At 38.4% G+C, this 144,179-nt stretch overlaps 2 protein-coding genes and 1 long non-coding RNA gene across 7 annotated transcripts; 1 reads left to right on the forward strand and 2 right to left on the reverse strand.

Annotated features, from left to right (window-relative positions):
* Positions 1-23,198: 23,198 nt before the first annotated feature.
* Positions 23,199-79,112, forward strand: LOC122315040 (aspartic proteinase 36-like). Of its 5 annotated transcripts, none has more exons than XR_006243939.1 (10): positions 23,199-23,615; positions 23,905-24,034; positions 24,187-24,434; positions 27,409-27,636; positions 34,183-34,345; positions 34,455-34,528; positions 35,473-35,555; positions 64,618-64,705; positions 73,110-73,185; positions 74,344-74,409. XR_006243939.1 is itself a non-coding variant. In XM_043130744.1 (10 exons), the coding sequence occupies exons 1-10, from the start codon at positions 23,377-23,379 to the stop codon at positions 78,831-78,833; spliced, it is 1,458 nt and encodes a 485-aa protein (XP_042986678.1). In that variant the 5' UTR covers positions 23,200-23,376; the 3' UTR covers positions 78,834-79,112. The 5 variants fall into 5 exon arrangements, 4 of the variants coding, with proteins under 4 accessions (XP_042986699.1, XP_042986678.1, XP_042986686.1 ...); XM_043130744.1 differs by lacking the exon at positions 35,473-35,555 and adding an exon at positions 78,664-79,112 and having other exon boundaries at positions 23,200-23,615; positions 64,618-64,675; positions 74,344-74,415; XM_043130752.1 differs by lacking the exon at positions 35,473-35,555 and adding an exon at positions 77,764-78,697 and having other exon boundaries at positions 23,200-23,615; positions 74,344-74,415.
* Positions 79,113-85,699: 6,587 nt separating this feature from the next.
* Positions 85,700-95,955, reverse strand: LOC122315067 (probable protein phosphatase 2C 33). Its single transcript, XM_043130778.1, has 6 exons — positions 95,346-95,955; positions 94,618-95,058; positions 89,019-89,411; positions 88,815-88,932; positions 87,345-87,568; positions 85,700-86,097 (listed from the first exon to the last, which is right to left on the reverse strand). Exons 2-6 carry the CDS (start codon positions 94,924-94,926, stop codon positions 85,894-85,896), a joined length of 1,248 nt encoding a protein of 415 aa, XP_042986712.1. The 5' UTR covers positions 94,927-95,058; positions 95,346-95,955; the 3' UTR covers positions 85,700-85,893.
* Positions 91,492-94,611, reverse strand: LOC122315072. Its single transcript, XR_006243941.1, has 2 exons — positions 91,881-94,611; positions 91,492-91,801 (listed from the first exon to the last, which is right to left on the reverse strand). It is a non-coding gene; the product is annotated as an uncharacterized LOC122315072 (long non-coding RNA).
* Positions 95,956-144,179: the final 48,224 nt, after the last annotated feature.

Below are 144,179 nucleotides of genomic sequence, written 5' to 3' on the forward strand. Positions count from 1 at the left end.
GAAAACCTGTGTAAAATAGTGTTGTAACAAGTGTTGAAGCATATTAGCTTGAAGTGTGCTCATCAATGGTCAGTAGCCAGAAGTAGTCACTCGACCCTCGCTCAATAGGTCGCTCGAGCCAGTTCAGGCAGAGTTAACCACTCGGCACTCGCTTGACATTGAGCTTGAGCGAACTCAGGCAGATTGGAACGCTCGAGTCTCGCTTGATAAGTAACTCGAGCGACCTCAAGACAGAAGTGTCGATCGACATTCACTCAATCCTCGCTCGAGGGTTTAAGTCCGCTTGAGCGAAGTTTGTTATAAAAGGCTCCCAAGCGCCGCTCAAGCTCATTTCGCACAGTTTCTCCTTTTTGCTCGTTTGAACCATTTCTTTTGCCTTCGGTGTGATTTCTTTTGTTCTTCTTCACGAAACCTTCTTGAAATCATGTTAAGAATCAATCTCCTCTCTTTATCTTCGAAATGGTGAATTTTTTTGGGGTTTTCTTTGGTGTTTTTCTTGTGGGTTTCGGTTTGCTCTTTTTGGAGTGAAATCCTTGAAAACCCTCCATCATTTTAGTTTGTTGAAACACTTATGGAGTGTTGGTTGTTGATTGTTTGTATTTAGGAGGCTCTTGAAACTCCCAAAGGGTTTTGCCCGAGTTTCTCACTTGGATGCACTCCAAGTGTTTGGTGAAATGCCTCAATGAAGTTTGGCTTCTCATTTTCATCATGCATTGGCATAGCATTATTTGCATACTCAGATCATGTCTATCCTAGTGTTATGTTGGATTGTATAGAAGTGTTTGGGTCTTAAAAGCAATTATGAAGCTATGGTATTAGCTTGGCATGCACATGGGTCTTTTTGGACTAGGCATGGACCATTGGTTTGAAAAATGGAGAGTGGGAAATTTTTTCCTTTTCTTTGGTACTCACTTTTAGAAATGAATATCGAAAAACATGCATTTTGCATTGGCATGCATCGTGTCTTGTAGGGTTGGTTGGCATTGTTGTGTTAGCATGGTTGACATGGTTAGTTTAGCATGTTCACCACATGCTTGATGAAATGCTCGTATAGCCATCAAGCACTTTAGTCATGGTTAGTTGGCATGATTGGCATGAAGGTCAAGATTTGGATTTTATCATGATCATGCATTTGACATATGTCACATGCATTCATCAGGTCTTCACATTACCTTTAGTCTAGTCTAACGTCACTGACTCTGTCTACAGTCAAAAGTCATGTCTCGACATGTTTGTCCTCGCCACAACCCCCCTGCACCCGCTCAAGCCCATTTCCATAATGCACGGGCACAGGAGTTGTATACTCAGAACTTCTCTCATCGTACTCCTATAGCCGAGCGTGACGTCTCTTTAGGTGAGCTCACTAAGACCATCATTCCTCGTATCTTTGAGTCTCGCTAGTGGCAGGCCTTGACCACTGGTCATCTCACTCCTTATGTGGAGATGGTTCGGGAGTTTTACTCCAACATTCGTGACATATTTGATGATAGCTCTTTTGAGGTTAGTCTCCGGAACATTTTCTTCCGGGTGATTCCAGGCATGATAGCGGACCTGCTAAATGCCCCTCTTGTGTCCCACCCGGTGTATCCCTATACACGAACATCTCCTCCCAGTCCACAAGTCATTGCTAGATGTCTATGTGGTGGGTTTAGTAATTGAGAAGGGAAGTCCCCTCTTATTACTATACGTTTTACACCTGGCTATCTCATTTTTAGTAGGATTGTTCTTACTAATCTTTATTCTACTGGTCATCAGAGTGATGTGGGTCTTGACCGCGTCACTCTTCTATATGCTTTGATCAATGGTGTCTCCATTGATCTAGGGAGTCTTTTGTGTCGGGTCATTCTTGAGGCTTTTTAGTCCTCCAAAAAACGGACTGGTTTGTCGTTTGCTTGTCTAATCACTCGTTTAGCCTTTTCCCAGTCAGTTGTTTTTTTTGCCCCAGGCGCCTAGAATTGCACTGAAGGGTCCTATTGGTCGTTTAACTATACAACTTAGTCATGCTCACACCACCCCGCACCCTCTCCTTGTTGAGCATCCTCCCGCTCCCTCCTCTCAGCCTTCGAGCTCTCGGCCATCCACCTCTCATCCGTCTAGCTCGGCACCATCTACTTCGGCACTCAATTCGACGGAGCCCAGCCTTCACCAGGTTCTTGAGTACCTAGCCTGCCTTGATGCCCGGTTCGATACCCTCGATGCTACAGTTCATAACCTGGATGTTAAAGTTGATAACCTGCAGCAGTTTGTGACCCAATGCTTCAACGACATCGAAGAGCAACTTAATAAGGATGATGAGGATGGTGGTAGTCCTACAGATGGTGATGATTGAGACCCTTTCCCAGTTGTGACATAAAAGGGAGAGTAATACAGTACTCGAATGCAGGGAGCTTAGTTGTTAGTAACACATTTTGTATTTTGGGAACAACAGTTTTTGGTTATCTTGTGGAAATTTTTGTATCTCATTTTACTTGCTATTCTTGAACTCAATTTCTAATTATACACATGTGCAGAAATTTTTGGTTTCTAAAACCTGTACTTATCATGTCTATTCATGAATTATGGTTTGTGATTTGCAAACAATTTTTTGTGCATAATTGTATGGGTATGTTTAACCGTTTGCTAAGTGTGTGCAGAAATATTTCAAGGTGTTCAAGAACATGAATCTAGTGATGCATGTGCTAGGATTAGGTCATATGTATAGGTTAGAGGTTTTGTCACAGAAATGCCAAAGAGGGAGATTGTTGAGGGAAAAATGAGTTGATTGACATATTCTTGTCAAAACCTGTGTAAAAAAAGTGTTGTAATAAGTGTTGAAGTGAAAGGCTTGAAATGTGCGCATCATTGGTCAAAACAGAAGTATTCGCTCGATCCTCGCTCAACTTGGCGCTCGAGTGAACTCAGGCAAAGTTGAACGCTCGACAGTTGCTCAACAGATCGCTCGAGCGAACTTAGGTAGAGGTGAATGCTCGACATTGAGCTCGAGCGAACTTAGGTAGATTGGAACGCTTGATATTCGCTTGACACTTAGCTCTAGTGAGTATCGATTACAAAATGTCATAAATGTATTTCAACATTCCATCATGTACATTAATATATATGGCCTACATTCGAATGTTATATATATGGCCTACATTCGAAACATATGTTTGAAAATTCGCATCTTGTATTTGCATGCTCTTGAGATTTTTCAACAAGAACATTCATTGGCCAAATCTATGTGCCCACATCGGTAAAGCAATCGCATCCTTCATTGCCCCCATTGCTTGGGCCGATTCACTGGACATGTCGACCGCATGAGATGTTTCCCTCGATTCATTTTCAATAGCCATATTCTGCATTTCTGACTGATGATTCATTACACCCTAAATGATTTCATCATTAGGGGTCACCGTTTTTATCATGTTGTGTAGTGTACAACATGCAGTAACCATCATGCCTTGCTTGACAGGGCGATAGGGAGGCATGGCATACAAAATTCGAAACCTCCTTTTCAACAAAGAGAACGTGTGTTCAATAACGTTTTGTAGCGAGGTATGTCGGTAGTTGAAATAATCTTTATATCCCCGAAAACCACCTTCATTATAATGATATGATCGGTGATATCTTTCTCTTAGATAAGGATATGATAGGTGATATCTTTTTCTTAGAGAAGGCGGCATAAACATTTCAATGTAAGGAAAAGCTGCATCGACAAGATAATAATAACCTACCACATTATTAAATCAACTAGAATCAGTGATTTTTCAAATTAAATAACTAGAAAGTCCTCCATGGACAACATTGTTTCATTTTATTAACCAAAAGAAATTGTACGTGGTGCTGGCTATGTAAATTGGTTATCAGGTCTACTCAACGCATTCATGAAAATGCGTCCATCGTGGGCTGTTCCCTCCCATCCAGTATACACATATGTGAACTTCATATCAAAGTCACATGCACACAAGACATTTTGTGCAATCCAACCATGTCGATTTCTAAATGCATTACCTAGACGAGCGGGTGCAGCAGCTGAGATCATTGTGCCGTCCATTGCCCCAAGACAGTTCTACAAAATTGGGATTATATAATGCATCTCAAGCATAACATACATATAACATGAATTAAATTAAAATTTCTCAGATTTTTTAGTCACATACCCTTTTAGTACCCATAAATTCCTCCTCTTGTATTTATTTATTTATGATAATTTTTTTTAACTAACGATTAATGTAATGATATGCGACATAATTATTTTTGTGTTTAATTAATGATGTTAAAAAAGGAAAATATAATGTGAAAGAAATAATAAACTTATATCCGCCTTTGTATCCCTAAAAAGGCATGTACATCGTAGTAACCCTATCACAAACTTTTAATCACACAAAAAATCGAATAAAGACTAGAAGTGTTTACCTGAAACCATGGATAGTTGTGCCGATTGGATGCAATGTATGGATGGACCCCAACTGTGTGTGTAGGCCTAATCACACTCCTCCCTAACTCATGCAGTGCCCGCATAACCGCCTTTACGTGCCAGTTAATAGTCTCAATTGAATGTTGAAAGCGGTCGGCAACGACACGCTGACGTTGTCTATGACCAACAATAAGGCAAAAGATGGCCAATGATTCCTCCACCTCAGTCCTCTCAGTAGGCCCCATTATCATTGTTTCCCACAACACTTGGCATATATACTCGAATGCAGTAACTTCCATGCGAAACATTTTAATGTAGTTCCGAGGGTTCCCATTCAAAACACCCTGGATATATTGATCCCCCCGAATGCCAATATTGTGTTGGGGCATTGGGTATCGATGACCACCATTCTCATTTTCCATCCACATCAGCCACACTATGTACGCCTCATCTATTGCATCAGCATCTCCATCTCCTAGCAAAGGATGATCATTGTCTGGGAAGTCATTATTGGACATTCTGAAAGAAATTATTGTGCGCGTGCATTAACAAAATTTTCCAACTTAAGTAATAGGGATATCTATGCAAAATCATTCCATGTACTTAATAGCGTAAATTTTATAAAAAAACTCATCAAAGTAGCAAAAGCAAGCTGTCATTGTCTGAATAAAAATACATAACGAAATGATAACTTTGGTTTTTAGTATGTAAATTTCCACGATAAAGGTGGTCAACTAAACATGTGCAAATAAATTAAACCCTAAGAGATCTATTAAAACAGTCATCAACAAGAACACCCAGCTATAAACTCCAGGCCCACTTTGCTCTGCGCTTCGCAGAGATCGCAACGAACAATCTCTGCAATGCCTCATCACCGGTTAATTTACTAAAGGCCTTGTTCCATTGACCAAAAGGCAGGCGAGGCTTAGCTTTATCAAGCAACTGAAAGCAGTGCGTACGAGTACCGCTAGACACAACACCTTCAATCTCCATGCTGTTGTCTCTACTGTGCTTCGAGGCCCTCCACTCCTCAGTAGCCATTCTCCTCGCCTTGGAACTTTTCTCAATTTCCTCCAAGGTCCTACTCATTTGTTCATTCATGGCAGTTGAATGGGAAGGCCCGGCCCTCTGGCGTCAACGAGATTCACTACTGTATGCGGCGGATAATGATCATCTTGATTGTGTGGATCCATACATGGGAGAAGGTGGTGATGGGCCCCCTTCATCATCTTGGGATGGCCCTCCTCGGTTTCACAGCTCCTCATCAAGTAGGTCCTCTTCCTCACTAGTTAGGGCCGGCTCAGTCGATGCCCGATAGAGGGTTCCCATAGCAACAGAACACCTAAAGATAGCACATAGCTCTTCATACTAAGGGCATCCATTAGTCTTAAAATGCGTGAATGAGTTTCTCACCTAAAAAAAAAAAAAGTAAATAATAAAAATTAGTAACTAAATGTAAGCTCAGGAAAAAATTGAAGTTTGTCATATAATTATAATGATTTGTACCCTAATTGCGTTTGCCTAGTGTTCCTCGTTAGCCACTGGGGCATTCCTATCTGAATCCCAGCCCAACCTTGTTTGCCTCATCAGATCTGTGAAATCTCTCTGCCTTCTTTTCAGGCGAGCAATTTTTACTTTGACTTGCTCAGAGTTAACCTTCTTCGTCCCATAATAGGACAATCGTTCAGCAAGCCGAACATGGTCGTTGTGGGTGATCTTCCCACCCTAAATTCTTCCGGCAATGGTATCATCATTCAAGAAATTAACGAGGACATCCTCCATCCCATCATCCCACAATAGTCGATACGTATCACTTCATTCGATTCATCCATATGGCGCTATCAAATGTTCAAAAATAAAATCGAGTACTATAGTACATTTCAATAGAATGACCCATAATAGGCATAAATGTGCATTATGATTTATTATTTTAGACATGGTAGATGTAGACGTGTATATTAAAATAATACGAGTATAATGTTCTATAATAATTTATAGTCGACTACACAGGCATCTCAAGACGATTCCTATTTGATTACGCCCAAAGAATAACGCGGTAGTTGTAGCACAACTTTGGGGTGTTGATTTCACAGGGAGACAAATTAAAAGAATAGCAAGAGGAATAAAGAAACTAAAGAAAAATATTAAATCAGTAATGAAGAGCAAAGATTAATTTTAAATGTAAATTAAAGTGAAGCAAAGTGTAATGGAAAAAGTACTTAAATTTGACGAACAGTAGAGCGTCGGGAATCCCTTGCACAAATTTGGTATTTTAATTATTCTTAATTCATTGGATAACTCAATTAGGAATTCAATTTATGAAATTCTCAATCGGAAGGTATAAATTTATAAACCAAGATTAAATCAAATTTAACCATTTAAAAAATCATACACCACGTTTAAAAAACTTAAATTACTATCCCTATTGAGAAAATCCAACTACAACAATATACTCGGGTAACGATATTGCAGCAAAAAACTAAATAAATATAGATAAATAATTGATCCAAACATAATCAAAGAACTAATCCATTCAATAGAAAAAGCATGACTGAATCTATAAACAGAATAAATTCTATAATTATTCGGAGAAGAAAACATCAACGATGAATTGAGAATGATAAAACAAAATAATTTTAGCAATTGAAAATCAAATGCATGAATTAAAAATAAATTAGAAATACCATCTAATGTGAAAGTTCATCCCTAACCCTACTTGAGAATTTAGTTACCCATAAATATACTGGATAACAAAAATCTCCAGAGAAGACTGAAGTGAATGGTAGCCATGGAAGTAATTTTTTCCTCTCTTCAGATCTGCCTCTTGTGCCTCCTCCTCCTCTCTCCCATTTCGTGTTAATGATATACTTATATAGGGTAAGAAAGAAACCCTAATGTTCTCTTAATTTCTGCATAAAAAAATCGCCTAAATTTTAAGACGTATCCTGGCAGCCACGTATGCCCTTTAGGAGTTCGAATTTGGAAATCCTTATTAGAGAAAAAGTTATAGCCCTTTAAGATAGCTTTCTAATACATCAAGAATCACATCAATCCAATAAGTGAGTAAAAAGATATAGTCAAAAGACTAAAGTATGTCTAGATTGTCTCCTAGCGAATTTCGGACTTGGACTTGTTGTGGTTTCATTTTGTGATTTTCTTTTTCTTTTTTTTTTCTTCCAAATTGCTCTCAAATCCCATGAATGTCCTCCTTTGAATTTGACTGGGCTTGACTTGCTCTTTTATAAAGTCTGAAATTAAACATAAAAAAACCTGCTTAGGAGTATTCCAACGTAAATAGAAATTCAATTTAAGAATACACGTTAATTCTTATGATTTTTATTCACATTTTAGCATTTTAGTCCAATAATAGGGTATTTAGAGTGCACTTTTGCACACTCATCACACCCCCCAACTTACTCATTGCTAGTCCCTAGTAATTTTCATGTCAAAACAACGAAAGAGACTAAAGAAAATCACACAAAAAGGCCATCAAGTCACACTTTTCAGATTCGCATATCAAAACAATCTAAGGAATCCAATAACCCATCAAGATCAATCCACCTATAGCAATCCATAGAGTGTGTGTGTGTTCTCCAAGCCATAACCATCATACCACTAACGTTGACACATGCAACATCAAGAACATCTCAAGCAAAAAGTTCAACTCCATAACTTATAGGTATAATAGTGTTTCGTGTAAGAGCTCTGTCTATGGAGTTGACAATGGGTGTATACACACTCTTATGGAAAATTAGGCAATTATGTACAAGCAATAAGCAAACATTGATCTTATGATAGGAACACTAACAAATTAGACTTCCACTAGTCTTTCCAACAACTTACTTAGGATCAGAACGGTCAACACAAAATGTTGTAATGTGGCTTGGTTTCGGGGCTATATAAAAAAAAAAAAAAAGGATGAAAGAGATTAAAAACTTTCAAGTACATACAAAGGAAATTTTATTAAATATCTCAATAGACCACACTTCTCACTTGATGTACTCTCCAACTTTTCAGATTATTAAATAATAATGATTTTCCTTCTTCTCCCTCTTTTCTTTTTTTTTTCAATAATTTGATGGACAAATACATGCCACTTTTGTATTCTTTCCATTTCTACCAACTTTTTTTTTTCTCTTTTCTTTTTTTCCAGAGCTCACTCAATTGAACACTTTGCAACTTGTACTCTTTTTTTTTTTTTTCCTGTTGTCTTCTTCTTCTTCTTCTTTTTTAATTGAAAATGATAAAATAAAATAAAGAAAATACAAATTTCACACCTAGTATACACTTGGAAGTAAAAAGGGTAAGAAAATCAGTGTATAGGTTATACTCCAATGTGGAGAGGCATGGATGATATGGGCATATGAAAAGAAAAAAACTAAATGTGTTTATTGGCTCAAAGTTGGATATTAGGAGTCTATGATGGAAAATGATAGCTTGAAAGGCTCAAACGTTAATCCTAAGTTGACCTTCATCATATCCCAAGTATATCCACCATTGTACCACAAACCATGTAATGATATTCTCAAAAGAAGTGCCCAATTCAACAAATCAATAAACGCTTATCACAATTTACTACATTTGTATGCTCTCAATCCTCTCCAAACTCACATGAATACTTGAGCAAATGAGTTCTCTAACTACATGTGTCAAACTACCATCTTACTACAAAACTTGGATAAGTGCATTAAGAGTTCTGTGAATGCTTCAGCAAAAATAATTATGGTGGGTTTGGTGAATTCACGAAGATGGCTATGAATGAGAATGAGTACACATGTGAAAATGATACATGTGTGATACAAATTTAAAAAACTTGACACATGAAAATATGCCACAGAGTTCTAACAAGCATTTTAAATACTGAATTTGCACCACCACCCCCAACTTAAATGAAACATTGTCCTCAATGTTTAAGAATCAAAATTGAATGAGGAGTAACTGAAAATGGTAGAATACACCTGATGAGTGACGATGGTAGCTCGTTAAGCACCAAAGATGGTAACCTGAAATGACGAAATGAAATTATCCTGCAATCAAAAACAAAGAAAACAACAGCAAACAAAAATGAAAAGAAAGAAAATAAGAGAAAACAAAAATAAACAAAGCAAAAAAAAATAAATAAAGAAAAACATACCTTAGTGGTGTGGTCAAGGTTGATAGACTGGATCCATAAGTGGAATGTCTTCCACTTCTGGAACTTGCCTATCAATTAATACTTTAAAGCGTTGACCATTTACTTTAAAGATCCGACCATTCTTAGGGTCTTCTATTTCTAATGTCCCATTCACAAAAAAATTCTTTACTATAAAAGGGCAAATCTACCTAGACCGAAGTTTTCTTGGGTGCTTTTGGAGTCTAGAATCATATAAAAACACTCGATCATTAGGCTTAAACGTTTTTCTCAAAATATTTTTATCATGAAACGCTTTCATTTTAGCCTTATAGATTCTAGAGTTCTCATAAGCATCATTTCTCAACTCCTCTAACTCAGTCAACTGAAATTTTCTAAACTTACCTGCTTCTTCTATGTCAAAATTGAAATGCTTGATGGCCCAATAAGCTCGATGCTCGAGCTCCACATATAAGTGGCAAGGCTTCCCAAAAACAAGCCTATAAGGTGACATGCCTAAAAGAGTTTTGAAAGCTGTACGGTAGGCTCAAAGTACATCAACTAGTCTTAAAGACCAATCTTTGCGATCTGGGTTGACCATTTTTTCTAAAATTTGCTTAATTTCCCTGTTTGCAAGTTCTACCTGTCCACTTGTCTGGGGGTGGTAGGTAGTAGGGATCTTATGTACCACTCCATATTTTTTCATCAAAGCCTCAAAAGAACGGTTGTAAAAATGTGTACCCGATCACTAATGATAGCACGTGGTGTACTAAATAGAGATAACACATTCTCTTTGAGAAATTTAATTACCGTCCTATTATCATTGCTCCTGCAAGTTGCTGCCTCTACCCATTTTGACACATAATCTACTGCCACAATAATATATTGATATCCAAACAAAGGAGGAAATGATCTCATAAAATCAATGCCCCAATAATAAAAAATTTCAATCACTAAAATTGGGTTTAAGGACATCATATTACGACAACTCCTGACTTTTGACACTTTTCACATGAGCGACAATAGATGTTTGCATCCTTAAATATGGTGGGCCAATAAAATCCACACTGCAGAATTTTTGCAGCGGTTTTCTTCATTGAAAAGTGGCCCTCACAAGCTTGAGAGTGACAAAATTCCAAGACACTAGCAATCTCTTCATCAGGGATGCAACGCCTTAAAATTTGGTCAGGGCGGTATTTGAAAAGAAAATGATCATTCCAATAGAAATTACGTACCTCAATTATGAACTTCCTCTTGTCTTGAGCGCTCCAATCCACCGGTACCTCATCTGCAGCCAAATAATTCACAATATGAGCAAACCATGGTAGAGAAGTAATAGATAGTAAATGCTCATCAGGGAAATCATCCCTGATTGGCAGGTGGTCAAAGGTATCCTCAAATGTGAGCCTCGAGAGATGGTCAACCACTACGTTCTCCACTCCTTTTTTTGTCTTTGATGGTGATGTCAAATTCCTGCAAAAGTAAAATCCATCGTATTAATCGTGCCTTAGCATCCTTCTTTGTAAGAAGGTACTTAAGGGCTGCATGATCTGTAAAAATAATAATAGGAGAACCAATCACGTAAGCATGAAACTTATCCAAAGCAAACATTACAGCTAGCAACTCTTTTTCAGTGGTGGAGTAATTCATCTGAACACTATTTAGAGTTCTACTAGCATAGTAAATGATAAAAGGCTTTCCCTCCATTCGCTGTCCAAGTACAGCACCTACAGCAAAATCACTTGCATCATACATAATCTCAAAAGGTAAAGTCCAATCAGGTGGCTGCATTATGGGTGTTGAGGTAAGCTTGCCAATTAGCATTTTAAAGGCCTCTTGACAATCTTGTGTCCACTCAAATGGGGCATCTTTAGCTAGGAGTCACATAGTGGTCTAGATATGATGGAAAAATTTTGTATGAACCTCCTATAAAAACCTGCATGACCAAGAAATGATCTCACGTCCTTTACTGTCCTAGGTGTAGGCAACTTAGAGATTAATTCAATCTTAGATGGATCTACCTTTATCCCCTAGAAGAAATAATATGCCCTAACACAATACCTGAAGGTACCATAAAGTGGCATTTTTTCCAATTCAAAACCAATTCATTTTTCTCACAACGAGTCAACACCCTCTCTAAATTCAATAAGCATGCATCAAAAGTAGATCAAAAAACGGTTAAGTCATCTATAAAAACTTCTATGCAATTTTCAACCATGTTATTAAAAATGCTCATCATGCAATGTTGAAAAGTAGCAGGTGCATTACATAATCCAAATGGCATTCTACAAAAAGTATAAGTACCGAAATGACAAGTGAAAGTGGTTTTATCCTGGTCTTCTAATACAATTTCAATTTGATAATAACCAGAATAATCATCTAAGAAACAATAGAAAAGATGACCAGTCACACGCTCAAGAATTTGATCAATAAATTGGAGAGGAAAATGGTCTTTCCGGGTGGCAGCATTCAGTTTTCTATAATCAATGCACATCCGCCACCCAGTCACAAGTTTTGTAGGGACTAGCTCTTCCAGGTCATTCTTCACCATAATAACACCTGACTTCTTAGGAACAACCTGTGTAGGACTTACCCATTTACTATCAGCAATAGGATATATGATTCCTGCATCTAATAGTTTCAACACTTCATTATTCACCACTTCTTTCATATTAGGATTAAGCCTACGTTGGGGGTCTCTATGAGGGCTAGTTCCTTCCTCCAAATTAATTTTATGAGAACAGACCAGGGGACTAACCCCTTTTATATCAGCAATACTCCAACCTAAGGCTGACTTATGCTCACTTAGGATCCGAATTAATTTCTCACCTTGAGACTCAGACAATTCAAATGAGATAATAACAGGTAAAGTATCACTTGGACCAAGGAAAACATGCTTTAAACCCTCAGGCAGAGGTTTTAGTTCAACTTTGGGTGCTTCCACACTTGAAGGAATTTGTTTTTCCTCTTTCTCAGGCAACTCCTCAAACTTCGGTTGCCATGTCTGAGTGCTATAATCCTGAGTTCTATCAAAGATAGTACAAATATCAACTACATCAGATGGATTACTGATATAATCAAACTCAGAATTAACAAGAAAATACTCAAGGGGGTCAAAATCATGAGCTATAGAAACTCTAATTTCTATTAGTGAGTCAATCATGTATGTCTGGTGGCTCTCATCATCATCTTCTGGCTGTTTTGCAATATGGAAGATATTCACCTCGAGATTCATGTTTCCAAATGAAAGCTTCATGAGCCCATTCTTGCAATTAATAAGAGTATTAGCAGTGGCAAGGAAAGGTTTACCTAAAATCACAGGAATTTTAGAAGTAGTATCAACAACAGAGCTAGTGTCAAGGACTAGGATAATAAAATCTATCAATTTGAATTAGAACATCCTCTACCACACCCCAGGGTACTTTGACTGAACGGTCAGCCAATTGTAATACCACAGTGGTTGGTTTGATTTCTCCCAACCCCAACTGTAAATAAATAGAATATGGCATTAGATTCACGCTAGCTCCTAAATCTAGCAAAGCTTGCCCAAACTCATGATTTCCAATGCTGCATGCAATGGTTGGGCAACCAGAATCCTTGTACTTGGGAGGAATCTGCTGCTCAATTAGAGCACTAACTTGCTCTGTCAGAAATGTTGTCTTCTTAACATGGTGCTTCCTTTTAACTGTACACAAATTTTTAAAAACTTTTGCATAAGTGGGAACTTGTTTAATAACATGCAAAAGAGGAAGGTTAATCTTTAGCTGCCTGAGGTTCTCCAAGATTTCATTACTAGAATCCAAAGTCCGCATACCAGATTTTAAAACTTGAAGAAATGGTACCTTAACTGGGCTCTTTATTACCTCGACTTCTTTGGGTAGTTTGGCACCACTATTGCTTTGATCCTCTTCCACATCCTTTGATTTGTTCGTTGTTGGGATGTGCAATGACTTACCACTTCGTATTACAATGGCATTCACATCCTTCAAATTCTCTTGTGCCATGTGTTGACCATGGGGTACGGATTGAGCTTGAGAAGGAAACTTACCTCGCTCATTCACACTCAAGGAGCTCATCAATTTGGACACTTGGCTCTTTATCTCCTTATTTTCTTCAACAACCTGCGTAATTAAAGATTCAAACTTTTGGTTAGTCTTACCTTGTGCCTCAATAAAAGCATGCAAAATGTCTTCTAAAGGACTCTTAAAAGATGAAGGTGCATGATATGATCTAGAGGGTTGTGTAGGCTGCTGTTTTTCAGATTTTCAACTAAAATTGGGGTGATTACGCCGCCCAGGATTGTAGGTATCAGAGAAAGGTGTAAAAAGGTTCTTATACATACCTAAGGCATTACATTGTTCCTCATACATCCCTCTCATCTCAGCAAATGTGGGACACTCTTGGGCAAGGTGATCTACCCCACCACACACAAAATATGGTCCAAAAGACTCTGCATGATTAGCCACGTGTGTTGGCTTTAAGTCTTTAGTCTTCAACACCTCTAGTTCCCCAGTGAGCATCTCAACCTTAGCCTTTAAGTTATTTTCTTCCCTGAGATAGTAAATTCCACCACCATTTAGGTTTCCTGTAGGTCGTGATCTATTTGTGCTCTCAGTAGCACTAGGTCCAGTCTAAGTGTGAGCTTTTTCAGCAAACCCATTGAGGTATTCTGTGGCCTCATCAGGATCTTTCTGCAAGAACTCACCATTACACATCATCTCCACAAATTGAAGCTCTCTAGGTGTAAGTCCCTCATAAAAATAGCTCACTAAGCGCCAATTCTCATACCCATGGTGAGGACACAAACTCAATAGCTCCTTAAATCTCTCCCAAACTGATACAAAATCTCACTATCCTTTTGTACAAAGGTGAAGATTTACCTTTTTAAAGCGTTGGTCTTATGTTGGGGAAAGTATTTATTAAAGAAGACCTGAGTCATCTTATTCCATGATCCAGCAGATCGTGGTCTCAATGAGTATAGCCAACTCTTAGCTCTATCCTTCAAAGAGAAAGGAAAGAACTTAAGTCTCACAATTTCATCAGTTGCATTTTGACTATGAAAAGTCGCAACTACTTCCTTAAACTCCCTAATGTGCACATATGGATTTTCATTTTCAAAACCATGAAAAGTAGGAAGTAACCGCATCATCCCTGTTTTAAAATCTAATTGGTGAATATTAGCTGGAAACATGATACATGATGGTGTGGCTGTGCGTGTAGGGTGGAGGTAATCCTGAAGTGTGACGCCCCCAAATCCCCACGCCCGAACACGGGGAAATCGAGACGTCCGGATGGTGACAACCCGGGTCACCATCCCATCGACGGGTGCCAAGTGTGTACAAAGGCAACAAATGTGCACAAGAAATACGCAGCGGATAACGAAAGTCATAACTAAGTACCAGAATTTTTCTTAACATAATATAAGCTGTTTAAAACATACTTAAATAAAATATTACAAAACACAAATACAGTTTTAAAACCATAAAGAAAAGCATAACATCAGCAACCCGGCGGAGCCGCATCCTCGGGCTCAGCCTCCTCCTTCTCATCCTCCAAACCTGCACCAAAAGCTACTGAACCAAAATGGTTCCGCAGGTAAGTAAAACCCAAATACTACCAGATAAAAACACATAGAACTCAAACAATATGCATGAAACATGCCCAATGCACAAAGCCCATAAAACATAATTTTCCACGCACGCCAAAATCCCATTTGGCTCAAAAACATATCCTTTCCGAAAAACACGCCAAAAGTCACATTTGGCCCAATATCTCGCCAAAAGTCCATTTGGCCCAATACCACGCCAAAAGTCCCATTTGGCCTCTCAAACCATTATCCAATTTTAACCGCATGCACCATGACCTCCCCTAGGGGTCATCCGCACACCCTGGCTCCAGTGCCACACCGTAGAGTACCACCACGCGTGTGACACCTAACAAGCGATGCCCAGTTCCGCGCCCCGCGCGTGCGTAGCCAAGCATCCTCTAGCCCTCACCAGCGAAGGGCCACGGAGTCGGTGCGTAGGGCGATGCCCGGTTCCGCGCCCGGCGCGTTCGTAGCCAAGCAACCCCTAGCCCCCGCTCCCGTCGTCTAGCGACAACTCAGGGGACATCACTCAGTTTATTCCGCTCCCGAGTGACCAGAGGAGCTCCACCGAGATAATAACCCATCCCGGCTTGGGCTCGTGATACACACGCACCCGTAATACACTTACGCCAATACACAGGCTTTTCACACAAAATCACAAATACACGTGCATGCACCATGTAATGCCATAACAAATAATCCAACAACAATAACCAAATAAACAGGCAACTCCGACCTCCATCCATTCGACCCCCGAAACTCCTCGGACTCAGTCCGGAATCAACAACCAACAACAATAAATAAATAGAATGAGCGATATATATTTAAATCTGAAAATAAGGTTTAGAAAATACTTACAGCGCTATACGGTAATTTTAGAAAACACCCGGCGTTGCAAACGGCGGAAAAACAGCAACGTCACAGTGAAAATTCACTGTGGCCGTGGGTTGTGAAAAACCCACTTTTGAATGGGGACAAACTAGGACACGAAATTGATAGGGAATGGTCTAGGGATGATTGTGAAGCTATTGGAAGTGGTGGTTGGCCGTGGGTGGCGGCGAAATCGCCGGAAATGGCCGGAAAATGCAAATCAGAAACTAAGCTCGTAGGAGCTGTTCCGGTGGTCGTTGGAGGCCAGAAATGGGTGGGTTAGGACGGCAAGGAGTCGGTGATGAAGTGGTAAAGAGGTGGTGGCCGGAGGTGGAGCGACGGCGGCGGATCGAGCCAAAAACCGTGTGGAAAGAAATGGCTCTAGGTGGCTAACGGCTGGCCGGATGGGGGAGATATTTGGTGGGGTGGTGCGCCGGAGGGAGAGGGTTCGAACGAGACCGGCGGCGAGCCAAACGGTGGCCGGACGGCGGCGGTCTGGGCTGAAGAAGATTCCGGCGACAGGGGCAAAAACAGAGCAGGTGCAGCGACTTCCGGCGGCTCTCGAAAGCTAACGGCTGGTCCGATGGCTCTGAAAATTGGTGGGGATGATCTATGGTGGAAGAGGAAGAGAATGGTGGTGACGGTGCATCAAACGGTGGCCGGACGGCGGAGAACTGGCCGGTCAAAGTGGCGGCAACGGGAATGAGAAAAAGAGAGAAGACGCACGGGACGGAAGGAAAGGAAGAAGAAAGAGAAAAGAAAGAAAAAGAAAAGGAAAAAAGAAAGAAGAAGAAAAAAAGAAAAGAGAAAAAAGGAAAAGGAAATAGAGAAAAAGGAAAAAGATGTGAAAAGAAATGAGGTCCAATCCTCACTCCGGAAAACATGCCGAAAAGAGATTAAAAACCACAAAACAACTAAAAGAAATAAAACACAACATCAAATAAATTAAAAACCAATTTAAAACACAATAATTTAAAATAAATAAACCAATATATTAATTAAATTAAAAACAACCCTTCAGTGAAAATACACGTAAAAGCGGGTCATCACATGAAGGGTCCTAGTGGGTTGATCTTCGTATTCACTCATTTTCTCAAAATTAAAAGAATTATCCAACAAATGATTAGAAAAATTAAACTCTGACTCTAACACAGATCTACAAGCAAACCTACCCAAGGCGTCTCTATACCTGTGCATGCAAGGTAGAGAAAAATGCAACACTAAAAAAAAACTACAAAAAGAAATAGAAAATAAAATAAAGATGCAGCAAGCTAAAAGAGAGAACGAAGTTACCGCCTTTACAAACTGTTCAAAAGAAAAACGCGGTAGTTGTAGCACAGTTTTGGGGTGTCGATTCCATATAGAGACAAATTAAAAGAATAGCAAGAGGAATAAAGAAACTAAAGAAAAATATTAAATAAGTAATGAAGAGCAAAAATTAATTTTAAATGTAAATTAAAGTGAAGCAAAGTGATTAACGGAAAAAATACTTAAATTTGACGAACAGTAGAGCATCGGGAATCTCTTGCACAAATCCGGTATTTTAATTATTCTTAATTCATTGGATAACTCAATTAGGAACTCAATCTACGAAATTCTTAATCAGAAGGTATAGATTTATAAATCAAGATTAAATCAAATTTAACCATTTGAAAAATCATTCACCACTTTTAAAAAATGTAAATTATTATTCCTATTGAGAAAATCCAACGACGACAATATACTCAGGTAGCGATATTGCAGGAAAAAACTAAATAAATATAGATAAATAATTGATCCAAATATAATCAAAGAACTAATCCATTCAATAGAAAAAGTATGACTGAATCCATAAACAGAATAAATTCTATGATTATTTGGAGAAGAAAACATCAACGATGAATTGAGAATGATAAAACAAAAGAGTTTTAGCAATTGAAAATCAAATACATGAATTAAAAATAAATTAGAAATACCATCTAATGTGCAAGTTTATCCCTAACCCTACTTGAGAATTTAGTTACCCATAAATATATTAGACAACAAAAATCTCTAAAGAAGACTAAAGCGAATGGTGGCCATAGAAGTGATTTTTTCCTCTCTTCAGATCTGTCTCTTGTGCCTCCTCCTCCTCTCCCCCATTTCATGCTAATGATATGCTTATATAGGGTAGGAAAGAAACCCTAATGTCCTCTTAATTTTCGCATAAAAAAATGGCCTAAATTTTAGGATTTATCTTGGCAGCCACGTATGCCCTTCAGGAGTTCGAATTTGGAAATACGTATTAGAGACAAAACTATAGCCCTTTAAGATATCTTTTTAATGCATTAAGAATCGCATCAATCCGATATGTGAGTAAAAAGATACAGTCAAAAGACTAAAGTATGTCCAGACTGTCTCCTAGCGAATTTCGGACTTGGACTTCGTGTGGTTTCATTTTGTAATTTTCTTTTTCTTTTTCTTTTCTTCTAAATTGCTCTCAAATCTCATGAATGACCTCATTTAAATTTGACTGGGCTTGACTTGCTTTTTTATAAACTCTGAAATTAGACATAACAAAACTGCTTAGGAGTATCCCAACGTAAATAGAAATTCAATTTAAGAATACACATTAATTCCTATGATTTTTATTCACATTTTAACATTTTAGTCCAATAATAGGGTATTTAGAGTGCACTTTCGCACACTTATCACTACTATTTTAATACAAGAAACACTATTATACATAAATAATAAATGAAAAAATGTTACCTATCGAGATGATGACATAGATGATGAGTGCAAGTAGTAAGGCTACACAACATAAAAATAAATTAAGAAGTTAGGAAAAAATAAATTAAACACATTATGAATTAAAATTGCATCTATTCTCTAAACAACAAGTTTTTGGGTTTGATAACAATAAATTGCAGGTCATAAACAAGTTGGATACTTTGGTCTAACCAGGGAGTGTAGAAACTTCAAAACTCTCTCCATTTAGCTGACACAAAATAAAGATTTCTAATAATAATACAATGTAGGTCATAAAGAAGTTGGCTACTCTGGTTTAAATAGTGACTGCAGTAATTCAATGGAAAATATACGCAAAAACTCGTGAGTTGTTGACCAGAGGTGGGGGCTCTTTTCTTGAGGAATATCCAATGGAATCCACACTTTAATTACCACTTCTTCCTTAGCCTAGCAAAATACTAGAGAATAAAGCCCCTCTACGAAACCCGTCAACCTCCATATCTACCCCTCCAACATCTGTTTCCTGCACTACGCAAGTGGATCCATGATTCTCATTCTAGCTATTTTTTGTTTAATAAGATGATTTGGAGGTTGATAAATAAATTTTTCCTATATAATGTGAACTCAATATTAATTATTATATCGTTTAGTATTCCAATCCACGTGATTGCAGACAAATCCAAAAATGCAGGGTAACGGTATTGGTTGGGAAGGGGTTTTTAACTTTGAACACGTTCGTTTAGACAAATATTGAAAGGCGTTTGTCGTCCTACGAAACAGGGATTCTATCTCTCTCTGTCTCTCTCTCTCTAATCGATCATGAGTGTTTTGTCTCTAAGCTGTAACATTTTCTGGGATAGTGTAAGAGAGAAATGGACTCTAAAACCAATTTACTTATTAGGTCTCTCACTTTACCTTGCAGCAATATTGCCAAAGAAAGTAGGTTAAGCAGCTTTATATGTTGACTTTTGCATGATAGTTCTCCATTTGAAACAAAATAAAAACATTCTCTTTGCACCAAAATTAGGATCATAGGAATTGTTCCATGTATTCTGAGATTTCTAGCTCCAAATATCTTTCTAGCTTGGAACAATTATAGAGACTGATTGATGCCCATCTCTCAACGCCCTAAATGCAACATACTCAAGAGACACTTTAAGATAGGATTTTTACATTGTTCCTACTCTTCACCAAGGGAGCTGATCGATAGCCTAAGCCTTGACTATTGGCTGGGTATTACGCTTAGCCTTTAAGAGCATTGGATTGGCATTGATTCAAATTAAGTGGATGGACCTAGATATGTTAGTCAACCGAATTGGTGACCAACATAGGACAGTACTTGCTAAGATTCTCCATCACACAAGGTTGTTTCTAAATTAATTGCCAACTGGAGTTGGATTGAGTTGGATCCTCATCAACGATTTAGTACCTCCACTAGTGATATCTTAAAATTTGGGGCAAATTTCTCTATTTTCTCATTAATTATTATTTTCTCCTAGGATCAGTTCAAGGTTATAATTTGCTCATACTCTGGCAATATCATATATAGAAAAGGACCCCACGAGAATAAAGTAACATTAACAACGTAGGTAATTTCTTTACCACTTTATAGTATGATTTCTCGTCTCTCCTCAATGTTTTAGCATGTTGTTAGAATAGTATTTATACAAGTAGCAATCTGTGACTATACAAGTTTAGAAATCCAAGTCCATGATCTCAAGCTCCATATATGTACACATTTGCTTCCTAATACATCATACTCGCACACTTGACTATGACCTGAAAGGGATATTCCAATTGATCTCTAATTTTACCACTTTTATAGAACCTTATCTGTTATTTTATAGATACAACAGTTGTGACCTTGACATGGGCTCTCTCTCTACTTCATACGCAATCGGGAGGCTTTAAGGAAAGTCCAACAACAACTAGACCTCCAGGTTGTGAAGGAAAGACAAGTGAAGGATTCAGAAAAGCAAGAAGAGTTCAGATTCTATCAAATACATTATGATAGTGATCAACATAATTGTGTGAGAGAGAGAGACAGAGACAGAGACAGAGAGAGAAGAAAGAAGAGGAGATTCAAGAAAGGCATCATACAATTGTGTGAAAAATCATTAATGTAGATTATTAATCCAACACGTAATCAATTATTCAGCCAACCAAATTTAACCAAAAATTCAAAATTACCTCAATTAATAGGGGCCAAGAAGGTTACCTGGTAAGACCTTGTCCTACGACCTATGGTGGTCCAGAATTGACGGTGACGACTGGAAGGTTTGTGCACACCAGATATTTTGTTGATGGAGTTCATGGCAGTTTTTCCCCTCAGTTTGGGGTGAATGCTTTTATACACTATTTGAGATTTTACAACAAAGAAAATCCACACCAAATCGTATAGAGAAACCACGCGTGGTTAATGTGTGCACAAAGGTTAGATCATTCACCCTCAAGGCTGATTGAAACAACTTTTACGGAGAGATTTCGCTCTAATATAAGAGGAGAAGGTGTCTGTGACTTATCCTTTCTGTTCTGATATTCGCATGGCCTCACGATTGACGCCAATCAAGGATACGAAATTCATCGATTTTGGGTGTGTCAAATATTCGCACGGCCTCACCATTTCCAAACAATGAAGGTACATACTACGTATGAATTTGGGCATGTTTTGTAAAAACCGAATAACATGAAAATTACATAGGAAAATCTATGGTTTCGGTAAGCTCACCTTCAAGCAGTCGATGGCCTCAGTTTTTCCTCACCTTCAACCTCCATCCCATGCGTATAGAGTGGAAACTGCCAAGGGCTGCGTCATGACCAACAAATGCTGAGGAAATCATTCTCACTTGGGGATTTATTCATTTTTTGCTGAAGGATTTCGTCGTTGTTGGTGAAAAGCCGCTGGGTTTGTAGATGAGGTTTTTTGGTGTGACTGGGAATAAATATAACGACTAGCCATTCATGTCGAAAGGACAGTACTCATTTACGTTTTCGGTGTTCCTGTCAGACAGAAATCAATTCGGCTATAGTACATTGAGTTATAAAATTTTAGCTTGAGTTGTATTTGATTTCATCGTTTGGTAATATGATTTTAGTTGAGATGAAAACTGAGATAAGAATTTCGTATTTTATCTCAATGGCCAAACGATACCTAAAAGAGGGGTTTCAAATCCCAAATATATCTAGAGCCAGAGGGATGAATATGTAATTTCAGAATTTATTGAATTATAACAATAAATTATTCAATGGCAAGAAATAATCAACTAGTTACATTTTGTGTTTTGTGTCACATGTTAAAATTCTGATTATGTCCCATCAACTAATGAAGAAACATTGCCGTTCAGACCACGCTCCATACCAACTCCATTCGGGTCAATTTGAGACAAAACATTATTCGGCTAAATTAAATTCTGATGCTGAATAAAATTAAGATTATTTCGACGATTAGCTAAGCAACGTAAATTTAGAAAAATTTATGAAAAATATTGATTAACGAAAAAGTTTAAAATTATTTTACGAAACCTATAAGTCATATTTAAATAGTTTTAAAATTAAAAAAGAAAAGAAAAAGTCTAAATTATTATTGTATGAAAATCATAAAAGTAAATAAACAAGAATCTTGCTAAAATTGAAATCAAAATTATTTCTAAAACTTGAAATTAAATATTTATAAATAAATAAAAAATGAACGTATTGTCTTAGGTTAGGTTTAGATATATAAATATCCTCGACTCATCTCATCATTATAACTTTTTAAAAGTTTTATATAAAATATAATAAATATTTTAATTTTTTTTTAAATTATAAAATAATAATAATATTAAAAAATAATATTCTAATAATATTTTATTCAATTTTCAACTTTTATATAAAATTATTTTATTTTATCTCAGTATTCAAACCTCACATTAGTCTAAAGAAGGTATTAAATTTTTTCTTTCCATATTTGTGCAAATTTACCATTTAAAGATAGTTCAATAAACGTAGAATATGAACTAAGATAGCCTAACTCAATTTGGATTTTGCATCACATTCGTAAAAGTTATGTTTGGGAGAATCTGGTCTTTGATGAAGAAGCACCAACGGTACTACGACCCTAGTCGATTTGGATTAATTTGGCATTAGTTAACGAAGCACCGTTCCGTTGGCCGTTGGGACCACGTTCACTGGGTTGGAAAAATTATGCTCTTTGCTAAACAAGTACCGTTCAAGCCACGCACGCGCACACCAACTCTGCTACCGTTAGATGTAAAGATGGTTTTCATCTCATTATTATAAATTTTTATATTAAATATAATAAATAATTCAATTTTTTTTTAAATTTTAAAATAAAAATAATATTAAAAAATAATATTTTATTTCATCCCATGTCCAAACTTCAATTCATTCGTAAAACGTTGTATTCCGATTCAATCCGTGTAGGAACCTCCTCAGTCAATGGTATTAAGTGATGACTCGGCATCCACAGATAACAAACGTTTGCGTCTAAAATATATGTCGACTAGAATTTTAACAGAAGGAGCACAACAGCATCCAGGCATGAGACACGGATGAGTTTAGTTGGGTGAAGTCTGGGTGGGACCTCCCACTTTATACTCCTGTAGGAAAGTCCAACTAATAACCCCCATAGCCAGCTTTGGCTTCTTTATTCCCAATAGGCAACAAGTCTCCCCCTTGGACTGAATTCAATCTTCGAGGGTGACCCTCATGGCCGTAATCCTGAGTTCCTGCAGCTTTTGCCTCTTGCTTTTCTCCCTTCTGGTCACCCCTCCTATTGCTATTGCCGGAGTCTTTGCCCCTAACGGCGTCCTCAGCGTCAAGTACCGATACGCCGGCCTCGAGCGCTCCCTCACTCAGCTCAAAGCTCACGATAGCCGCCGCCAGCTTCGGATTCTTACCGGCGTCGATCTTCCCCTCGGCGGCTCCGGTCGTCCCGCTGCTGTCGGGTCCTCCTTCCGCTCTTTTCTTTTTGCTATTTTCTTTTCAATCTCTGAAAGAAGTTTCTCTTTTGATTTCTTTGCACGCACGCACGCACGCGTACACGCGGGGTAAATACTTCCTTAATGTTTTCGTTCTGAAAAAGTTTCACTCTGTTCCAAGCGATTTTACCAGTGGGGGACTTCTCAAATTTACATGCTATTATTTCCATATCCTTGTGTATGTGATTCTTTTTTTAGAATTACCATCGTTATAAAATCTTTATTTCGTTTGTTTCAACTTTTGGGGATGCTGTAGGCTTTACTATGCTAAAATAGGGATTGGGACACCTCCAAAAGAATACTATGTGCAGGTAGATACGGGAAGTGACATTATGTGGGTCAACTGCATTCAGTGCACTGAGTGCCCCACTAGAAGCTCCCTTGGTGTATGCTGGCTCCTTTCTCTACCTTGATTCTTTGCTTCTTCCTCTTTTGTTGTCGTTATTGTCCCTTTTTTTGGGGCCAACCTGCCTAGTGTTTTGGAGATTGCAACTAAATTTGGACCCTTCTCTCTGATTCATTGACTACCTTTCAACAGATTGAGCTGACGCTATACAATATAGACGACTCGGAGACAGGGAAATTGGTTCCTTGTAATAAAGAATTTTGCTTGGAGATAAACGGGGGTCCTTTATCTGGCTGCCTGGCCAATATGTCCTGTCCATATCTTCAGATATATGGAGATGGCAGTTCCACTGCTGGATACTTTGTAAAGGATGTCTTACACTATGACCTGGTGTCTGGAGACCTCCAAACTACTTCTTCCAATGGAAGTGTCATGTTCGGGTGAGTTTACATCCATACTTGTTCCACCTATCAAAAATTTGTTAGTGAAGTTGTTTATAGGTATATTTCTCTGGCAGCATGTCCGTGATTTCTTTGTGCATTCATAATATAATCTGATACATGGTATACTTTAACAAGAATTTATGCATGTTTGCTCACATATTCATAGCATCAGTGATATAAACACGATACTTTGTTTAGTTTAGGTTATAGATATGGGATTTGGTATTGTGATGTTCTCTAGCTTTGTCTGCACCCTCTTACCTCGGACCTAGAAGGCTAGAATCCGAATGTTCTTAATGGAGATTCCTTGTTGCCAGTTCAAACAGGTTTGTATGGTTCGTATGAATTTGCTTTCTCATAAAGAAACTCTTTGTAGGGCTTAGGTGCATTTTTTGAGATTCTCGTTGAATACCACAGTGGTGGAAATGTAAGTTACTGCTTTCAGATTCTGCATTTCAATTTTGATAGTTAACTTCCTGGTTTACTTGTAAAAAGAAAAATTAGTTAGCTTCCTGGTTATGGTACAAATGGAAGTAGCCCAATGAGTGAATTATGCAAATAAATTTCTTTTATTTTATAATTATTGCTCAAGATTCATGTATTGTTGGCCAAATTGTAGCGGATGAATTTTGCAATTGGGATTTTTTAGATATGTAAATTTATCAGTTGGACTTGGGAGTGTCAAATTTTGATTAATTGAAGTGCTACCAAAGCTTTGAGGGTCTAAGATGCTTGATGTTTCCAGTGGAAAAAGTGTGGTTGAACCACATTGAATTCTTGTCTCCATACGTGGTTCAATTTATTGTTTGTTTGGGTCTGTGTGGTTCTCTGGTTCGAGTCTGATAATCAATGATTCAACTGAAATGCCTTGTTTTGGAAGTGGAAGTTTGGTATCCTGGAGTTCTGGAGCATAAATGTGTATATTGGCATGACAGTTGGAGTCCGGTAATCTTCTTTGACATTTGTCGAATATTCTACAATGCGTAAAGGTGGCGCAATGCCATTGTTGCCAAGAGATTTAGGATCATTGCGCCCTAGCACTTTTAAATAACCTGCTGCAGTTTTACTTATTTATAAAAAAAGATGCAGGAGGGTCAAAATTGATTCAGGGTAGATTCCTTGGAATGTCTCAAATTCCCTTTTGGACTTGGCAGTAATGTCTTGCAAGGAAGTTTTTTTAGTGATGTCATTGAAGGGAAATATAGTTTGGGCTCATGAGAATGGTTTTAAAAAGCGATGGATTGGATCGTTTGACCAGTTCAATTGTGAACTAGGTCAGATACTGGTCTCTGGCCAATCTTCTAAAATCAAATCCAAAGATTTCCAAGCTAGCTTGAGGAGATCTGCCACCATCCCCTCTGGTTCATGCCTACCCCTCTGGCTCATGCTCAGCCCCTATCACTCTGTCTATTGGAATTGGGCTCTTTTTGATTTTTGAGACCAAATAAAAGATATAAAACTCAACAGAAATTGTAATCCTATATAATAGACTCACGAGAAATAGTTTTGACTTTTTTTTTTTTTTTTTCTTGGAAAGCAGTTGATTGAAAATTTAATATGGTTTTTGGGTTATTTTTATTAATGATAAAAAGGGTGTCATCCCATCATACAGGAAGTATACAAGAGATGCACCTAATAAACAAATGGAAAAAGGGCTAAAATTCTTTAAAAGTAGACATAGAGAGAGCAACACCATCTTGGGCCATTACCCAATGGAAAATAGTGATTACAATGAAAGCCTTGAGCTTCGCCACTGATTTTTTGCAATCATCAGAGCTGCACTTGTTTTGTGTCTCCATAGACACCATAGCGTGCATGATGGGGTCATCTTCCAAAAAGGTGCACAATGATGGTTTCCGAAAAGGAGGTAATCATGCTTCATAGGATGCAAGAGACCTCACTATGTAAAAGGAGATGATCCACCGACTCACCACTTTTCTTACATATGCAGCAAAGGTTAAACATGATCATGCCTCACTTTCTCAACGTTGTCAAAGGTAAGTATCTTTCTTACTACTGCAGTCCAAGTGAAATAGCCACTCTATGGGGAGCCTTATTTTTACAATGAGCTTCCAAGGGAAAGGATTCCTGTCATGAGTACATAGCATGTCCTAAAAGAAATTTACGTCAAATGATCCTCTCTTAGATGGGGCCCAAACCAATTTATATTCACTATTTTGACCCAACCTACAAGAGTGTAGTAAGGGTGGCCTTTTCTTGGCAGCAAAGAGGGTTGGGGTGGGGGTTTCTTACTTTTCTTATACTTAGGGAAGCGAATTGGATTGGGCAGTGGAGGACGAATTTGGGAGCTATAATTTGATGTCATGGACGAGGCGCGATGTGTTCAATGGGGCAGTAGGTTTGGCATCTACTATAAAACAGAGAATCCACTGCAGATAACCAAGCCTCTGCTAGACAGCATGTGGAATAGCCAAAACTGGACCTTTTTGGATATGTAATCCAAGTTGAGAGTGGTGTTACGGGAACAGCCGTCTGATGAAAAACTACTGGTGGCTTCCTAATTATAAAGGAGTGTGTTAATTGTAATATTTTTTGATGGCTGGAATGTATGTTTATGAGGCTTTTGGTTTGGAGTATGAAAATGGGAAATGTGATTGCTTGTGGGGAGGTAGAGAATGAATACAGTTTATGACTTTCTTCTTTAATTTCTAATATTGTTTTCTTGACTATCATGTAGTTCCCCTTGATACTTTCTATTTTGTTCTAGTTTATCTTTTCATCATATAAAATTTTTGCAATGTCTTAATGTCATTCCCATTCATAATTTTAATTTTTTTTGATAAGTAATAAGAGATTCCCATTCATAATTTCAGTCGGCCTGATTTTGATTGCTGTTAAGTTATTATTATTTCTCGTGTTATGGTATCATCAACAAAATATTCTTTTTCTCTCACTTTTTCTTTTTTGGGGGTATTTACTATTTTTGTCATGTTTTTGATTTTTTGCATAGGTGTGGTGCTAGACAATCTGGTGATCTAGGTTCATCTAATGAAGAGGCACTGGATGGGATACTTGGTTTCGGAAAATCAAATGCATCAATAATTTCACAGCTAGCTTCATCTGGGAAAGTAAAAAAGATGTTTGCTCACTGTTTAGATGGAACCAATGGGGGCGGTATCTTTGCTATTGGGCGTGTTGTGCAACCAAAAGTTAACATGACTCCATTGGTACCAAACCAGTATGTGATGTCTTTTATAGGTGTTATGTTGGTCTTGTTTTCTCCTTTATCTTAAATATGTAATCTCAGATGTTCTTTTCGCTTGTTTTTCCTGTGGTATTATATAGTAGACTAATTGCTATTTTAGATGGAATATATGAGATGGCTTTGGGATATCTTCAATTGGCGTCCGTAATGGGCACCACACTTAATGGACACCGCATGCAGATTACTACTCTTTTTTCATTTTAGCTTGCATTCATTTGTTTCAAGTAGGGCTACTCATAGCCTAAGACAAGTTGAAGGCTTAACAGAGGGAAAACTTTACCCTCTCTGTATGTTTTTTTTCGTCTTTTGTCTCTCACACTCACCCTGCGAAATGGTGATTCTGGGCTCCTGAGTTCGTGTTTTACTATCTTACAAATAGATATGTCGAACATTATTGTGATTGAATCGAAATCTTTTGAAGTGATAAGGAATGGACGATGGGTGTTATTCACCGAAATAGGGTGGAAGTTTGTTAGAAACATGCGGTTGGAGTTAGCAACGGCTCGATGGTTCTCTTTGGCCTTGGAGAATTGTTTAACAGGGGGGAAAAAGGATTTTTACACAGCACATAGGGATGGAGATAGGTGCTTCATAGCGCAAAGGAGCTCAAACAACCAAGGTGCTTTCATGGCTTTGGTAGAGTACAAAAGGGGTGGCCGTCGTAACTGCATCTTCATACCAGAGGATAGAGATGGTAAGGGGTGGAGGAAATTGATAGAGTTGCTGAAGGAAGGTGGTAGAGAAAATCGTATTACGGGGTTAGCACCACCAGCAACGACGGTTGATGCTCCTACACGGTCTTACAGGGACGCACTGCAACAACCTAGGGTCTTTGTACAAAACCAAGAAACTGACAGGTTGGGCGTTGCCTCTGATAGACTGAAGGGACCTGTCGTCTTTTCTGTAGGGGCTCAGAACTGAGTGGGGGATGGCAGGGGAGTTGTTGGACTAAATAAGGAAGATCTGCTTTGGGCGTCGAGTGAGGTACAAAAGCAAGTGGAGGACTTGCAATTTAATATATTGAGCCTGAAACGGTGCGTAGAGGAGGAAGAAAGGGGTGGGCTGGACTTGGGTGTGAGAAATGGTCCGAATATGAAGTTGGGCTCTAGTTCAACGCAGGCGGCCCATACCCGATAACTGTAAAATGCAAACAGTCGGGTCTTCTATGGTGTGGAGCCGTAAACCCGGTTTCGGTAAAACATGTAACCCGATTCCTGAGGTGAAATCGTTGGAGGTTGTGCTGGTGATTAAGATGGTGCCGGTGACTCAAAATGCCGGCGATAGTGGTGGAACAGTCGCAGGAAGAGGAGAGAACTGGATCCAGCGGTAGAATGGGTAACCCGAATCTTGAGGTGAACTCGTCGGAGGCTGCGATGGTGACTCAGAAAAAGCCAACGATACTGGTGGAACAACTTTTACTGTCGCGGGAAGAGGAGAGAAATGTTTTTTCTGTTTCCAACCATCTTCTTCTCGGATTCAACTTCACAGAACATGCCGATTCACACGTTGGAGGTCTCTCGTGACTTAGTTGAGCTTCCTGAGATGCTATCAGAGGATGAGATTGAGAGGGTGGGGGACACTGTTGAGGAGTTCTCTCCAAAACAGACGGACAGCCCTGTTATGCGCCTTGAGTTGATCTCAGAGGAGGGGGTTGAGAGAACTGTAGCGGAAAATTTGTTGGAATCTGATCGGAATATGGAGGGCAGTACTGATGATGTTTTGGCTCCTAATTCACACGTCCCCTCTAATCCTTTTGATGGGCAAAAAACTATGGGCACAATGGTAGAATGGGAGGGTGGAGTGCAGCTAGGGGGGGATGGATCCATTGGTGTGGGAGATCCAGTTCCGTTAAGTTGTTTAGCACCGAGCGAATTTGAGGTCTTTGATTGGGTCTTCCGAAAGATCAAGGAGATTCAACAGGTGGTGGGCATGGAATGTGTGGGTTATGTGGAACAATTTCTGGCTCTTTTCACTTCTATTGAGGCGAGTCATTTTCAGTCCAAGAAAGCTGGAACTAAGAAACAAAGGGAGCTCAAGAGACTTAAATGGTCATTGAATGAGGGTAGCTCAAGCCGTGACAGGTCCAAAGGGAAAGGGCTAGCAATTCCTTTATGAAGCCAAAAATTGTGTCGTGGAATGTTCGTGGGTTAAATGAGATTAATAAGCACTTGCGTATAAAAAATTTGCTTTGGGGTGGGAGGGCGGATATTATTTGTTTACAAGAAACTAAACTCAAATTGGTGACCAGAGAATTAGTGAGAAGTGTATGGGGATGCCCCTATGTAGATTGGGTTTCTTTAGCATCAAATGGGGCATCGGGTGGTATACTTGTGATGTGGGATAAAAGGGTGTTGGAGAAAGTGGAAGAATTTGTAGGAGATTTTACTGTTGCTATCTCCTTCAAGATGGTGGAGGATAATTTTGTGTGGGCTTTTGCAGGTATTTATGGACCGAATGTTGATAGCACTAGGAGATTTTTATGGGAAGAACTTGCTGGTATTTATAGCTGCTGGGATCTTTCATGGTGCTTTGGCGGCGACTTTAATGTCACTAGATTCCCTAGTGAAAGATTAGGAGATGGTCATTTACGACTAGCAATGACTGATTTTTCTGAATGTATCTGACTTGAATATGCTGGATCTTTCGCTGATAGGTGGGCCCTTTACTTGGTCCAATAGTCAGACGTGGTCTAGGCTTGATAGATTCCTAATTTCGCCGGAATGAGAATCTCATTTTCCAGATGTGTGCCAAAAGAGGTTGCCGCGTTTATGCTCGGACCATTTTCCTATGCTACTGGATGGTGGCGGTATTCAGGGAGGGCTACAATACTTTAAATTCGAAAACATGTGGCTCAAGAGCGAGGGCTTTGTGGACAGGGTAAAACTTTGGTGGTCTTCCTACCAATTACATGGTACCCCATCATACATTCTTGCAGGTAAACTTAAGGCTTTAAAGAATGATTTAAAGCTCTGGAACTTACAAACTTTTGGTGATATAGGGGAACGAAAGAAAGCTTTGTTGGAGGAGTTACAGAATATTGAGAGGGCTAATGAAAATAGACCCCTCACCACAATTGAAAATGCTAAAAAAGCTGAATTGGCATTAGAGTTGGAGAAAATGATCTCCTTAGAAGAAATCTCTTGGCGATAGAAGTCACGAGCACTTTGGCTGAAAGAAGGGGATCGAAGCACAAAATTCTTCCATAGAGTGGCTAACTTTTTTTTTTTTGATGTCGGGGAACCTCTCCAAGGTAGGGCCCTTTGGACCCACACATGCAGAATAAACCCCGGTCATAGGTGGAACAATTCTATTGAAATGATGAATATTAATGGTATAGATTGCATGGAGGCTCCAATGATCTGGGAACATGTGGTAAACTTCTACGAACACTTATTTACATAACAAAAGGGGTGGGGACCAAAAGTAGAGGGATTGGGGTTCGACTCTATTGACTCTCAGACAAAGGCCTGGTTAGAAAGAGCTTTTGAGGAAGAGGAAATATATGAAGTGGTAAGAAGAATGGGGAAAGATAAGGTCCAGACGGATTTTCTATGGGTTTCTTTCAGACATGTTGGGAGGTTGTAAAAGAGGACATCCTAAAAGTGTTTCAAGAACTATTTGTGTTTGGAAAATTCAAGAAAAGCATGAATGCCACCTTTATTGCTTTGATTCCGAAGAAGCCTGGAGCAACAAAAGTGAAGGATTTCAGACCTATCAGCCTCATTAATGGGGTGTACAAAATCATCTCCAAAGTGCTTGCCAACAGATTAGGGGCGGTTTTGGGTTAGATTATCTCAAATCCTCAAAATGCTTTTGTAAAAGGTCGACAAATTCTGGACCCTGTTCTAATAGCCAATAAGTGCCTAGATAGTAGATTAAAGTCTGGTAAAGCAGGTATAATGTGTAAGCTAGATATGGAAAAGGTATACGATCATGTTAACTGGGACTTCCTCCTTTATTTGCTGAAGAGATGTGGTTTTGGGGAAAAATGGTGTTCATGGATTAGGTGGTGCATTTCGACGGCAAGATTCTCTGTGTTGATTAATGGTAGCCCAGAAGGCTTCTTTAGTAGCTCTCGTGGACTACGACAGGGCGACCCCTTATCCCCACTACTTTTTGTTATTGTCATGGAAGCTTTGAGTAGGATGACAGAGACAGTGGTGAGAAATGGTTTTATGGCTTGATTCTCAGTTGGAGATTCACACAGGAGTTTTATCACGATTTCCCATTTACTTTTTGCAGATGACACCCTAATTTTCTGCGAGGCAAAGCAAGACCAGTTGAAGACACTGAAGGCGCTACTCTTATGCTTTGAATCAGTGTTAGGATTGAAAGTGAATTTTGATAAGACAGAATTAGTACTAGTTGGGAATGTAAGTAACACTCGACAGCTGGCCAGTATACTTGGGTGTAAGGTGGTGTCCCTCCCTATGACTTATTTGGGATTACCTTTGGGAGCCGCCTCACGGGCAATATCTACTTGGGATACAGTGATCGAAAAGATTGAACAAAGACTGGTAGGGTGGAAGAGATTGTACTTGTCTAAAGGAGGCCGGGTGACACTAATAAAGAGTACTCTCTCAAACTTACTAACCTATTTCTTGTCTCTTTTTCCAATTCCAGCATGTGTGGCGGCCCGGATCGAAAAACTCTATCTAGACTTCTTATGGAGTGGGTTGGGGGAGGAACACAAATTTCATCTAGTTAGCTGGGCAAAGGTATGCAGGCCAATTCAGTCAGGTGGGCTGGGGATTAAGAATTTGAGAACGTTTAATTGGGCCCTTCTGGGGAAGTGGCTTTGGAGATATAATATGGAACCGGAAGCACTTTGGAAATTGGTGGTGGATTACAAACATGGTAGCTTATGGGGCGGATGGTGTACTAGAGAAGGGAATGGGACATACGGAGTGGGGGTTTGGAAGCACATAAGAAGAGGGTGGGGGGTATTTGTTCGACACACTAAATTTGTGGCGGGGGAGGGTACTCGTATAAAATTTTGGAGGGACATGGTGTGGGGAGGAGGCCTTAAAAGACTCATTTCCATATGTCTTTCGAGTGGCCTGTGACCAAGATGCTTCAGTGGTAGACCTTATGGTTCTTTCAATGGACCAAGTCCAATGGGATGTCACTTTTAGTAGAGCTGCCCAAGATTGGGAAATAAACAGTTTTGAGGCTTTTTTTTTTTTTTGATAAATAAAACAGTTTTGAGGCTTTTTTCAGCCATGTATATTCAGCGAGACTACAAGTTTCGTGTGCAGATAAGTTGTGGTGGATATCTGCAGGTAAAGGTATTTTCTTAGTCCGCTCTTTCTATAAATCTCTTACATTTCGACTGGATTCCCATTTCCCTTGGAGAAGTCTATGGAGAAATAATGCACCCCCCAAAGCACTCTTCTTCACATGGACAACGGCTCTAGGGAAGATATTGACAACAAATAATCTGCAAAAGCTTCAAATAATTATCTCAGATTGGTGCTGTCTGTGCAAAAAAGAGGGTGAATTAGTGGATCATCTCTTGCTACATTGTGAGATAGCTAGAGCATTGTGGAGCGAAGTGTTCAGTCACCTAGAGTTAAACTGGGTAATGCCGGCTATAGTGGTTGAGCTTCTGGCCAGCTGGTCAATTCCGGGTGGGGTCCCTCAAATCAAAGCAGTGTGGAAGATGGTCCCCATCTGCATTATGTGGTGCTTATGGCATGAACGTAATGAGCGGATGTTTGAAGATAAGGAGCGGTCTTTAGAGGAGCTTCGGTCTTTATTTTTCCGTATTTTATGCCTTTGGGCCATAGCAATAGATTTTAATGGCCTAAGTTTTCATGATTTCCTTGTTTCTAATAATTCGAACTAGATAGGTGCTCCACCTGTATACCTTCTTGTGTATTTGGACTCTGTCTTTTATCATTAATACTACCGTTTACTTATAAAAAAAAAAAAAGGCTTAACAGAGGTCAATTAAGTAGGACATCACACTTAATGCATGATCAAGTGAAGCTGACCCCTAAAAATTGAAAAAATGCTCAAGCTTGTAGTCAGTGAGCAGGATATATTTTTTTGCTTTTAATGGTTTGCTTAATTGTTTATGCTCTTTAAGAGGTGCATCTGCTGTGAAGAATTATCTGAAGTAGATTAGTGTGTGGTTCAGTTTGGTATTCTCAAGTTCTCTATGAATAAGAGAAATAGGTTAAAAGTATTTTGCAGAATTTTTCTTACCTATAAACAAAAAATTGCAGAATTAGATTTCTCAATTACAGGGGAACCAAGCCATAAATTTGTGAAGTAAGAAGACAGGAGCACCACACATGGTGAAATAGAAGGCTATTTATATTAAATATGTTTATTATCATGCATTAAAATATAGTAATTGAATAGAATTCCTTAAATATGTTGTTGATCTGTTGATAATTTGTATCATCTACATGTTCGTGAGTACCATATTCATATTGCCTTCTGCACTTGGACCTTTTCTTCACAGTCACTTGAGTTTTGTTGAGTAAACTATTTCTTCTTGTTTATTTATAGGCCACATTACAGTGTTAATATGACAGCTGTTCAAGTTGGTCACGCTTTTCTAAACGTGTCAAAAGAGGTGTTTGAGGTAGGAGACAGAAGAGGGACAATAATAGACAGTGGTACAACCTTGGCCTATCTCCCAGAAATGGTTTATGAACCATTAGTAAGTAAGGTATGTGATATATGTGAGCCATTAGCAAGGCACCTCATATATTAGAGCTCAATCTTGTTGTACTCCTTATTTCAAGTTGTGTGCTTACATATTTTATTATCTTTAATAGATAATCTCCCAACAGGCAGATTTAAAAGTTCAAACTGTTCATAATGAGTATACGTGCTTTCAGTACTCCAAAAGGTATGTTGCTTAATATATCACTGTTATATGGAACTTTTGTGTTAATAGATGCTAATATGCAGATGTGGTGTTGATGGCCGGTGAGAAAGGAAATACAGAAAGAACATGTCATCGAAAATTTAATAGTGGTTTTGCTTCCCAAGGTGTATGATTAGACTACCTTTGGTTGTAATACTCTCAGGTTCTCCTGTGCAAGCTGCAAGAGACATGCATACACTCACTTTTTCATTTGAATGTCACACACACAAAGATTAAAACTTGACCCTTATTTTTTTTTATAAGTAAGAAAATTTATTAATCCACATAATTAGGCATAGACCAAGTACATAGGTAGTATACAAGAGTAAAAGCACCTAATTACAATATATGAGCTATAAGTGACACTTATAAATGGCCTTCTTTGATGGATCCCCCAAATGACTGTCAGATTTGGCTGAATGACCCCTTTGAGGTGCTCTCTTCTCATTATATAGAAATAATTACAAGGATAAGATTGAGAATTCAAATTTGAATCTCAACAAACTACATCTTTATCTCTATCTAATCTCAACAAACTACATCTTCATATCTATCTAAACTAAGCTGATTTTATCCTATCTAAATATGTACAAGTTTAATTTAAATATAAGATAAGATTAGAAGATGAATCCTAATCTATTTGAATTTCAGTTCTACTGCATCCCAATAAAGTAGGAGATTAGCTACCATGTAACCCTAGCCGCATCTTAGTAAAGAAAACTAGAAGAAAACCCTAGTTTTCGTTTGATATGCCACACTTGACATATGAAGCAATTTGCATCTTCATAATTATATTTTGGTTGTAGATCGCTTGAAAAAGATGATTCTTTTCTCTGGCAAAATATATATGTATTCTAGTATAATCAGAAAGAGAACTTTTCTTGAAACTAATCCTATAAAAAAAAATAATTATATTTTGGATGTAGCAAGTCGTCCCCAATGTGCTCAGTTCTTTCACAAACCAGGAGATTACTAGCAAAGTACATGGCACGTAGATTATGGCATCTTGGTAAGATTATAACTGAAATTCCATTCATTGTACAATGGACTTTATTAGTTGGCTTGTTTAAAGAAGAGGTAAGAGATTATGGAGCAAGTTGGGGCTTCAGCTGACCTACTAAACAACATAATTAAATGAATGCTATGCATTGTGACGTAAAGCTCATCAAGATGTAGAAGAAAGAGGATGGAGTACCACGATCAATAGTTGATTGGGAACTACTAAATGCCAGGGTAACTGAAGTTTTGGGATAAAGAAGTATCTAGTTTATATAGAGAAGTCTTATCAGTCATGCATTGGGGTATGTGAGTCAATGATCCACAATGTGGTACAAGATAGTGCTAAAAGGTAGTTTATGTGTTCGGACAAACCTAAGCTTTGGTGTAGATAATTGTGGCTTTGATACCATACCAACTGATATAGTGAAGTGGGAATCTGATACCCAGTGATGTAAGGAGGTGCTTATGGTTGATGAGATACCTACTAATTCAGACACCATAAAAAGCCTTCTCCAAACTTGTCGATTCTTCTTATAATACTAGGATTGAAGGCATCAACATGTAGATTCCTAAGGGAAAGGGCTCAACCTACAATCCTATTGTAGTATATGTGATGGTTGAATGAGTGAGATAAAAGAACAAAGGTTTTGAATTTTCTGAAGCAGTGAAAGGGTGATATTGTGGGCTTTCAAAAAACTATATTGAAACTTGTGACAAGGGCTGTTGTATAGAGTTTGTGGTGATGCCAACATGTGGATTGGTATAACCAAGGAGCATTGAGGGCTTTTGGAGGTATTTTGCTGATGTGGGATGGAAGGGTGGTGGAAAAGGGTGAGCATGTGGAGGGGAATTAATTCACAGTATCATGTTCATTCATAAATGTTGAAAATAATTGTGATGGGATTTTACGGGCACTTATGAGCCAAATTTGGATAGTGTACAGAGCAGGCTCCGGGAGGAGCTGGCCAGTTTGATGATCTGGTGGACTTTTTGCTGTGGTGCATAGGGGGTGATTGTGATATTCGTAATAGATCAGGCACTACCATTCTATCCTCACATCTGATGGTGTTTCTAAATTTATTTTTGATCAAGGTCTTATGGACATATCTTTGGTGGATGGAAGGTCTACATGGTCCTAGAATCGAGACACACTGAAAGGTTGAGAATCAATAGGTTACTTGTTCCTGTGAATGGGGAGGCTCAATTGTTGATCTCAGAGGAGACTTCCTAGATTATTATCAAATTTTCCCTTGCTGCTTGATTGTGATAGGGTGCCGAAAGCAAAAATGGTGTTTCAAATTTGAAAACATGTGGCTTAAAGTACAGTATTGTGGGCAGGTTTAAGAAGTGTTGGTTGTCCTATCACTTTGATGGATCCTCTAATTTTGCAAGGGTTTCCTTTTTACCACGATTTCCATATTCGGGCTGTTTTTCATGAATTCATAATGAGCATTGAAATCCTCATCACCACTTACTTGACTCACCTTAGATGACGGATTCTCTGGAAGTAAGGAATTCAGTTCCATCTTCTAGAACTTCTGGACAGAAACCAAGAGAAAATTCTCAAGAACACAAAAGCCCTCAAGAGAAAACAAAAATAACTTGAATTGCAACTCAACAGAACTTTAATCCAAGTTAAAAATCATGATGAATCCATATTCTGGGTGAGTTTGAAAGAATCCTTAACAACACCTTTGTTGTAGTCATTCCAAAGAAAGCAAGGGTTGTGCGGATTACAGACTTCCATCCTATTAATTTGGTGGAAGTGTCTACAAAACCATATCTAAAGTCCTAGCAAACATGATGGAAGCGGAGTTGGAGAAGGTGATCTCTAGGGCCAACAATGAATTCATAAAAGGGAGGCAGATTTTAGATATAGTCCTAGTTGGCAATGAATGTTTAGACAGCAGAATTCATTCAGGGATCCCAAGGATTATCTAGAGTAGGCGTATGATCATGTCAATTGGGATTTTTTGTTGTATATACTGAGATGTGGTTTTGGGAAAAAGTGGTGAAATGGATTGCACACTATATCTCTATAGTGAGATTCTGTGTCTTGATAAATAGTATGCCATACAGTTTTTTCAAGAGTTCTCACTGATTGCAGTAAGGATACCCTTTCTCCCCCTTGTTTTTTGGAGTAATTATGGTGGCTTTGCATAGAAAGTTATGTGATACTGTAGAAAGGGGACAAGGATTTTTCAGTGCGGTAAAGGGGCATGAATGAACTAGTAGTGTCTCATTTCCTCTTTTCAGATGAACACGATATATTGTGAGGATATCCAAGAACATTTTTGTCACTTGAGATGGTTATTTCTATGCTTTGAGATTGTTACAGGTTTTATAGTTAACTTGGCAAAATCATAGATAGTCCTAGTGGTCAATGTGGAGGATTTTGGGGCCTTGGTGTGTATTCTTGGATGTTCAGTGCTGTCTTTGCCAATAGAGTATTTAGGTCTCCCCTTGGAAGCGTCATATAGGGCAAAATCAATATGTGATGGTGTCGTTGAGAAAATGGAAAGGCAATTGGTTGTTGGAAGTGACATATAAAAACTCATTTCAAGTGACTCTTTGTTTGAAAGGATTTGGATAATGTTAATTCAAAGCACTCTTTTGAACTTGCCTTCTTAGTTTACTTTTTCATTTTTCCCATCTTGGGAGTGTGGCCAAGCACATTGAGAAGCTGCATATGGATTTCTTGTTGGACGGGGAAGATGCGGTACATAAATCACTTAGTCATTTGATCAATGATTTGTGATGTAGAATGATTAGGTGACTTGGGGTAAAAATTTGTTTGTTTTTAATCAAGCACTATTGGGAAAATGGCTGCGGTGCAACGCAACCAAAATGGAGGCAATGCGGCAATTAATGGTAGAAATTAAGGCCATGTTTGGTTAATAAAATTTTGAGATTTTGTTTGAAAATTTTGAAATTTTTATTATCTTAAAAAGAAAAGTGCTTCAAGTTTTAGAGAGAGAAAATTCTCTCCGTACATCTAAAAACTTCTCATGAGGAAAAGTGAACTTTCCTTCTGGTGAAGCTTGGTGATTGCTACGGGGTGATATCTAAATCTAGAGTGGTATGGGGCTTTCGAAATTTGTAGTTATTGAATCAAAGGAGTTTTGAGGTTTCTAGGGATGGGTTGCAAGTGCTCATTATTGAGAGAGGGAGGAGAGTGGTAACAGAACTGTGTTTGGGTTTGAACACGGTTTGATGGCTCATTAGAGCCTTGGAAGATTGTTTGACGAGTGGCAGAAAGGTTTTCTATTCTGCCCATCGGGAAGGAGGCAGGGGATATACTGCGCAGAGGTGTTCTAACTTCAAGGGTTGGTACATGGAGGTGGTGGCGTATGGTGGAGGTGGCCATCGAAGCTCTGTTTGTATTCTAGAGGACAGAGATGGTAGGGGATGGAGGATGTTGGTGGAGGTTTTGAGGGAGGTGGGAAGAGGCCCTGCTTTCCCAACACCACCACCAGAGAAGGCCATGCAACCTGCTTTTCGGTTGTATCGGGAGGCCCTTCAACAGAGGCCCTGCAACCAGCTTTCCAATGTCAGTTTGTGGGAGAACTCGAGAGGTAAGGTAGGTCTGCTGAGAACAGAGTCAATTCTAGCAGTTGCCCAGAGCAAAGTGGGAGATGGCAGAGGAAATGCTAGCCTTAATATGGGAATGGAGGAAGGCGTGTTGCAGGAGCTGAAGGCACAAGTTAATGCCATGCCGGAAAAAATTGCGTGGCTTATCAGGCGGGCTAAAGAAAAACGAGGCATGGGCCTGGGCCTGGGCCTGGGCCATGTTTTAGAATTGCCAGTGGGTCAAGGCTCGGGTAAACTGGATGGGCTGAAAGGTAAAGGGCTGGATCTTGGCCCAAGCCCGAGAAAAAAATGGGTGGATACGGGGCGGAGGTTCCCCGATGCACCCGATATTTCGGCCACGCTGAAATCTGATTTTTCGGAGCCGATACTTAGGCCAAGGGTGACAAAGTTGACCCAGAAAATTTCGGTGGACTTGGGGGAGGCAGATGGTGGTCTGGTGGAGGCGAGTTTAGCTGTGGTTATGGAAGAGGGGGGAACTTATGGGCATCGACGGAGATCCAGAAAGCAGTGGAGGGTCAGTGGGTGAGTCTCTGAACTCGCCGATGAGCCCAGAACTGCCCTTGAGTACGTTGGTGTCACTGCAGGAGATCCAGATTATGCCGATGAGTGAGTTGAGAAGCCCTGGAAGGTTTCTGAGTGAGATGGGAAGCCCTAGACAGACACAGACTAGGACAATGGAGGAAGAGGAATCCCTAGCAGGGGAAGAACAGTCTCGAGCAAGGGAAGAACAGTCTTGGGCTGTGGAAGAAGTCGAAAATTTTAGAAATGGCAGGGGAAAAGAACTCTCGGGTAGGAGAAGTGGAAGTGATGGAGAGAGGGGAGGTGGGGGGGAAGGTTCAATGATCCTGTTTGAGGGGGAGGACTTCTTAGAGGAAGATCCTTCTCCAATAAGCATGATAACTCCCTTGCCTCATAACTGGGTTTTGAATAAGGTGACAGAGATGCAGAGTGTGGTGGGGATCTCGTGTGTGGGCTACGAAGATCAATTTAAGGCGTTGCTAACAGCCATTGAGGCTAGTCACTACATGGAGCAGTATGAAAAAAAAAAATAGGTAGTTGAGACGACTTACTCGGTCTATCAATTATGATGGCAAGGATGGAAAGGAGGGGAGTGCAAGTCATGGTAGGAACAAGGGAAGGGCTTTTTCAGTTGTTAAATGAAGCCAAAAATTATGATTTGGAATGTTCGGGGGTTGAATGAGGTTAACAAACGCCTCAGGGTACGATCTTTGCTGAGACAATGGAAGATGGACATTATTTGCTTGCAGGAAACTAAATTGAATATTATCACAAGAAGAGTCATAAGGAGTATATGGAGCTGCCAATTTGCAGGATGGTCCTATTTACCTTCGAAAGGGGCCTTGGGGGGAAGTATTGGTTATGTGGGATAAAAGGGTGGTGGAGAATATCGATGAGTTTGTGGGAGAATATTCGGTGGGGTGTTTGTTCAAAAACTCCGAAGATGGTTTTGTGTGGGCCTTCGCTGGAGTTTATGGTCCTAACTTGGATTGTGAGCGGCGGTTGCTTTGGGATGAGCTTGCAGGCTTGGTTTCATGGTGGGAGGTTCCATGGTGTATTGGAGGAGATTTTAATGTGACTAGATCTCCTAGTGAAAGATCGGGGGAGGGACGACAAAACCTTGCTATGAGGGAATTTTCAGATATCATTTCCGAGCTGGAACTAATGGATGTACCGCTAATGGGAGGTGATTATACTTGGTCCTCCAACCAAGCCTAGTCAAGACTAGACATATTCTTAATATCTCCTTCTTGGGAGGAGCATTTTCCAGATCTCTCTCAGAAAAGGCTCCCTAGGGTATGTTCGGACAACTTTCCCATATTGTTAGATTGTGGAGGTATCCCAGGGGGTAGAAGGCCTTTTAAATTTGAGAATATGTGGTTAAAACATGAGGGGTTTGTGGAGCTGTTGGGGCAATGGTGGAGCTCATATAAATTACAGGGCAACCTGAGTAATGTATTGGCTGGAAAGTTGAAGGCTTTGAAAAAGGATTTGAAGTTATGGAATGAGCAAATATTTGGTGATGTTATGTTACAAAAAAAGAATTTATTCCAAGAGTTACAAAGCTTGGAGGGGGTAGGAGATGAGAACAATCGCAAAGGGCAATTAGCTATTGAATTGGAAAGAGTGATCCTTATGGAGGAAATTTCGTGGCGACAAAAGTCAAGGGCATTGTGGCTTAGGGAGCGGAATAGATGCACAAAGTTTTTTCACCACATTGCAAACTCTCACAGGAGGTTCAATACCATTGAGTCTCTAAACATGGATGGGGGTACATCTACAAACCAAGCAGAAATAAAGGATCATGTGGCTGGACACTTTGAACATTTGCTATTGGAACCTCATGATTGGAGACTTACCTTAGACGGACTAGCTTTTGAGTCCATCGACGAAAGTAGTATGGTTTGGTTGGAGAGACCATTTGAAGAGGAAGAGGTACACATAGTAATCAGAAAAAGTGCTGGGCTCGGATGGCTTTACTATGGCTTTCTTTCAAATGTGCTAGGAGGTGGTGAGAGAATATGTTATGCAAGTCTTCCAGGAATTCTTCACATATGGTAAATTCGAGAAGAGTTTGAATGCTACTTTTATTGCAATTGTTCCAAAAAAAAAGGGTGCTATAGAGGTGCAAGATTTTAGGCCTATTAGTCTTCTGGGAAGCATATACAAGATAATTTCTAAAGTCCTAGCTAATATAATGAGCACAATTATGGATGAGATTATATCTAAGACTCAAAATGCTTTTGTGCGAGGGCGACAAATACTGGACTTGGTTCTTATAGCAAATGAGTGCTTGGATAATAGGATCAAGTCGGGAGTGCCAGGTATTTTATGCAAATTAGATATGGAAAAGGCCTATGATCACGTCAATTGGGACTTCTTGTTATACATGTTGAGTCGATGTGGCTTTGGGTCAAGATGGAGAAAGTGGGCGAGGCATTGTATGTCAACGGCTCGTTTCTTGGTGTTAGTAAATGGAGATCCAGTTGGTTTCTTTAATAGCTCACGAGGATTACGACAAGGTGATCCATTATCACCCCTATTATTTGTCATCGTAATGGAGGCTCTAAGCAGAATGGTGTCAGCTGCAGTTGAGGGGGGATTCTTGTTTGGTTTTGTAGTGGGAAACATCAACATTTCACATCTTTTGTTTGCAGATGATACATTGCTGTTTTGTGAGGCAAATGTAGGACATATACAATCTCTGAAGGCCATTTTATTGTGTTTTGAACTGGTATCTAGTTTAAAGGTTAATCTTGCGAAGACAGAGATGGTCGCAGTTGGTGAGGTGAGGAACATTGGAGGGTTGGCCAATATTTTGGGATGTGTAGTCTCTTCATTGCCATTGAAGTATCTTGGCCTTCCCTTGGGGGCTACCTTCAAAGTCAAGGTAATTTGGAAGGAGGTGTTGGAGAAATTAGAGAATAGATTGGCCGGGTGGAAAAGGTTTGAAAAACTTCAACGTGATTTTCTGTGGAGTGGGTTTAGGCGAGGAGCTCAAATTCCACCTAGTGGGGTGGAATAAGGTGTGTACTACGTTGAGAGATGGAGGCTTGGGGATCCGTAATGTGAGGGCCTTTAATGAGGCATTATTAGGAAAATGGCTGTGGTGTTATAATAAGGAAATGGGAGCCTTATGGAGAGGGGTGATTGACATGAAGTATGGAAGTGAACGGGGGTTGGTGCTCTAAGGAAAGTAGGGGGGCATATGGGGTGGGCTTATGGAAGTACATAAGGAAAGGTTGGTGTACCTTTGCTAGTAATATTCGTCTATGTGTGGGGGATGGCAATAGGGTCAGCTTTTGGAATGATGTGTGGGTGGGAGACACGGTCCTAAAGAAGGCTTATCCTAATATCTTCAGAATTGCTCCGGATAAAGAAGCTATAGTGGCTGATTTGCGGGTAATAATTAATGACACACAGGAGTGGAACATAAGTCTTGTCAATATAGTCAGAAAATCAATGATACCCAGAGAAAGTTTTTGGTAAAATCAGCCCCCTCAGTTTTCTTGGCCCCTTTCATTATCAACGTAAAACTCTATACAAGGAAAGTAGATCAAAATGCTATACGCCAGGAGCCTAACTGATCTCCTATTATTTTGCCTATATACATGGTAAGATAATATATATATCTAATAATAACAGAGTCCTAAATTGTATAAACTCCTAAATGTTATACGGTAACATCCCCCCTCAAATTGATGTTGGTAAGTCAACCAGCAACAATTTGCCAACAAGAAATTGATGCCACTTTCGAGTCATAGTTTTGGTGAAGACATCGGCCACTTGGAGATCAGAAGAGATGTGAGGAAGAGATATCACACGACTTTCCAAGTTGTCTCGAATAGAATGACAATCTACTTCAATGTGCTTGGTGCTTTCATGGAAAACAGGATTAGTGGAAATCTGAATAGTACTAGTATTATCAACATGAAGAAGGGTAGAAGTAGTTTGAGGAAACCCAAGCTCCTCAAGAAGACTGCGTAGCCATACAATTTCAGAACAAGCAGTAGACATGGCAAGATACTCGGCCTTAGTAGAGGATTTAGAAACATGATCTTGTTTCTTACATCTCCAAGAAATTAAGGCTTCACCTAAAAACATATACTAACCTGTAGTAGATCGACGTGTATTCGGACACCCAGCCCAATCAGCATCACCATAGGCAACAAGTTGAAGAGAGGAGTTGGTAGGAAAGAACAACCCATGAGTAGGTGAACCTCGAAGATAGTGAATGATGCGGCGAACTGCAGCAAGGTAGAGATGCCGAGGGGAAGACATAAATTGACTGACCTGATGAACAGCATAGGAGATATCAAGTCTAGTAGTGGTCAAGTAGATAAGACTTCCAACCAGGCGCTGATAGAGAGTAGGATCATCCAAAAGGTTCCCTTCATCTTTCCTGTATTTGACATTTACCTCCATAGGAGTATCAACAAAAGAAGTGTCCTCCAAACCAGCCAGTGATAAGATCTTGAATATACTTATGCTGGTTCACGAAAATACCATGGACTCGATGATGAACTTCCAATCCTAAGAAGTATGTGAGCTGGCCAAGATCTTTCATATGGAAAGTTGCATGTAACAACTGCTAAAGCTTAGTAATCAAACCACAGTCAGTGCCAATAATGATAATATCATCCACATAAACCAAGAGAATAACTATACCCGACTTAGACGTGTGGAAGAAGAGAGAAGAATCATACTGACTTTGTGTAAAACTGAAGGAAAGAAGTGTACTGTGAAACTTCTCAAACCAAGCGCGGGGCGCTTGTTTGAGTCCATATAGAGAACGCCTTAGCTTACAAACATTATGAGGAGAAGAAGTAGTTATACTAGAGGGAACGTTCATGTAAATCTCTTCCTGGAGATCACCACCATGAAGAAAGGCATTCTTCACATCAATCTGATGTAGTTGCCACGACTGTGAAGTAGCAATAGCTAAGATGGTTTGAACCGTGGTCATTTTGGCAGCAGGAGCAAATGTCTCCTCATAATCAACCCCATATTCCTGCTTATTACCCAGAGCTACAAGGCGAGCTTTATATCGGTTCAAAGAGCCATCAGAACGAAGTTTTACAGAAAAAACCCATTTACTCCCAATAGGTTTGATTGTAGGAGGACAAGGAACAATATCCCAAGTGTGATTCTCCTCAAGTGCTTGAAGTTCTGCTTGCATTGTAATTTGCCAACACTCATGTTCCATGGCCTGTTTGTAGCAAGAGAGAATGGAAATAGTGGATAAAGTAGCGACAAGAGAGACAGGAGAGAAGAAACCATACCAAACAGGGGGTCGAGAAGGACGAGTAGACTGATGAAGAGTGGTGGAAGCAGGAGTCGGATTAGGATCAGGTGCCAGATCAAGATTGGAAGGGGGCACAGAGGAAGTGGAACCAGACTCATGTCGACGATGTCTTTCATACACAAAACCAGGTTTAAACCTTTACACAATTGTTGGGGAATCAGTAAAAACTAGGCAGAAGAGATAAAGATGCAGATGGTAGCTCAACGTGAGATGGAAAGAAATATTTAGAAAATCACATTCCTAGAAACCTGTATACGACGAGCAAGGGGATCATAACAAACATAACCCTTTTAAGGGATAGCATAACCAAGAAAAACACACTTAACCGACTAAGCAGTAAGTTTATGACGTTCATGAGCAGGGAGATGCACAAAACAAACACAACCAAATGTACGAAAATCAGAATATAAAGGAGAATGATCAAACAACTTAAAGAATGGAGAAACATGATTTAACATAGGAGAGGGTAAGTGATTGATCAAATGAACTGAAGTAGAAAGTGCTTCACACCAAAAACGAGGAGGAACAGATGATTCAAGTAAAAAAGTTCTTACCACATCAAGAAGGTGACGATTTTTCCTTTTAGCAACACCATTTTGCTGTGGTGTTGAAGGATAAGAACGTTGAGAGATGATCTTTTTGTTTTGAAGAAAGTCCTGAAACTCATTAGACATGTATTCACTGCCAGAATCAGAGCACAAGGTCTTGATGCTAGCGGAGAATTGAGTCTCAAGGAGTGCAAGAAAGCGCTTAAAGACTGAAAAAACTTCGGCCTTAGCCCGGAGGAAGTAAACACAAGTAAAGCGACTAAAGTCATCAATGAAAGTAACAAAGTACTTGTAATGCGCATGAGAAACAACAGGTGCAATCCCCCAAACATCACTATGAATAATATTGAAACATTGTGAGGCATGAGATGCATGATGAGGAAAAGGTAAAACTTTACTTTTGCCAAGTTTGCATGATGTACAATCAAAAGAAAGATCAAGAGAAGAACATGCTTTATTTCCCAATAATCCAAAGTTAAACAAAGTATGGAGTACATCAGAGTTTGGGTGGCCTAGACGTTTATGCCACATCTTATTTCCAGAACCAACAATATTACATGCAAAAGAAAGTAAAGGAAAATTAGGAATAATAGTGGAAGGAGAAACGTGAAGAGGAAAAAGTCGTCCCGCTTTTGGCCCCTTCGCGATCATCTTTCCTAACACTTGATCCTGCATAACACAACCAGAACGAGAGAAATGGACATTACAATTATTATCAATCAATTGACCAACAGAAATAAGATTTGTGGAGAGGTCAGGAGACACAAAAACATCAGTTAAGGAAGATGAAAGATCACCAACAGCACTGATAGGCAGAGAACTGCCATCAGCGGTTTTAATTTTCAGATTTCCATCATAATTTTTAACATTGGAAAGAGAAACAACAATATTGGCCATATGGTTAGAGGCTCTGAAGTCAAAATACCATGGCTTAGAAGAAACTTTATGATTAACTGAGAGCCCAAAAGCAGAAAAAGCAGAAAGGATCATCTGTTGTACCATTTCAGGAGTAAGTGTGTTCGGGTTTGCTAAGGCTGTAGGAGCAGGAATAGGAACAACTGTCGAGGCAGCGGGCAATGCAGCAGAACTAGAGGCACCAACGGAGGCATGATAAGCAGTACCCTGCTTCCTTTTAGGTCGAATGGGATAAGCAGATATGATATGACCCTGTTTCTTGCAGTAGTTATAGAACTTCTTGGGGCAATCCCGAGCAATATGACCAAAGCTTTACAACTAAAGCATTGGACAGCATGCATGTCTCTACCCTTATTCATCCTCTGTGCGGCATAAGCCATAGAAACAGGTGCACTAGCAAGAGCCTGATGTGCCATCGAAGTGTGAGTGAGTAGACGCTGCTCCTCACAAAGAAGTTCACTCAAACAAGCATCCAGAGATGGAACAGGAGCACGATTCATCAAATTAGAATGTGCAATGTCAAAGTCGGGTCGTAGCTTCATCAAGAATTGAACTCGCTTGCTGGTTGCATGCACTGCTTGGACAGCAGCGAGAGCGGCAGCGGGAACACTAGCATAAACAATATCAGAATAGTCAGCCCAAAGGTTTTGAAAACTAGAATAATATTCCTCAATGAAAAGACTTCCTTGTGTGAAATTAGCCATCTCATATTCCAATTGAAATCGCCTAACGGAGTGATCTTGATTGTAAACTGTGTTGAGATAATTCCACATGTCAGCAGCAGTTTTATAAGCCCGTAGATTGAGAACAAGGTGAGGTTCAACGGAGCCAAGGATCCAGGTTATGACCGTAGCATCCTTGATTTCCCACTTTGACAAGGTCTCATCCCGAGGTGCGGGAACACTCCCATCAATATGACCCCACAATTATTTCCCTTTGACAAATAATTGAAATTGAAACGCCCAAGCAGAATAATTTTTGCCATTAAACCGAATATGAAACGATTCGAACTTATTAGATGACATGATTCACCCCAGAGAAGAAATATATATATATATATATATATAGTGCCAAGAACACCCAACCAGAAAATACAAACAAATTGCTGAAAATATGACCCACGTAAGAAACAGAAAATTGTACCGAATAGAGGCTAGAAACTGTGACAGAGACCAGAAACTATGACAGAGGGCACTGAACAGAGGCTAGAAACAGCGACAGAGGCCAGAAACAGCAACAGAGACCAGAAACAGAGGCCATAAACAGCAACAGAGACCAGAAACCAGCTCCTTAGCAACACGGCAGATTGCACCAAAGTGCAGACCACGACTAGAAATTCCAAAAACAGCAACAGATGGTGCCGATACCCACAACCCCAGCCACGGAAAAGAGAGAAAAAAAAATTTCAAACCCACAGAAAACACCGAAAGCTACTGCAAAGCACCAAAAAAATTCAAAACTATGAACCTTGCTCTGATGCCATGTCAATATAGTAATAAAATCAATGATACCTAGAGAAAGTTTTTGGTAAAATTGGCCCCCTCAGTTTTCTTGGCCCCTTTCATTATCAACGTAAAACTCTATACAAGGAAAGTAGGTCAAAATGCTATACACCAGGAGCCTAACTGATCTCCTATTATTTTGCCCATATACATGGTAAGATAATATATACAGCTAATAATAACAGAGTCCTAAATTGTATAAGCTCCTAGGAAAGATCTTGACCCTGGTATATTTGAGGAAAGAATAGCTAATGGTTATAGAGTGGTATAGTATGTGCAAGATGTGTGGGGAAACTATTGACCACTTGTTGCATATTGTGATGTGGTTATATCTTCAAGGGTCTTGACCTTCCATCTCTTTGGGATTGATTGGGTGATGCCCCAACGAGTGGTGGAGTTGTTGGCTGCTTTGGGAGGTGACCAGGTAGTAAAGTGAATGAAAGGGGCATGAAGGATGGCTCCTTTATGCTACATGTGGAGTATATGGAAGGAAAGAAACATCCTCCATTTTGAAGATTGTGAGAGAACCGTGCTTGAGTTAAATACCTCAATGCCCAAATCTTTGTATGCTTGGACAATAGCCTATAACAACAACTGCTTCTCATCCTTTGTAGATTTTCAAAGGAAATAAAACAATCCAAGAACCGCTAATAGACTCAAAAAGAAACTATAAATTTCTGTTTACTGGCTAAAATATATGAAAAGAAAGTCTAACACCCAAAATTATAGAAATCCTAAAATTATTAAGACAATCAAGAAAAGGAAACAAATCAAAAGAGTAGAAAAAAAATTCTTTCATCATTTGAAGTTGGGATGTAACTTGTGTTTGATTCTTTCACTAGGATTGAGAAGTTATTTTGGGCTTTTTTGTGGGGTGGAGTGGGCGAGGAAACAAAATTCTATCTTGTTAATTGGAATAAAGTTTGCTCTCCAATCTTGTATGGAGGCTTGGGGGTGCGAAATTTGAGGACATTCTATCCCTATTGGGGAAATGGTTATGGAGGTACCACTTGGAGGGGGATTCGCTTTGGAAGGAAGTTATTGATCTTAGACACGGAAGTGCTTTTTTTCTTTTTCTTTTTTTTTTTTTTTTTTTTTTTTTTTTTTTTTTTTTTTGGGGGGGGGGGGGTGTAATGGCGTAGGCTTTTGGAAATTTATTAGGAGGGGTTGACAGAGTTTTGAAACTCATATCCGTTTCGTGGTTAGTGAGGGTTCCAGAATCAGGTTTTGGCATGGTGTTTGGTGTGGCAATCACGCTCTTGATAGGGCTTTTCCAGCTCTCTGTTACGTTGTAGTTAACAGGGATGCTTTGGTGGTGGACCTGGTTGCATTTTCTCATGGTTTTCACTAGTGGAATGTCCTATTTAATAGGGATATTCATGATTTGGAAATGCATACTGTTTCAGAATTTTTCAGTTTGATATACTCCAAGGGAGTTCTAACAGCACAGGGGGATAGGATGCAGTGGAGGCCCAACGGTAGCAAGAAGTTTACAGTGAGGTCTATTACAAAACGTTGGTATCACAAGGAAATGTTACCTTCCCGTGGAAGAGTATTTGGAGGTTTTGCGTGTCTTCCAAAGTAGCTTTTTTCGTATGGACTGCTTCTCTTGAGAATATTTTGACCACGGACAATTTGAGGAAGAGGGGGCTTATTGTGATGGATTGGTGTTATTTGTGCAAAAAGCATGGAGAATCAGTAGATTACTTATTATTGCATTGTCAGGTGACGAGCGTTGTGGGATGAGATCTTTAGAAGAGTTGGTGTGGCTTGGGTAATGCCCTTGAGGATGGCGGACTGACTTGCTTGTTGGAAGGAGATTCAATGCTGTCCTCAAGTGGTGGCAGTGTGGAAGATGATTCCATTGTACATTATGTGGTGTATTTGGTTGGAAAGGAATGCGCGGTGCTTTGAAGATAGGGAGTGTACAATGGCAGAGCTTCAGAACTATTTTGTACACACTTTATTGCTTTGGTTCTCAGCCATTGTGCTTAATGGGAACAATGTTCATGATTTTCTGCTTTTAATTTCTGGATCCTAGAATGTATTTAAGTGTTCTTTTGTATACTTCCCGTGTACACGGGTTTTGCCTATTTCCTTTGTATCAATAAAATTTACATCTTATCTATAAAAAAAAAAAAAAAAAAAGATTCTTTCACCAGTGAAAGGCACATAAACTACCGTATGTGCTGCATCTAGCCCATATGAACCTCTTTAAGAATGTGCTCGGTGCTTTATTCATATGAACAAGTGTATTAAACTCAATATAGGCGGCCGTGGAGTTTACCTTGGTAAGACTGGTGAGGTTTTCAGTAAAAGTTGGGTTTGGTGGTCTGTGTCAGTTTTGGTCTTCATACCCTTTCTCTGCCCTCTCTTTCATTTATATAGAAATTGTGCTGCAGTCGGCTACCTAATTTACGACTAATTCTACCTAATTTACAACCACAAAACTAATCCCATAATTCTCTCCGTAATTATCTCGTAACACCCCCCCTCAAATTGATGCTTGTTGATCTACCAGCATCAATTTGTCAACCAAGAACTGATGTCGGTGCCGAGAAAGGGCTTTCGTAAATATGTCTGCAGTTTGACATTCGGTGGAGATGTGAGGAAGAGTAATAACATGTTTGTCAAATGATTCACGGATGGAATGACAATCGCCTTCAATATGTTTCGTACGTTCATGGAATACAGGATTAGCAGCAATTTGAATAGCACTGGTATTATCAGCATGAAGGGGAGTGGAATGCAGTTGAGGAAAACCAAGTTTTCCTAATAACCGACGAAGCCAAGTGATCTCCGAGCATGCTGAAGACATAGCATGATATTCTGACTTAGTAGAGGACTTGGAAACTCTATCTTGCTTCTTACTCTTCCAAGAAATAAGTGCATTCCCTAAAAACATGCACCAGCCAGTAACAGAGTGACGAGTATCTGCACAGCCGGCCCAGTCAGCATCACTATACCCTACTAACTGTAAGGGAAAGTCTTTAGGAAAGAACAACCCACGTGTAGGGGTTCCCTTCAGATAGCGGATAATACGGCGGACAGCAGCTAAATGAAGATGTCGTGGAGCCTGCATAAATTGACTAACTTGCTGCACAGCAAAAGAAATGTCAGGACAAGTAATCGTCAAGTAGTTCAAACTCCCATCAAGCTGTCGATATAAGGATGGATCTGATAAGAGCTCTCATTCCTCCTGACAAAACTTAAGATTGACTTCTAGAGGAGTAAGAACAGAGTTACCAGATTGGAGACCAGCTAGTGAAATCACTTCCTGTTTGTATTTGTGCTGATGTAACAACGTACCAGTCGGAGTAAGCTGCACCTCAAGACCAAGAAAGTACTGCAGAGGACCAAGATCTTTCATGTGAAAAGAGGCATGGAGATGCTGTTGCAATTGCTCAATTAACTCATTATTAGAGCTAGTAATTACAATGTCATCAACATATACTAGAAGTAATACAATTCCTGCAGATGTCTTGCGTAGAAAGAGAGAGGAATCAAACTGACTCTGAGTAAAATGAAAAGCAAGCAGGGTAGAACGAAATTTATCAAACCATGCACGTGGAGCCTGTTTTAGTCCATACAAGGATCGGCGTAGCCGACAAACCTCGGAGGAAGGTGTAGTAAACATGCCAGGAGGTGGAGACATATAGATTTCTTCCTTCAAGTCCCCATGCAGAAAAGCATTCTTCACATCCATCTGCCGAATAGACCATCCCTGCGACGCAGCAAGTGCCAAAATAGTTCTCACAGTAGTTGATTGAGTTGAAATATTGCATATTTTAGCTATTTAAAACCAATGTATTTTAAATTCATCATGACATTATTATTGGTTTTAAATGGAAAAATGGTTAATAAGAATAAATACAAGTTGTGATTTAAATTGATTAATAGCATGAGTTTATGCTTAATTTAATAACTTGAGATTTAATTGGATAATGTTTATTCATATGCATATTTTATCTTATTTAGAAAGTTTGGTATGAGATAAATTTTGTATGTGATCCATATGTTAAATTTTTTGAATAGATTGGAAGTCATTAACGCATGCATGACTCAAAACAATGAATTTTGGCTTGTAGGTCTTATACACATGACATGGAAAGATATATTGAATTGTTGACCACCTCTAGATTGAAGAGTGCCGTATGCACTTCATCCCACCAACTCAACACAAGTCACTCTCATCAATCATCCACCACCTCTTCCATTCACACTCAAATAAATCCACCAACTCCTTTCCAACCCACGGAAAAATACCTCTTTTGTTTGTCAATTGGTTGCATATCACATGAATTTAATCCATTCACATGGCAACAACCTCACATGGCAACAACTTGGCAAGTTGGAAGGAGGAGCTGAAATGTGATTGAAGGCTGCTGTCCACCGAAATTATACATTGAAGAAGCACATCAAAGGCTGCTGCCTTTCCACTGAATTGGACAAGAGCTGTTGGAGAAGGAAGATAGAGAGCTGCATGTGATGTAGTCAAAAATTAACACCACCGAAAAGGGAAAATGGAAAGCAAGACAATACATGCAAGTTGGGTCAATGTTTACGGCAATGAGAAGAGAATAGAGAGAGGCATGCGAATGTTGTGCTGGAATTAATGTGTGTGTGTGGCTGGACGGCAGAAATTGAAAAGGTGTGAGAAGAAATAAGAGAATTCGGCTGGAGTGAATTGTAGTTGGGGGAGTTTGGCACCGACTTGATATATATATTGCTGGATGGAATGGAGAAGCACCGAATTCAACCATCTATATATATATATGTGTGTGTGTGTGGCTGGACGGTAGAATAAGGTGTGAAAGGAGAGATGCCGTGATTGGTGTTCGGTGCATGATTTGCTTGAGCTGAAGTGTGATGTGCTGGAATTAATTGAGAGAAGTCGGTGGGTGCTTAATGTGTTGTGCTGAAACTGAAAAATAAAAAGGAAAGAAAGCAAAATCGGTGCATGATTAAAGGAAAGTGGTCGGTTGCCAATGCTGAATTTTCTGGAGGTGTGAAGACGTGTTGGACTTGGTTTGGAGAGTGAAAGGTGCTTGGTTGCTTGGTTTGAATTGAGAAACCGATTGAATAAAGAATGTGAATGTAAGAGTCGGTTGGAATTATTCTTCAAGTGAAGTGTGAATGCAAGATTGAGTGTGAATGCAAGATTGAGTGTGAATGCAAGTGAAGTGTGAATGCAAGTGAAGTGTGAATGTGAGAGTCAACTAGTGGAGTTGTTCGGCTATAAAAGGGGTGCAATCCGAAGGAAAAAAGAAGAAGAACTTACAAGAACAACTTTGTGCTTTGTTATGTTCTTTAAATAATTGAGTCTTTCTTGTGTTCGGCAGTTTTGTTTTTCCTTTTGGCTTCAATGCTTTGTTGTTTTAGAATTTTTATTAAGTGTATTAAGAATTGTTCTAGAATTTTATTTCATTAAGTGTAATACCTTAATTTCTATTAAGTGTGCTAGTTTGTTTCATTACTAGTTTGTTTCATGCAACAAAAGAATTGTTTTAGAAGTTTTAATTAAATATGCTAGTTGGTTTTATGCAACAAAAGAATTATTTTAGAAGTTTTAATTAAATATGCTAGTTGGTTCCATACAACAAAAGAATTGTTCTAGGAGTTCTCATTAAGTTTGTTACCTTAATTTATTGCAAGAAAGGTTTGGTTGTAAGCTTTTGTTTTTGTTTTTGATTTTTCTGAAACATCATACGTGGGGAGAAGAGGAATTGTTCTAGAGTTTTCATTAAAGGTTTGGAGATTAATTTTCAAGAGTGATACATGAGAAGTTTCTTTTTGCTTTAGATTTCAATTGAATGGTGAAGGGGAGTTTTCGTCTAGACTTTTCTTTCTCTATTTTATTTAACTTCAGTTTAAAGTTTATGGAATACTTTTGAGATTTTTTGGCTTAGAAGTTTGGGTAATTTATTTGCTGTTTACTTATTTCATGTTATTTATTTTTCTCACTTATTTAAGCTTTCTTTTAATAGTGATTACAATTGTTATGTGTTATTTTGAGAATTTGTGATTTAAATACAAAGATGAATTCTAGAATCTTGGTTTTAGGCATTTTCAATTTTCAGTTCATGTTTTGTCAATTACTTTCTAATTTAGTTTAATTCTTAATTTAGTTTTATTAATTTTTGAGTTTAATCTATTAGTCATTTTCATTCCAATCCGACAATCAAAATCTAAAAACATGAATCTAGTCCATGACTAGTAATCTCTTCCATCCATTGCATATATCATCCTCTTGTTTTCTCTTTGTGAAGTTTTTCACATTTTTCAACGAGTTTAATTTTAAGTAACTTTCCCTGAGGAGACGATCTAGGAAGTTATTCCTAATTATTACACGACACTCTCATGCACTTGGGATAGCATTAGTGCTACTCATTTTTGAGAGAGTCAAGTTTTTGGCGCCGTTGCCGGGGAAAAGTTGTTTAACTTAAATTTAAACTTGTTATTTTATTTTATTTTTCTCTACCATATTATCTCCGGTTACTCATCTCATTTGCATCAACCACTCATCTCTACCATATTAGATTGATGTTTCATGTCATTGGTAAGAGACACTTCAAATAGGTTGCTTAGAGTCACATCGAGTGTTGAGAGTAATATACACAGCTTGGAGGTAGATAGCTCGTCTGTCTTTTCTTTGAGTGAGCCAGGTGAAGAAATTGAAATTGAACCAGAAAACATGGCTGCACCTGCACCACGCACTCTTAAGGACTATTTGCAACCCACTTGTACCACTACACCTTCATGCATTGTTTTACCTGAAAATGCACTTAATTTCTCTATTAAGCATGGCATGATGTCAGTGATACCTCAGTTCCACGGGATGATGTCATGATGTCAGTGATACCTTAAGAGTGCGTGGTGCAGGTGCAGCCATGTTTTAATCCATCCCGTGGAATTGAGGTATCACTGACATCATGCCATGCTTAATAGAGAAATTAGGTGCATTTTCAGGTAAAACAATGCATGAAGGTGTAGTGGTACAAGTGGGTTGCAAATAGTCCTTAAGAGTGCGTGGTGCAGGTGCAGCCATGTTTTCTGGTTCAATTTCAATTTCTTCACCTGGCTCACTCAAAGAAAAGACAGACGAGCTATCTACCTCCAAGCTGTGTATACTACTCTCAACACTCGATGTGACTCTAAGCAACCTATTTGAAGTGTCTCTTACCTATGACATGAAACATCAATCTAATATGGTAGAGATGAGTGGTTGATGCAAATGAGATGAGTAACCGGAGATAATATGGTAGAGAAAAATAAAATAAAATAACAAGTTTAAATTTAAGTTAAACAACTTTTCCCCGGCAACGGCGCCAAAAACTTGACTCTCTCAAAAATGAGTAGTACTAATGCTATCCCAAGTGCATGAGGGTGTCGTGTAATAATTAGGAATAAATTCCTAAATCGTCTCCTCAGGGAAAGTTACTTAAAATTAAACTCGTTGAAAAATGTGAAAAACTTCACAAAGAGAAAACAAGAGGATGATATGTGTAATGGATGGAAGAGATTACTAGTCATGGACTAGATTCATGTTTTTAGATTTTGATTGTCGGATTGGAATGTAAAGGACTAATAGATTAAACTCAAAAATTAATAAAACTAAATTAAGAATTAAACTAAATTAGAAAGTAATTGACAAAACATGAACTGAAAATTGAAAATGCCTAAAACCAAGATTCTAGAATTCATCTTTGTATTTAAATCACAAATTCTCAAAATAACACATAACAATTGTAATCACTATTAAATGAAAGCTTAAATAAGTGAGAAAAATAAATAACATGAAATAAGTAAACAGCAAATAAATTACCCAAACTTCTAAGCCAAAAAATCTCAAAAGTATTCCATAAACTTTAAACTGAAGTTAAATAAAATAGAGAACGAAAAGTCTAGACGAAAACTCCCCTTCACCATTCAATTGAAATCTAAAGCAAAAAGAAACAACTTCTCATGTATCACTCTTGAAAATTAATCTCCAAACCATTAATGAAAACTCTAGAACAATTCCTCTACTCCCCACGTATGATGTTTCAGAAAAATCAAAAACAAAAACAAAAGCTTACAACCAAACCTTTCTTGCAATAAATTAAGGTAACAAACTTAATGAGAACTCCTAGAACAATTCTTTTGTTGTATGGAACCAACTAGCATATTTAATTAAAACTTCTAAAATAATTCTTTTGTTGCATAAAACCAACTAGCATATTTAATTAAAACTTCTAAAACAATTCTTTTGTTGCATGAAACAAACTAGTAATGAAACAAACTAGCACACTTAATAGAAATTAAGGTATTACACTTAATGAAATAAAATTCTAGAACAATTCTTAATACACTTAATAAAAATTCTAAAACAACAAGGCATTGAAGCCAAAAGGAAAAACAAAACTGCCGAACACAAGAAAGACTCAATTATTTAAAGAACATAACAAAGCACAAAGTTGTTCTTGTAAGTTCTTCTTCTTTTTTCCTTCGGATTGCACCCCTTTTATAGCCAAACAACTCCACTAGTTGCCTCTCACATTCACACTTCACTTCCATTCATACTTCACTTGCATTCACACTCAATCTTGCATTCACACTTCACTTGAAGAATAATTCCAGCCGACTCTTGCATTCACATTCTTTATTCAATCGGTTTCTCAATTCAAACCAAGCAACCAAGCACCTTTCACTCCCCAAACCAAGTCCAACACGTCTTCACACCTCCAGAAAATTCAGCATTGGCAACCGACCACTTTTCTTTAATCATGCACCGATTTTGCTTTCTTTCCTTTTTATTTTTCAGTTTCAGCACAACACATTAAGCACCCACCGACTTCTCTCAATTAATTCCAGCACATCACACTTCAGCTCAAGCAAATCATGCACCGAACACCAATCACGGCATCTCTTCTTTCACACCTTTATTCTACCGTCCAGCCACACACACACACACACACACACACACACACACACACATATATATATATAGATGGTTGAATTCGGTGCTTCTCCATTCCATCCATCAATATATATATATCAAGTCGGTGCCAAACTCCCCCAACTACAATTCACTCCAGCCGACTTCTCTTATTTCTTCTCACACCTTTTCAATTTCTGCCGTCCAGCCACACACACACATTAATTCCAGCACAACATTCACATGCCTCTCTCTATTCTCTTCTCATTGCCGTAAACATTGACCCAACTTGCATGTATTGTCTTGCTTTCCATTTTCCCTTTTCGGTGGTGTTAATTTTTGACTACATCACATGCAACTCTCTATCTTCGTTTTCCAACAGCTCTTGTCCAATTCAGTGGAAAGGCAGCAGCCTTTGATGTGCTTCTTCAATGTATAATTTCGGTGGACAGCAGCCTTCAATCACATTTCAGCTCCTCCTTCCAACTTGCCAAGTTGTTGCCATGTGAGGTTGTTGCCATGTGAATGGATTAAATTCATGTGATATGCAACCAATTGGAAGACAAAAGAGGTATTTTTCCGTGGGTTGGAAAGGAGTTGGTGGATTTATTTGAGTGTGAATGGAAGAGGTGGTGGATGATTGATAAGAGTGACTTGTGTTGAGTTGGTGGGATGAAGTGCATACTGCACTCTTCAATCTAGAGGTGGTCAACAATTCAATATATCTTTCCATGTCATGTGTATAAGACCTACAAGCCAAAATTCATTGTTTTGAGTCATGCATGCGTTAATGACTTCCAATCTATTCAAAAAGTTTAACATATGGATCACATACAAAATTTATCTCATACCAAGCTTTCTAAATAAGATAAAATATGCATATGAATAAACATTATCCAATTAAATCTCAAGTTATTAAATTAAGCATAAACTCATGCTATTAATCAATTTAAATCACAACTTGTATTTATTCTTATTAACCATTTTTTCATTTAAAACCAATAATAATGTCATGATGAATTTAAAATACATTGGTTTTAAATAGCTAAAATATGCAATATTTCAGCTCAATCAGTAGTCATTTTGGCAACAGGTGCAAATGTCTCGTCATAATCAATACCATACTCTTGTCTATTCCCAAGAACCACGAGACGGGCCTTATATCTGTCTAATGACCCATCAGACCGAAACTTGACTGAGTACGCCCACTTACAACCAATAGGTTTGACACCAGATGGACAAGATCCCAAGTGTGATTTTCTTGAAGAGCTTGGATTTCTTCTTGCATGGCCTATTGCCAACATGCTTGGGTGGCTGCCTGGGTATATGAGTAAGGAACAGAAATAGTGTCAAGAGTGGCAGTAAGTGAAGTAGGTGGAAAACCATACCTATCCGGTGCATGTATATCCCGGGTGGAGCGCCGGGGTATAGGAGCTGCAGAATCAAATGACGGACCAATATCTAGAAGGGGCGTTGAAGTAGGGGAAGGACGTCGATGGTATACCAAACCTGGTTTAAATCGCTTAATAGAAGAAGACACATCATCAAAATCAGGAAGAAGAGTGATAGTAGGATCAGAAATAACCTGAGACTGAAAGAAATATTGATTCTCAAAGAAAATCACATTTTGTGAGATTCGGAATTTGTTTGCCTGAGCATCATAACAAACAAATCTTTTCTGAGTAGGACTATATCCCATAAAGGCACACGTGACAGACTGTGCAGCAAGTTTGTGATGCTCAACAGGTGGCAGATGAAGAAAACAAACACACCCAAAAGTATGAATGGATTGATACTCAGGAGATATGCCAAATAAGCGAAAATAGGGTGAATCAAAATCTAGAGTGGTAGTAGGCAAACGATTGATTAAATAGATAGCAGTATATAGAGCTTCTACCCAGAACTTAGAAGGTAGAGAAGAATCAATCAACAAAGTACGGACAACATCTAAAAGATGACGATTCTTACGCTCAGCGACTCCATTTTGTTGAGGAGTATAAGGACAAGAACGTTGGGAAATGATCCCCTTTTCTTGAAGAAAATTTTGAAAAGAATAAGACATGTACTCCCCTCCTGAGTCGGAGTGTAAAATTTTGATACACGTATTAAACTGTGTCTCGACAAGCACAACAAATTTTTGAAAAACAGAAAATACATCAGCTTTAGAACGGAGAAAATATATCCAAGTGAATCGACTATAATCATCGATAAACGTCACAAAATAACGATACTGACCATGAGAAATAACAGGACTCACACCCCAAACGTCAGTATGCACAATCTCAAAACAGTGAGAAGCACGACTACCATGCGCAGGAAAAGGTAAAGTTTTACTTTTACCAAGACAACAAGTGGCACACTCAAAAGATACAAGAGAAGAAGAATATGAGTCTTTATTGCCCAAAAAACCATGTCTCAGAAGATGAGTCAATACAACAGAATTAGGATGACCTAATTTCTTATGCCAGATTTCATGAGTATTGGCAGTAGCCGTACAAGCAAGAGAAACATTATTAGGAATAGAAAATTGTAAGGGAAACAAACGTCCTACTTTAGGCCCCTTCGCAATCACCGTCCCCGACACCTGATCTTGCACAAGACAACCACCACGAGAAAAATGAACATCACAATTATTATCTACCAATTGTCCAACAGAGATTAAATTGGTAGATAATCCAGGAGAGATAAAAACATCTCGAAATGAAGCGCCCAAATTACCAACAGCAGTAATAGGAAGAGTACTGCCATCAGCGATCTGAAGCGCCCGAATCAACAATCCAAGAAGTTGAGTTAGTGCTCGTACCTTGCATGCCTAAGGCCGTAAAAACAGACACAATCATCTGTTGGACCATTGCTGGTGTAAGAACAGATGAATCACAGCTTATAATAGAAGGCACAGAAGAAGAAGCAGAGGACTGAACATCAGCCTGAAAAGCTTGGGATTGGCGGTTCTGAGGCCGTATTCGACAGTCTTTGATGATATGGCCCTCTTTCTTGCAGTAATTACAAACTTTCTTTGGACAATTGCGAGCAATATGACCAAATTCCTTGCAATTGAAACATTGTAACTTGTTCCTCCCTCTCCCGTGTGCTGCATAGGCTACATTTACAGTCTTCGAAAAGACCTTCTCAGAAGTCATACTTATCTGAGTGGATAGCCGTTGTTCTTCACGCAATAAATCTCCCAAACAAATATCCAAAGAAGGAACTGGATTACGGTTCAATAAACCAGCTCGAACAGGCTCAAATTCGGGTTGAAGTTTCATTAAAAAACTGATCGCGTTGACTCTCAGCATGAACTGCTTGAAGAGCCGCGAGGGCCGCTGTAGGAACCTTTGCATGAGCAATGTCAGAATACTCGCTCCAAAGGTTAATAAAACCGGAATAAAATTGTGCGATAGGTAAATTGCCTTGACTATAATTACTAATTTCCAACTCTATTGAAACTTTTGAGCACTATGATCTTGGTGGTAAATATGGTGAAGATAATCCCACATAGCCTGAGCCGTAGTAAAACAGCGAAGATTGGTCACAAGGTGAGACTCAATGGTCCCCAATAGCCAAGAGATTACCTTGGCATCCTTGATTTCCCATTGAGCAAATTCTTTTTCATCAGTAGGAATCTTTGCAGAATTATCAATATGATTTGATAATTCTTTTCCTTTCAAAAAAATCCTAAATTGAAATTCCCATGTAGGAAAATTTTTGCCAGTAAATCGTACAATAGTATTTTCAATAGACATTATGAAAGTCTATGAACAAAAAAAATAACCCAATAAGAGAGGCCCAAACACGTATTGCAACACAAGGTTTCCAAAATGATAATAGGAATATCAATTGGGCCAACACAAAAAGATCCACTCAAAATTAGCCCACGGAAAGAATAATAATAAAAACTCACGGCAAGAAGCTCTTCACTATTGGGCTTACATGTATTTTATTTGCTCTCCTATTGAGCAAAAGAGACTCACGGCCCACAAAAAAATAAAAGGACCCACACGACAAAAGGAAACTTGAAAATGCTTCTTGAGAGAAAAAGAAACCTGAAGATGCCGTAAACAATGACAGGAAAAAAAATAAAACACGGCACGACAAAAAAAAAGGATATGACCCAGAAAGAAAACACTGCCGATAGCCACACAGAGGTGGTCGACCACCACCCAGTTGTACACAGAACCTTCCGGTGGCCTCAAAGCCACCCACAAATACTGTCAACCACCACAGGAAATGTCTATTGTTGCAGAAACATCACCTGCAGCTGCCGACAGCCACTAAGAGGACAAACCCACAAGAAACTCAGAAACTAGTTGTACACAGAACCTGCCGATGGCCTCAAGGCCACCCACAAATGCTGTCAACCACCACAGGAAATGTCTATTTTTGCAGAAACATCACCTGCAGCTGCTGACAGCCACTTAAGAGGACAAACCCACAAGAAACTCAAAAACTCACCACCGTGTGAGAACAGAAAATTATTGTCGCAACTCAGAAATTCTGAAGGATCAAGACCACAGAGAAATGATAATCAGAATAGAGGCTCTGATACCATGTCAGTTTTAGTCTTCATACCCTTTCTCTGCCCTCTCTTTCATTTATATAGAAATTGTGCTGCAGTCGGCTACCTAATTTACGACTAATTCTACCTAATTTACGACCACAAAACTAATCCCATAATTCTCTCCGTAATTATCTCGTAACAGTCTGTAAGTGCAAATCTCTCACGTTTGGGGCCTACTTCCAGAAAAAGGGTTACCTAGTTACCCTGCGTTTGCCACAAGTTTTAATATTATGGCTATTACTCTGGTTTTGAAGTATTGGATTTAGTTTTAAGTCTCCTTTTCTTTTTTGTTTTTTAGTGGGATCATTGTAAGCTGTTTCCACCACTGTGTATATCATGGAGCTAGTTCAATAACCTTGTAAATTGAGGTGCAAACTGTGGCGCCATTGATCTGAGCAAGACAAAGGGTGTTTTGTACTTTTCTGTTAGTTTAAAAGAAAACCCTTATATTACTTTCTGCTTGTTCATTTTGATCTGGTTTTTTGTTAAAATAATCTTTGGGGAAAATAGTAGTACTGTGTCTTATACTTTGTATTTTTTTGATTTGCTTACTTGTCTAGTTTCTTAGGGTTTTTTTTTAATTAATTAATTTATTTTTTATATGAAGAGGACGTCACCCCATAATTTTTTTAAATAATCCTCACTTATGGCGGAAGAATTTGTGGTAACATCATGTGACGCCTTGGCGGTTACAGATAGTCTAAAAGATAAAAAAAACGAAGGCGTGGGAAGAACCTTCCTATACAAACTGTTTTTTTGATCAGTAAACCTTTCTATACAAACTTTAAAACCACTTATGGAAAAAACCATCAAGAAAACATCTAATTTTTGCTCTCTTGTGAAGTCCTTGTTCTGTTCCTCTGTATATTCTGAGTTCAACCAAAAACACTTGTACACAACCAACCTCAATGCCTCCGAAGGGAAGGAATACCCATATTGGCCATAGAACAATGCCTCTCACCTCTCTTGGAAGCTCAGCAAAGCTAACGTACTCTTTGACCTCCCCAGCTGCTCCTTTCTTTGCTAACCAGTCGGCAGCCCCATTAGATTCTCATAACACATGAGAAAGAGATTCTCGCTGAAGACATTAGCATCCTTATTTTGTCCCAATAGTACATTACCTTCCCAGGAATACCAGCACCTGTTTTCAGCCGGTTAAAACCAACCGTGAATCTGTGTCCACCTCAGTCTTTTCCCAATTCATCTTCCTGCACATGGTAAGACCATCAAGTAGAGCATGCACCTTAGTCTCCATATTTGTTCCCTCTCTATAGTGAGAGGAGAAAGCAGCGAATACTTGACCTCTTTCATCCCTCCACTTGGACCAGGGTTACCAAGGCTACTGCCATCCACATTCAACTTAACCATTCCCAATTTAGGCTTTAACCATATTCCACCCTCACTACCTTTTGAATCTTTGTATAGAATGATATAAGCAACCCCAGCTGATTCAGTATTTAATCGTCTCTGGAATTCAGCTTCCTTATCTGACTCACTTTGCTCATAGTTCCCCTAACATAGACTTAATTTTACATGGAACCTTTTTTTGACAAGTAAGAAGATATTTTATTGATATTTGAATAGGCATAGCCCAATTATACACAGGAAGTATACATTAGATTACACCTAGTTAGGAACTAGAAACGGATACAAGGAAGTCATGAAAGTTGAGACCATTAAAGTCTATAACAATGGCCCAATCTTCCAGAAAAAACTCTTAAAAAGTCTTCCAAAGAGCGCTCTCAATCCTCAAAATTTCAGTCATTCCTTTTCCTCTAAGTGCACCAAAGTAGATAATTGGGAGTCATCTTCCACACAACTGCAATTTGGGGTATCCTCTTGATCCCTCTCCAACTAGCTAGTAGATCAACCGCCCTCCCGGCATAACCATGCTAATCCCATTTTGCTGAAAAAGTACTTCCATAAGGCCTTGCAAACTCACAATGTAGAAGTAAATGATCCACTGTTTCACCACTATTTTTGCACATACAACAACAATCAATAAGGATAAACCCATCTTTCTTGAGGTTGTTAGTGGTTAGGATCTTTCCTAAGGATGCAGTCCAAACAAAAAAAGCAGCCTTAAGAGCGCTTAACTAGTGAAGACACCAACCTCCCAATCACATGCCTCCCTAATGAAGCTGACATTCCGCCATTGTGAGCCATTAGTAATTTCCCTCAAATCAGCCACCAAAGCATCTTGTTCCCATGCAATTATGAAAATAGAGGGATAAGCATCCTTAAGAGCCGTATCTCCAACCCAAACATCATGCCAAAAACTAATTCTATTACCTTCCCCCATACTCAGCCTAGTGTGGCTAGAGAAGGAGTGAAGGATCCTCAACCTTTCTGGATATGTTTCCATAACCCCACTCAATATGCCCCCTAACTTCATTAGAACACCAACCCCACCTTATACTCCCATACTTAGTATCAATCACCACCTTCCATTAAAAAAAAAAAAAAAAAATACCACCTTCCATAATACTTCCCTCTCATAATTATATCTCCACAGCCATTTGAGCCTTAATTTGCACTCTTTGTGATCCTGCATTCAAGCCTTAAGTCTCCTCAATCAAAGGCATTGGCTGATAATTGATGGAAGAAGGCCGACCACTATTCCCCATTGAGAACCAGTTCTTGCTTTGCTAAACCGTAGCATCACTCTTTCCTTCCACCTTTTGATAGGTGATGTCATGTATACCCAGCACTATAGCAAACTTCCTCCAAATCTGGTTAGAAAACTATCCATTGCTCAAAACATCTTCCATACACTTGATAGTGACACTTTCGCAGCAATCACTTCTTGATGCTAATTCAATTTGGCATCTGTGGATATTGGTATCAAATGGAACGCCTTGCAAGAAACATTTCCATATAGATACAAAAACCTTATTAGGCAAATATTTACACCAAACCCATTTACTCCACTCCACATGTGCCACTCGACCTCTTATAAAATTCCACACGTATTTACGGACAAAATGCCATCTGGTGAAGCTTTCCATATTGGGGTAGCGATCTTTTCTCTATTTGTCTCTTGGGCTTGCCAATTCCGTTTTGCTTGATATTGTTCATGTATGATTGTTGATGCTATATCTACGTATAAAAAAAAAAATGATTGTTGATGCTAAATCATCTTGACATATTGAAAATAATATATTTAAACGTTTAAATGATTTTACTTCTGATTTTTGTGTTTTGCTTTCGATTGCAGTGTTGATGATGGATTTCCACCTGTCACCTTTTATTTTGAGAATTCTCTCTCCTTAAAGGTTTATCCTCGTGAATATCTATTTCCCTATGTAAGTGTATCAAACAATTTAATAAAGGTGCTATTCAGCCATTCCTGTTTCCATATTTTACTTGATTTCTTCTTAGTGTTTTATTTTTAGGTGTTGCTTTTTATTGTCATAATATACTTGGAAAATTTATGGGCCTTGGAATGATGCTGTTATACTTAGAACATCAAAATGATTGTTTTTGATTTTGACATTACCATAATTATTTTCTGGGTTGTTACTTTGTATACACTGTCAGCATAAACATTGTATTAATTGCAGTAATCACTTTATCTTTTGATGGAAGTTCTTCATTTACATTGTAGATCTTCTATCAATATTCTTATGAATGGTGCTTTAGTTTTCCTCGTAGTTAGGGGTGCTACCCGCATGTTGGGGGGAGCCTCCCACCCTGGTGCCAGGGGGCGGGGTCAAAAACCTCATCCTCCCCACCCCCCTACCTAGGCACACCCCATTGGGTTTAAAAATTATTTTTAATTATTTATAAATACAAAAGGAATTTAAACTCAAGATTTTTATTTTGGATTGCCTTTGAGTCCCACATTGCTTAAGTATGACTATTATATTGCCTTGGCTTCCTATATAAAGGTTGGCCTAGAAGGTCAAGGCAATCCAATAACTTGAATACAACTTCAAGTCTTGAACAAATTATATATATCTATATACAATATATTTACTTATATAATTATTTGTATAAATTTATAATTTTTTTTAATATATATATATATATATATAGTGGTGCGGAGCGAGGGGCGGGGCAGGGCCCTGTTGGGGTTAGCTCGCCCCCCGCACCTGCTAGGCAGTCTCCCTGCGGGGTGGGGAGCCTTGCCCTGCATGGGCGGAGTGGGGCAGTGCCTGCCCATGCGGGGATGGGGCGGAGTAGCAAGGTACGGGCCCCCGCTGCCCACCGCTACTTGTAGTTAATGCAAAGCACTTGAAAGTCCACAGCTTCTATTCAATTTACAATGTTTGACATATCCAATCTTTGAAGGCTATCTTACTTTGTTTTGAAGTAGTATTCGGGTTAAAGATTAATCTTGCTAAGACGGAGATGGTTGTGGTTGGTGAAGTAAGCAATATTAGAGGGTTTGCTAATATTTTGGCTTGTGTGGTTTCTCTGTTACCTTTGAAGTACCTTGGTCTTCCATGGGCTTCTTTCAAAGCTAAGTCAATTTGGGAGGGGGTGCTGGAAAAATTTGAGCGCTAGTTGGCTGGGTGGAAAATGATGTATTTATCAAAAGAGGGGCAGATCACACTTATTAAAAGTACTTTATCCAATCTTCCCACAATCTTCTTATCCTTATTTCCCCTTCCTGCTAGCATTGCAATGAGGATGGAGAAACTCCAACGAGATTTTTTATGAAGTGGTATAGGAGATGAATTTAAGTTCCATTTGGTGGATTTGGATAAGGTGTGTTCTACTTTGAGAGATGGTGGCTTGGGGGTTCGGAATGTGAGGGCTTTTAATAAGGCTTTGTTGGGTAAATGGTTGTGGTGTTATAATTATGAGAGGGAAGCCTTATGGAAAGGGGTGATTGATATGAAGTATGCTAGTGAACGAGGGGGGTTGGTGTTCTAAACAGGGTAGGGGGACATATGGAGTGCGGCTATGGAAGTATATAAGGAAGGGGTGGGGCTCTTTTATTAGTAATACCCGATTGTGTTTGGGGGATGGTAGTAGGATCAGTTTTTGGACGGATATGTGGGTGGGATACATGGCTTTAAAGGATGCTTATCCTACAATTTTTAGCATTGCACGGGAAAAAGAAGCTACAGTGGCTGATTTGAGGGTAATCAATCAAGGTTCACAGGAGTGGAATCTTTCCTTACCCGGGATGCACATGATTGGGAAGTGAATGCTTTGTAGAATTTTTTAACTTGCTGTATAATACTCCTATTGCTGCCACAACTGAAGATGTGATGGTATGGAGCCCCTCTAGAAAAGGGAAATTCTTGGTACGCTCTTTTTATGAAGTTATTACCATGCAACAGAGGCACAATTTCCCTTGGAAGAATATTTGGAGAAGTAAAGCACCCACCAAGGCATCATTCTTTGTATGGACAGCTTCTCTAAGGAAGATTCTGCTCACTGATAATCTTAGAAGACGTGGCCTCATAATTATGGACTGGTGCTGTTTGTGCAGAAATAATGCTGAAACGGTGGACCATCTACTCCTACATTGTGAGTTTGCTCGTGAGATACGGAACTACTTTTTCAGTAGAATGGGAATAGCATGGGTAATGCCGGGTGGGGTGGTTGATCTTCTAGCAAGCTGGAGAGGGATCACTGGGACACCACAGATTGCAGCGGTGTGGAAGATGGCTCCAATATGTATTTTTTGGTGTATTTGGAGTGAAAGAAACGAGAGACTTTTTCAGGATCATGAACATTCCTTGGAAGAGTTTCAGGGTTTTTTCTAGAAGACTTTGTTCTTTTGGGCCATTGCTGTAGATTTTAATGGTCTCAGCTTCCATGATTTCCTTATAACTATTTCTAGCTCTTAAATAGGTGTATGCACATGTATACTTCTAGTGTACCCTGGCTATGCCCATCTTTATATCAATAAAATAACTTATTACCTATAAAAAAAAAAAAAAAAGATTTACAATCTTTGAAACTTTTGCGATAGGAGGTTTGAAATCCATTATTATTGTTGTTAGAAATCATTAGTGACAAAAGCTTAGTTTGCTTGCTGAGAAGTAGGTGAAAAATGTATTTCAATTATATCACTTATGGAGAGGAAAGTCTTGGGTAAATGGCTATGGCATTATTGAAAGGGAGGAACACCTTATGGAGAATGGTGGTGGAAGCTAAATATGAGAGCATGTGGAGAGGGTGGTGTTCGGGGGTAGTGCATGGTTCATATGGAGTAGGGGTCTCAAAAATAATAAGGAGAAGTGGTGCAGATTTCTGTAGATTTGTCAGATACAAAGGTGGGGGATGAGCTTATAGTCTATTTTGGCACGATTTGTGGTGTGGAGAACAAACTCTGAAGGATGTTTTTTCGGTGTTTATAAATACTGCATGTTTTAAGGAGGCCTCAATGGTAGAACTTATGGTGGTGTTGCAAGATAAGCGTTAGTGCAATATCACATTTATTTGGCATGTTCATGATTAGGAGAGTAATGGTTACCTCTTCCTTTAACCTCTTGTATTCTTTCTGATTGAACAGTGGGGGTGGGGTAGAATTTGTTAGTTCCTTCCAAAAGGTTGATATTTGAAATCAAAGTCTTTCTATTGTTCTATTAGTCCCCGTGATGGCTGTTTTTCTCATGGAAGTGCACATGGAAGAATAAAACACCTATGAGATGGACTTTCTTTGGACAATAGCATTAGGAAGGATTTTGTTTTTTAGAAGTAAATGGAAATTTTGGTTGGATGAAGGCATATCATGGGTGCCAAGTTCCACTTAAGATGTTGACCAGGTATAGTGCAGATGTGGCTTATGCTTATTGCTTCCATAGGATGCTGCAAGGACATTAAGGACTTGAGTGGGAAAGACTTTGATTTCTCAGATTTTGATTAAATCGTCCATTGGGGTGAGTGAATTGTGAAGCCATCACCTGGGTGTCAAGTCCCATGTGACGTTTACTAATGGAAATAGGTTATACAAGCGATTGGAGGGAGCTCCAAATATAATCTTAACTAGTCTTGTTTGGGGTATAATGCATATATGGCTAGTGCGCTTCTTAGATACGGTTATGACTAGTAATTTGAACCATTTGTGCTTCCTAGCTTAGCCTTTGGGCTATCATATTTGCTCTAAAACCATATTGGGGACATCAATCTAAAAGGCTAACTTATTTATAAAGAAAATCTAGAAGGGTTAAACTATTAACAAGTGCACCAACCAAGGTAGGAGGGTAGTGGAGAACATGGAGGAGTGTTTGGGGGAGTATTCAGTGGCATGTCTTTTTAAAAACGTGGAAGACATATTTGAGTGGGCTCTAGCAAGAATATATGGCCAAATTCAGATAGTAGTGGAAGACTTTTGTTGGAAGAGATAGCTTATTTGCATAGTTGGTGGGATGTTCCTTGGCGTATAGGAGGGGATTTCAACGTCACTTGGTTCCTGAGTGAGAGATCAGGGGAATCTAGCCTCACTTCGGCTATGGAGGAGTTCTTAGAGTTAACTTTGAGTTAGATCTCTTAGATTTACCTCTTGCGGAGGGTGCATATACGTGGTCCAACAATCGGGTTTGATTCTGATTGGATTGATTCCTAGCATCACCTTCATGGGAGGCTTACTTTCCATAGGTGTATCGGAAGAGAATTTCTTGGATTTGCACAGATCATTATCCCATTTTATTGGGTTGTGGAGGTATTCATTGGAGTCTAAGATACTTCGAGTTTGAAAACATGTGGCTTAAGGCTAGTGGCTTTGTAGACATGGTGAAACGATGGTGGTCATCCTACTAGATGCAGGGTATCTCGAGTTTTATATTGGTAAGCAATTTTTTTTTTTTTTTTTTGGATAGGTATATTGGTAGGCAATTTATTTATTTTTTGATAGGGAAAAGAGAATTTATTAATCCAAGTAATTAGGCAAAGCCTGAGTACATAGGAAGTATATAAGAAAGAGCCTAATTACAAAACTACATGCTACGGAAAGTAGCATAAAAGTCATTAAAACCCGTTCCATTCAATACAATAGAAGAAACCCAAAGCAACAATGTATGAAAGAAAAAAGCCCTAAAACCATCCAGAGAGCGTTCCCTATTGTCAAAACAGCGGCCATTTCTTTTTTTCCATGTGCACCACATTAAGCCTAGAGGCACCATCTTCCATACAGCTGTAATGTGGCGATTGTCCCGAATCCCTCTCCAACAAGACAATAAATCTATCACCCTCCTAGGCATTGCCAATACCAAGCCTAGTGAAGATTTCATCCCATAATACCTTAACTACTTCACAATGAAGAAGAAGGTGATCTGCTGATTCACTGTTGTGTTTGCACATGAAGCACCAATCAATTATGTAGAGGCCACACTTTTTTAACTTGTTGATGGTCAGTATTTTACCATGGGATACCAGCCAGCTGAAGAAGGCAATCTTGAGGGGGACATTTCTCCTCCAAATGCTCTTCCAAGGGAAGGCATTGAAGGTGTGAGTTGTCAAGGCCTTGTAATATGATTGGACTGAAAACTTCTTGTTCCTTATGCACGTCTAGAGTAATCTATCCTCCCCTCCTACCTTTAATTTTAGTGCGTATAATGCGTTGTTGAAATTAGCAATGTCTCCCACCTCCCAATCTTGTACAGCTCTAGTAAATCTCATGGACCATTGAAGGGAATCAACAGGAATGCACATATTATCAGCCACCGAGGAACCTTGATCTGACGCAATCCTATAAAGAGGGGAAAGCGTTTTTCAAAGCAATATCCCCACACCAAATATCATGCCAAAACCTGATTCATGTGCCCCTTCCCACCTCAAGTCTGCAATTACCGAGAAAATCACCCAAACTATTCTGAATAAGTTTCCAAACTCCAACGCCATAAGCCCCTTTTACTTCATTAGAGCACCAACCTCCCCAAATGCTCCCATATTTGACATCTAGGATGTTCCTCCAAAGAGTGTCTCCCTCTTGAATATACCGCCATAACCATTTTTCAAGAAGGGACGCGGTGCTTTTTGTGTCGGTGGCGGGGTGGCCAGATCAACTGCCGGTGAGGAAATGCGTAACAAGCCGGTGCTAGAGGACTCTCGGGTCCAAGAAGGAGCTTTGGCCTGCCATTCAAAATGAATGGGCCTAGTGGGCTCGGTCCGTGACTGAGGGCTCACGGGCCCTGCGTGTTAAAAGGAATTGAGGGCTCATGGCACCCTCATACTCAAGCCCAGCCTAGCCATATCATTAGACCCACTACCTGCTACCCTAACAGATGCCTCCTTCCTCACTTTAACTTCAGTCAATTAAAGGCCATGAACAAGGATTTGAAGACTTGGAATGAGCAAGTCTTAGGGAATGTGGACAGCTTGTAGGAGTCTCTTCTTGAGGAGTTGCAGGGCTTGGAGAATAGGGCGGAGGGTAGAGCTCTTTCGGATGAGACGTCGAGGAAAATTATTATTGCTTCAGAGCTTGAGAGGGTGATTGTGATGGAGGAGATTTCGTGGAGGCAAAAATCAAGGCCTATTTGGTCGAAGGAAGGGGATGAATGCACAAAGTTTTCCAATGAGAGAAACAATGCCATTGAGTTGATTGAGTTTGATGGTGTTATCCTCTTGGATCATTTTGAGATAAAGGATAACATGTCTCTTCTATGAGAAACTTCCTTACGGAGCAGTTTGCTTAAAGACCAAATCTTGATGGTTTAGCATTTGACACCATGGACTCATTGAATGCTTCTTGGCTTGAACAACCTTTTGAGGAGAACGAAGTTCTACAAGTAGTAACATACATGGCTAAGGATAAATCATTTCCATCTTTCAATCTTGTTGGGATATTGTATGGGAGGACATCACATGAAGGCTTTTCATGAATTGTATTGCTTTAGTTAGGTTTGAAAAGAATCTTAAAGCAACTTTATTGAACTTATTCGAAAGAGGGCAGGGGCTTCTAACGTGAAGGATTTTTGTCTCATTAGTCTTGTTAATGGGGTTTACATAATCATTTCCAAAGTTCTTGCCAACCACTTGAGTACAGTTATCGAGATGATTATTTCAAAATCTCAGAATGCTTTCTTCAAAGGGAAACAAATTCTAGATTCAGTGTTAGTGGCCAATGAATGCTTGGAGAGTATAATTAAATCGGGAGAGCTGGGTATTTTATGCAAGCTTGACATGGGGACCCGTTGTCTTCCTTTTCGTCATTGTTATGGATGCTCTTAGTCAAATGTTGGGGATTGCGGTTAGTGGTGGTTTCTTGGCAGATTTTTCGGTGGGTAAGTCAAATAATGGATTAATTAATATTTCTCACCTTTTGTTTGCAAATGACACATTACTTTTTTGTGATGTGGATCTCGGTCATGTGTAATAATTGAGAGCGCTCTTGCTTTGTTTTGAGGCTGTCTAGCCTTAAGGCGAATCTTGGAAAATCAGAGAAGGTTCTGGTGGGCCCTGTGCAAAATATTAGAAGTTTGGAAAATGTTCTGGTGTGCTGGTTTTCTTCCTTGCCAATGAGATATCTTGGTCTCCCTTTGGTGGCTGTTTTCAAGGCAATATCAGTTTGGGATGGGGTGATTGAGAAGATTGAGAGAAGACTGGCGGGATGGAAAAGTTTGTACCTATCAAGAGGGGGAAGACTTACCTTAATTAAAAGCACTCCTCTAATCTCCCTACATATTTTCTCTCATTATATCCTCAACAGATGGTGTGACTGATCGGATTGAAATCATGTTTCATGATTTCTTGTGGGGAGGTATTGGGGAGGAAGCTAAGTTCCTTCTGGTTAGTTGGGATAAGATTTGTTCCCCACTGTTGTGTGGAGGGTTGGGGTTTTGGAAGTTGAAGACCTTCAATAAAGCCCTTTTAGGGAAGTGGTTATGGAGGTATCATAAGGAAAGTGAGCCTCTCTGGAGGGCAATGATCAATTCCAAAAATGGCAGTGCCCCCCCTTCTTTTCCCTCCTCCTCCTCCTCTTCTCTTCTTCTGACCATGTTAGTTTTGCAGTTGGTGATGGTTCCAGGATTAGTTTTTGGCATGATGCTTAGTGTGGTGGTAGGCCTTTAAGGTTGCTTTCCCTGGCCTCTTCCAGTTCGCTCATAATCAAGATGCTTCAGTAGCGGATGTTTTGGATTAGTCTACTGGCTTTCCTCAATGGAATGTACATTTTACTAGAGCAGCGAATGATTGGGAAATGTATGAAATTTCTGATTTGTTTAGTTTGTTGTATGATACAAGTATTGGCAGGGCTGAGATGGACAAGATGATTTGGATTTATACCAGTAATAAGAAGTTCACAGTTCACTCTATGTACAAGGTGTTGTCTGGTCAGAATGTGGTATTCTCTTTTCCTTGGAGGTGTATATGGAGTGGACTGGGGAATTTCTCACTGAATTATCTGATGTGCATTTATGCCAAACTCCTTGCTGAAGGCCTCAGTGCACCTCTGGGATTAGTTGGGACATTGTTCTGGATATCCGGTGCCAATAAAAAAAATGTATATGGAGAGCACTTATTGATAGTGCATGAGGGCTATATATGTGTCCACCAGCCATCATACTCCTCTGGTTTACACTAGATTTTTCTCAATTATTTTCTAAATCTTGGTTTTACAAATTATGTTATATGAATGCTATCAACCTTTTTTTTGGGAAATTCTTGCAACCTTATCATCACTTCATCTAGTCTTTTATGTGATGCTATTTTTTCTCCTGTAGCGTTTGCTGTTTTCAGATTTGCCATATGCGTAAACTTTGTTGCTTTTTAATCTGCATCAAGTCAATTTACTATTGTGGATCTTTGCAGGAAGGTTTGTGGTGTATTGGTTGGCAAAACAGTGGAATGCAATCCAGGGATAGCATGAACTTGACTCTTTTGGGAGGTATACCCCAACTATTTGCATTGTTAGCTCTGTGTGAAGTACTTATGTGGCTGGGTAATTGCTATGAGTAATGGCTACATACCACTACTTTCATCTCACTTTTGTAAATGTGACACTTTACATCACCCTTGGATCATCTCTTTTTTGACTGAAAAAGAAATTCAAAAGTTGATGGGTAATGCCACCTCATCATATTGAAATAAGAGTGAGATGGCGGTGTAGTTTGTAGAACTTTCCAATTGCTATAGAACATTGAGAATACCCTCTTGACATTTTGTTTTGAGTGAAACCTTTGAGTGTTAGACCTAATATTAATCTTTAACATTTTACAGGAAATGTTACATTCATTCCGGATGGGTTGACTCTTTAATTCATTAAATTTCATTATTATAGGATTGTAGTTTGTGAAATTGTTTCTGGTTTGAGAAATTTGGAACTGTTACCTTATGAAAGCGAAACGATGATTTGGGATGCCCTTGGAGAATGTTAAGTAACGATAACTGGGGTTGCTACAATAACCGCCTTTTGTTTTTCTCCACCTTAGTCCATATCCTCGCACCTAACAATCAATCAGTCATCTTTATTTGGATTAGAAATTAATTGGAATTCTCCAAAGCTACCGTCCATGCAAAAATGGAACTTTTTGAGGGACCTTCATACACCAGATATACTACCAAGGAAACCACCCTCTTATAAAATCATAAAATGATCTCACGTGAAATCTATCCAATTTAGACAGCCTCCCCTTTGCTATCTTAATATCCTCATGTTATCTATTCTTTTGTTTTTTTAGCATTTGTTTTTTTAGCATTTCTTTTAATCCTCCACCCTGTAAAGCATACCAGGCCCATGGACTTCATTTAAATTTTGTAAATGTGGTTGGAACAAAGTAAACTTTTCATGTCTAAGTATCAAATCACTCTAATAACCTTACATTGTTATTTGCCTCTAAGGTGGTTATTAATGAAGCCTGAAGGTGCCTTGTTACAGTTGTCTTCTGAGATCCCATAAGATAGGACTCACCTTGAGGCTTGATAATAGAGGCAGAAAGAATCAATTTTCGATTTTAAGTGTTGGCAGGAATTCATCTGTATTGAATTTTTTGTACAGCTTCATGGGCATGATCAATTAAAATTTAGTTACTTTTTTCTGTTGCAGATCTAGTGCTATCAAATAAGCTAGTCTTGTATGATCTCGAGAATCAAGCCATTGGATGGACTGAATATAACTGTAAGACCATGTTACCTTTCCTTTGTCACATTCCAAAATTTTCGTTATATTTTATTTTAATCTAAGTTGTATCTTAGAATATGTTAGGCCTAAGAGACCTTATAATGCGTGGACAGGCTCACTATTACTTTTGTTGAGGCCCTTAAAAGTCTTATTCCGCTTGTGAATTGTATGTGATGCATGCCGGTTTTTTCTGTCAATTTTCATAACCTGTGGTCCCCTTATGACTGGCTATTGAGTATCATGCCACAAGGGATAATTTCTAAAAAAAAAAATATACAGTATCTTGTACCTAAGTACCACATAGCACAGGGATGAAAGAGACTTATGGGGTGACAAAAATTGAACCTTTGCCAGACACAGATGAAAGGGAACCATCAGCTATTCTAACGTTTTCCCAATCTGGAAAAAATAATATGAAGAGAAAAGAGATGCTAAATCACTCAATGGTTAGATGATCCTAAATCAATTAACCAAGGATCATCAGAACTAGCATGGATTTTAGTAGAGGTTGCATTTAGAGACAAAGCCAAAATTACCTCAATGAGCAGAGGAGGACGCAATGGAATGGTGGATGGCTCCATTTGAGACATCTGTCAACAAAAGTTTCTATCACATCCTTGTTGAGAGTCCGTGTCAAGAGTGGGACTGCTTGGAGTTGGTGTTGGTTCTACCGTAGAAGAAGGGTTTGCCTGAAGTCAAGTGGCACCACTAGAATGAACCATGAAGCCACCTAGTTTCTTCTCTGCACAGCCTGAAAATTCTGATAATGATTCAGTTTCTGCTCCAAGGCACAAAGTCAGTGAAAGTTAAGTTTCAACAGACCATTCACCCCGTGTCATCCCATGTATTCAACGTTTTAACTCAAACTTCTATAGCATTCCCCTTTCTGAATCAAGTTTGGTTAGCCGCATCCCAAATATCTTTCATTGTGTTTAAAAATAAGCACCCCTGACTAATATCTGGTGGCATCAAATGTAGCTGCCAAGACAAAAATTATATTAAAAAATTATATTCTAACAAAATTTTAATTTTATAATATTTTTATGCAAATTTTTCCCTCTCCTTTTCCAAAATCCCATAAAACATCATAACTCAAACCATTTCACTACTATTCACAAACCATTTTATTACTATTCACAGATTTCTCATCTCATCTCATCTCATCTCATGCCCCAAGCATCCCCTTAGATGTCAATGTAACACCCCACCCTGCTGCTCAATAAAGTCATTTTTAAAATTTTGGAGAATCAGTGTGCTACTAGAACTTAAAAATGTTTTCTTTTATTCTAAAGGAAGCACAAAGTGCAAAGATTCCTTATAATACCAAATTTATTAAATATTTAAAATCCAAAGAGTTTGTGGAAGCACTTATTTAAATTCAATAAAGTCTCATGTGCTTATCAAAATAACTTATTAAACTTTAAGTCATAAAACTGAGCATGACATGAACTATCTATGCCTCTGCCTCGATTCCCTAGGCAAGTTCAGTCCTGCAGTTCCATCGTCATAAATATCATCACTTGGGGTGGTTAAAAAAATAAAACATACAAAAAAAAGAGTCTAATATTCAGTAAGCAATACATCATATAGTAAACATAATAAACATAAGGTTTCTTGAAAAATATGCACACTCATAAATACATACGTAAATAATATGAATATGAACTTATCTTTCACTTGTCATTGGCCAATACCCACTGTTGACCCCCGTGAGTCAGGGTTAGTGGATTTGAGTAGATTCCAATTCCGCCTGTGGCCATGGGTTGTGGAATCCATACATAAAGAAGACGTACTGGGTGCACTACCAGCATGTACAACCTGGCAATGCAATATGCATGTAACATATGGTACTATCTTCATATCATAACATAGGCCATCGCATATCTTATCATTCATACTTCATCATAATCATACTTGCATATTTGTCATATCATAAATTTGAAATGAAATTGCGTTCTTTCATAAGATGTCGTGATACATATTTTTTCACATAAAATCATAAATTTTCATAAATATTTTGATGCATAACTCCTTTCATAAAACTATGAATTTTCATAAATAATTTACTACATAAAATCTTCATATAAATCATGGATTTTCGTAAAATATTTAATGCATGTCTTGCAACTAACACGAAACTTATGCATAAAATCATATGATATTTATGACTTGGGTACATAAAAAGGGGCTTCCAATGGAGGGCATATATGCATAATATTTTTATGAACCACATGTCGTTTACTGTACATACATCTAAGGGTATGATCATGCTACTTACCTCGCAGCGTTAATCCAATATTTCCAGTATGAAATCAATCACGTGAACTAGAAGGGGAGAGAAAATGCGAGGGATGCTGGTGGACTAGAGGTGCTCTGCGTGATTTTGGGTAAGCTGAAACTACATTGGGGCTTGAAGAGGAATGAGATACACGTAAAGTGTATGGGGCTGAGTGTATATATAAGGAGTTGGTTTAAGAGTTTTAATGTGAAGATGATTTGTAGAATTGTAAGAGATTTTTATTGGGGCATGAATCCTAGTGGAAGGTGGAGACGTGCATGACTTAGAGTTTGAGAAGGCAGTCAGTTAAAGAGATTTAACATGAAGGTGACTTGTAGAGTTGTATCCTTGTTGGAATAGGATGCTGATGAGTTTGAGTTCGAGTTGGACTAGGTCACGATTATTCAAGAAGAGAGTTTGAATTTAAAAACATGATCTAGTAGTTCATTCAATGTAGGATTAGCAGTGACGGAGACTGCGTAGGAGATTTCAATCAATGATGATTTTAAATTGAAATAAATTTCTAATAGTCGATCTTTAAATTCTAAAAGGATTTTAATTCGTTCAATAAGTAATAAATGGGATTTAACTTAGTTATTGAGTCCAAGACGTGCATGACTTAGAGTTTGAGAAGGCAGTCAGTTAAAGAGATTTAACATGAAGGTGACTTGTAGAGTTGTATCCTTGTTGGAATAGGATGCTGATGAGTTTGAGTTCGAGTTGGACTAGGTCACGATCATTCAAGAAGAGAGTTTGAATTTAAAAGCATGATCTAGTAGTTCATTCAATGTAGGATTAGCAGTGACGGAGACTGCGTAGGAGACTTCAATCAATGATGATTTTAAATTGAAATAAATTTCTAATAGTCGATCTTTAAATTCTAAAAGGATTTTAATTCGTTCAATAAGTAATAAATGGGATTTAACTTAGTTATTGAGTCCAATTTAAACATTCTAATCAACTTCAATAATTTATCGCTTGTGGGTTTATCCAATATGGCCTATTAAATATATAATTTAGACCCAATAAAAATTAACAATATTCTGACTTCAAAATTATTGGGCCAGGTCGTCATGGTCAACCAGCTCTATTGCCCCTTAGCTGAAATTCCATACCATGCATGAGCCAATCTGCTGTCCACAACCTCACAGATGAGACAACCAATGCTTTCTAATCAGATTAAGAGCTCCCTTGTCTCAAGCTGACTTCTGCATCCTTAAGCAGTCAGCATCTGTACCATGTGGCGGTTCACCATATAACCTAGATGTATTGTTTGAATAGTTCTCTGATACCATGTTGATAGAGAGTAATGAAAAGATGAGAGAGGAGTGATGAGGTATAGAAAAAACAACTCTTGGGGAAAAGGACCAAAAATCTTAATGCTCTTCTCCTGTTAGCATATTATATATATTATTGTAAAAACATAACAATTACTTGAATGCCCATAAACATGTCCTTACATAATCACCCTTCCTAGGCCTTTGTTTTGGTGGAACTAACGTAGTGACTGTCCTTTACTTCATTGTGGTCCTTGTGGAATCCTATGAACTGGCTTCTGTTGATTAAAGATGGAATTGTAAGAACTGGCTTTTTTGTAGTTGATATATTGTTTTTTGTATATAAACAATAAAAGAACAAGAGAAACATCTCGTAAATTTGGTTGATTGGCAAGAAAAATTGTGGTTATTAATTTCCTTGAATCAAAACTCTATTTTAAGGATGAAACTCGAGTTTTAATTTATGTCAGAAAAGTTAGTTTTGGTTTTTCACCATAAAGAAGATTTATATGAACAGTGGTATTTTAATCGAGCTTGTAACCCTAAGTTAGAAAGTCTGACAAATTGATTATAGAATGGACTTAGTAACTGCTATGGAATTGCTAGACTCTGTTGCAGTAAAATAGCATATCTTATTGCTATCTTGTTTCTTTTGGTTTGGTTGTTTGACTTTATTATGGTTGTTTTCAGGTTCGTCAAGCATTAAATTACAGGATGAACAAAGTGGAACAGTACATTTAGTAGGTTCCCATTATATTTCTTCTGCTTTCAGTTTGAATATTCGATGGGCTATAGTTTTGTTGTTTCTATCCATGCTGCTGTACGATATTTTCACTGAAACACTAAGAGTCTTCTGCTAATACAAAGTACCCACGGTTGAGGTAAAGAAACAAGAAAATTTGAAGGTAAAGAAACAAGAAAATTTGAATATAAATAGAAAATCATGAGATTTGTTGATAGGATAGTGCTCTGGATACTTTTCTCAGTTATGTATCTATTTTTATCCCTTATGTGGAAATAGCTAGGATTATTCATTGTACCAATGCTTCACCGTGGGTTAAATTTTGTACCTAGTGAATGTGTAAATTTCTGAAAGATTAGAATCAGGTTTGAGTATAAAAGTAAATATAGTTTGAACTTGGCGTCCTGGTAGAAAATTTAACTGGTCGATGGAAGTTTATGTAAAATTTCAACGATTGAAACCATTTATGGAGAGAGATGCTGCGTAATAGATATGTTAAGTTCTATTCTTTCCTTTTCTACGTACAGTCCTGTTTAAATGTGGTGTGTTCTTAAACTCGCCTTTATTCCTGCCGTGGGTGGTAGGGGTGGCAATTGAAGGTTTTCTAGATGTGGGATGTGGCAAATTAAGCTGATCATTGACTCCCTCGGGGTGGATGCGAGCTCTTCCTCATAGTTGAATTCGAGGGATGATTTGGGTGATCGCTTGATCAGCCAGGGGAATCGACCATTGAATCAAATTGACCCCCCCTTTGGTTGGTTTTCATGACAACCTAGAGATCATGTCACAATTGAGTTGGCAAAGGTCACAATCAAATTCTACAAGGGCAGTCATAAAAGGTAGATTTGGTGGCGTTTCTATTCTTTATATTTTAGCTAGGTGGATATGAAGATGTTGGTGAAAAAAAAGATTGAAAAATGACAATTTGGCAAGCTTGAGAGCGGCAGAGAGCTCAACAACTGTTGATGAGGAACAATAGAGGCGTATAGTTGAGGATAAAGGAGGGGAAAGACACGTTGTGTCTACTCTCGGGTTAGACAAAAGTGAGATAGAAAGGAGGAATGGAACGGCCTCCTTTTAAGTGATATAGTTAACTCATTCTATATTTTACACCAAATAAATATTGTGCACTTCAAATTATAAATTTGGAATTATATACATTTTCGAAAAAACTATAGTTATTATATTTATCCATTGAATAGTTGGATTGTCCGGCCCATAACTCGGCCCACATTGATGATGTCAAATATGACATGTCTCCATCCCCAATGGGAGGGGGCAAAACCAGACACGGCCCATAGGGGTGAGATTGTGAGAGACCATGGGAAGAGCAGAGAGGGATAGCTATGGCCTAGGGGTTGGGGTTTTGATGGGTGGAGTGTGAAGAGCAAGGTTTTTCCCTTGGGGGTGCACCCCCAAGGTGAGATCATTGGCATTGTGTGTACAAGAATAAAGTCCCGACTAATCTTGGGGGTGTATAGGCTTTCGGAAAAAAGTTTTTCGCAAGTATATCTCGAGTAATTCAATGGGAAGTTTCTCTAATCTGATGTCTCTTATGAATAATTTACACCTAAAATGAATCTAACTTTAGACCGAGAATATCACCAAAACCAATGCCTTTATCACTTGAGCTAACCCCTAGGATTTCCCGATAATTGGATAATCTTCTTCTCTCTCTTAGATCAATTGATTCCAGTTTCCTTGATATGTGATGACTAGATGTAAAATGTTGAGAAGTTTTTTATGAATGTGAAAAAATGGAGTTGAGATGAAGATTTTATGGGTTTTTGTGAAATTCCACCATAAAAATACGTTTCAATAATAATTTGTTAGCGTTCATTTTGTTTGAACAACAATTCATTTTCTTTCTTTTGAGTACAAAGTGGGTGAATTTTACAAAAATTAAAAATGAGAGAGAGAGAGAGAGAGAGGAAAAAAAAAAAAAACTCTTAACATGGTAATTGACAGGTAGTTGAAGGAAAGTGTTTGTAATGGTCCCAAGGTAACCCACTATTGACAGCACAGTCATCATAGCCTAGCACTTTGAACAGCCTGGGCTTGACCAGGCTCAGAGGGGGAAGTTCCCACATTTCAAATGGATATTGATAACAGGACATATAGGGTAGTTCTTCTTCAGTACCCCCACTAATTTTGGAGGGTCGCCCAACCGCACCTTAGTCTGCTGCACCGTGGGAGAATTGCCTTCACAATTTGCCGCCAACCCTGCAATTTATTTCATCATCTTGTTAGCCAACCAAACAAAATAAATATTATAGATAACTCATTCATATGAATTGGCGATAACCATGGTATAAGAGACAAGATAATGTAAAGGTGGTGGAGAGAAGCATTGAAACTGGTTGGATTTGCATTTGCAAGCAGTAAAGAGTCTAGGCAAGGTCAGGGGAAGAGTTTTCGTGGCTGCATATGCTTGTTATATAGACGAGGTGGAACCAGGTAAATGGTTGTGAGAAGAAGTGTCCTGAAGCGTGAGGGTGGGGAGACAAAGGGAGTCACGTGCGAGGAAAAGAGGGAAAATGTGTGTATTGTGTAGCAGAGAGGGAAGCAGAGAGTGCGAGTCCTTTCTCCTCCAAACAACCACCTTTCACCTGGGGAAGTCAGAGCCCCCAAAACATGACAAGAATTCCTCTTGCGGTCCATATTCGCATGCATCTCTCACGTACATACGCTTTACTCAGTGATATGTTCTCAGAATCAGAGCCCAATCACATACTTTCTAGCTCATCCATTTAGGATTTAAGGGGTATTTGTTGACAAAAATCCAGTGAGACCTGCCCAGACAAGCAATGTGTGACTAGTTACAGTCTCTCTATCCCTATCTCCTTCCTCCTTTTTATCAGGTAACTAAGTTTATTTGGATATTAACCCAATTATAAAAGGAAAAAAGCTGAGTTACTATAAATAATAATCATGGTGGAGCAGAAATTTACTCTAGGGGGCCAAACAAAACTAGAACCATATATATAAAATATTTTTTTTTGTTTTACTTTTATACAATTTTTTTTTACGATATATAATAATTTGATAGGAAGATTTACCATAAAAATAAAATATGTTTAATACAATTTATGTATTAAAAATGTATAAGTCAATAACAATATATCATTAAAATAATATAAAGACATTCATACAAATATATTAAACAAAAGAAATACAGAGTGTTTAAAATTATAATTTGCGTTCTTTTAAACAAACAAAATCATTAAGTATTGAATTTAAATCAAAATTCTTAATTATTTCTCTTTCAATATAGACAACTAAATTATTTGCTAAGAATTCATCTTCAATCTTGTTGCGAAGCCTTATTTTGACAATCTTTATAACTAAAAATGCTCGTTCACTGGTTGCTGTAGACACTGGAAGAGTCAAAATTAGACGAATCAATCTATCAATAAGATAGTATGTCTTTGATTTCTTTATCTCTACCAATCTTCAACATAAATCTACAATAGATCTTAAATCTTGAAATATCAGATTGCTAAACACATCAACTTCAGAATATTTCAATTGAAACCTTAAATTGATTTTTTTATTCTTAGAAAAATCAAGAGGATAATACTCTTATAGTCTGGTAGGGGCTATCAAATACTTCTGTTAATCTACCAAAAGATAAAATGTCAGTTTGATATATAGAAAAAAAAAATCATTAGTCTACTAAATAATAAAAGTATTAATCTATTAAATAAATAAATAAATAATATTTTGAATTTGTAATGAGGTTGTGAGAGCCAGTATCAACTATTGAGGATTAGGAAAAAAAAAAAAGTTAAAAAAGTAACCGAGACAAAAGGGACCGTTCCTTTAGTTTTGAGCCTTTGACTCTTTGACTGGAAGGCTTTCAAAAGCTTCAAAAATCAAAAGGGATGAATCTGTTTGGAAATGCGATAGAGCGAGAGTGAGGTTGCAAATTGTGATTCGGTCATGCGAGGAGGTGAGAACTAATAAGATTTTGTGTCCTTTGGAGATCAAGAAAATGGAAATTGGTCAATTGGTGGTTGCGCCTAAAAGTCACAGTTGAGCAGGTAAAACTTGCTTCTTTTCATCTTCGTTTTGATGTTGAAAAATAAAGAAAACAAAATGTGAAGGACGAGGTGTTTTGAAGTTAGAAAATGGTGAAAAAAAAATGTGAAGGATGAGATGTGAAGTATTATTGTGCCGTGTGAAAGAAATACAGTCTGTAAATGAGTAAATGACAGTCTAGTAGATTGCTGTAAGCTATAACTTAGAGATTGAAATGCTTTAGAAAATGAAAAGAGATTAGAAATATTACTGGTTATAGTTAGAATTTTTTTTAACTTTATTTATAATAAAAATATGTATTTTATTTTACATTAAATATGTTTTATTTATTTCATTTTTATATCAGATTAAATTTTATAGAGGGGCCAAAATAATTTTTAGAGAGGGGCCAATACATGATAAATTAATATTATTTTATTAAATTAAATAAATTAACATGTATAATTTTTTTTTTTCAAATTTCTTGGGGAGGGGGGCTGCCCCAACGTGCGCCACAACCTATAATCATCCCAAATTAGGCCAAATACGCAAGAAGACAACTAAATGTGTGTGTACACAGAGAGAGGGTTTACTACGGGTGGACAGTATTCCATGTTTTCTTCAGTAAGATACTTTCATATTTGCTACGAAAAAAGGTCACTGCAAAGCTGGTTTGATTGGCAACGTATTGAGAGAACATCAATATATACTTAAAAGGAAATACCAAGAAACTTGAGACTGAACGGGCACTAGATTTGATTGGATTGAGGTGGCTGGTGAAATTTGAGCTCCCTCATCCATGTTTGGAGGAGCACTAGTTGGAAGTAGTGTTCCCATCTTAGAGGACGAAGTCAATAGCGATGATATATATACAGTTAGGAGTGATGGCGCCTAAGAGTTACGAGCATTAGTATCGCCAGCAGCATATGAGACGGTGCATGTGACCCATACACGAAAAATGGCTGGATGGCACAATTATGGTAGAGTATGCCATTGGGATGCAAGGGCAGCGGCAACAACGGAATGGGAATATATTTACATTTCTAAGTCATCAAGGGAAATGAAAAGGGAAAAAGAGAGTACCTCATTGGGGATGGAGCTTAGTAGGAAGCATGTGACAAGAGTTGAGTTTCTCCTTCCCCAATCTGGGCAATTTGGTTTTACAACACAGGGGAGGGAGGAGCTTAGATGGAACCAGAGGCGCTGGGTGCTATGGATCAAACGAACGGGACCATGCATGCACATTGCACACCCACACCAACACCCACACATTGGCGTAAAAATGAAACATGGCCACTTCACACTAACGGAGTCAATTATTTTTATGTATTCTCTCTGAAACGTCACCATTTGATCTCAGTTCTTGAGCTCATTGATTTTTTGATTTTGATTTTGATTTTTGTTTCTCTTTCATGACTTGATGGATACCTCTTAAGGATTTTATTTTTCTCTGAAAAAACATTTTCATTTCATGAAATCCTGATGATTATTTTATTAGAGTCCTGAATATGTTTGATTAATTGGCTTCAAATAATAAAAAAATCTCCTTCAGCTGTTGGATTACCTAACAATAAATCGTTTTAAAAAAAATATCTATCATTCTATCGTATACGTGGTACAGAAGTCCCGAAGGCAATACAAGTAATAGCAAAATGACTTTTGTTATTGACCCACAACGCATTTACTTTTATGAATGTGAAAAAAGAGGAGTTAAAGTTGCATATGGTATGAAATGTTCTTCGAAATCATCATTCTGAAAAATATATTAACGGTCATTTGAAACACAAAAGATAACATATATCTACTAGACTAGTTTTAATGTATGTGATTTTTGAGAATGTCGGGACAAAAATTTGGTCCTATTGGAATTATAATGTTTTAATCATTGCTTGATACAGTTAAACTCAGATAACTTAAGACAATCGATTTCGTGTTTCTGTTTCTCAACATCTTGAATCTGATTCATGTATACACACGTATGTATGTATAAAATCCTGTGTATGTACGCATATACATATGCAAAAAATCTACTCATGTAACAATAGATGATAGGTTTACATATTGGTCAGTTATGCAGATGGTAATTTCACCTCAAAATATAGTAATTTTCCACCAAGAAAGTATGTCTCTATCTCTAATCTTTTGTTTTAAGATTAAAGATCCAAAAAAGGATCATTTGCCCCAACAACTCCATTTGGCTCTTGGAACAAAATATTCTAGGCCCCTCAATATATACGCATATACATATACATACATGCATGCATACAATGATAAAGACAGAGGCAGTGAGGGTTGGATCCGCTTGCTGCCTCAGTTTTGACTTAAGAGCAGCTTACAAAATCAGAGTGATCAGTTCTACGTGGAACTGCAAAGCAGAAGGCCCAACCCCAAACAGAGAAAGATGACGACCTCCAAATACAAGTGCAAAACCACACTAACCTCGGTGATGAAGAACAAGTTTCAGAGCACACCAAGAATTGGAGCTACAAAAACCCCTTACCAACACCAGGAGTAGAAACTACCATGTTAACACTAACCGGAAAACCAACTTTACGAAGGAAAGCCGATAAAAGATTTGTCAACAATATCGAGAATTATTTATATATATATATATATATATTTTATATGACAATCATAAGAAATGGCCTTCCCCTGTATTTTGAGGCCCCTGCCTTCCAACTTGCCCCCATTAAATCAAGGGGTGCAGCAAGGATACCCCCTCAAAGGTGGGCCCCGGTTTCTGTTGCAACACTTTTCTCTAGTCTCCCTTCTCCCCAACTTTAAAAACCAATAATAAAAAATGAAAAATACTAGAAAAGCCCTTCAAACTTACCGCTCATGCATTTTTAATTTTAATTTTTTTTTTATTTAAAGATTAAGGAAGTGATTATTAGTGAAATTATATATATATATTAATTTTTTTTCTTAATGATTAAGAATGTAAAAAATATATTCACAAAAAAATGATAAAAAAAACCATCTTCATATTTGTGTTATCAGTTCATCCAGCTGTAAGTGCTGGTCGGCCCGCTAGCACCATTCATAAAAATAAATCTCTAATGGGGGTAATATACAGGTACCTGAATGGTCCATGCCCATTGGTCCAGAAAAATAATTTCTTATATCCAATGTCAGATTGGTACTCTGACGTCTCTGTCTCATTGCGTGGAATTGGAAGCAGAGTAATGGTTTGAATTTGAGTCCAAGAATAGGCAAACTACAGCACAGTCATCAACCTTGGCATACGGGAACTTCAACTTCCAAGCAGCAACGGCTACCTCAACCAGCACACGAGCCGCAGCAGACTCTGGGGCTGATGCTACTATGTCAACAACTTCTTTGTTTGAAAGGACATCCCAAACCTGTCAAGAAAAAAGAACCAAATGAAACATGATCTACCCCTGCATACCACTCGGGCTAATTTCTTTCTTTCATGCATATTTAGTCGAGGAAACACCTTTCATATCTATGACACGGTTTTGTGTAAGACGAGAATTTTTTTTTTTTTTGATAGCTAAAGACAAGAAAAATGAGATCAATTATTTTTCATAGACGAGAAAATGTAGGAAAGATTTAGGATAATCTGCTCGTGTTTTCTGATGGGCTTCGAAGTTCAAAGTTGGGCTTAGTGTTTCAAAGGGTACGGGAGAAAGAAAATATTTCAAGTTAGAAAAAAAATAAGAAAAGCATATAAATTTGTTTCGAATACAATGATGAAGCATATTTGATGTTCATATGGACCCATCTATTATAGAAAAGAAATAAGAAATCTAATACAAGACTACCTCAGACCCAAGAAAATAAACCCAAGTCACTTGGGAGCTCCTAAACCTAAAATGTTCTAGATTTGACTCGATTAACAAAATAGCCTTAATTCACGAGTTATTGAAATTAATGGATCTCCCCTCATTACAGAAGTAATAATTGCATACTAACCGCTTTTACACTAAATTGGTAATGACTTAACCTTCAAAGCCGCATTAGATTGTATCCATCCATCTAATTTGGTTCATCGGCCACAAATAAGAGAGCTCTTAGCAGCCAAAACTTAAATTTAAAGCAACTTAAAATTTTTTCCATGGCTGCATCAGAAACTATGCTCTCGTCACAGAGCAGATTACAGAAACAAACATGGTAACTGTAAGGACAATTTAGATGAATACCACAAGGTAAAGTGGTATAGGGCAATCATCTAGCATATATGTAAGAGGAAAAAAGAACTTGACATTAAAAACTTCTAAGAGGATATGCTCCTGACAAATATATGACATTTTGTGTTTCAAGTTTTCAACTGTCCTAGAAATAGAAAACTGTGGAAATATAGATTTATTTGACAAGTCACATTTTTTCAAGTAAACAGTGCAAGCTTTTAAAACTCTTAACCTGCGAAGGAGGAAACCACAAAATTGCTAATACAAAGAAATAATTTCAGCCCCTCAGCTAAACAATAAAATAATATTGGTCACAGCACTTCCAAAATAAGGTAAACACACACACACACACACAAACACACACACACACACACACATAAGAAAATACATCTAAATGCAGGTATGTATGTATAGAGAAAGGGGGAGGGGGGGTGTTTAATATGGGTTTGATATCCTACCCCATCTGTAGCCAATACTACAAATTCATCCTTTCCTGTCAAGTGACGATACGAAATATCAGGGACAGAGATCAAGCCAAAGTCTTTAAGGCAAAAATCTCCAAAAGCACGAGCCATTGCAAGGCCAGGGGAGTTATAGTTGGGCAGCCAAACTCTAGCAACCTCGGGCTCATTTTGAAGGGCAAAGATCCGTCCTTTACGTCGTCTAATCCTCTCTGCTTCCCCTAAAGAGTAAAAGAACATGACTAAATATTGGAACCATTGTCACTATTAATGTCTTAGATAATTATCCACGTATGATATTCGTTGTTTATTCTTTTACTCATATAACAAAAATGTCCTTACTGTCATGAAAGCATTAAGAAGCTATGAGCAGGACTCCAAAAGTCAGTTTAGAGTAGTCAGGTAACCACGTCTAAGCTATTTGCATATAAACCAATAACCAATATAAAAAGGTTATTCATATATTTATTTCCTATGCATTTACAGAAGCATAACAATATTTCAAAATCACTTTTTGTTACCATATATGCAACATCAGAAACATATTTCATCGATACATAAATAAGGGACTATCACTCCAATAGCTTGGAAACTTTCATCCTGATATAGGTGAGGTTTACAGACTTTGAACAACATATGACAGCCTACACAAATATTTGAGTTTTGTTTGCTCAGGAAAAAAGTTGTCTTACATCCATTGCAGCCATTGATGTATCCTTGAATTTGACCTTGAAAGTTTCTTAATGAAAATCAACAATAGGAGAGAGCCAGTTTCCTAGAAGGAATGTGAACTCCAAACTCACTTTTCACTCAAATTGGTGAAGGCTACAGGGTGAAATGAAGATTTATAGATTTTAGTAAGCTGCGAAACCCATCCTAAAGTTCCATGCTTGAAGAAAAATTTTGAGTTTAGGAGAGAATTCATATATTCTGCTAGTATTGAAGAGAAGAAAAGGAAAACAAAATTTTGAGATTTAAATCTAAATATAGACCCATCCTGAAGTTGACACCTTAATTTTTCCCCAATTCCAACATTTTCATTGAGAGAAGTGCATGGTCACTACAGCAATTGTTTAAAATCTGCAGAAGCAGTTAAATCAAGTTACACTAAAATATCAAAAGAATCAATCGGATTGTGCATTGCTCCTGCCTTCTAAATCTTTTAAGATTCTTTATATAATTATTCCTTTAGTTCGCAGTTGAAATCTCAAGAGTATTCTCTCATTAAAAGCTCACTCGTATAATAAGATCGAAGAAAATATTATGTTTTGGCTAATGTTATCTCATTGTTGTTAAACATTTTCCAGAACAATTAAACATCTTTTTCGATTGACTTTCATAAATCTCAATCTCATAGTACATTCAAACATGCATATATTCTGTAAAAAAAAAAGCCACCAGCTATAAGTTACAATTGAGAGAGAGAGAGAGAGAGAGAGAGAGAGAGAGAGAGAGAGAGAGAGATACTTGGAAGATCTGGTTTGAGATCCACAGTCAACTGAACCGCAATGAGAGAACCATTTTCATCTCTGGTACCCAATACAGCTCTGGAGTCCCCAATATTTGCAATAACAAGATCCTGTTTCTGTTATAAATTGCTAATAATGATTATACAAACCAAAATTTATTATCACGGTTCAAGAAAACCAAGTTGTGTTGTGCACCAATTACCTGCTTGACCAGTGTAACTGCTGTTGTCCCACTGCAATAGCAATCAATTGAAGGATGTAGTTTCAGTTCCTTATCCATAACCTTAAATGCCTTCAGAAATGATTCTCTCATTATCATAAAAATATCAGTGTGATTGTCCTTATAATTAAAATTCCTGGCTTCCTCATCAGTTGCTGTGGGGGCAGTTTCTTCAGACGCTACACTTTCCAAGGCATTACTTCTAATATCATAATGGTTACTTCTGATATTATCCTTAAGGATACTATTTAGCTGCAACTGAGCACTCAACTTCAATGGAAGACAATTTCTCACCTTCTTCGCAACCATATGGCCAGCAGGACCATGGCCATCGAAAACACCACAAAATATTGTGTCTGTCTTCGAACCAAAGTTCTGAAGGGGGGGAAAAAAAGAAAAGGACAATTATAAAATCAAATGCAGAGTTATCAAAGGGAGCAAATCTAGGGGGGAAACAGTAGAATATGAAGCAGAAATGAAGATTATAATTCGCTTCCAGCTATTCACCCCCAGTTTAACAATAACACGGCTCACTTTCATGCAATTAACCATTTTAACAAAGACTTCTCATAACTGCCACAATTTGTTATGACAGATGTGAACTTTTGTGGATTAGGGAGATGTAAAGATAAAATTGACTGATGCCTTAGGAATAAAAAGATTTTATTCAAACCGAACTAAAACAGGTTCTTAGACCTCCTTCCACAGAACTATTACCGAGGAAAAACAGGATTTAAGGAAATAAGTATTTAAACTGTCAAGCCTTGTACCCAGGAGTGAACCCTTTAACCTGAAATCCACAATGATACGAGCTTAAATACACAAAGTCCACCAAAATCAAATGTCTCAAAAATTCTTCCAAGTAAAATAAACTAAACACTGGCAAAATCTCTCTTAACTCAAGCAAATCTACTTATGCCATCTGCCACTTATCTCACATTTCTCTTATAATCCTGTCACATGCTATCTATTCCTTTTTTTTTTTTTTTAATCAGTAAATAAGAATTTTATTAAAAATAGGTGAAACCAAGTACACGAGAACATATACAAGAGCAACACCTATGCATGAGTGTCTGAAGATACAAGGAAATCATGTACGTTTATGCCATTATAGTCTATTACAATCGACCAATGAAGTAGCATATGAAAAAATAATGTTCTAATCTCGTCCATTGTCTGTTCATTATTCTCAAAATTTTGACCATTCCTCTCCATCCATATGCACCACCATAAGACATATCAGTATCATCTTCTACATAGCTGCAATTTGAGTGGTCCTCGGATGCCTTGTCAGCTGGCCAAAAAATCCACAACCATTCGTGGCATCACCCAATGGAGCCCCGCTCTAGCAAATACATCATTCCACAAACTCAGGGCTAAGTCACAATGCAGTAATAAATCATCCACCAACTCCCCACTGTTCTTGCACATATAACACCAATCCAACACATGAGTTTCCATAGATTATCTTAGGTTCAACCTTCCCTAATAAAGCTGTCCATACAAAAAAAAAGAAGCTTTTAGGGGGCCCTTGGTCCTCCGTTCTTCCATGGGAATGGTCTTGTAGAATGTTTCTTAAGGGACTTATAATACGACTGCACAGTAAATCTTCCCTTCTTGGATGGTGACCACAAAATCGTATCAGCTCCTCCATTCACTCTACAATTATACACCAGATTAAATAAATTTGTAAATGTGTCAATTTCCCAGTCTTGGGCAGCTCTAAGGAACGTGATATTCCATTGGGGAGAGCCACTAGAACGATCCACGAGTTCTGATATTGAAGCCTCGTGTCTTCATATGATGCTTATATTGTTGGATAAGCTTCCTTAAGAACTCAATCTCCAAACCATAAATCAGTCCAGAATTTAATTCTGGAGCCATCCCAACTGCAAAACTTGCGTATCAATGGATGTTTTTCGAGCCTCTTCGAATTTGTTCCCAAAGCCCCACCCCATGAGGTCCACTCACCTCATTTGAGTACCATGCTCCCCACAATCCACCATATTTTAAATTTATGATAACTCTCCACAAAGCTCCATTAATAACTCAATCTCCAAACCATAAATCAGTCCAAAATTTAATTCTGGAACCATCCCAACTGCAAAACGTGCGTATCGATGGATCTTTTTCCAGCCTCTTCGAATTTGTTTCCAAAGCCCCATCCCATGAGGTCCGCTCACCTCATTTGAGCACCATGCTCCCCACAATCCACCATATTTTAAATTTATGATAACTCTCCACAAAGCTCCCATCTCCGCATTGTATCTCCATAGCCACTTAACCAATAAAGCCTTTACAATCTATTCCTACTGTCACAACCATCAAAATCATCTGAAAAAAAAGATGGTGGAGATAAAGGGGTGAGTCCACCGACTAAGTAAGCAGGGAACCTATATTAGTGTATAAACATGAGCTAGTTACAAAATGCAGAAACAGACAGTTCTAAAAAATATGGAAGTGGTATTTTCCGAAGCATTTCATTACAATAATAATATATACAAAAGACCTTAGGCACAGCCATAACTGAAACAGTATCAGAAATAGAAACAAAGACCATGTTTACCCCCATGGCAGGGTTGTGCATATCTGCGGTTAGCCAAGATGAACATAAATCACTATTTTGTCACCAAAGTGATGCACTCAAAATAGAGGCCATGTTTACCCCCGTGGAAGGGTTGTGCATTCTATAGATAGCCAAGCAGAACATGAATCACTTTATCATCAAAGTGATTGCACTTAGAATAGAGGCCACCATTTTCCACCTGTGGCAAGGTAAAAGATTAGAGGCCACCATTTTACACCCGTGGCAAGGTAAAAAAATCAAACGCCACAGTTTTGTACCTGTGGAGAGGTTAGAAATCAGAGGCCACTATTATAACACGCGGCGGGGCCCGTAACCAAAACAAAACAGTATCTTATGCCTCAGGTTTTTCAGATACCATGCAATATCATATCAAAACAAAGTGATGAGCAGATAAATATTATATAAGCAGATAACTTCAGATTTCATATTCACATTTTAAGCAGAAGAGGAAATGAGGTACAAAAATTGCTCATGTCTATACTAGTCATGATAAAATGTCAAATTTCAAAGTTCAGATATAGAGAATAGTGCAGAAAATAACCTAGACTGATTCTATAACAAAATATGCAAGTTCTTCACAAAATCAACCTCAATCAGTTTTAGGCAAAGTCTAGCATAGGAGCACCGCTTACCTGACTTTTTACCATCTCTAAATTTCCTCACAATAGTAATAAGAGAATATCAATAGTCACCTATAAAATAGGTACGTAACTTGCATCAATTTTCAATTGTACGTAAATTTTTGCTTAAGCACATACTTGCAATTAAAACTTGATATGCTAATGACCTATTCTTCAAAAAGCCTAAAACCATAGTAACCTTAAAATCACATTAACTCTAAACTATTGACATTAAAACCGTAAACCTTGTGTTCTTGAATCCAACTTCAATTTCCCAACGTTCCGTCAATTATCTTCAAAATAGTTTAACCTTTCATGGGCCCAGACCCTCATAAATCTATATACCCCATTAAACTCATAACACCTACAACTCAAACCTATAACCCATTTAAAATTACATAGCCTGTAACATATATATGCCAGGGCAGAGAGAGAGAGAGAGATACTGAGAGTTAGAGGGAGAGAGAGAGTGTGTGAGAGAGAGGGCTTAACTGAGAGAGTGGAATTGAGGTGGAATTGCTCTGTCGTGATTAGACTGGTGGTTAAATGTGCCAAAGGCAACAGGGCAGAGGTGAGTTGAGATGGCTAAAATAACTTGGTTTGGCTACGTGGTGGTGCTCATCTGAGTAGTGCAACATGGCGTTATGGTGCAAAGGCTTGTTGGCCCCAATGGTGGCCTTGCGGCCGCTAGTCTGTGTGGCACCACAATGTGGGAGAGGAAGGCTTGGATGCTCTGTTTTAGTTAGGGAAAATATGGGGTAGAATGGTGGTTTCCATGGCTCTTGGATGGTGGTTAGGTGACTGTGCTGGTGTGTGGGTCAATCGAATGTGGAGCTGGGCAGTTTATGAGGTGAAGTGTTGCGGGTGATATGGGTTGGGCAGTTGGTTGATCTGGTTTGACATAATAGGATGTTGTGGCTTAAGGTATCTCGGTGCAAGGCTTACGGTTTTGTGGTGGTGGAAGCTTGAATGTGGAAGGCTTGCTCGGTGCGGGATTTCCTTCAACGCTGTTGTTCCATGTGATAGATGTTGAAGAGAGGTGGTTGCTGCCGGCAGTGGGTGGCTCGTGGTGGCCTGGGTGTGGGGGAGGTATTGTTGTGTGGTGTTTTTGTGTATGGAGGGGACAATGTCCGTGGGAGGTTGCATCGAGTATTTGTGTGCTCCAGTTGGTATGGCTACTGGCCATGCACATGGGGAAGTTGGTGGGTTGAGGAGGAATGACTATGCAGAGGTTTTGCACCATGTAAGGTAGCGGCTTGAAAGAGAGTGAGCTTGAGAATATATGTATACATACTGCAACCCTGGTTGTACGAGGGAGAAGGAAGATTCTACATGCATGGGTCTCATGGCTTGGGTCTGGTCCATTTCATGGGCTTGACCCATGGGTCCTAGGATTTTTCTTGGGTTCTTATTAGGCTCTAACAAATGGGTTGGCCCATTTTAAGGGTCCAACTAATTTCTAGGGCTTGCCTATAATTTCATGGGCTAAGTCACTTAACAACCCTAAAGAGCCAATTCCAAAATGAGCCCAACTCGCCCAATAAATAGTTTTGGGCTTTCAATAATTTCTTCGGCCCAATATCAATTAAATAGGGCCCATTTGGCCCATAAATATCAAATGAGCTTTAACCTAATTATTGAGCCCAAATAAAAACCCCATAATAACCCTAAATCGGGCTTCCCAAATATTGGCCTGTTAATACTAATTTAGGCCCCATAGTATTATCCATGTTCCATCTCTAGAAATATTGAACCAGGTCGTTACATATAGTCAGGAAATTCCTGCAATAAACACATACCATCTAGGCACAAACATAAATCACAACAAAAATGAGAACTCCAGCAACAGAACATTCTAGATAACCTACCTTATCTAGCCATCCAGCCGTGTTTTTGCATAACTCTGTTCACAGAATACATTAGAATGATCATCCTACCATTGAAACTGGCTGACAAAATGAGGGGACAGACTAACCTAGAATAGAGTGGTTGACAATAAACTAAAAGCGAAATGAATTGTACAGCTACAAAGGTAACAAGAGATTAATCATCCATGATATAGTAGTTAGTGGTGTATGAGGCCTCACAGACAATTCAAAAAGATACAGCTATGGATGGAGTAGTTGGTGCAACAAAAACTGTATTGGGAATCCCAGAATGCTGCAATAGGACTACACTAATTTTCATATTTTCAACAATGGTGGATCTGTCCCCATTCTAGGCATATATCCAAATTCTTGCTACTTCATATATGCCCTAAGTTTAAACAATAGATGCCAATCTAGCTGTATGAACTAGAAAGCAGTTTTACTTAGGAAAAAAGTATCAATAATTAAAACCGAAAAAACCATACAGGGGAATTGAAAGGACTAACCTCCCAAACAATCATAGCATCTTGGTTGATCCCCTTCTTGCCCTGCTTACTAAACAGCGATGCAACCTCACTGGAGCCATTCAAGAACAACCTCTCCGGTACTCTATGCAGCCACATCTCCAGCTTGGTATCAAAGGAGGTGTCCCTCCTCATCTTCTTCCTTAAATTCCCGCTCTTGTTGTCGGAGCCCACATCTGAAGCAGATGTGGGTGCCGTCACTGCTGCTGCTGCTGCCAGAGCATAAGGGAGTGCGTGGGCGCTGGCCACGTCCCCCGAGAGACACGACCCCATCCCTAGGGCTCTGACCATGTTCAGAAAGCATTCCAGTCCCACCAAACACTCAGAGCCCTTTATTTCTACCAACGGATCCGTCGCAAACCCCTCCGTGTTGGTGCTTAGCGCTGCTTTCTGCCTTTTCCCCAATGCCAAATTATCGATAGCCTATCACAACACAGAATACAATTGCATACGTTTAATATATAGCAAAACCAGCTGAATCCGATTCCACACACAAAACATTCTTGGGGGCATAATTAATCGGTTCTACCCAAATTTAATATTCAATCCCAATAACATTTGATCGAAGACTATATATATATAATTTTTTTTATCAGTAAGGAATATATATATATATATAAGCAAAATTACTATGAAAGAAATATGAACTTACATATGAAACCGAGAGAAGACAACACGAGAGAGAGAGAGAGAAGGGACAATAAGCATACCAGGGTGGCGAAATAGGTGTTGGACGAAGAGCCTCTGCTTTTAGTTCTGTTTCTAAAAAATGCAGAAGAAGCGCGTTAACCACAACAAGGAAGGACACTTGGAGAGGATGACCGCGGATGAAACGAGAGGCAGAGGCAGAGAGGCGACTGACTGGGTTTGCGATCGAATCGCAAAGGAAGAAAAATGGCAAAGGAAATGCATATAGAGGTTGACTGGCACAGATTCGATCAAATATAGAAGCAAAATCTGGATCAAAAAGACATGAATCTTCGTAAATGGCCAGCCATTTCATATATAACATCAATATCTATATAATAATTTCTTTGGTGGTCTCTGCCTCTTGTTGGCCCTTTCAGCCGACCATTATCCCTAAATTTACGCCTCTTCGGCTCTTCTTACATCCATCTATCCATCCATTTATTTTTTCTATTCCCTAAAATAAGTCGGATATTTAGTTTTTCAACGGCCTAACGCTACCGTTACAGCAGGCTACGTCACGGACATCTTCGCCCACTCTAACAATGATCATTGATGGGAATCGGGCTTCGGGATGGGTTGGGTGGCGGTTGACCAGCACCTGGCTTGTCAATAACAGGCAATCAATAACGGGGGCAGTTGGATTGGATATTGAAAATTTTAAACTAGACGGGCATGCGGAATATATAATATTTTATTCTGTTATACATATATACATATAATAATTGGAAAATTTTATGTGCAGTCATTTTTGCGGACTCCTTTGTGCACTCCAGTGATATGATTGGTTGTGTATTAAAAAAAAATTAATCCAGCCAATCATATCAGTGGAGTGCGCAAAGAGTGCGCAAAAATGACTGTTTGTAGCATTACTCATAATAATTAATGTGGATCAGTCTCTCTCCTGGATGACGCAGGTGAGGGATGAGTTTGCCACAAACAAGTTGTCCCCTTGGTGGAAGTCAATGGAGGTTTGGTGTATCTGGAATGATGGCAGATGATTTATCGTTGTTGTGTAGTAATTTAACTTCATTAGAGAAGGAAAGATAGAAGGTTGTGATAGATGTAGGTGATATTGAGGATACTCTAAAGCGGGAAAAGTTTTGCTTAAGAGAAATGATATTTGTAGTCGTGGTTATGCAAGCGGCATTCAGTCGCTTTGAAAAAAATGAATTAATATGGGACCTACATGAAAAAAAATTAACTTTTTAATTGTAGACTCCACTTTTTTTTAAAGCGATTGTGCGGCATTTGCAATTTCACGACTGTACGTAGCATTGCTCTTTGCTTAATTGGTAAAGTAATCTCTGAGAAGTCATTTCATTTTGAAGTATTTCGTACAATCATGCAAAAGATTTGGAAGGTGGTTGGGTCTAAGTTTTTCTGATGTAGGTGCAAATAAGTTTATATTGGAGTTTCAGTGGTTGATTTATTAAAAATAAAATGAGGCTGTCCATAGATGTTTGATAGATATCTAGTGATCCTTCAGGATTTGGATGGGTACATTTCTATCAAGGACATGCATTTTGAAAAGGAGTAATTATGGGTCCAATTTCATGATCTCCCTTTGGGTGTTATGAATAAACCAATAGGGGAGAGACTAGTTCTGCCATTGGTTCATTGCCATTAATTAACGTTGATCAAAATGGCATTGGATGGAGTAAGTATCTAAGAGTTCAGGTGTTGCTTGATATGTGTAAGCCATTGCTAAAAGGCCTTATTGTCAATATTGGTGGAATTACTACATGGGTAACTTGTAAATATGAGAGGTCACCAAAATTCTATTTTTCTCGTGTTGTAATTCTCCATTGCTCTTCTGGTTGTATTCTTGTTGTGCCTTTGGATCCAAATAAGTCGACTCTTCCAAGCCATATGGAGTTTGGCTTAGGATTGTCCAGTCTACTATAATGAAGTCTAATCCTTCTTTTAATATTGGATTGTCGATGGAGGAGATGAATTGAAGGAAGAAGGTGGGTGGCAGAGTTCTACTAAGGATGGCACAATAGTTACTGGCAGTTTTCCAATGGTTGATGGAGTGGTCTCTACTACAGATGGTCAATCAGTTAAAGGTAGTTATCAATGTCCAAAACTTTATGGGGGCATTTAGAGTGTACTTTTTAAAATTTAAATGCTAGTTTTCAAAATATGATTGATCATGTGGAAAATTATGGGGATAAACTATTTAACTTTCCACCTATTCTTGGGGTGTCTCTTCAATGTGACTTAGGTATTATTTTGAATGCAATTGATGGTATGGGGATGAAAACTATGAACTGTAATTCTGATGTTCTTGATAAGGGCAAGTCTGTAACAAAAGGAAATGTGATATCTTGTTTGAACTTAGAAGAAAATGATGCGATAGGGGGCGATGTGGTTGATGAGGACAAACGGGCAATGGTGACAAGATCATGGAAAGAAGGGCTCAATTATTTCTCCATATGTTACTGGAGATTGTACTCAGCCAAAACGAAAGATAATGGATAGGGTCATTGATAAAGGCCAATATATTGAAGTTCCTGATACAAGTAGAAAAATGAGGAAGAAAATAGTGTCTAATGATGCAGCGGAGGCTGGTTGCTGGCCCCGCCAACTAGTATGAAATATTCTAAGCTAAAATTGTCGAAGGCTCAAGATCTTCATCAGGTGATGAAGGAGTTTTGTCTTGATAGTCTATTTCTAATGGAGACAAAATCTCATAAAAAGATAATAGTTAAGTTACACTATAAACTTGTTTATGGGAATGTGTTGGCAATAAGGGAGGGTTGGCTTTATTTTGGGAGGAAGGAATTGATTTACGAATTCCAAATTATTCTCTACAACATACTAATGCTCAGGTTACTGATTCTAAGGTTGAGAGTACTTGGAAATTGAGAAAATTCTATGGTTATCCAAAGGTTGGCCAAAGAGAGAGAGGTTGGAGTTTGCTAAATGTCTTGAAGTCCTATGATCTAGTACCATGGCCATTTTTTGGGTGATTTTAATGAAATTTTGTGCCAAGCTGAGAAATATGGAGCAGCATGGAGATCCCCATTGCAGATGGCTAATTTCCAAAGAGTATTGAGTTTTTGTGATCTGAGTAGCCTTGATTATAAAGGGTCGAAGTATACTTGGTGTGACAATCGAAAGGATGGAAATTTCATTAAAGAAAGATTAAATAAAGTGGTGGCTAATAAGAGTTGGTATGCTCATTATCCTAATATGGAAGTAAGTGTGTTACCAGTAAGAACGTCAGATCTCCACCCTTTAATGATGAAGCTGGGAAATCAAATTGGTTATACCAAAAAATATAAACTCTTTAGGTGGGGGTGAGTATGGTCTGGTCCAGTCAAGTCCGGGTGATGGACTGAAATTTTTGGTCCATCATTTTTTCCGAACTGGACCGGACCAAACATCCCTAAGGACCGAACCCTATCGATCGAGTCTAGTCCGCTCAATCCATTTGGTCCAACTCTTTTTTTTAAATAGATTAATAAAAAAATTTATTTAAAATACTAAATTAAAATTAAGTGATTTATTAAAAGAAAATTACATAATAAATTGTATAATTATTAATATATACTAGTACTATATATTATAGTTATACATTAAAGAATATAATAATACATTAATATAAATATCTATAGCTATAGACTTAGTACCAATACTATAACTAATAACTATACTAGTAATATTACTAATATACTATATGTTAGTGATAAATTGGTAATACTATATTAAATAATACTCTATGCACTTATAGTGATTTAATACTAACATATTAAGTTAACTATACTAATATTATTATAAATTTATACATACACTGTAATTTATACTATAACTCTTATAATAAGTTAATATATTAATATATATTAGTACTATATATTATACACATATACGTATCCCAGGATATATATATATGCCTTATCATTCTTTATCTATAGTAATTGACCATAATTTGTAGCATAGACAAAGTCCTTTGTCTTTTAGTTAGTTGCTTTTATTGACTTGCAATGGTCGACAATAATTATAAACAAAGTCTTTTGTTTGATTTTGAACAATAATCTGACAGTAGATAATAATGGACATGATCTTGAATCGGTTGTGATCTTGAACTTGGCTTTTTAAATAATTATCTAACAGTAGACGATAATGGACAAAGTTGCCATATACATATCCCAGCTAATATATAATAGATATATATTTTAATAATTATAATAATACGTGGTATAACTTGCCAGTAATATATAAATAATAAAAGGCGGTAGAACCAACCTTTTACATGAATCAAAATAATTGACAGAAGACGATAAAATTGACTTCATTGGAAACATAACATAAGACTTACAAATAGATTAATTCACAAAGGAGTTGGGAGCAGAAGACATGAAAAGAAACTTAATTTACAATAGTATTTTGGGAGTAAGAAGGGTGAGAGAAGGTATGACTCTAGATGAAGAATTTTTAATTTTCTTAATGTTTTGTGGAATATAATGTCAATCTGGTAAGAGAAAAGATCAAGTAATTTTTTAGGATAAGAAAGGTGCTGGAATTCAGATTCAATTAAAAAACTGGATGGCAGTGGATTTTAGTGATAATAGGGGTTGTAGAAAACTAAGATAACAATGGACGATTAATAATTTGAGAAGAGGAGGAAGGAGAAACAGTTTTAGAATATGTTGGTAATTTTTGAGGAGTTAATGGTGAAAATTGATTATAGGATGGTCTAATGTTTTGAGGTAATGACCCCAATACCGTGTATGGTTTTGGAGTGACAGAAGGACAATGTGAAGGATAAGAAGGAGATGGTGGCATTGGTGTCACGCATCGTTAAAAAAAAAAAAAAACTTATAAAAAAAAAGAAGGAGATGGTGGCCTAGCATAAGAGGATTTAGATTTTATTCTGGATTTTGAGGACGATATGATTTTTCCTGTAAAAATTCTCGAAATAGAAAATCAAGAAGAGAATTAGATTCTCATTTAATATGTTCAATATCAAAATAAAAAATACTTAATATAACTTGTTATCTAACAAATATTTGTTTAGCGGCCAGGTTTTTTCACATTTTTAATTAAAACATCATTGGCTGATTTACAATCTATTCTAAGTAAAAACTTTTGATTCAACAAATCATTTTGAGATTTGGAAATATATAATACGAAAGCTAAAATCTCTTTTTTAATAGTATTATAATCTTTTTGAGCAGGATTCCAACATTTTGAATGAAATCTAATAATTTGTTTAGAGTCATTTGATAATTTTTGTTTCATAATTTCTCTATAACCAAGACCAGAGGCATTTATTTCAACAATTTTAAAAGTATAAGAAGATGGAAGCCCTAATCATGGTAATTTCTTAACATAAGCTTTTATCTGTTTTATAATATCTGTATGCTTTTCTATCCATGGGGTGGATTCTTTTTGAATCTTTTAAATAATGATTTACATAATGGTTTGAGAGATTGATAAAAATCTACTACATAATTTAAACCTCCTAGAAATTTTTATAATTGTTGCTTATTTTTTATTTCATCAGGAAATTCATAAGAAAATTCTATTACTCTATTAATTGGTGTAATAGTTCCTTGCTAGATATCATGTCCAAGAAATCTAATTTTATTTTAGAATAATTTTATTTTAGGTGATGAAACAACTAATCTGTTTTGTTTAATAATTTGAACAAAAGTGTTTAAATGTTTCTAATGTTGTTTAATAGCTGAGGAAAAGATTAATACATCATTTATGTAAACTATTGAAAAGTGAGTAAAATGAGTAAATATTTTATTTATAATACTTGAAATTCACTAGGGGTATTTTTTAATCCAAATAGCATAACATTTCATTCATAATATCCAAATGAAATTATAAATACCGTTTTGTATCTATCTTTTTCAGTAATTTAGATTTGTCAAAATCTGATTTTCATATTGAATTTTGAAAATACAGTAGCATCATAAATGTGAGATAATAAATCTTTTTTATTAGGAATAAGATACATAATCCATTGTAATACTTTATTTAATAGCTTATAATTTATAACTAATTGATGAACATCTTTTTCTAATTCTGCTTGTTTTTTAACATAGAAAGCAACACAACTTCATAGTGATTTACTTTTTTTAATTAGTTCCTTAGATAATAAATCATTAATTCATTTTTTTACAAAATTTGAAAAATTCATTATTCATTTGAATTGGTCTAGCTTTAAAATAAATATTCTTTTTAGAAATTTCTTTTTCATAAGGTAATTAAACTGTGTGTTGTTTTCTATTCTAAAAAGCATTAGGTAAGTTGGAACGTACCTTTTTTTCAATTATAATTTTAAAGTTATTAATTTTTTGAATTAATAATGGATCTTTTACTTGTTCTTCAATTCTTTTATATTTTAATTCTTGTTTTAAGAAATTCATTTGTTTTTTTCTTTTAATATTTTTTTTCGTTAAAAAATTAATTTCTTTGATTAATGAAACTTCTTTTAAGAATTAATTTCTTTTGAAACCGGAGGAAATAAAAATTTAAATTGAATTTTTTGTCCTAATATTTTAGTAGAAATTCATTCCTGTCATAGAGAAAGGATAAAGTAAGGTAAGAAATAAATGTCCTAACATTACTCTGGTGTTAATATTTTTTATTAAAATAAATGTTATTTTAAAGAAAATTTCATTATTACAAATGTGTGCATTTGATAATTTATAATTTATATTTAATTTTACTCTATTAGCTTGAGATAATGTCACTTTTGTTTTTTCAAAATATTTAGAATGTTTTATTCCTTCTTGCATACAGTTTAAATCTGCCCATGTATCTAATAAAACAATTATTGTACAAGAAAATTCTTTGTTAATAGAGGTAGTTACTTCAATATATCATTTTTGAGAACTTATTTTACTAAGAATATTAATGAAATTATCTAACTTTTCTTTAATAATTATTGTTGAATTTTCTCTTTGTTCTTTCTTAGGTGTATTAATATTTTTATCTATTTTTAATAATATAATTTCTTGTAGTAATTGTTCATTTGAAACTTCTAGTTTAATATTAAAAGCTTTCAAATTTCAAATTTCTTGTTTTATTTCATTAATCTCTTGTTGTAAGTCTTGTAATGTGACTTTTTGCTTTTCTATTTTAAATCTATTTATTATTTCTGAAAAATTATACGATGATGATGTTGAAGTAGTATGATTACTGGAAGTGTGAATATTGAAAGTGTCTTTTAGTTTTGCTAAATAATCTTTTCTTTTTTGAGGATCATTAATTTTATCAATTAATTCAAATATAATATCTTCTTGTTTTGAAAGAACATAATAGTTTTATTACAAATACAATTATTCTTATATAAGCAATTACAAACATGTAACTTGTCTTCTTTTGATTCACTATTAGAAGATTGTTAGAGAGGCTTGATTCTTTTGATTAATAAATTTCCTCTTCCTCTGAAGAGTTTTCTTCTTCCTCATGTATTACAAAAATTTTTAATAATTTTTCTTTTACTATTTCAGGTATATCTAATTCATTAATTTATTTTTTAACCTTACAATTTGATGAATAATGTCCAACTTTTCTATGTTTATAACAAACAATTTGTTTTTTCTTTTTATTAAATTTTTTTTGTATTTTTTATAGGCTTATTGTATATTTGTTTATCTTTTGTCTTTATATGACATCTTTTATATTTTCATTTTTTATTTGGATAATTTTTATAATTTCTTTTTACTTTTTTGTTTCTTCTAAATTGGGCTAAAGTAAGAGTAGGAAAAAGGGCATCATGTTTCTTTTGCTAATGGATCTCAACTTTTGACAAAATTCACATGCTTTACAAAAATTCTAAGCATCCTTAAACATGGAAGACCAATAAAAACCGCTTTGTAAATTTTTTGCCACTGTTTTCTTTGCTGAATAATGACCACTACATGCACCCATATGACAAAATCTCAGTACTGAAGAAAACTCATCATCGAGAATACATCTATGAATCAATTGTCTCGAACAATATTTGAAAAGATAAGGGTCATCAAAGTAGAAATGTCTTACCTCAGTAGAAACCGATGCTTATCTTGTTAGAAGGCATTTGCTCAGTCACTAGATAGTTGACTATGTCAACAAACCAGGGAGCTCCATAAATCACAAAGAGCTGCTTATCCGGGAAACTATCATCAAGAGGAAGATTGACATTTGAAGAGGAGGAAGATGGCAATTTGGAGAGATGGTCAACTACCACATTTTCAATTCCTTTCTTGTCCTTGATATTGATGTTGAACTCTTGAAGTAGTAAAATCCAGCAAATTAAGAGTGGTTTGGCATCTTTCTTAACCAACAAATACTTCAAAGTAGAGTGGTCAGTGAAAATAGTAACAGGAGAATCGAGAATGTAAGCCCGAAATTTATTAAGTGCAAAAACTGCCACAAGCAATTCTTGTTTAGTAGTGGTGTAATTTTTCTGGGCATCATTCAAGATTCTACTATCATAATAAATCATAGAAGGTCTATTACCTACACCCTGACCCAATACTGCACCAAACGCATAATCACTTGCATCAATCATAATTTCAAAGGGAATGTTCCACTGCGGGGATTGCATAATGGGGGTGGTAGTAAGCGATTCGTTAAGGGTATCAAAAGCTTTTTGGCACTCATTAGTCCAAACAAATTCAATGTTATTTTGTTAAAGAGTGCACAAAGGTTTTGCAATAAAACTGAACCCTTGAATAAACCACCTATAAAAGCCAGCATGACCAAGAAAAGAACGAATATCTTTAACTGTCTTAGGGATAGGAAGTTTAGATATCAATTCAATTTTTGCCTTGTCAACCTTTATACCTTCCAAGGAAGCAATATGTCCCAAAACAATGTCCTGAGTAACCATAAATTGGCATTTCTCCCAATTAAGTAAACTATTTTTTCCTCACATCTCTTAAGAACACATGCTAAATTATGCAAACAATTTTCAAAAGATTTCCCAAAACAGATAAGTTATCCATAAATATTTCACAAATATCTTCAATCATGTCAAAACAATACTCATCATACATTTCTGAAAAGTGGTTGGGGTATAACATAAACCAAAAGGCATTTTGGTAAAATCAAATGTGCCAAAAGGACATGTAAAAGTAGTTTTCTCCTAGTCCTCAGGCGCTACAACGATTTGGAAATAACCAGAGCATCCATCTAAGAAACAATAATATGCATTACCAGCCACTCTTTCTAAAATTTGATCCAAAAATGGTAAAGGAAAATGATCATTCCTACTGGTTGAATTAAGTTTTCTATAATCAATGCATATTCTCCAGCTAGTAACCGTTCTAGTTAGAATCAACTCATTTTTATCATTTTTAACAACAGTCAAACCAGATTGTTTTGGTACCACTTGAGTTGGGCTTACCTACTTATTGTTTGAGATGGGGTAAATGATATCCACTACAAGCAATTTGAACACGTCCTTTTTGACAACCTCCTTCATGGTGGGGTTGAGCTTGAGCCTACGTTGAGCATCTCTAATTGGTTGGGCATCATCCTTCAGGTGGATTTTATGAGTGTAGATAGTACCATCGATTCTTTTTATGTCGGCTATGGTCCATCTAATTGCACCTCGATGTTTCCTTAACACTTCAATCAAAATACCTTCCTCTTTCTGATTTAATTTTAAAGAGATTACTACAGGGAAAGTGCCTTCTTCAGTGCCAAGGAATGCATATTTTAAATCCTTAGGAAGTGGTGTTAGTTCCAGTTGGGGAACTTCTTCCTCTAAAGATATAAATATATCTGTTGGAGGTTGAAAAAGCAGTGGTTCTACACAACACTACACCTAGAGGGGGGTGAATAGGTGTAATCTAATTTTTATGGCCTTTTGAAAATTAATCAAACAAGCAGTTAATAAATGAATCAAATAACACAAAAAATCAACACATGATTTTGTTCACGGAGTGGAAACTCATTTGAAGAACATCTTCAAAATCTAAAACCACTCCGGGTGTAAGACACCACCTCAAATCCACTATAGAAATTTTAGTTTGTTACAACTAATTTAGAGACACTCACAAAACTTTTGTAGTAGCTAAACTTGGCTTGCAACACCACGAGTGACCCACTCGATCTCTACACGCATGTAGTGTCGGAACTCCGACCTTCCTATAGCTTCCCACGAGAACCTCTCGATCTCTGCATCAACGGCAGCTCCGGACTCTTCCGACCAACAAAAATGTCCACTTCAATGGACTCAAGTAAGAGTTGATTTTGAATGTGTTGTGATGGAGAAATATTTATCCAAGAAAGAATCAACCAAATGGGGGATAGGTTGCTCTAAGAAGTTCTTGGAGGCCCTTAGGGTTTTTGCTCTGATTCTCCACACCTAGAATAGAAATTAACATGTTCTATTTATAGTTCCCATCAAATGAGACATTCAAAACCCTAGTGATCTGGAACATTGGCTCGAGCGAAGTGTCGAGCGAAGGTCGAGCGAAACAATCTGTCAAAGTTCGCTCGAGCGACCTGTCGAGCGAGTATCGAGCGGTCGACTTTGCCTGAGTTCGCTCGAGCTCAGTGTTGAGCGAGGGTCGAACGACTCACTCTGCCTGGGTTCGCTCGAGCTCAGTGTCGGGCGAGGATCGAGCGGTTGAATCTGCCTGAGTTCGCTCGAGCTGTATGTCCAGCAAAGGTCGAGTGGTGCAATCTGCCCAAGTTCGCTCGAGCGCTCCATCGAGCGAGGGTCGAGCGAAGTTGACTTCTTTGACCAATTTTCAAGCCTTTCCGCAACAACACTTGTTACAACATTATTTTACACAGGTTTTCACAAGAATATGCCAATACGCTCATTTTTCCCTCAACAATCTCCCTGTGATGACCTGCTTTTAAGTGAATTTTCGCTTAAATAATTGTTTTTATTTTAATTAATATATCAGTTATTTATTTTAATTTATTTGCGTTTTAAAATTGGTTTTTGATTTAATTTAATTTATTTGATGTTGTGTTTTATTTCTTTAAGTTGTTTTGTGGTTTTAATCTTTTTCGGCGGTTTGTTTCGTTTTCCCGGAGTGAGGATTGGACCTCATCGCTTTTCACATCTTTTTCCTTTTTTCTCTTTTTCCTTTTTCTTTTTCCCTTCTTTTCTTTTTTCCTTTCTTTTTCTTTTTCTTCTTTTTCTTTTTTTCTTTCTTTCTTTCTCTCTCCCCGATCCGGACCCCCCCGTGCTCTCTCTCTCTCCTCCCTCTCCCTCACGCCGGCGTCACCTTCTCCAGCCCCTACCGCCGCCGTCCGGCCACCGTTCGGCCTCCCACCGGTCCCATTCTCTTCCTCTCCCTCCAGTGCACCACCTCTCCAAAACCCACCCCCAACCGGCCGGCCGTTTGGCTGGAAAAGCTCCAAGAAGGGCGCATGGATTTTGCTCCAATCCGCCGCCGTCGCTCCACCTCCGGCCACCATTTCTTCACCACTTCATCACCGACTCCTTGCCGTCCTAACCCACCCATTTCCGGCCTCCAACGACCACCGGAACAGCTCCTACGAGCTTAGTTTCCGTTTTGGGTAATCCGGCCCTTTCCGGCCATTCCGCCGCCACCCACGGCCGTTCGCCACTTCCAATAGCTTCACAACCATCCCTAGACCATTCCCTATCAATCTCGTGTCCTAGTTTATCCCCGTTCAAAAGTGGGTTTTTCAAACCCACGGCCACAGTGAATTTTCACTGTGACGTTGCTGTTTTTCCGCCGCTTGCAACGCCGCTTGTTTTCTAAAATTGCCGTATAGCGCTGTAAGTATTTTCCAAACCCTATTTTCAGATTTTAATACATATTGCTCATTCAATTATTTACTGTTGTTGGTTGTTGATTCCGGACTGAGTCCGAGGAGTTTCGGGGGTCGGATGGATGGAGGACGGAGTTGTCTGTTTAATTGATTTATGTTGGTTGGTTATTTTATTATGCATTGATATAGCATTTCATGGTGCATGCACGTGTGTTTTTGTTCATGTGTGAAAAGCCTGTGTATTGGCGTGAGTGGTTTTACGGGTGCGTGTGTATCACGAGCCCAAGCCGGGATGGGTTATTATCTCGGTGGAGCTCCTCTGGTCACTCGGGAGCGGAATAAACTGAGTGATGTCCCCTGAGTTGTCGAGAGAGATGACGGGAGTGGGGCTAGGGGATGCTTGGCTACGAACGCGCCGGGCGCGGAACCGGGCATCGCCCTACTCACCGACTCCGTGGCCCTTCGCTGGCGAGGGTTAGAGGATGCTTGGCTACGCACGCGTGGGGGGCGGAACTGGGCATCGCTCGTTAGGTGTCACATGCGTGGTGGTACTCTACGGTGTGACACTGGAGCCAGGGTGTGCGGATGACCCCTAGGGGAGGTCATGGTGCATACGGTTAAAATTGGTTAATGGTTTGTGAATGGACTTCTGGCGAGATATTGGGCCAAAAGGACTTTTGGCGGCCAAATGTGACTTTTGGCGTGTTTTCGGAAAGGATGTGTTTTTGGGCCAAAAGGGTTTTTGGCGTGTGTGGAAAACTGATGTTTTTGGGCTTTGGGCATTGGGCATGGTTCATGCATCTTGTTTGAGTTTTATGTGTTTTTATCTGGTAGTGTTTGGGTTTTACTTACTTGCAGTACCATTCGTGGTTCCGTAGCTTTTGGTGCAGAGTTAGAGGACGAAGAGGAGGAGGCTGAGCCCGAGGATGCGGCTCCGCCGGGTTGCTGATGCTATCTTTTTATTTGTTAAAACTGTATTTGTGTTTTGTAATATTTTATCTATGTATGTTTTAAACAGCTTGTATTACGTTAAGAAAAATTCTGGTACTTAGTTATGACTTTCGTTATCCGCTGCGTGTTTCTCTGTACACATCTGTTGCCTTGCACACACTCGGCACCCGTCGATGGGATGGTGACCCGGGTTGTCACCATCCGGACGTCTCAATTTCCCCGTGTTCGGGCGTGGGGATTTTGGGGGCGTCACAGGTGGTATCAGAGCGGTTTGGCTCTGGGTAAAACCACATGTCCCGTAGGTAGTACCAGAATGTTTTTAAAGTTGTGTTTTGAAAATTATGTTAAGTATAGTTGTTTTATTTGTTTTATTTGTGTGAGCTTGTTTGGTTGTTTTTATTTATTTAGTTATGTTTTGGCATGCTGGTTTCTTTCGTTTCTTGCTGTGTAGTGCTGTTTTGTTTTGATGGTTTTATTTGTTTTCTTAAAGGAGGGTCAAGAGTAGTGTTGTGACAGGAATATGGGGAGACCAGGGAGACCAAGGAAAAATACTCAGGAACCACAGGAAAATACCTCCAGAGATGACTCCATAGCCGAAGCAATTCGGCAGATGACAGAGTTTATGCAACAGAGTGCGAGGTCTCAACAGGCAGGGCCTTGGCCACCACAAGGACCTTGGCCACCACAAGGGGGTCCTTGGCCACCATCAGGAGGGCCTTGTCCACCATCAGGAGAGCCTTATCCGCAACAAGGAGGGTATTGGCCACAACCAGGAGGTCCCTGGCCATATCAGGGAGGGCCTTGGATGTATCCAGGAGGGTCCAGTAGTATGGTGCAAGCCGGATGCACCTATGAGAGCTTCCTAGCGCATCGGACTCCACACTTCATTGGAAATGAGGATCCAATTCAGGCTGGAAAATGGATCAAAGATCTGGAGAAGACTTTTGAGGTGTGTGGGTGCACTGAGGCACAGCAAGTACTTTACGCCAGCTACCTCTTGCAAGGCATTGCTTCTGATTGGTGGGATACCAAGAGGGTGCTGTTGGAATCTGAACTGGGATCTTTCGCTGCGGTGACTTGGCAGCGTTTCAAGAAGGAGTTCAATGACTGCTTCTTTCCCGCATCGGTAAGGAAGCAAAAGGCAAGAGAGTTCTCCAATCTGGTCCAAGGGGGCGCGACAGTGGAGCTGTACGCCCGGAGATTCATAGAACTTGAGCGGTTTGCTCCTCATCTTGTCGCCACTGAGGAGATGCGAGCAGATCGTTTCCAGGAGGGGCTGCGTCAGGACATACGCCGTATGGTGGTCAGCCATCGGATATCCACTTTTCAGGAGTTAGTGGATGTGGCCACCCTTATAGAGCGGGAAAATAATCTGAGTATGGGCTCCCCTTCAGGGCAAAAGAGGCGGAGCTTTTCTGGTGAAGGAAGCAGCTCGGGTTCGCCTCAGAAGTTTGTTCAGCGGACCGGAACCCGATCTCAAGCATCCTCCAGTGTTCGCATGGGAGGACGTATGCCTGTTTGTGGAGCTTGTAATAGAGCTCATGAGGGCGAGTGTCGGATGAGTAGCGGACCCCAGTGTTATCGGTGCGGCCAAGTGGGGCATATTGCTCGGGATTGCCCCGTTAGAGCTCAAGGAAGCCGTGGAGGTAAACACGGTGGAAGAACCAACCCGAGACAAGCAGTGCAAGCCCGGGTTTATGCTGTCACACCCGGAGAGGTGGATGATGAGGCACCAGCGACCCATGATGCTGGAGTAATCACAGGTATGGATAAATTTAGTTTTAAGTTGGATTTAATTTTTGGTGCATTTGGTTTCTTCGTTGTTTTTTTTGGATTTCATGGGTTGTGTGTTTGGTTCAGGAAGAGTCCGTTTGTATGAGTTTTATGCTTGTACTTTGTTTGATTCCGGTGCTTCACGATCGTTTGTGTCTTCCACGTTTGCTCGGGTGTGTAACTTGGTCACGGAACCATTGCCGAAGGCTATGGTAGTGGCGCTACCCGATGGCGAGATGGTGTGGTGTTCCAAGGTTGCTTTGGGATGCCCGTTAAATTTTGAGGGAAGATTCTTGGATGCGGATTTGGTGGTGTTCAAGCTGTTGGGTTTTGATATTATCCTCGGAATGGATTGGCTATACCGATATTCTGCGAGTATTAATTGCAGAAGTCAGATAATTAGCTTTCAGCTTCCAGATGATGATTGTCTGGAATTTGTGGGGAGTAGGTTAAAGGAGAAACCGATAATTATATCGGCGATTCAGGCAAGACGAGAGATTGCATGGGGAGCGGATGCATTCTTGGTGCAGATGGTGTCCACGCCGTCTGAGAAGAAGTCTTTGGCAGACATTCCAGTTGTGGAAGAGTTCCCCGATGTATTTGTGGATGACTTGCTCGGACTACCCCCTGTTCGGGAGATGGAGTTTGTCATAGATTTGGAACCTGGAGCGGCTCCTGTGCATAAAGCTCCTTATCGCATGGCACCGGCTGAATTGAAAGAGTTGAAGACTCAGTTGCAAGAACTGGTAGAGAAGGGATTTATTCAGCCTAGTACGTCGCCGTGGGGTGCACCAGTTTTATTTGTTAAGAAGAAAGATGGAACCCTCCGTATGTGCATTGACTATCGGGAATTGAACAAGGTGACCATCAAAAATAAATACCCTCTCCCGCGGACTGATGATTTGTTTGACCAGCTTCAAGGAGCAGCCGTGTTCTCTAAGATTGATCTGAGGTCGGGATACTACCAGCTGAGAATCAGAGACCAGGATGTGCCTAAAACTGCTTTCAGGTCGAGGTATGGGCATTATGAATTTAAGGTGATGCCGTTTGGGTTAGCTAATGCCCCTGCAGCGTTCATGGATTTGATGAATAGGGTGTTTCAACCTTACCTGGATTCCTTTGTGGTAGTATTTATTGATGATATACTGATTTATTCCCGAGATGTTGAAGAGCATGTGTATCATCTTAGTCTGGTACTTGAGAGATTGAGAGAACACCAGCTATACGCCAAGCTCAGCAAGTGTGAGTTCTGGTTGGAAGAAGTTAAATTTCTTGGGCATGTAATTTCCCGGGGCGGAGTGGCAGTTGATCCTAGTAAGGTAGAAGCCATTTTGTCATGGCCACGCCCAACTACAGTACGCGAGATCAGGAGTTTCTTGGGACTCGCCGGTTACTACCGAAGGTTTGTAGAGGGTTTTGCTCGCCTATCCGGACCTCTCAAAGCTTTGACTCGGAAGAATACAGAATTTGTGTGGTCAGAGAAATGTGAGAGAAGCTTCCAGGAATTAAAGAACAGGTTGACAACGGCACCAGTGTTAGCACTCCCAGAACCGCATAAGCCATTCGTAGTCTTCAGTGATGCGTCTAAGTTTGGGTTGGGTTGTGTCCTTATGCAGGAAGGACGGGTTGTAGCCTATGCATCTCGTCAGCTTAAGGACCATGAGAAGAATTATCCGACGCATGATCTAGAATTGGCTGCGATTGTTTTTGCACTCAAGATCTGGCGGCATTTCTTGTATGGGGAAGCTTGCGAGGTATTTACCGATCATAAGAGTTTGAAGCATTTGTTTTCCCAGAAAAATCTGAATATGAGGCAGAGGCGTTGGCTGGAGCTAATCAGTGACTATCAGTGTGAGATCAAGTACCACCCGGGGAAGGCTAATATAGTTGCTGATGCTTTGAGCCGGAAGTCTCATTTGGAGGATGAAGCAGAACCGTCAGAAATGGATTCGTTACTTTATGGGATGAGAAGGCTCCTTATAGAGAGTTCGCAGCAAGTAGAGATTTTGTCTTCAGTTCTTGATATTCGGGTAACTGATTTTGAAGAATTGAAAGCTCTCCAAAGAAAGGATCCGAAGCTGCTGAACATCAGGAAAAGAGTCCGAAAATCTCGAGGGCCGTTGCACTATAGCATGGATAGTGATGGAATACTTCGGTTCCGAGATCGCAGAGTGGTCCCGAAGGACTCAGATTTCAAAGAACGGATCTTGGCGGAAGCTCATGCGGCCCCGTATTCAGTTCATCCCGGCAGTACAAAGATGTATCGATACTTGAAGAAAAATTACTGGTGGGATGGAATGAAGAAGGACGTTGCCTTATATGTGGAGAAATGCCACACGTGCCGTCAGGTAAAGGCCGAGCATCAGAGACCTGCAGGTATGCTCCAACCCCTCCCTATTCCTGAGTGGAAGTGGGATGACATCACGATGGACTTCGTAGTGGGTTTGCCGAGAACACCTAGTGGGAAGAATTCTGTTTGGGTGATTGTGGACCGGTTAACGAAGAGTGCTCATTTTCTGCCTGTTAACAACACCGACTCTTTGGGTAAGTTGACCCGTTTGTATGTCAAAGAGATAGTGCGACTACACGGCGTACCAAAGAGTATAGTGTCGGATCGAGACCCGAGGTTTATGTCGCAGTTCTGGAAGAGTTTGCAGGCAGCTTTGGGTACTAAGTTGAAGTTCAGTACTGCTTATCACCCGCAGACAGACGGCCAGTCAGAGCGCACCATACAGACCCTGGAAGACATGCTGCGAGCATGTGTCCTGGAATTCCAAGGGAGTTGGGAAAATCACTTGCCGCTCATTGAGTTTGCCTACAATAACAGCTACCATGCGACCATCCAGATGGCTCCCTATGAAGCTCTTTATGGGAGAAAGTGTAGGTCGCCCTTGTGTTGGGATGAAGTTGGGGAGAGTAGGGTAATTGGACCCGAAATAATTCAAGAAGTGCAAAGCCAAGTCCGGATCATCAGAGACAAGATGGCGGCAGCTCAGAGTCGCCAGAAAAGCTATGCTGACACCCGGAGGAGAGAGTTGTCTTTTGAAGTTGGTGATTGGGTTTATCTTAAAGTCTCTCCCATGAGAGGTGTTAAGCGTTTTGGTAAGAAAAGGAAACTAGATCCGAGGTACGTCGGCCCTTTTCAGATTCTGGAGAGAGTAGGGTCCGTCGCCTATAGGGTTGCTTTGCCAGATTATTTTGGGGATGTTCATGATGTCTTCCACGTATCATCCCTGAAGAAGAGCTTTGGGCAGCAAGAGCCTCGCTTCATCGACCCAGCAGGTATTCAGTTGCAACCGGATCTCACTTACGAAGTTGTTCCGTCGCAGATTTTGGATTGGAAGGAGCAACAGTTGAGGTCCAAGACGATACCTTTAGTTAAAGTGGCTTGGGGAGATCCGTTAGCTCAAGACTTCTCTTGGGAGCGAGCAGCGGACATGAGGGAGCAGTACCCGTATCTGTTCGAATGATGAATGTATGTATTTTAATCTTGATCTCAGTTGGATTATGAGCGTTTATGTGGCTTGCTTTAAGTTGGTGGTTGATTTGCAATTTCGAGGACGAAATTGTTTTTAAGGAGGGGAGGATGTGATGACCCGCTTTTAAGTGAATTTTCGCTGAAATAATTGTTTTTATTTTAATTAATATATCAGTTATTTATTTTAATTTATTTGCGTTTTAAAATTGGTTTTTGATTTAATTTAATTTATTTGATGTTGTGTTTTATTTCTTTAAGTTGTTTTGTGGTTTTAATCTTTTTCGGCGGTTTGTTTCGTTTTCCCGGAGTGAGGATTGGACCTCATCTCTTTTCACATCTTTTTCCTTTTTTCTCTTTTTCCTTTTTCTTTTTCCCTTCTTTTCTTTTTTCCTTTCTTTTTCTTCTTTTTCTTTTTTTCTTTCTTTCTTTCTCTCTCCCCGATCCGGACCCCCCCGGTGCTCTCTCTCTCTCTCTCTCTCTCCTCCCTCTCCCTCACGCCGGCGTCACCTTCTCCAGCCCCTACCGCCGCCGTCAGGCCACCGTTCGGCCTCCCACCGGTCCCATTCTCTTCCTCTCCCTCCGGTGCACCACCTCTCCAAAACCCACCCCCAACCGGCCGGCCGTTTGGCCGGAAAAGCTCCAAGAAGGGCGCACGGATTTTGCTCCGATCCACCGCCGTCGCTCCACCTCCGGCCACCATTTCTTCACCACTTCATCACCGACTCCTTGCCGTCCTAACCCACCCATTTCCGGCCTCCAACGACCACCGGAACAGCTCCTACGAGCTTAGTTTCCGTTTTGGGTAATCCGGCCATTTCCGGCCATTCCGTCGCCACCTACGGCCGTTCGCCACTTCCAATAGCTTCACAACCATCCCTAGACCATTCCCTATCAATCTCGTGTCCTAGTTTGTCCCCGTTCAAAAGTGGGTTTTTCAAACCCACGGCCACAGTGAATTTTCACTGTGACGTTGCTGTTTTTCCACCGCTTGCAACGCCGCTTGTTTTCTAAAATTGCCGTATAGCGCTGTAAGTATTTTCCAAACCCTATTTTCAGATTTTAATACATATTGCTCATTCAATTATTTACTGTTGTTGGTTGTTGATTCCGGACTGAGTCCGAGGAGTTTCGGGGGTCGGATGGATGGAGGACGGAGTTGTCTGTTTAATTGATTTATGTTGGTTGGTTATTTTATTATGCATTGATATAGCATTTCATGGTGCATGCACGTGTGTTTTTGTTCATGTGTGAAAAGCCTGTGTATTGGCGTGAGTGGTTTTACGGGTGCGTGTGTATCACGAGCCCAAGCCGGGATGGGTTATTATCTCGGTGGAGCTCCTCTGGTCACTCGGGAGTGGAATAAACTGAGTGATGTCCCCTGAGTTGTCGAGAGAGATGACGGGAGCGGGGCTAGGGGATGCTTGGCTACGAACGCGCCGGGCGCGGAACCGGGCATCGCCCTACTCACCGACTCCGTGGCCCTTCGCTGGCGAGGGTTAGAGGATGCTTGGCTACGCACGCGTGGGGGGCGGAACTGGGCATCGCTCGTTAGGTGTCACATGCGTGGTGGTACTCTACGGTGTGACACTGGAGCCAGGGTGTGCGGATGACCCCTAGGGGAGGTCATGGTGCATACGGTTAAAATTGGTTATTGGTTTGTGAGGCCAAATGGGACTTTTGGCGTGGGCCAGATGGACTTCTGGCGAGATATTGGGCCAGATGGACTTCTGGCGAGATATTGGGCCAAAAGGACTTTTGGCGGCCAAATGTGACTTTTGGCGTGTTTTCGGAAAGGATGTGTTTTTGGGCCAAAAGGGTTTTTGGCGTGTGTGGAAAACTGGTGTTTTTGGGCTTTGGGCATTGGGCATGGTTCATGCATCTTGTTTGAGTTTTATGTGTTTTTATCTGGTAGTGTTTGGGTTTTACTTACCTACGGTACCATTCGTGGTTCCGTAGCTTTTGGTGCAGAGTTAGAGGACGAAGAGGAGGAGGCTGAGCCCGAGGATGCGGCTCAGCCGGGTTGCTGATGCTATCTTTTTATTTGTTAAAACTGTATTTGTGTTTTGTAATATTTTATCTATGTATGTTTTAAACAGCTTGTATTACGTTAAGAAAAATTCTGGTACTTAGTTATGACTTTCGTTATCCGCTGCGTGTTTCTCTGTACACATCTGTTGCCTTGCACACACTCGGCACCCGTCGATGGGATGGTGACCCGGGTTGTCACCATCCGGACGTCTCAATTTCCCCGTGTTCGGGCGTGGGGATTTTGGGGGCGTCACACTCCCCCTTTGGCATTTCTGTGACAAAACCTCTAACCTATACATATGACTTAATCCTACCACACCCAACTAGATCCATATTCTTGAACATGTTGAAATATTTCTGCACACGCTTAGCAAACAGTTAAACATACCCATTCACATATGCACAAAAACATATTTGCAATTCCCAAATCATAATTCATGAACAATCATGTCAAGAAAAGAAATATTTCATTAAACAACAAATCAGAGATTGAGTTCAAAGAAACATTAATCAAACAACAGCAGCTAACAAGAGATATAATTCAACAAACATAACCAAAAGCTGCCGTTCCCCCAAAAAAAAAATTTAGTACAAGTAACACTCCCCCTGAGTTAAATACTATTGTACTACTCCCTCTCAAACAATATCTCCCCCTTTTTGTCACAAGAGGCCAAGGGTCTCAATCATCACCATCGGCATCCTCATCATGTTCATTGAGCTGCCTCTCGATGTCGTTGAAACGTTGAGTCACAAGTTGTTGCAGGTTATCAACTTTCACCTCAAGGCTGTCGAAACGGGCATCAAGGCGAGCTAGATACTCAAGTACCTGCTGAAGACTGGGCTCCGATGAACCGGGGGCTGAGGAAGATGGCTGAGAGCTGGATGGGGCCGAGGTAGACGGCTGAGAACTAAATGGTCGGGAGCTCGAAGGCTGAGAGGAGGGAGCGGGAGGATGCTCAACACGGAGAGGGTGTGGAGTGGTGTGAGCACGACTCAGCTGGACAGTCCTACGACCAATAGGAGCCTTAAGTGCAACTCTAGGCTCCTGAGGATGGAAAGCAACAGATTGGGAGATAGCTAGTCGGGTGATTAAGCACGGTAAGGGCAAACCAGTCCGTGTTTTGGAGGATCGATACGCCTCAACAATAACCCGACAAAAAAGACTTCCTAGATCAATGGAGACACCATTGATCAAGGCATACAGCAGAAGGGCTCGGTCAAGACCCACATCACTATTATGACCAGTAGGATCTAAGTTCGTAAGAACAATCCTACTAAGAATGAGGTGATCGGGGGTAAAACGAGCAGTTGAAATAGGGGTTGTCTCTTCCCAACTACTAGGTCGACCACAAAGACAACTAGCAATGACTTGTGGACTTGGAGGAGATGTCCGTGAGTAGGGAAACTCAGGATAGGACACACGAGGGGCATTTAGCAGAGTCGCTATCATACCCGGAGTTACTCGAAAAACAACGTTCCTAAGACTGACTTCAAATGAGTCGTCAACAGACACGTCATGAATATTGGAGTAAAACTCCCTAACCAACTCCACAGAAGGAGCGGGATGACCAGTGGTCAATGCCTGCCACTGACGAGACTCAAAAATACGGGGAATGATAGTCTCGGTAAGCTCACCTAAGGCCACTTCATGCTCAACTATGGGAGTACGATGCGAGAAGTTCTGAGAATATAACTCCTGAGCTCTGGCACTATAGAAGTGAGCTTGAGCGGGTACAGGGGGGTTTTGGCGAGGACGAACTCGTCGAGACATGGTTTCAGCTGTAGACAGAGTCAACGACGTTAGACAAGGCTAAGGCAAATGCAACAATGTGATGAATGCATGCATGCTGACACAACAATGCCAACCAAAGTGTCCCATAGGCATGCCAATGCCAACTCATGTGTATGACAAAATATGCATGCTAATGTCAACCATTTGCAAGCCAATTCATGTGCATGACACATATGCAATGACAACCCACATGTAAGCCAATGCCAACCCATGTGCATGACTCTTATGCAATGACAATGCCAAGCCATTTACAAGCCAATGCCAGCCGATTGGCAAGCGAAAGCCAACCCTCATGCATGACCCATGTGCATGCCAATGCCAATTCTAAACCAAAACACCTTCAAAACATAATGCAATCCTAGTTAAACGATGTCCCAAACCTAGGATAGACATGAAATAGATATGGGAACAATGCTAAGCCAATGCATGATGAAAAAGAGAAAAAAACACTTCATTGAGGCATTTTATCGAACACTTGGAGTGCATCCAAGTGTGAAACTCGGGTATAGACCCATGGGAGTTTCAAAAGCCTCCTAATTACACTTAAACACCCAAAAATGACTCCATATGAGCCTCAATAACCCAAAAGAATGGAAAACAATCAACAAAATATCTCAACAAACCCAAACCAAAACCTATATGCATAGCACACGGAAAATACCCAAAATAAAAGCAACAAATCAGGAAAATACAAAAGAGAAAGGGATTTACCTTGGTTTGGAGATGATTTCGGAAGGAAAACACAAGATTTAATGAAGAAATTTGAGAAAATGAGGAAGAAAATGGCACGGGAGGGGAGAAACTCGAAACAGAGCAGTTTGCTCGAGCGGCTCGAGCGGCGCTCGAGTTTTATAACAGACATTCGCTCGAGCGAACTTAAAACCCTCGAGCAGCTGTCGAGCGGTTTTCGCTCGAGCGGGGTCAAGCGAGGGTCGAGCGAGACCACCAGAAAAACACATATTGCCCAGTTTTGAAGCACACAACACTCACATGACTTGGACAAATAGTGGGAATGTCAATTTTCACACTAAGAGTACATATCAAATGTAGAGAAGCATCATATTCCCATAAAATACGTAGTTTAAAACCAAGTATCACAAGTAATATAGACGTGCGTGTTTAAAGCGGTCCTTGCACAATCAAGAAATTTCAACCGTAAGGCGTGAGTGGGGTTGGGCTGAACATGAAACCATAAGTGCTTGGGAAGCTCATTCAAGACACAGAAAGTTAAACTTAATGCTGCTAGGACCTGAATCTTTCTGTTTAAATACTTGTCTCAGTATGTTCAAGAAAACAGAAAACTTATTCTGTTTTGCACCCTCCTTTTTCTTTCCCCCCCCGCCCCCCTTTTTTTTTTATATATATATATATATAATAACTTCACTTTTTCTTTTCTTTTTGAGATATCATATTTTTGCACAAGCGAACCATGATGAGGTCATCTAGCCCGTGGTCAATTCTGTATGAAGGTAGAGCTTCCTACCACTTTTGATTGCCTCCCCAATAAACTCACAAGTGGTGAAATGTCAATTGACCGAGTTTGGAGTGAAGTGTGTGATGCCAGTCACAGATTACACGAGATACTCATGTTCCAAACCTTTGTAAAACATAGATATATGATACAAATCTCAAAAGATACATGCACCTAGATTTTAGAATTAACAACCCCACTATTATATAGCGCAATCATGGAGTGCATGTAGGGGCAGCAATCAAAGACAAAGAAACTAGACAACAACAAAAAACAATCAAATAACAACAAAGTAAAACAAAAATGCATGTAATGTATGTAATGCATGTAATGTATACCTGTCAGTCTACAGCACCAAAACCATGTGTGGCTCGCGTTTGTCCCTTTTGGATGATCCACCTTGGTATCCATTTTCTTGAGAAGGGCTTTTCAATTCTCTTGGTGTGCCTTTTAAGCTCAAAACAGTTTGGTCGGATGTGACCAATCTTACCACAATGATGACACACGGGGCTTGCTTTGTGAGCTCTTTGTCTCAAGAAGGTTGAGACATTCTTAGAGTCATTCATGTAATTCATACCCCTTCCAGAAGGATAAGCAGTTCTACTATTAACAAATGCATGAGCATGCACAAAGTGACTCATTAATTTAAAACAGTTTGGTCTAATATGGCCTAGCTTCCCACAATGATGACATATGGGGCTCATGTTGCGAGCTCCTTGTCTTTTGGGAGGAGGGACAGACTTTTGCACTTGCACAGGCTTCTTACCCTTTTCAGATGGACGAGCCTTCCTTTTCTCAGTCATTTCAGGAACAAACACTGTGGTTCTCATATTTTTACCGAAGACTTTTGAGCTTGAAGGAGCATCAGGATTCTCTTCAAAATAGCCTAAACCACTTTTATAACTAGAAGACTTTCCTAAACTTAGGAGTTTGTCAAGCTAGTTTGTCCCAATGGAGAACTTCTGCAACTTAGTATTTAACTAAGTTAGCTCATTTTCATGAGTTGTCACTTTATCTTCCAAAGTCACATTCCTCTTTTGCAACTCATCTGTTAGACCAATGGCTTCTCTTAGTTTGCCCTGAAGTCCTTCATTTTCTCTTTTGCATAAATCTATTTCCTCAATATGTGCTTTATTGAGTTTCCTCAATTTCACACATTCCTTATACAACTTCTCATAGATTTCCTGCAAGTCATCTTCATCCCCGGATTCATTTTCAGAAACACTCTCAATTTCAACCACAGATTCACTGCTATGACTTTTTCCTGCAACAGAGGAAGTGAAAGCCATGTAGTTGAAATTTTTCTTCCTGGGAGAACTCTCTTGTGAGTCACTTGACTCAGACTCACTATCAGTCAAGGAAGCAGCATTAGCTTTCTCTTTGGCCTTTTTGTAATTCGCACACTCAAGTCGAATGTGACCAAAACCATGACATTCATGGCACTGAATATTGTCATTGACAGCTCTAGTTTCTTGCTTATACCTCCCTTCTCAGTTTTCTGAACTAGAACCTCCATCGATACCCTTGAACCTTCTCTTCTCTTGTCTTGGGTTTTTCTGGGCAAACATCTTCCTGAATTTTTTAGCATAAAATGCTATCTCCTTGTCACTCATGACAAGCTCGTCAGAAGATTCACCAGACTCTTCTCTAATAGCTTTGAGGGCTATGGACTTGTTTTTCTTATCCATAGGAAGAGTATGTTCATAGTTTTGTAAGGAACCCACCAACTCTTCAATTCTCATGTTGTCCAAGTCTTTGCTTTCTTCTATAGCAGTGACTTTGGGATGAAACCTCTCAGGAAGAGATCTAAGGACTTTTCTCACAATTCTGTCCTCAGAAATTCTATCCCCTAAATTAAAACGAGAATTGACAATATCATTAAGTTTGCTATAGAAGCCATCAAAAGTTTCATCATCCTTCATCCTAAGTTCTTCAAAGTTGGTGGTTAGCATTTGAAGTTTATAATTCTTTACAGCCTTGGTACCTTCATGGGTAACCTCAAGAATGTCCCATGCCTCTTTGCAATTTTCACACATGGAGATTCTCTTGAACTCCTCATGGGACACGACCATGAATATCGCATTCAGGCCTCTGCTACTCCAACAACACTCGTTGACTTCATCCCTAGAGTAATTTTCCACACCCTTGGGGGTTTCGACTCCCTCAATGAATACAATCGGTTGTTTCCATCCCTTTGTTATGGAGGTCCACACTCGTTCATCCACAGACTTAAGGAAAACTCTCATTCGAACCTTCCAATACGCATAGTTACTTCCATAAAAAAATGGTGGAGATGTGAGTGATTGAGACCTATCCATTTAAACCACTACAACAGGATCACACTCAGGAACTAAATCCTAGCGGAGTGAACCCGCTCTGATACCAATTGAAAAAGCAGTGGTTCTAGACAACACTACACCTAGAGGGGGGGTGAATAGGTGTAATCTAATTTTTATGGCCTTTTGAAAATTAATCAAACAAGCAGTTAATAAATGAATCAAATAACACAAAAAATCAACACATGATTTTGTTCACGGAGTGGAAACTCATTTGAAGAACATCTTCAAAATCTAAAACCACTCCGGGTGTAAGACACCACCTCAAATCCACTATAGAAACTTTAGTTTGTTACAATTTAGAGACACTCACAAAACCTTTGTAGTAGCTAAACTTGGCTTGCAATACCACGAGTGACCCACTCGATCTCTACACGCATGTAGTGTCGGAACTCCGACTTTCCTATAGCTTCCCACGAGAACCTCTCGATCTCTGCATCAACGGCAGCTCCGGACTCTTCCGGCCAACAAAAATGTCCACTTCAATGGACTTAGGTAAGAGTTGATTTTGAATGTGTTGTGATGGAGAAATATTTATCCAAGAAATAATCAACCAAATGGGGGATAGGTTGCTCTAAGAAGTTCTTGGAGGCCCTTAGGGTTTTTGCTCTGATTCTCCACACCTAGAACAGAAATTAACATGTTCTATTTATAGTTCCCATCAAATGAGGCGTTCAAAACCCTAGTGATCTGGAACATTGGCTCGAGCGAAGTGTCGAGCGAAGGTCGAGCAAAACAATCTGTCAAAGTTCGCTCGAGCGACCTGTCGAGCGAGTATCGAGCGGTCGACTCTGCCTGAGTTCGCTTGAGCTCAGTGTCGAGCGAGGGTCGAGCGACTCACTCTGCTTGGGTTCGCTCAAGCTCAGTGTCGAGCGAGGGTCGAGCGGTTGAATCTGCCTGAGTTCGCTCGAGCTGTATGTCGAGCGAAGGTCGAGCGGTGCAATCTGCCCAAGTTCACTCGAGCGCTCCATCGAGCGAGGGTCGAGCGAAGTTGACTTCTTTGACCAATTTTCAAGCCTTTCCGCAACAACACTTGTTACAATATTATTTTACACAGGTTTTCACAAGAATATGCCAATACGCTCATTTTTCCCTCAACAGAGGTAGATTCTCAAATTGGAGTTTCCATCTTGCACTTGCAGCTCATACCTCTAGTTGTCAAGAAAAAACTACAACACAATCTAACACCTTAAGAAAATTCTCATTAGCATGGTCAGTTTCCTCATTAAGCAAAAATTCAGAAGTTTGAAAAATATATTCATCATTTGAAAAGGGGAGGGTTGAGCAAATGATTTTTGTTGGTGTCAAACCCTCTATAGCATTCAAGTCACTTGTGCCGTCAAAGTGATCCGGCATTTTGCATGCATTGAAAATGTTTAACACAAGTACCATGTTCCTAAAAGTGAGCTTTAGGATGCCACTTTTACAATTGATCAAGGCATTTGAAGTTGCTAAAAATGGCCTCCCAAGGATTATAGGAGCTTAAGAACTATTGGCACTTGACTGATGCACATCTAAAATCACGAAGTCAATTGTATAGTAAAACTTGTCAACTTTTACAAGCACATCTTCGACAACTCCTCTTGACTTTTTAATTGATCTATCGGCTAATTGAAGCATCATTGTGGTTGCCTTTAATTCTCCCAAACCAAGTTGCTCATAGAGTGAGTATGGCAACAAATTCACACTACTGCCCAAATCTAACAAAGCACTAGCAATTTGGGATTCACCAATCATGATGGAAATTGTAGGGGAGTCCAGATCTCTATACTTTGGAGGAGTTTCACATTGAATTATCACACTCACTTGTTCCGTTAGAAAGACCTTTTTCTTTACATTCAATCGCCTCTTCACTGTGCATAGTTCCTTCAAGAACTTGGCATAAAAGGGAATTTGCTGAATGGCTTTCAACAATGGAATGTTGATTTTTACTTGCTTGAACACCTCCAAAGTTTCTTTTTGTTGTCTACTCTTGGTAGTTGACAATAATCTCTAAGGGTATGGTACCGCATGCACATATTCCTTCTTCAAATCTTCAATTTCCTAACCCATCGGCTCATTCTCTTTTCATTGGTTTCCACTTGAGCCAACTTGTGCCTTGAGAGGTTCTGTTGCATTTTCCAAGACCTTGGTATGCTGTTCAGACTCACAATCATCTTCAATTAATGACCTTGATTAAGCTTGTTCAAGAACATCTAGTCGTCAATCTGCTTACCACTCCTCAATGTAATTACCGCTTTCATTGGTTTGAGGTCTTCATGTTCAATTGAATGTACTTTTGATTGCTTGTACACTTTCGGGTTGGGTTGGGTTAAGTTTGACTTGGAAATTTACCCTTCTCCAAGGTGCTCAGAGTAGTCGTCACTTTGCTAATGGTGCTTTTGATTTCATTGATAGCCTGAGAGTTCTGAGCATTGGTTGAATTTTGGCCTGCCATAAATTGCTAGAAGGTGGTAGCCATTTATGCAATTGTATCATCGAGTGACTTCTTAGGATGTTGAAAAGGCTGCTGATACTGAGTCATGGGAAATTGTTGAAACTTGCTATGAAGGAGTGTGCCTGTTTGACTTGATTGTCCTTGGTCATTTCTCCATGAAAAATTAGAGTGATTTCGCCATGCTGGAGTATAGGTGTTTGACATTGATGGATTCTGGGGTTGACTCACCCAATTTATACGTTGAGGCTGTTCTACATCATCATTCTGATACATTGGCAAAGCAGGGCACTCCAAAGTTTTATGAATGGTATCGGAATAAAGAGCACACACATCCTGAACCTTATTCATTGTTTTCTCTTTTGCTAATTCCATGACTTCCAACCTTCTATCGATAGTAGCCAACCATGCTTGAACATCAATATCATCTTTTAGCTCATGTTGCCCTCCACCACCTATTGCTCTCAATGGTTGAGTTGCACTTGGTTTTCTATCGACCCTTGTACTCCATTGTTGAGCATTCTCGACCAAATAATTAAGGAAACCAAGAGCATCTTCAGGCTCCTTATCGAAAAATTCCCTTGTGCACATGGTATGAACAAATTGCTTCAACTCAGGGGTTAAAGCAGTGTAGAAGAATTTACCAACCGCTATGACTCGAACCCATGATAAGGATACATGTTAACCAGCTCTCTGAACCTTTTCCAGCTTGAATGGAAGGTCTCATACGCTCTCTGCATGAATTGAATAATTTGTTCTTGCAAAGATTGAGTTCTCTGTAAAGGAAAATACTTGTGTAAGAACTGTTTTTCCATGTCAGACCAACTAGCAATGGAGTTGGGCCCAAGAGAATTAAATCACGCCATAGCTTTGTCTTTCAATGAAAAAGCAAAAAGACGAAGTCTAATCACCTCATCAGTGACGACCCTATGCATGAATGTAGTGCAAACAAGTTCAAAATTATTTAAATGCTTATATGAATTTTCAGATTCCATCCCATGAAATTGGGGTACCGCAGACATCATGCCATGTTTGATATTAAAATTCTGTGCATGCGTAGGCAAGATAATGCAAGATGGTTGTGTGGTTTGTGTGGGCTGTAGATAATCCTTAAGTGTCATAGGAGCTAGTTTAGCGATGTTATCAAAGAAAAGATTTTCTAAATCAGTCTCGGAATCAGAATCAAAACTAGAATCGAACTTAATACTTGGCACACTACTACTTGAACTATGATTCTCGTGATACACCCTTCTTGTGTCGTCTCTAGCCCACAACATCAAACATAAGTGCTACTAAAATGTAATGGTTTTAACAACTAGAGAACAAAATAAATTTCAATAACAAATAAAAAAAAAGTATCCAACTACTAAATTCCAAACAAGAGAAAATAAAATAAAATAAAGCAAAATCAAAGTTAAGGAAATAAGCAAATGAAAGTATAATAAACGAATTTGAATTAAACTAGCTGTTCCCCGACAACGGCGCCAAAAACTTGACTCGCCTTAAAATAGGGGAATTCCTAAGTCATTTTCTCAAGGAACTATCCGTTTAATATTCAAATTCATTCACTATCAAAAATAAAAGAAAATTATTAACTAAGGCTATTTACAATGATATTAATGATGAGAATTGATTCTTGGATATTATCAAAATTGCCCTCATTTCTTTTTGCATGAGATGGTGGATGAGTGCTAAAGAGCATGCAAGAAAATGAATAATATAATGTGTCAAACACGAGTAGGGAATAGAAAATATTTAGCAAGCATCTAAGAAATTTCCACTCTAATGCACCTTGACACTACTTCAATTACTTCCATACATTAATTGGATTCATGAACGTGCTTTGATTAAATTATGATTATCCTTGCTTAAGAAGCTAAACCACATTCATCAATGTCATCTAATCCAGTGATTCCAAGCAATAAAAGGAAGATCATGAAGCTTACGTTCCAAGGGACATTTCATCAAACACCATATGTGCATATCAGAAAGCCACTATTTTTCATTCAATTGTGATACTCCATTTTTACGTGTATTTTCACTGAATGAGTGTTTTTAATTTAATTAATATAGTAGTTCTTTTATTTTAAATTATTGTATTTTAAATTAGTTTTATTTTATTTGATGTGGTGTTTAATTTATTTTAGTCGTCTTATCTTTTTAAAATTGTTTTCGGCGGATCAGTTTTTAGATTCCGGAAGTGAGGATTGGATCTCATTTTCTTTCTCCTTCTTTTCTTTTTCCCTTTTTTCTTTTTTCTTTTCTTTTTCTTTCCCTTTTTCCTTTTTTTTTTCTTTCTTCTTCTTTCCTCTCCCCTCTCGCATGCACGAACTCCCTCTCTCCTCTCTCCCGTCGCCGGTCTGTTCTTCACCCAGACCTGCCGACGTGGTCGACACATCCACTGTCGTTCGGTCCCCCTCCGGCCGGTGAACACCCTCACCAAAAATCTCCTCCATCCGTGCCGCCGATCACCCCTTACAGCCCCTTCTTTCTGCAAGGTTTTGAGCCGTTTCTGGCGCCGTAGCTCCACCTTTGGCCACCATCTCTTCACAACTTCTTCCCCCACCTCTTGCCATCCTAACCCACCCAATTCCGGCCCCGATCTGTTGCCAGAGCAGCTCCCACGAGCTCAACTCCGATTTGACATTTTTTCGCTTCCACCGCCGTTTCCACCGCCTTTAGCTTCATAAACATCTCAAGACCATGCCCTATCAATTTCGTGTCTTGGTTTGTCCCCGTTCGAAAGTGGGTAATTTACTACCCACGACCACTGTGTAAAATACACTGTTACATTGCTTTTTTTCCTTCGTTTGCAATGCCGCGAGCTTTCAAAAAATACCTTATAGCGCTGTAACTATTTTCCAAACTCTAATTTTAGATTTAAATATATTTTTCTCTTACAATAAATTATTGGATTGTTTGGTTGATTCCATACTGATGCCGGACTGAGTCTAAGGAGTTCGGAGGTCGGATGGATTTGAGGACGGAGTTGTTGGTTGATGTTGATATTTGTTTGAGATATTTGTGTCTTGATATTTGCATTATATAGTGCACGCATGTTCATGTTTAAAAAGGAAAAACTGGATTTTTTGTGTAGTTGCATGCATGTACATGTGTTTGTAAAATGGAAATTGGGCTTGTAAGCGAGAAATGATTTATGGTATATGTGAACGGTTGGACCAACTGGTTCGAGTCAGAGGCACGTGTAGGGATGGTGGTAAGCAGGGACGGTGGTAGAATCTCGCCTGTGATTCCCACCTACGGTGCACGCATAGGGACAATGGCGAGCAGGGATGATGGTAGAGTCCCGCCTGTGATTCCCACCTACAGTGCTCTGACAGTCTGGTTTTTGGGCTATTATCGGGGTAATGGCGAGGTTATGTTTTGGGCCAAAATGGGATTTTGGTGTGCGTGGAAAAATGTGGTTTTATGGGATATGCGCATTTGCATTCTTTCATGCATATTGTTTGAGTTTTAATGTGTTTTTATCTTATGGCGTTTGGATCTTTACTTACCTGCGGCACCATTTTTGGTACCAAAGATTTTGGTGCAGAGATCGAGGAGGAGGAGGAGGAGGAGGCTGAGCCTAAGGAGACGGCTCCGTCGAAGTTTTAATTTGGAAGTTAAGCTTTGTAGTTTGGTTTGAAACAATATTTGTATCTCGTAATATTTTATTATGTATATTTTGAACGGCTTTGTATTAAACAATAAAAATTCTGGTACTTAGTTTATGACTTTGTTATCTGCTGCGTGTTTCTTCGTGCACATTTGTTGCTTATACACACACACTTGGCACTTGGCGATAGGGTGGTGACCCGTGATGTCACTATCCGGACGTCTCGATTTCCCCGTGTCCGTACGTGGGGATTTGGAGGCGTCACATCCATAGAGTTCAATCTAACCCAAAAAAAATTACACTACTTAAAATCATTTGATACAATTGAGATAAAACCAAAATACAAATCTAAACAACCCAACATAAATATGGAAATATGCTTACATAACTCAAAACGACTGCTAGAATATAAGCTATTGAAGAGAGATTTGAAGCAACCAAAAAATAAATTCAGATACTATCTGCCAGAATTACAAGACTAAATTTAAGGCAAACTGAACGAAAAAATTTTAAATGTAAATGCAATGAAAATGAAACAACACGGCTGGAGTTTATGGAGAGCAAAATGTTGTGATTGAAGTTGAGGAACGATAGAGCTTGGGAGTTGGCTGAAAACCAGTCTACAACCCTCTAGGAAGTATCCGTTCTCTCCCCCTCCCACTCATTTGGTGCTTCCATATCTTCCCCCTTTCTTTTCTTTTGGTCCAGCCTATGTTCTTTTCTTTTCTTTTTGCAAGCCAACATCCAAATCCCCTGTTTTGCTCCTCTTTGAAGCCTAAACTTCCAAAAGTTAGTGCAGCGTGACTCCAAATGAAATTTCCCTTGACTCTCCTGCTGCGTCTTGTCAATTTTAATAGAGCAAAACTGCTCTTTGCCTTTCATTTTTTCAAGACCCAAAACAAGAAAATCCTAGAGTGTGTCTAAAATAGCAACACTTTTGTGTTCTGTAGGCTGGAGCAGGCGTGAATAATTTCCACATTTGATTTGTAGCTTTTGTGAGGTGCAACGTGAATTACTTTTGAGGGAAAAGCCAATCGAAGAGTCAAAGAAAAAGTAAGGAGTAGTCATTTTCTGTAGCATTTGATGCTGTTAAAAACCCCATGCGTGAATTCCATAAAGCTAAAGTCTGGTGCTTTAGTGCTTTTGATACAGGTGCTGAAGTTTGAGATTGGCTTTAGTGCAACGTGCTTTTTGTTTGACGCTCTGTGAAGTGCTTTTGAGGCTTCGTGATTAATTTCGGCATGGCCCAAACTCATATTTCATCAATACGAAAAGTCCCTCATTTCCGTGTTGTTGAAATTGCAACACTTTCATGTGTGAGTCTGCAGGGGCATGGCGTGAGTTGCTTCCGTGTGTGAAATCTTGGAAATTTCCACATGGCTCATCTGCATATTTGCACAACAATTAACATCCTCAATTTTATGTAATAAATTAAAGATTAAGATCATAAAATTAGGCTGTTATTAATTGAGTTAGAATTGATTTATCGAGGCCTAACCCATTCAATTACTAGTAAGAAAAGTATAATTGACTCAAATTTAAGTATAAAATAATCACAATATTATAACTTAATCAGTCCATTGATTAGTAATCCTAGTTATGGTTGATAATTAATTTGATTTATTTATTTCAAGCCATGTAAATTAAAGAAAGGTATATATTAATTTGTACACTTTCTAAGTACTCATAATATTTTGTTTAGATATAATCTCTTTCTATTTTTGTGAAAGTAGAGAAAAATACTGATAATTAGATGCGATGGGATTAGTGCGCCATAAAATCTTAAATAATCAATTGAGTCAATTGGCACAGACTATAACGCATTCTAACACTTCTAACTACTTTTAATAAATAAAATTGCACTACTAGCACCATAATGAGTGATAACACTGATTATGCTGATAAACTAAAACCTATGCGATTAGTCGATTGGTGAAAATTTAAGGAGTTTTCACGAGATTCCTAAATCCTATAGAAATTTCACTATTAAATTTCTAGCAGGTTGTTACAAATAGAAGCTTTGGTACTCACAGCTTTTACATTTTGCAAATCATAGAGCATTTGGTCACTTTTTTCAACAATTTTGGCATGTTATCTTGAGACTTAGATCTTGCCTTGTTTCATGCAAGTCGACCAAATGTATTTTTAATCTTAACCAAAGAAACAGGTTTTTCAACTTTTTCCTTAATATGATCTAAATGTTGACCAAAAACATGCAAAGAGTTATTGATAAAATTATTTTGTTCAATAACTTTTTTCTTTTCAATAGAAGTAGAAACATTAGGACCAATAACAAGAATTTTAAAAGGAGAAGTCTTAACCTTTGCTCCTTGATGATTAATAATCACTGTCTCAAGAGGTGGATGACTTGTCCGAACAACATATTTGTCTTCAGCGACAAAATTTTATATCTTTTACCATATTTAAACTATTATTAGAAACATTTTTTGAAACATAAAAGTCTTTCAACAAAATTGAAAAATAATATCTACTTTTGCATATCATCATTTTTTTTCTTTTCATTTCCTTTTAACACGTAATTTTTTATTTATTTATTAAAAGTAACATGATAGCGTTTTATTTTTTCTTTATTATTAACAAAACTATACTTAATATAAAAAGAAATTAAATCATTTTTAAAAGCTCTGTTTATCATAGATAACTGGTTGTGAATAATAGGAGCATCAAAATCAGAAGCAGTAGGAGACATGAAATATGTCTCTTCTTCTTCTTCTTCTTCTTCTTTATTAACTTTGTCTCTTTTAGATAAATCTATATTTTTAGTAGTACAATAATTAATACTAATTTGTGAGTCATTACTAGCAACTCCTTTTAACTTTAAATTAGGCTTAACAGTACATTTTGGAAAATCATTAAAATCTTGATCTCTTCTTACTATATTTTTTGAAACAATTGATCCAGTGAAAAAATGTTTTTTCTTTCATAGATCAATATAGGTTTATTAATCTTATTATCAAACTTATTTTAATAGTTTCATAAAGATATTTTTGAATATAATCAAGATTAATCTCATCAGAAACAAACTTAGATTGTTGAGGTTCATGACCTAATAACCATTTATTAGGAAGAGTGATATGTCTCCAATTAATCGTTTTTGGAATTCGGATCTTAGTATCAAGAGTAGAACTTTGGATTAGCAAGTTTTATCACCTAGTTTTTTTTTTTTTTTTTTTAAAAAAAACAACTTTAGGATTTAAATTAGTTTTCAATGATCTGAAATAAATACAATAAACAATAGCAAGAAGTTTACTCCCTTCATCCATATCTTAACCAAATGTCAAAATATTTAAAGTCAAAGCTCTGAGGATATTAGGATCATCCAAACCAAAGGTTAGATCAAGAAAGCAATCAAAATGAACAATTAAACAAAGATGACCGAATCGTATCGAGTATACTAGTTTCAAATTCTTTGAATCTACCATCTCTTAAACACAAAAGCACAGAAGCATTAATTCCCTTGTGGTAAGAGGCTTAACAGCAACTTGAGTAGAATCAATATGCAAGAATTTATAACCTTTAATAAGAAAATCATGGATAGATTTTTGGTTAAACAAGCAACATTTTTCTTGGGTTTTGGAATAAGTCTGTTCAATAGTTTAACATTAAACTAGTCTCAAAGGCAGACTGAATCCAACTCAGGAATACTCTATTTATTGAAATCAGGACAATCAAAATTTTCAACAATATAGTCTTCCTCATCAATAATATCAAGAGGTAGACTAGATCTTAAGCTAATAGAAGAATTAGATCTAAACATTCTATTCATCTTAAAAACGTCTAAAATCCACTTATCATTTTCTCTCAAATCACCATTGCAGTTCGTAACACATATATTAACCAACCCTCTACCTGTCATGCCCTAACGCTTTCTCTGGCTTGATAGGCCTTACTGTTTGGTAATGGGAATTCACTTTACGACTAAGGTGGCAGCAACAAAGACAATAAAGATACAACAGAGTAAGCAATAAGACTGAGAATATAAGATTGATGAACAAACAAAAAGAGTAGAAAGACTACAACTATCATAGCCAAACTCAATAATGCTATTAAATATTTTGCTATTGTCTACAAAACTGACCAGCATGGAGATTAGAAGTTCCTTGTTTCCCTTCACTTATGCAAGAAATACAAAGTTCCCTTGATTCTATTATGCTAAGAAAAGTGATATTCTTGTTCAAAATTGGTACGTCTTGTGGTGTGACAGATTTCCTCACACTCAAGACTTAATTGAAAATGTTATAAGAGATTTTCCTCTAGCTTCTCCAAATTTTGAAAGTATTGAGGAATTCTCTACTACTAATTAAACCATGATTCAAGAGCCTGTATATCCTATTACTCAGGCGATATAACAATATGCTTCATTTGATAAATCGGGTAAATCTTCTAAGTCCAAGAAGAAGTGTATTCTCCATGGACTTATGAAAAAGGAATTAAATTATATGTTAAAGAAGTCCCTTCAGGAGGATGGTGACAATTCTAGTGATGGACATCCTTTGAAGCCTCTGTTGATAATATTGGTCCTTTTGATGATATATTCGGACATGATCTAGAATTCACTCCAAGGTTATCCAGAGATTGATCCCCTATTTTGATGATGGGATTATTGATGCAGGCACCAAACAACCAAAAGTACTACAATTATTGTTTAAGACCCCATGATTCCTGCTAGTGGTTCATGCAAAGTTAGATATTCACGTTGCTTTACTCTTACTTTAGTAGCTTTCCTCTAGTCAAATGAATAGTAAAAAATTCAAATAACTTGTTCATCTTGAAAATTATTGTATATGTAAGCCACTCTCTACCAATATAAGAAGGGCTTGGCTTTGTTGAGAGGCAATACCTTATTATGAGAATCCTTAGGAATTCAGAACCTAAGAGCCATTTTCTTCTCTTGCTTTCTTGTTTTCTCATTGTAATTCTTAAATACTTTCTTGCACTATTGTTTATCTAATATGAAGAACAACCACAATTATTTCAATTCATAACTTGTGAGTCATTACGAGTGGAATGTCATGGCCTTTGGTCTTAAAAATGCACCTAGTGAATTCTAAAATATTTTCAATGATATTTTCAATTCATTCAATCACTTTACCATTGTTTACATTGATGATATCCGTATCTATTCCAAATCTATTGATGAACAATGGAAATACTTGAATTCGTTTTTAGAAATCATCAAAAGAAATGGTCTTGTTGTCTCTACTAAGAAAATTAAACTATTCCAAACCAAGATTCGTTTTCTTGGTTATGATATTTCTGAATAAATTGATCCCAATAGACCCATTTCTTTTGTTGATAAATTCCCTAATGTTATCATTGATAAAACCTAGTTACCTAGTTACAAAGAAATTGATCCATGTCAAGACTCTCCACTATCTTGGTATTCCTATGATTAATCCTAACTGATGCCTCCGATATTGGTTATGGTGACATTCTAAAACAAATTGTTTCAATTCGAAAACAAATTGTTTTACCAGGCTCACTGAACAAATTGTTTGCCTCCATTCTGGAGTTTGAATAGTGCCCAATTTAATTATAGTAATATTATGAAAGAAATTTTATCCATATTACTATGTGTTTCTAAATTTCAAAGTGATTGTTAAATTAAAAGTTTTTGTTACTATTGATCGCAAAAGTGAGTATGTTTTAGAAAAAAGACGTTGAAAACATTGCTTCATTCATGTCGTTGGTCCGAATGTTGCTACTTCTATTGAAACAAAGAATATTATTGAAAAAAAAATAATTTTGTCAATAACTATTTGCATGTTATTGGTCAACAGTTAGATTGTATCGGGGGAAAGGTTGGAAAACCCGTTTCACCTATTAAGATTGAAAACCGTTTGGTCAATTTACCATTTTATCAAGCTCTCATAGGGTTGTGTCCTTCCTATTTAAGAATTTGATTTACGTTCAATAGGAAAATCACTTATGTATCATGAGATTAATTTTATCATCATGAGATTCTGAGAACTACGAGCTGGTAACTAAGTGTTTAGCAAACTTGCTAACTTATTTGGGTTGCTAAATATGCCACTAATTATTTCTATTTCATTTCCTGTTCTGTTTTGGATTTTACTCCCCATGGTTCCATGCTTATCTATGCGAGTAGAGCTTTTAATTGGAGAGAGAGAGAGAGAGAGAGAGAGAGAGAGAGAGAGAGAGAGAGAGAGAGAGAGAGAGGTTCCCCAGAGCTTCCCTGTATATACAGGAAGGCCACACAACTCTTGAGAAATAGAAGAAGTAAAATTGAGGATGGTATTCTTGTCAATTTTTTCTTACCACTTATTTTTTCCTCAATAATGACAATATGTCCTACCAGTTAGAGAATATGACAATATTATATATATGTATATATTAAATACTAATTTGGATGTATATATATTAACTACTAATTTGGATGGTTGAATATGCTTTATATATTTTGAAGGACTTGTTTTCTTCAAACTGATATTATCTTGTGTTGTTATCATAATTTAATAGCCAAAAAAAGAGAATTTTTATGCTCTTGCTTTATCTGAAATTGTAGTTGAACCCTATGGAACCAAGTGCTACTATACCTTCATTTGGATTTGAATCAATGCCCAATGTGATTCATTTGGATTGAACTTTGCCTCCCACTTTAGATAGCTCTCTCCCACTTTAGATAGATCTCTCCCAACAAGTAGTCCTCAAGTTTACACTCCTATCACAAGAAGATGGGATAGATTAGATGTATGGAAACACTTTATGAGGATTGAGAATGTCAAGGATCCCAATGAGCCCAAAAGCCTTATGCAATTATTTTGGTAAGGTTTTGTTATGCCATCCTAAAAAACAAGGTACTTCATCCTTGAAGTATCATAATTAGACATGTAAAAGTCTTTAATACTAGTGGGGTTGGAAGGGATAACCCCCAATAAAAAAGACTAGGACTAGGAAGATGGAGGAGGATGGTACAACTAGCAGTCTTAGTATTGGACTTGCCAAGTACAATGAACAGAAAATACAATCGGTGGTAGCTAAAATGATAATTGTGGATAAGATACCATTTAGATTTGTATAAAAATAAAGTTTTAAAGATTTTATGGTCGCAGTTGAGCCTAAATTTTAAATCCTCTCTCACATTACTATTATGCAAGATTGCATGAAGATGTAAACGTTAGAAAAAGAAAAATTGAAGAACATATTCATGATATCCGATTATAAGATTTGCATCACTACTAACATATGGACATGAATTCAAAATCTTAATTATATGTGTATAACAACTTATTTTATTAATGATGATTGGATCTTATATAAGAGAATTATAGATTTTAACAAAGTTCCTAATCACAATAGGAAAAGAGATTGAGTTATCTGTGCTTAGATGAGGCATAAAGAAGATATTTACAATCATAGTCAACAATGCATCCTTCAATACTATGGCCATCGATTATTTGAGGAAAATTTTTAAACTTAGGGATTGTATGTATAACGCTTGTCCTTGTAGTTAGACCTTTAGAAAATGATTTTTAAGAAAATAGATGAAAATTATTGTTCGTTTTAAAATTTATTTTCATTTCATGCCAGGATACAAAACACTCCACGTTTATAAAATAAAACTTGTTTCTTAATTTAAAGGGTTATAGCGAAAAATATTAAATTTCATAATTAAAGTCTCTCATACAAAATGTTATGCCTAAGCTTCCATGCTCTTCCCCTTGGGCCGTGTCTGTCTTGATGCGTCATGCTTATCTTGTCCCTGGGAGGGCACACATAAAAACTAAAATGGGTTGATAACTAGTAAGCATTACTTCATACAGTTGAAATATAACAACATAGGTTTTCAGTCATGTATTCATCATTCCATACATATTATACATAGACATTCATTTCATTTTAAAATGTTGCGAGGTGAGATTTTTCTTTAAAAATAGGTTTCTATTCATAAAACACTTCCCCACACCTCGTTGCTTTCATTTCTTAAAGTGTCTTAGTATACATACATTCTTTCTTATCATTTTCATTGGCCGTTGCACATTGTTACACCCTATGTGTGAGAGTTAGCGGTCTTTTGGACCTTGATTCAGCTTGTGGCCACGGGTTAGGAATCCATTCCATTAGGGTGTAGCACTGGGTGCACTATCAGTACTACTTACCTGATAATGCAATCTGCCCTGCCCAGTCCAGTCCTTTGGTACCTTTATCCGTTCATTCATGTGGCCATTACGTATTTTCATACATTAAAGCATTCAGTCATTTCATTCATTTCAATCCTTTCAGTTCTTTTCATTTTTTTCAGTCCGTTCATTCATAAAAGTCATTTAACATGAGCTTAAACATCATCTTTCATAGTATCATTTAAAACATTAGTTCATGGCATCGTTTAAAACATCATCTTTCATAAAGGCCTTTTAAAACATTTTCTTCGCGTCCTTCAAATCATCACTTAAAGCATGAGGTATCAGCCTCACATTTCATTTCATGAAAATATATCCAATACTTACTACGTATAACATTCATTCACATGCATACATTTAGTACTTTGGAGTGCGTAAAAAGGGGCTGCCAAGAATGGCTGTTACATACTTATACTTGATAGCTTATACTTAGCATTCTTTCGTAAAGCATCTTTCATGTCGTTTCGTAAAGGAAAATATTTCATTTTTATTTTCATTATTTTAGAAAACTCTAGAAGAGTATGAACATAATACTTACCTGAACTTCATGCCATCTTCATTTCATGTAGTCCATTCATGTGCATGTCAAATGTCAACCTACATGCATACACAATCTCAACATAATTCTCTATCTAGTACATAAGCAACTATATTAGAAATAGAATTACATTCACTTGGAACACTCTCCATCCATCCATGTGTTCTTATGGCTCCTTTATTTTGCTAAAACCTTTGGATTAAGACACTAAGACCTTCGTCTTATCCTTCTATTAACCAAACTTTGAAGCATGATTCCGACCAACGAAGTCACGCATCCCAATCTTAAACAATGCTCTCATCACTACTTTCATGCATCTTAGCTCATACTAAATCCTCATGCCTATACATACATGCCACATGGTTTTAAGCCAACTCTGAGGTTAAAACATCGTGCAACCATACTAAGAACAGATTACTCATTATGGTAAATCCATTTGGTACATGTGTCTCACTTGATGCACATGTACCTTACCCCCTTATCACCTAAGATCAACATATAACACGTTGATCACTTGCTTGTATGGACAAATACTCCGATACCAACTTACTTGTAAATCCGGTCGGTAGGACTTTTTCTACGTCCCGACCCTTTACAAGTTCATCCCAACACTTGACATGACTGGACTCTTTCCTATTACACTCTACATCATGTCACGTAGCTCGAGACTAATCTCGAGTTATGTCACGACACCCATCATACTTCTGCTGTGCTACTCTTACACTTTTCAGCCACTTCACACATACCCTCAGCCATAAGTCAACCATAAGATGACATCCATCATCTCGGACTACAGGTCACATTCTATCTACTTTGGGACACTGTTCAACAATTCTTGATGCTACACAACACGCTCTACGCTCCTCAGCTACACCATCCAAACCTTCGTGAAATGCAATCTGGTGCATGAAGACACCAAACAAAGCATCGCTTCACATCATGGAGTACACTTCACATGTACTCTCTTCACAACACTACGTCGTAACACAACTACGGCACATACTTCACACTCACAGTTTACAGCACAATCCAAAACACTATAAAACACACTACACAATCATGCCCAACACTTCACCACATAGCCACACTTCACAATACTAACAGCATAGTCCACAACCTATAAATTAACATAATAGCAAGGATAAAGGATAGGGAGTTATACCATCGACATGATAACCAATGCATTACCGCTACCTGTCACGGTCCAAGGTGTTGGAAGAGTTGTACATGGTGGTCAACATCGTGTACGGTGGTGGTTAGTCACGTACAGTGGCTGTCCTCCATGTATGGTGTCTGTTTGAGTTTAGGGATGGACTAGGGGTGGTCTTGGGAGGTTCATGGTGGTCTCGACATGGTGGTGAGGGCGGAGCATGTCGGCATCTCACTATGAACAATGCACCCAAGAGAGTAAGGGTGTGTGTTAGGCAAGGGAATGGCTGGAGACAATGGCCAGGCATGAAGGAGCTTAGGAGGTTGCTGGTGGAGCTGTGGTGACGAGGTGGTGGCAGTACGGTGGTCCATGGTGGTAGATTTGGTTATGAATGGTGCAAGCCATGTGTTGGAGAGTGAGGATGCGAGAGGTTGATGGAGGCTATGGGACTTCGTGGGGTGCTAGGGAGAGGAAGAGGAAAGCTAGTGGTGGTGCTCGGTGGCAAGGGAGGTAGAGTACGGCTGCGCTAGGGCCATCGATGGTGGATCCAAGCCATGAGAGACCCATTCGGGAGAGGGAAAACAATCGGGGAGGGAGACAAGATGCGGTGGCTTGGGTCTAGTAGGAGTGGTCGCCGGTGAAGGGAGGAGCTACTGGCGGGGTGCACTGGCTGGGGTTGCCGTCTATGGCAACGTGGGGGAGAGAAATGGGTTTTCACCCATTTCGGGTTGAGCTGCCGTATGAGAGAGAGAGAGAGAGAGAGAGAGAGAGAGAGAGAGAGAGAGAGAGAGAGAGAGAGAGAGAGAGAGAGAGAGAGGGCTACGTGTGAGCTTACCGATGGGAGGAGGTGTTTGCCGGCGTGAGGCGGTGATGTCGGTGGTAAAGGTGGGGCTGGGCGGTGCGCGACAGCGCTGTGCTAGGCTGAAGGAGATTCGGCTAGGGGAGAGAAGCCTTCCGTCGGGTTGGGAGAGAGGGGAAATGGAAAAGTGAGGGAGAAATAGAGGGAGTTTGGGTATTTAATTCGGGCCCTTTGTCTTTGGATCTACAAAACGATCTAACGGTAAGGAATTAAAATATATTTAACTTAAAATACTGAGAGGAATTAAGATAGAATATTATTTTATAAACTAAAGTTCATAAAATAATATTCTTTCATAATTAATAAAATGATGAAATATTGTTAATTACTAGAAGAGAATAAAATCATTTAAATTAATTTAAAGTTTTCAACATAATTTAAATCTCGTAATATTTTGAAATGACTGAAATCATTTAAATTAAATAATTTTTCATAATTATAATATTTTTGAAACTCTTCAAAAATATTATAATTGTCTTATTTAAAATTAAGTTTAGTCCAATAACACTAAAAATATTTCATATAAATATTTTCAGGACGTTTAAGATATTCGTAAGCTTTAAAATACTGGATTTGCTTTAAAAATCCATTTGGTATCTTTAAAAACACACCTTTGAGGATTGGCAAGTAGAATGAGGCTCATAATTATAAAATAAAGAAGGAGCGGGTTGTTACAGTATGGTATTAGATAATGACCTTATGCATATAAGATGTTGTGCACATATTTTGAATCTCATTGTGCTGGATGGATTAAAAAAAATTGATAAATCAATCATGAATATTTGAAATGTAGTAAAATATGTGAAGTCTTCCTCTGCAAGACTTAATTAGTTCAATTTATGTGCAGAGAAACAAAATATTTTGGGTGGTGGGCTTCTTTGTCTTGATGTTCCAACTGGGTGGAACTCAACATATCTAATGTTGAGTGCAGCTCTCAAATATTATGCGATGTTTGAGCTGCTGCAAGATGAAGACAATGAGTTTGGCCCATTTTACATGAGGTTGGACAAGGAATACCAATTTTACATGATTGAGAAACCATCAAGATTTTTGTATGATTTTTGAAACTTTTTTGTGATATGACTTTACGGGATTCAAGCCCAATTTATGCAACTTCAAATTTGTTCATTAAAGAAATAATCACAATATATAACCATTTGTACAAGTTTTCTATGAGTGAGAGTAATATGTTGAAAGTCATGTTAGAGAGGATGTTATTGAAATATGACAAGTATTGGGGGGATTTTGAGAAATTGAACAAAATTTTGTTTATTGCATCTATGCTTAATCCATGCTTCAAGTTGAAAGTTTTGGAGTTTTGTATTATCAACTATATTGGGTTGTAGTGTATCATTCTCTTTTTTCTTGTGTCATATATACTTCAGTTTTCAAGTATATCTTTGGTGTTATATATTTCTTATTGCAATATTCCAATTATTTTACTATTTTTATGATTCTTTTTAAATCTATGAACTTAGTATATTTGTAATATATTGTTTACATTCTTAACAAGTCACTTGCTACCCAAGCCTCAGCTTCCTCTTGCCCCTATTTTTTTATTTCGATCTGCCTCTGCTAGAGGTCCTATCATGTGCTCTACCTCGAGCATCAACATTCAGTGTACAATCCGACCCTGATATGTTGCCAAAATCCCTCTTGTGAACCTCCTCAACTAGAATTAAATCATGAATATCATTGTATTTTAATTTCATCTTCCCAGCAGAATTACTAAAAACCATTCTTATGGCTTCCAAACTATTTGGCAATGATGACAACAATATCAATGTCCAAATCTCATAATCAAACTCAATTTCATTAGAAGATAATTTGTTAGTGATAGTATTGAACTCATTCAAGTGTTAGGCAACATATGTACTTTCTGCCATCTTTAGATTAAACAACTTCTTCATTAGGTGCACCTTATTATTCGTAGATGACTTTTTATACATACCAAAGAAAACCTTCATGAGATCTATTGTAGTCTTTTCCTTGATAATATTGTGTGCAAATGATCTGAACAGGGTCAGCCTAACAACCCTAGGACTTGTCGATCTAATAGGTTCTAATCAATATCTTCCAAGTTGTCTGACTTATTCCCTAACAGTGGAAGATGGAATCTCTTTCCATAGAGGTAGTCCTCTATCTACATCCTCCGATACTCAATGTTTGTGTCGTCAAAATTCTTGATCCCAAATACCTTCAGTTCTTCCCCACAAACAAACAATCAATCACATGACACAAAAATTAACGTGGTTCGACAATGCCTATGTCCACAAAGCTACAGAGGATCTTATTATTTTGAAGAATGACAAAAAATAATTTAGGGTGAAAATGTATTGTTTAGATGGTCATACTGCTAATGAAGCATATTTATAGGGTTACATGGTGGAAAAAATCATTTATCATTTTTTGCATTATTGGCTTGAGCGAGGTGTCAAGCAAGCTTCGAGCGAATGTATTGTTGAATCTCTGCTCAAGCTAAGTGACAAGCGGCACTCAAGTGAATTCTTTGTCCGATCTTGGCTCGAGCAATGTGACAAGCAACACTTGAGCGAACTCCTTGTTTAGTCTTTGCTTGAGCCATTTGACGAGTGCGGCTTGAATAAACTTTTATTTGATGTTTGCTTGAGAGCTATATTGATCGAAAGTTGAGCGAATTGTTAAACTTCCTCCGCTCAATTCATGAACCATGCTCCACAATAACTCAACAATATGCACCCAAATAACTAGTCTAAAGGTCTTTGTCTGTGCTTTTATTCTTATGTAATAACCCCACTATTACTTATTCCTATGTTGACTAATCACTCAAGTGCTTTGGTAAAATGATGCTAGGAATTAATATTAGATTCATTTTGATGACGAGTTAATAAATATAAAATCAAAGGATTGAACTAGCAAAGGGAATTCAGGGAGAGGAGAAAATTATGGAAAGAGAAGTAAAAGCTCAATAAGACTGAAAGAATAGAGGAAGAACTTTGAAAGTATGTAATAATACTCAAATTCGACTATCTCAAATTTGTCCACAAGCCAGACTTCAATAGTTAACAGAAACTGACACTATGGAGAATTTGTCCAAATATTCAAATCCCAATTATTAAACTAAATAAAATGTGTAATTATACGAAAATCCTATAAAAATTGATTTGATTAGAAACTAAGATTACCTCTAAAATAGAAACAATCCTTCTAAATAGGAGAAAAATAATTTCAAATCAAGAGTATGAAATTTTGTCAATTTCGAATACTTCTAAAGGATCTTTATGAATTAAGGTTTTATATGTGATTTTGATATCTATAGTCCAAATTATGGTTAAAATATTGTCATATGCATAAAAATGCTCATACTCAAGCTAGGAGGTTTAAGCACATGTTTCTTGCCAAATTTGCGGTAATATTCATTTCAAGATATTCTATTGCCATTAATGACGAATTTGACTTCCCCGCATGCAGTACTAGATCCCCCTGCATCTCAAACCGTCCCTTGGCCTCTAAACCTTTGCTTGCTACAACATCTGTCCATCCCCGAATGGATCTCCACCATCTTCAACTACCAACACAAACTTTACACAGCAACCACTAACTCTTGTTGTAACTTTGACTATTAGGTGTTCCCGAAAATCACACTTAAGCATATCATCCTAGATGTCCCGGCACTTGCTCATCAAGCCACCGCCTCCACACAATTTAGTACCTAGTCGCCTGAGCTCATACGGCCTGCATTGCCGGGTAGACCCAACAGTACTCGTCCTTACCTCCATCGGGCTACTAAAAGCTCAATTTTAATGTCACCATGCATCCCTGTGATGTGGCTGTCACAACCATGTGATCACGCATCCCTGTGATGTGGCTGTCACAACCATGTGATGTGATGATGCTGTCTAAATTACTTACGTACCACTTCCGGTCCCCACTCAAGGTAAAAGTTCAAGTAGTTTTATTGTCCGTCTCCCACAAATACTCATGCGTTAAGCTTCAAAAATATCATTTTGGGCGTAAAAATATTTTAGAGACAATCCTCAACTGATCATCTTTGTCATCCATCAGCCCCATTTCTAGTAGAATGGAAAATACATCTTGTATCAGTTATTCAGGAGACTCTCCCCTTAGCTTATTTAAACTTGGTTTGCTCATAAGGCTTACCGCCTAGCTAGCTAACTTTGCCACTTATAACCTAGTCAAATGGTCTACAGAGTTTGCATGATGCCATGTCTGCAACTCAGGTCGTCATTAATATTCGATTGACACAACTAGCATATAGCTGCAGTTGAGAAAATGTGCAAAGACTTGGGGTCTTAATTAATACTTTCTATTTTTTATTTTTTATTTTTATTTTTAACATGGACAACATTTTGTATTTTGTAAATTCAGTATTTAACTATAAAATAATATAATTTTATATTTTCTAAACTAATTATTAATTTATATTATTTAATTGACCAATTTCTTATAATTACTAGTTAATATAAATATAATTCTGCAAAAAAAAAAAAAAAAAAACCCAGGTCATCATTCGACCCCTACAAATCAAGCTCGAACAATGTTGATTCATCATTCAAACGGTTAAATTAGTACGTTCGAACGGTGTAGTAATTTTTCTCTAAAAAATTTTACTTAATACGCCAAATTCTAAGATCGAACAGTAAAATTTAGATGTTCGAATGGTGAATCATTAGTGTTCGAACGGTTTAATTATTTGGGACAAAATATTTCGTCTCTAACTAAACCGTTCGAATGCGTTCAAACGTTACAGACATTCCGTCATTTTTTTGGCACGAAATATAAAATTCGTTCCCAAATCTTACTTTTTGGGATGATTTTCATTTTGTCTCAAAAAGAAATCGTCTCAAAAATTCTTCTTTGTTGTAGTGAGACTCAGTAGTTGTTTCAAAATATTTTTATTCTATTGACCGGCTTACACTTGTATTATTTTTCTTTATATGCAACTGTTATATATATGTTAATGAGGAAAAACTTTATAACACGAAGTTTGTGATCAAGGACTTATACCATATACTGTTAATGCCTTATATTCATATGGACACAACAATTCCCTTGAAATGTACGTCACTACAAAAGAAATAGATTTTTGCGATTAAAATTTTACAATCAAAAGGATTATTTTCCACAAAAACATACTCTTTTTTGTTGGACATAATTATTTTGGTTGCAAAAATTAATTTTTCTTGTAGTACTGCACGTCATGCATGAGGAGAATATTGAAAGAGACATATTATGTAGTAAATATCATTCATATTGCTGCAATTTCGGTTAGTTGTCAATCTATTTTGATATTCTAATTTATTGATATCTCTCATTTTGGCCAACTACGAGATGCTACTATCAAATGCAAAATGCAAAACTCATACAAATATTGATTTATTTAAGATCGATGCTTATTCTCACTGTTACTTAGTGTTGCTTCATCACTCACGTATCAAAACAGGGGGCACATCGTGGAGCAAGTATCTATCATATTCTCGCTCCGATTCTCTTAGGGGTTTGAAAAATATGATATCTCATTAATTATATATGTTTATGACTAATCTATATTGACAGATAAAATAAAAGTGGTCACATCAGCCGGCCACTTCTCTTCAATGTCTAATGCGTACAAGTTATATATAGAATCTACTTTGGAATTCGTGCTAATATAAATGGTATTAGCTTTTGGTGCAATGAGAATGAAGGTCATGTGGAAGTATCTCTGTTGAGAATCTTTTGGCGTAATATTCCACTACAAATCTTATGTCATGTCAAGTTTAATCAGGAATTAACGTTTTGGGATACGTACGTATCTGATATATGTTGGAGAATCAATAGATAAATTGTTTCACATTGCGTCATGGTTCCTTTGGAATCACTTCCTCCAAATATAAACACTATTTCAGACGTGATTTCTTGGGAATATCTAAATGCAAAGAATAAAGTATAGTGATATGGGAATAATATCAAAGAAAAAATCGTATGCTTTGCCTTTCCTCGGCCTGCCTATGCAGCCATGCATGCCAATATTAATGGAGTAGTAGTCTTCTCACGATATATCATATATATGATATTGTCTGGTGCGTGGATAATGTGATAGTTTGGCTTTTAGCTCATGATATATATGAAAGATAAATAAGGCCCATGGATTCGGTTGAGATGCAGCATGCAGTACTCTAGGGTAATTATCATCGTGATTATTATTTTATTATTAGTATTATAATTATTATTGTGTTTGTGGGATATTAATTTGCCTTTACATTAGAACGACAACATTTGTCCAAGTTGACAACCCCGGCCAACATTGAATTTCCAAAACACCATCGTGTGTCCAAGGCTACAACTCTCTCTCTCTCTCTCTCTCTCTCTCTCTAATGCACAATGTTATCCATCAAGCATATCTTGCTGTTAGATTCTTACGAATAATTTTGTTAGTGTTACGTGTACCATACTAGCTAAAGTCTTTATGTATTGAATATATCTGCATTCTCTCGCTACTTTTTCTTAAGGTTCACAAAGTTCCTTTAAGCTCAATTCGAAGATTCTCGTTTTCGGTGGTTAGCTTTATACGGTTA

This window comes from Carya illinoinensis, chromosome 1, assembly GCF_018687715.1.
Source record: "Carya illinoinensis cultivar Pawnee chromosome 1, C.illinoinensisPawnee_v1, whole genome shotgun sequence".
NCBI lineage: Eukaryota > Viridiplantae > Streptophyta > Magnoliopsida > Fagales > Juglandaceae > Carya > Carya illinoinensis.

Bases quoted from the DNA above. Each gene is read 5' to 3' on its own strand.
- LOC122315067 (XM_043130778.1), bottom strand. From the start codon at position 94,926: ATGGTCAGAGCCCTAGGGATGGGGTCGTGTCTCTCGGGGGACGTGGCC. The intron at 89,412-94,617 runs GTTAGTCCTTTC...CCCCCCCTTCAG, and splicing joins ATGCTATGATTGTTTGGGAG to AACTTTGGTTCGAAGACAGA. The intron at 86,098-87,344 runs GTAGGATATCAA...TTTTCTTGACAG, and splicing joins TAGTATTGGCTACAGATGGG to GTTTGGGATGTCCTTTCAAA.
- LOC122315040 (XM_043130738.1), top strand. From the start codon at position 23,377: ATGGCCGTAATCCTGAGTTCCTGCAGCTTTTGCCTCTTGCTTTTCTCC. The intron at 34,529-64,617 runs GTATGTTGCTTA...TTTCGATTGCAG, and splicing joins TGCTTTCAGTACTCCAAAAG to TGTTGATGATGGATTTCCAC. The intron at 74,416-78,663 runs GTAAGACCATGT...GGTTGTTTTCAG, and splicing joins TGGATGGACTGAATATAACT to GTTCGTCAAGCATTAAATTA.